Source organism: Centrocercus urophasianus, unplaced genomic scaffold (genome assembly GCF_019232065.1).
Source record: "Centrocercus urophasianus isolate 14NV4802_14NV808 unplaced genomic scaffold, USGS_Curo_1.0 seq_12, whole genome shotgun sequence".
In the NCBI taxonomy this organism is placed as follows: domain Eukaryota; kingdom Metazoa; phylum Chordata; class Aves; order Galliformes; family Phasianidae; genus Centrocercus; species Centrocercus urophasianus.
The window spans coordinates 5,054,624-5,181,279 of NW_024884364.1; the positions used below are offsets into that span (position 1 = coordinate 5,054,624).

The following is a 126,656-nucleotide window of genomic DNA, read 5'->3' on the forward strand; positions in this document are numbered from 1 at the left end:
CCTGTGGGAGGAGGCCGGATTTCTGTGCTGGTGGGAGTTGAGGCAGGAGGGATTTTGAGGGAGTCCATTGCACTGTTTCCTGGCCAAATTTCCTTAAACAAACAAACAAACAAAAACAAACAAACAACAACAACAAAAACTTATTGGACTGATTATAGCTGTTTTTTAGTGAAAAGCTGCAAGGAGCTGTTTTTGTTGGTTCATTTTCCACCAAGATCCACAGAGTGTTCTATGGCATGGGGCAAGAAGGGAGCAGCGAAACTCTTGGAGAGCAAGTTTTGCCTCCCTTTATGGAGCATGCATCCCATTGGCATCCCCAGCCCTGGAAGGAGCTCTGAGTTTCTGGGAGAGAAAATACAGGGAAAGAGTAAGGGACTGCTCTTACAAAATATGTGTAACGAAGTGAGGTGTTGGATGGGTGCAGGAGCTGGTGCACATGGAAGAGGTGCTCCTTGACACTCCTGGGTGATGCAGCTTCCTGGCTCTGAACCTCTTCTTCAGCAAAGGGCAGCTTTCTCTGAGAGCTGACTGTACAGCACAGGAACGGCATCTGTTTCTGCTTGCCGAGAGCCAGGGAGGAGGGAGGATGGTTCCCGCCTCTCCGTCTTTCGTTTCCCAACTTTCTGCTCCCGTCTCATGCTTTGCCAATCCCAGCCCATGCCTCTAGAGAGGAAGGCATACCCTGAAGGGACAGAGCCACGGTGGAGGGATGCCTCGGAATGAAGGAACTGGCCAGAGGTGGCAGGGATCTCTTGGCCGCCCCTCTCAGGCCTTTTTGGTGCTGAGCCTCGGCAGCGCAGGAAGCGCCCGACCGCGGGCCTCAGCAGTGCCGAGGGAGCTGTGATTTCCTCCCTCAGCCCGTTATCTGCCCATGGCCAGGGCAGGCTTTCCCTCTTCCTCCCCCGTCCTCCAGCCCCTCGTTGCCTTTCCTCAGCCTCTCGCTCACAAACGCACTTTACTGCCAAAAAAACGTCCTCTGCATCCCTCCACCTCCCCCTCCCGCTCCGCTCCTCCTCGGCGAACTTCCTTTCAGCATTTTTTTCAGCTGGATAATCCTAGGATTTGTCAAAGGCGGGAAAGGAGGGAGAGCGGGCGAGGGAGTCAGGACAGGAAGCTGGTTTCTCATTCCTCCCGCTGTCCGACGGCAGGAGGAGGGGAAGGGGGGGAGCCAGCGAGGAGCCTCGCACAGGCTCTTCCCCAGTCCCTTTCCATTAGCCCGCAGGAGGACCCGCTCTCCTCCAAAAGCTGGGAGAAGGAAGACCAGAGCGGGACGCTTGCGGCTGGCGGCAGCGACAGCCTGGCTGAGGAAACCCAGAAGGGTGACTGCAGAGCGTCCCAGGGCTGCTCTGAGGGACAGAAGTCCACACTGCCACCACTGCCTGCCCTCATCTTCACCAGCTCGGATGCGGGCACCCGTCCACAAGCCGCTTCCCCTCGATGCGAAGCCTTCCGGGAGTGAGCTATGATCGCTGCTGGGCAGCCTCCTTGCACCCTGACCTTCCCCTGCCACCAGAGCAGCCCAACATCTGGTGGGGATTAATGTTGATTTCTCTGTCCGGACGCCGTGTGGGACCCCCGATGCTACCTCCCAGGAGCGGGACGCGGGCGGTGGTCTGAGAAGAGCCAGTTTTTGTCGCCCCGCACCAGGCCAGGGGCTGGGGGGGAAGGCAGGAGGGGGGTGAACCTCTTTTGGGACTAACCTCATGAAGAACAAGGGAGCCAAGCAGAAACTCAAGAGGAAGGGAGCCGCAAGCGCATTCGGCTGTGACCTGACGGAGCATCTGGAGAGCTCTGGGCAGGATGGTAAATGCCTCTTTATTCTTACTCTGGTTGTAGATGAGTAGAATGCGCATCCACAGTTTTGGGATTTAGTTTTTGTTGGCGGGACTGGAAACTGAACCTTTCTCAAAGGTGAGGGGTAAGCAACCTGGATCTGTTTTATCTGTGGGAAGTGGAGTCACTGCCCAGGCACTCACAATGAATGAACAAGTGGAGGATTGCTGTGGTGATGCGCCTGCATGGGTCTTGTTTGAGAAGCACGGTTTGTAGGGATGAGGGTGTGCCAGTGAGGACACAAATGGCCCATGCACATTGTGATGCCCTCTCCCATCCCCTTGGCCTTGGAGAAGGCAGGCATTAGGGAGCTGGACTTGCAGAGGAATGTTGCCCCACTCAAATCCAATATTCCTGAAGACTGTGGGACAAGAGCGCAGCAGGACCTGTAGAGGGGCTGGGGACTTCCCATCTGCCCGTCCTTCGTTCCATGTCCCATATTGTCCTTTTCCTGGGGGACTGAGGCAGGACAGAAGCTGGAGGTGGTGCAGGGCTGGGTGTGAGGTGTGAGGGGCAGCTGAGCTAACATTTTCACTGCTCTGCCTTCTCTCTTTCCCTCTTCTCCTCCTCCTCCCGACCGCTGTGCTTCCAGATATGAGATCGAAACATGGTAGTCAGATAAGAGGTAACTGTGATAAGATTAGAGGGTCCTCAGCTGGAAGCAGTCAGTCTTGGTTGTGGGAGGATGCACGGTGATTTTTCCATAAGGTTGGAGGATGAGAGAAGCAGCAGAGAGTTTGACTTATGGAATAAGGAAAGATAAATACACGCCTGTTCCCATCCCTGATGTTAGTACTCTGTGCCAGTTGGAGTCAGTTAACTTACCGATGTCAGGCTGCTCTGCGCAGGAGAGCTTCCAACAGCAATGTCGGTGCTGTGCAAGCAGGGCTGTACAATCAGGTCTTTCATTTGCTGATGAGCATGGCTGATGGAGTGAGGGGAGGAATGGCACTGGCAGCGGGATGGACTATATAGTGGATGTCCTTTCCACGGCACTGGGAAGAGGACAGAACATATATCACTGAGATAAACCGTTATAGACATGCATTTATTCGGGTATGGGGGAAAGCCAGTCATTCAATTTCATTGAGAGCTGACAGTAACAATTACCGTATCCTTTAACTTATATAGCTCTTAATGGCCACTGAATCGAAACAGCCAGAATAACAGACTTAATGAACTGATATTGCTTTGGCAGTGCAAGATAGAGCTAGATAAACCCCACTCAGTGCTTATGTGAGCGGCAGTGGTGGAGGGACAATTTACAGCTGTTTACAGAAACACTGAGAAAGAGCATGGGGAAGGCAGGTACAGGCAGTATATTCAGCTGGAGCATCAAGGGGGACTTTTAAGGCTGAGACATAATTACTGCAGCTGAAATTATGCCAGAACAGCAAACTTTATTACCAGAAACTCCGCAGTTCTTTAAAATTGTTTGTTTGGGTGCAAGAAAGAAGGGCATTGTCTCATCTGTGGGATGGTTCACAGTGCCAACCTACTTCTCCCTCAGAGTTGAGGAGAACCAGGGAGGACGTGAAGTTCCTTTCCCTTTGTACAGTGCTGCTATTTGCTGAATAGCACATCCCATGGCCCAGTGCTGTGGGATCCAGAAATGAAAGACTTGGTTGTTAGAAGTTTACTGAGAAGTAAGTTGTGTTGGATCGGTAGGAATGTGACCAAGAGTGCCAAGGTGGCCTTTTGGGAAGAAATGAACATTCAGATGTCACCAGCACGTCGTGAATTTGCAACCTGTACTTTATGAAACAAAATCTGAAGAGCAATAGAGCATGAGACATAGCTGGTTTGGGGATAGTTATATTGTCCTGCCTGTTCTCAGAGACAAGCCAGCACTTCTGTAGGCAGAGGTTTTCTCACAGATGCAAAACACTCTGCTTTATGTGTGTTTAATTGGTGGAAGCAGGCTCTGTTCGTTCCCTGCTTGGAGGCAGTTCTGGTACCTGTCTGCTCATGGAAGCTGGCAGCTGAGGATGGGGAGAGCATGTCAGCTGCTCTCCAGGAAAGGGTTTGCTGTGGATCTTTGTGAAAGCAGGTTCTAGCACAGCCAATTCAATCTGGCTTTTTCCCTCGGGATTAGCTGTTACAGACAGGGGGTGCTGCACTGCGCGCTTGATGCTCTGTGGAGGAAATGCACAACTTGAGCTCCTGCATGCTTGTGGTTGTAGAAGAGCGGCTTGTGCTTTCTGCAAGGACCTTAGTCCCTGTGTCCCTGCCAAATTCCAGTGGAGAGAGTTATGTTCTGCTTAAGGTATCAGCATTTCCTCTCCTGTCATTTAACTCTTTAATAACTAGCCGTGGTCTGCATCAGAGATGGCTGCATTTCAATGGAAGGTGGTGAGATCCCACTGTTTCCTGATCAGATGAGCTGAGCCCAGTGTAGTGAGCCTAGTAATGAGCTTTATGATAATACAGTGAAAGCTGTGTCAGACTTAGAAAGTATTTAAGAGTGGTGTAGAGGTAAATTCTTCAGCAGGTTCAGTGGGGTAGTTCAGGAGATTACAGACTGTTAGCCCTACAATGACTCTTCAGACCTGACCCAGCTCAGTGATGTGGGCAGATGTTGTTGTCTGGCGGCTGGTTTGAAGCTCGGCTGCCTTGAATTTACCACATTTCAAGTCAGTTCCTGTCACTGCTGCGTTTGACCCTACTTGGCCTTTTCCTGCCAGTGGTCTAGACACAGAGAGTTGTTGTGCTCCTTATGGGGGCCGGCTGTTATCAGTGCTCCCAAGCATCTGTAGTCATGAGTCAGGCCACAAAAATCATGAGATGAAAAAAAACCAGTGCTGGACTTCTTAACTGCTTTCTGTTTTCTGAAACTTCAGTGCACATCTGAGTTATGTTTTCAGGTCTTTCTGTTGGCAAGAGGGCTAAATCTCTACTGAAACATTTCATCGTGTCAGACTTTGTTAAAGTGTTGTACTGCTGCAATGGATCTAGAGAGTTATTAGCCCTGAAGGGTTAACATTAGAGCCTTATTTTGGCCTCTTGATAACCATCTAGGTGTCCAGCGGGCAAAAGTACGTAGTGCTTCTGCTGAATTCAGTGGGAGCCACATGTTGGGACCCCAGTTTCCTTAATGACAACTATTTTATAGTGATGGGTGGGCCAGTAGAGAATAGGTGACGCAAGGCTGTGCACAAACCTTAACTGACGCGAGACATTCTGATCTGCTTAAGAAAATAGTCAGAAACAATAGTCTTGCTTTTGGGCATATCACAGAATGTTTCAAGAGAGGGCTGAAAAGCTGTTAAAATAAGAGGAACTAAGAAAAATTGAGATTAATACTACCAGTACTTCTAATGTGGAAGACTCAAACTGGGTTACGAGGTACTCAATCAGGTACAACTTCCATTCTTTTTAAACAGCAACGACTGCAGCATCTATAAAAATAGGATTGTGCTGGTAAAAGACAGTCTGTTCTTTTGCATTGGAATCACTCCTGACTCAGATCTGCCTTTGCATCATTTGTTTAGAGCCACATAGGTCTCAGAAAAAGGCTGAGTCGTTCTCTTCCATCTTAGTATGATGGGCAAGGATAGGCTATCAGGACAGCAAAAGCCAAAAGCCTCAGACTAGACACCTTATTCTCAGCCTGCAGGTCTGATTGGCACATCCTAGTCTCCCCCATCAGCCATTAATAATGGTGTCAGTGTACCCCTCTGTGTTTTGCTGCACATCTGTTTCCTGCCTGATGTTGTCTGGTTGGGAAGCAATGAGCTCAGCTTTTCCCCTTAACCCCCTCCCACACTCCCTGCAGCTCCCACAGTGGCACCCAAGCACTTTCTGTCACTCTGCCCAGCACTGGTAATTGCCTTTGTTGTTTGCTGCAGAAATAGGGCCACTTCACTGGAGGAGCTTTGAAACCACCAGCCCCCTCATACTCTCCTTGCTATGGCCAAGCTCGTGGCCAGCCAGCATCATTCCCTGGAAGGGAGCTGTGCTTTGCAAATGTAGCACAGGGAGACGTTATCAGCTTTTGCAGAGTCTGCTCCTGCCTTGTCACAGCTGCATTTGAATGAAAGTATGAAAAGTTTTCATTTAGATCTAGTGGTCTCATAAAAATGTAGAGGTTCTGGCTGGCACTAGTTCCCCAAATTCTAACAGCTTTAGAGAGCCGCAGCAGGTCAAGACATTACTAGGGGATTGGCACGGATTTCTGAGGGGAAACAGTAACAATAATTCAATGGTAATAAGTTTGTCCAAGGAAAGGTGGCCCTGGGTGCTCTCTGACTGGTTTGGGACAGCGTTGCCTGGTTCTGATGCAGTGTATTTCATGGTGAAACTGCCTTGTCTGAGCTCAGACAGATGAGAGCTGCCACTCGGGAAGAAAGTTTGCTTTGAGGACAGGCTCCCTTTGGAGCCAGCCCTCAAACCTGCAGCCCAGATGTGGAGCAACTTTTCTGGGTCATAGGGCTTTCCTTCCTCATGTGTGCAGCTGCGTGTTTCTGGGATAGGAGCAGGCGGGGCTGAGCATGGGTATGTGCAAAAACCATAGCACACATAGGTGTGTAGCAGCTGGTGTGTGCTTTTACCTAATGCTGTTGAACATCTAAGATTTACCCCATGTCACAGCATGAATTTCTGGGCTCCAAAGTGGAATTAGATGCTGCAGAATTACTTTGCCAGAAAAGATGCATTTGTGTCTGCTTACTTTATTTCTTTTCAAGCTGCTTCTTGTGTTGACATATTGAAGTGAATGCATGCCCTTGCTTTTGATTAGGTGCTTTTGGTTAGTGATGCATGCAGAAAGGCCTGGGAAAACTGCTGAAGGATCATTAATGGCGATGTGGAGGAAAAAGACAAGGCCATTATTTTAAAGTCTCCTTGGTAAAATGAAAACGCCACATGCTCGTTTAATCTACTGCAGAAGAATGAAGAGCTGCCTTCATCCCGCTCTTGAAATTAGAAACTGTGGCACTGGGGAGTTCTGTCTGAAGGACTGATCTGAAAAGAAACCTTTCTCTCTTTTTGCAGACAGGTTGCTCTCAATCCAGATCAGCTCCCTGACGCACATCGTTCTGGGCTATGCAAACGCTGCTTGTCACCTGGTGTGGGAAGAAGTAGCAGGGGCTGGGAGGAGAAGGGGACAAGCAAAGCCTCTTTGGGTTGGCTGGAAAGGCACTGGATGTGCTGCTGCAGTCTGCTCTGCATTTCCCACTGCTGATGGACCAAGCAGCCTCATGACTGGTGCCTGCTCCAGGTTGGGAATGTGACGTCTGCATATTAAGGCTGCATCCCCTCATCTTCGTGATGGGAGCCAGCAGGATAGCCTGGTTCTGAAAGTAGAGGCAAAAGAAAAGGATGAGCACATGAATCGGAGGTGGGCTAGGGCCACCATTCCAGGGTGCAAGGCACGTGTAGAGGACAGAGAGGTGAGATGCTGTGCTGTCAAAACGGAGAGTGCAGGGGGAAAACTGTTAATAACAGAGTTTGCTTTTCTCCACCCACTCTCACAAGCGGAGCATCATGTTATGGGTCCCAGACATCAGCCTCTATGGCAACAAAGTGAGAGCAGCAAGACATTGGGAACAACGGGAGCAGGAGCCATCTGTCTGCTTCTGCTGCTCCACTGTTCCTCCTTGCTTTGGACGATGTTTGTGTTACTTCCTCAATCTGTTTCTGGTTCCTGAGAACTGGAGATTTGTGTCCCTGTGGCATGGTGTTACTGCAGTTAAGCATTCTTATCGAGCTCAGCTCCTTGCTCTGTATTGACTTTTCGTTGTTAGCTCTGTTATTAGCAGAGAACTCTTCCATGCTGCTTCCTGCTTTCCCTTTCCCTCCTCGAGCACTGTGGGAGGCACACGTGTCATCTACATGCACTGAGCCCCGCTTTGACCCGGCCTTCTCCCCCATGCTTGGTGAACAGTGTGAATCATGTCTTCCCTTCAGATCCTAGATGAGAAAATGTATTTTGATTCAGCAGATGCTTTCTCTTTGTTGGTGACAGCTGATTTCATCTGGATGTGGGGCAGCAAGGATCTCAGTGCCTGTGATGTGACAGCTTGCAGTGGCTCAAGCAAATACCCATGGTGGATGAAACGCTGGAACTGCATGAGGTGAATGTGTAACACAGCTGGTGTAGGTGTGAGAACAAGCGATCTGAATGATCTCAGCACTCAGTTCTAAAGTTTTCATTGTGGGCCTGGTTCTGCTTTGGAGAGTCTGTTGCACCCATAGCTCAGATTTTGCATATATGACACCGTTTTACAGCAGCAGCATTTGCTGGCAGTCAGAGCTGTGTCAAAGACATATGATTCAGTGTTTCTCTTTTAATAGTATTAGGGGAAATGAAAACAGCCCCGTCGCCAGCAGCATATCCATCCTGCTGGGTGTGAGGTGAGGTGGCTGTCTCATTGGCCACCCATGTCACTTCTTAGACCACATCTCTGATCTGTGTCAGATGTTGTTTCCCTACATGTGAAGCACAAATTGAGGCTGACTAAAAGGAGAGAACTACCGGTGTCTGCCTCCAGTCTTGAACCACCAGCAGGGGTTGGGTAAACTTGTGACTTTGACACAGCAACCTGTGTGTGGACATGGTGCTCAGGGTCAGGGTTTAGTGGTTGTGTTGGGTTGATGGCTGGACCTGATGATCTTAAGGATCTTATCCACATTATTCTAGATACCTAGCACAAGATCAAAGCTGCTGACTGGCTCCACTGATAGTTATTTTAAGGGCAACTTTCCATCCATTCCCAGGGCCTCAAGCCCCAGTTGTCCTTTGTTAGTATGCCAGAACCTTCAGCTTCTCTGCTGATAACTTCAGTGGATGTGTTTTGCATTGTCAACAAAAAAAAATCTGCAGCATGTTTACAATGGACATGGACAGAACAGAGCAACATAAATTGAATTTACTCTGGAATTAAATAATGTGGGGCAACTGTGCTGACTGTATTATTAACTTTCATATGTAATTCAATAATGTAACCCTCTGTTTTCTATATTTATCTGAAGCCACAAGCAGACTTTCTGGTATTCTGCACCAGTGTGACAGCAGATGTGCAAGTGCCTACCACGGGTTTGAGACTGATCTTGCTGTCACAGTTGTAGCCATTGCATATAATGAAGTTCAGGACACTGATACTAAACTTCAGCCTCACTAAAGAGCAAAACCAATGCTTTGCTGTATGGGAATGAGGAGTAGAGTCTCTAACCCTACAAGCCTTTTGACTTGCACCACTGATACAGATAGTGATGTCCTCTTCTGCCTCCCCTCTTGCATTAAGCATGATGACAGCTGGATTGGATTCCCAGTTCCCATCCCAGTAGAGACTTCTCTTGCTCTTAACAAAAGAGCAACAGAAAAGAAAGAGCAAAACACACACCTTTTGCATTTTGTTGCCGGTCCCCTGTTTGCAAAGAGAAGCTTAGCCTAGGTTCAAAGCAGCCTGCCTCTATCCTGGTGCCAGCAGCTGTGACAGCCTCAGTTCCCAGCAGTGCTGGGTTAGCTGGATGGATTTGGACTTAGGTAAACTTATGTGCATGTGGAAAGCAGCAAATGTGACAACGGCACTGAGTGGGACTTGCTCCATGAAGTCCTTGTCTTTCCTCTATGGGGTGCCTAGAGCTGGACTCAGTGCACCAGACATAGCCTCACCAGTGCTGAGCAGAGGGCAAGGATCACCTCCCTCCACTTATTATTAGGTAATGCTTTTCATGGTTTTTCTAATGTTCCTAGTAATGTGCATGGTTTCTGTCAGAAATTGGCCTTGGCCTCCCAGCACAGGCTGAAAATGCAGCTGGGGCAGTACTGAGCATCCTTTCTGCTCTGGTTAATACTAAAAATGAATTACCTTTTCAGAAAGAAGCCCTGTTCGTTAATGCTTTCTGCAGTCTTGCTGCTGGCCAGCTTGAGCAACTCAATGTATGCTTTTTGTAATAGGCTGATATGCTGTATCTTATGAAAGCTGTGCATGCCTTGGCTTAATAGAATGCCACAAACAGTGCTGCAAGGCAGCACATCATCCTCAGGTGTAGACCCATGGAGGTGGAAAGCTGGGGACTGGTGTCTTACTTGTTCTTCTGCCAGTGGCTGTGTTGTGTGCCCTGCTCCAGCACAAAGACTGGGCAGGGCTGGGAACGTGTGTGTCCCCATGCAGGATGCTCAGCTGTGGCTGCTGTTCTCACAAATATGCCCTGAGCAGCTGAGCTGGGTTCACGGCCATTTATCTCCTCCTCCTCTTTGCTCTCTTCTACACTCAAGGCTCAGCTAACTAAATGTCTTTGGAAATGCTATTATCTTTTGTGCTCTCTGGAGCCAAGAGCAGCTTGAAGATTTATCATCTGGAACAGGAGGCTTTGTTTAGTTCTGTAAAGCATAGAACAGTTAAAGAAAGAACAAAAACTAACCCCCAAACAAAATGGAAAACTCTCTCTGCATCTCATGTCCTTACTCTGCTTTCTTCCACCTAGAATGGTGTGTGCATTTGCTTTTGTAATGTGATTAAATACTGTCAGGTGGCTAAATGGTTAGAGGAGACGTACCTGCATCTCTAAAACAGGGAATGAGCATCCAAAAGGCCAGGGGATATTCCTGCTCTAACTCTGCTGTGTAACTGGTTTCCCACAGATGACAGACAGGAGATTGGCTCAGGATCTCTGGTACAAACTTCATGCAGAGAATATCACTGTGGTTTTCACCCGACACAGCAGCATCAGTGCTGCCTTTTTTACCTGAAAGGTGCTGACATGCTCACAAACTGTCCCTAAATGTGGGGTGCAGGGCACAGAAGGCAAGATCCAGTCTAGAGAGAGCTCTGCAATGCTCACTGCCTCTATCCCTTGATTAATAAAAAATGCAAAAATAGCAAACCCAAAACACTAGAAGGAAAAGGCCAGGTCTGCTATCCTGAATCTGAGTGTTTCAATTGAGATATTCTTGCTGCTGTAAGCGTTCTGCATTTGCCATCTCTGGCAGTGAGTGTGACTGTCTGTCCTACTGCAGACAGGTGGCTTGGAAGCAAGCAGGGCCAACCTGTGTGTAAAAAATCCCTTGCTCCATGTGCACCTCACGCTTGTTTTTCTATTCATCCCTGCACTATCCCTTGTGAAGCTCAGTGGTGCAATGGGAAGATGAGCTCTCCTTCTGGACCCCAAAGCAGCAGATCAGATGAAATAAATAAGCTGTCAGCAGGGCTGAATTGCTTTCTTTCCTTGTGCAGAATGAGAGAGGGGAACAGCTTCACCATTTTGCTCTTTTTATCCTCTCTACTTGCTATAGCATTTGCCTCACCCTTGCTCTGGTCAGGTAATCTCAGATCCACAAGACACTAAATGAGAATGAGCTCTCCCTTGAGATTTATTGCACCTTCTGCTTATAATCAAGCCAGAAAAATAGCACAACAGCCTTCCTTACATAATCCCATTCTCTTTCTTCCCATCCCATTCCAGCTGGAAACCAGAAGTGCAACAAGGTAAAGGAATGAAGCAAAGAAAAAACAAATGGCCCGGATCCTCTGAAGAGATCATGGAGTTGGCTTGAGCTGACAGCTCCAGGTCACAGAGAAGGCAAGGGGGATTCTCCCCTGTTGCTAGAAGTTTTGATTTCCCTTCCTTAACTCTTTAGTTTTCATTTTTTTCTCCTTCCATTCAAATACCTTAATTGCCAGGATGGCAGTATGTACATGTTGCCAAAGTCAATATATCAAGGAACTGTGCCTAAGGCAAGCTTAAGAGCAGTAAACGAGAAGGGATGGTTTTGATCTATTGACTCCATTATTCTTCCTTCCTGGCTCGATTGTGAGTGTCAGTCACACGCTGCTGCCCGGGGTCTGCTATGCAAAGCCACAAAAGAGCTCTAAACCAGGAAATTCAGTTCCAGATCCCAGCAAAGCTTGGATCTGGGGTCCAACCTTGGACTTGGAGGAACCTGGAGGAGGTCCTTCTGTGGCCCTGGATCAGCCAGGCATGGGGACCTGGGCACTGCTATCAAACCTGTTTCAGAGCCGGGGAAGTGTAACAAGTACAAAGCAGGGTTCGGACTTCTAATTAGTCTTTATTTCTAGCCTGCTAAAATACCCATCTGTCACTCCACTTCAATAATGGGATTTGAGAAGATTAACTGGATACTGCTTAGGCTCCTAAACATGACAGCTAAATAAGCATGCTGTTATTCAGCCTCAAGCCTTGCTCGCAGCAATTATAGCCTGAGCAGGTTCACATCTGATTAGTGCTTGCATAGGAATTGCCCAAGAAGGTCTGCTGCAGGCAGGGGGTGATGATTCAGGAGATGGCAAGCACATCCTCTCTCAGCATCTTCTACGGAAAAGCTGCTATTTGGGCACAGAGTAAAACAAGGGCACCAGCCCTTTGCTTTTTAAAAACTTCCAGTTTATCTTTTGTTTTTAGGGAATGGGGACCTTTTCACACACGTACATACTGCACTGCCTCCTTCATTTCCCAAAAGCAATTTCATTTGGAGCCATGGTTTGTTTGGACTCAGTGTCCCATACTGTCATGTAGTGGGGCTCTGCCCAGTTCAACAGCTGCCACCTCCCAGCCCAGAGGTGGATGGAGTAAATCTTGTTTTCGCAGTTTGTGAAATATTTCAGGATATAAGGCACTCATTAAATTATTGATGTTAGCTGTTGGCCACTAAAGAGAGACCTGAACTGCAGCTCTGTAGCCTCTGAAGCTCAGCCCTGCCCTAACAATGGTTCATAGAATCATAGAATCACCAAGGTTGGAGAAGACCTTCAGGATCACCCAGTCCAACCATCCACCTATCACCAGTACCTCCCATTAAACCATGTCCCTCAGTACATCATCTAAATGTTTCTTGAGCACCTCCAGGGACAGTGACACCACCACCTCTCTGGGCAGCCCATTTCAATGCCTGGCCACTATTTCAGAGAAATATTTCCTTATGTCCAACCTGAATCTCCACTGGTGCAACTTAAGGCCATTCTCTCTACTCCTATCACTAGTTACATGGGAGAAGAAGCCAACTCCCACCTTACCACAGCCTCCATTCAGGTAGTTGGAGAGAGCAATAAGATCTACCCCATGCACCTCTTGTGACAGATCGGAACTCACTGCAGGATGGTGCAATGACCTAGCAGGTAGACAATGGGTGACAGCAAGGGTTTTCTTTACAAAACTGTGTACCTGTGAAGGAAATATAAGTGAGAATAGTTAGAAAAAAAAACAAAAACCAACACAGGGAAAAGAGTTGTGCGTTTGCTTCAGAAAAATGGGAAAACTAGGGAAGATGTGTGCCCATATTACTTCAAAGATATTCTAGCTTTTTAGTCTCTGTGGTGACACTTCAGTCCATTATGGAGATGATGGCCATCCCAGCACCCTCCTTCCTGAGGCAGGCTGCATGCTAATGAGCCTGTCCGGCCTGCAGCCTGACAGAGCCATGATTCAGCAGCAAAACAATGTCCAGTTATCCAATTCCAGCAGCATGGGGACAATCTCCAACATGTGGGCTCTGCATAGATGAAAGCTGAGTTCCCAGATCAGAGCTGGAACTGCATTGAACGGGGAAGGAGGTGGAACTCTGTACTGGTGACGTGCCATAGGCTGTGCGCTCCTGACGGCTCAAGGCAGTGAGGATCACCATGGTGGCATCACGTGCCTGGAGATGAGGGCTGCTGGTGCTTCCTTCTGAGCTAGAGACAGGCTTCTGCCCTGATATGTGATGTTTTAGCTTGGAGCAGAGCATGACATTTACTAGCTGACTTCTGCAGTTAGGAGATGGAGAAACAATCCAGCATCTGTCCGAGCTAGCAGAAGGGATTACCTAAACTGGAATTTGGCCAGGATGTTGTCTTTATTTCTGCTAATGTTGCAGAAAAAAGTATTGCTACAAAAACTTTTTGCAAGATTGCAACCTTCATTTTATAGCCACTGATTTAGAAGGGAGTCTATGCTTATAGGGCAGGTTCCTCTGCATGTTGTGGGACATGGCTCGTTACTGGCTTGTGGAAAGGACTGCCCTTACGAGTCACTGGCAGCAATTTCAATTGATTCTGATTTGGAGACCAGGCCCAGCCTTAGGCTGTTGATAGAAGGTGATAATGCATCCAAAGAAACAGCTGGGAGGGGAGGAGTGTGGCAAAGAAACGAAAAATAGACCAGAAGGAATGAATGTGGAAAGGGAATGAGGGCGAAGATGGAATGGAGAAAGCATGTGAGGAAATCTCAATATGCTTGAACTGGAGAAGAGCAAGGTTGGAAAAGCCAGCCTGGCAGCAAAACTGACCATATGGATACTGCCAGTGAATGGGATAAGAGAGAGGACCGTAAGTGGGTGTAAGATACAAAATTCTGGCAGCTTTTCAATGGGGGTAGACCAGATAAACAGCTGGGAATAGTGTTCAGCACCAGCCGCAGTCAGCGAAGGAAGATGCTCACAGAACCAACGGTTCTTGTCCCAAACTCCTCTTCCAGATTCTTATGCAGGACTGATCCAGTAAGAGAAGTGGAGGAATTATGTCTTGCTCCTTTCAACCCCTGAAACAAGCTTGGATTTGAAAAGCAGAGATGCCACTGAGTTACTGCATTGCTAGTGATTCGGTTTTTCATCAGCTCATTGCATTTTTTCATTCTCCCTTTGGTGCCTAATTGATTTTAAAATGAGCTTCATTCTCTGTTCCAGAGTCTATGAGCGTGAGCAACAGCAGCTTTGTCTCGCTTGAATAAGCTTGCAATACTTAATGTTTCAACATGCTCATGCTAGGGGCATGCAGTACATCAGTTCCCTTCGTTTTGGAAGCCTGTGCGATGGTGCTATGAATCAAAACTTCTCCAGTTTTACAGTCTTCAGCAAGTTCCTGCGTTTAGATTGCGCAGCCTTGTACCAGCTTCGGGTCTTGGCCTGACGCCTTGGCTGGGAGCTGCAAAGGCAGAGAACTGGCTGACTTCTACAGCAGCACTGTAGCTATTAAAATGTAAGGAAGTTTGATTAAGCATGACCTCAATGCCTTTTTCCTGCAACACCCCTTCTTGTGTTTGCAATGTGTTTGTTAGTGTCTCAAAGCCCTTAGTACAGCAAGATCCAGCAGACAGAAAGACAAAGAAACACAGCCCAGAAAAGCAACTCCTTGGCATTTGCCTTTGAAGAAACATAGAGCATGAAAGGATTTTTTCTTGCTTCCTCTTGCCTCGCTTCCCCCAATCTTTGTTATTCCCAGCAACGACTGCCTTTATTTATTTGCCTCTTCCCTGATCGCTGGACAGACTGGGGCTTCGGCGGGGAGCAGTCCAGCCCTGCTGCTAGAGAGGGAGAAACAATGGGGCTTTAAGTGGGGTTTCTCCGGGTTCCCAACACAGAACAGTTGCCTCTTTCATGAAGTGCCTGTGGGATGAGCCCGGGATTGCTACACCCAAAGCGTTTCCATGCTGCAGTGGCTCTCCGCAATGAAATGCTGCTGAGAACACTGCCTGCAGCGCCCCGAGCTACTGGGGTGTCCAGTGTGAGAGCCTCTTTCTTCCAGGCCTGGGCTGTGTTTGCTGTCCACATGCAGTCTGGGAGCAGCTCAAGTCTGGAAAGCGTTTAAGAAAGCATCTAACTTATAAAGGAGAAATGAAAGGGGGGGGGGGGGGAAGGGAAAGAAGAAAATGGCAGGGGTAATAAAATAGAACCCAATGACTTGATGCAGTGCGGCCAAACTGTTTGTAATAATTTCCTTTAAATTCCTTTTATATAGAAAGAATTAATTACGAAATCATGAAGCAGGAAGCAGTCATCCTGCCAGCCAGTGACACGTACAGACAGATCAGAGCAATGCGAGAGAGATGCAGAACAGCAGGAGACTTGAGAAAACCTTTTTTAGTTCTCTCTTCTTCTTCCTCTTTTTGTTTAGTGTGTGCATCCATGTCGTGCTAGCATTTCTTGCCCAAAAGGAGCTGTGGGAACCTCCTGCTGTTCCTTGTCTCTCCAATGGCAGCACCAAACCTTCCTGCCATGACGCGCCTCATCTGTCTGGGCTTCCTGATGGATTTTGCAGTCCCCAGATGTTTGGATACTCGATTCATCTCAAAGCAGGCTGTGAAACATGAAGTATTTTTAAATACCCAGCTTTATAATTGCTTTGTTTAACTTTACAGCATTTTGAACTCATATAAGGCAATAATAAAAATCACCGCTGTTTTCCTTCAAAGGGTTTTGCCATTGCCGCTTCTGAACTTCTGTGCTCACAACGGCTTTTGCCTTTGCACTAGCAAGGTTATAACATTCCTGTTGGCCAGAATCATGTTTTTCCAATTCTCAGTTTCAAAGCTTTCAGACAGGAGTGCTCAGGCTATTGAATAAAAAAGGATTGGGGCTACCCAAGTGTTACTAGATCCGAAGTACAGGCTCCTGAGATCAATTTCCCTGAAATCTGGAGTGTTGGGCTGCAAGGTTTTTACCTGAGTGTGTCATTAGCTTGGCTCCAAAGGCAGAGTGAACACTACTGGCTAGGAGCCTACAGAAGCAAAAAATTAGAGGCTTTAAAATGTCACTAGCTGAGCACATAATGGATATTCTTTGGATTTTATGATTAGCTGTTGTGTTTAGTTGGCCAATGCTGCCTTCCTGATGCGATTTATAAAGTAGTCTCAGGTCATAGCCAGGCAAGCCAGATTCAGAAGTTGCCTGGATTCACTTGGGAAATCGCTGTCTTTTGCAACCTTTCCTTTGTGTGTTTGCTTGTTTGTTTGTGAGCAGGACAAGCTAGCTGATACATACCTGTGAGTTCCATATTCCAGCTCCCTTTCCACCCTGAGTCCATCAAGACGTCATCCACCCAAATGTTTGCCTGCATACTGTAAAACCAAGGGGACATTAATAAACCAGACTGTGCTGTTAAATCATGGCAACGCGCCCAGCATTTCATCAAGGGTAGTGTGTTATGTGATTCATACCACCATCTCATGATCTCCCCAGAGCCATCCTAAAGCCTGGGATGGTCTGAATACCATGTGTGTGTCTAACTCTGTATGGGACTGAGGGCCCTCTATGCCTAGAGGACCAATGCATTGGTCTGTACCCCACAACACCTAAATCTGCACTGATGTCTCCATGCAGCCTCCTCCTTTCTCTGCCTGGGTGGGCTGGAGGCACAGCTGGCCTGACTGGTATCCCCTAGGGGGTCAGCTGTCCTCTGATGTAAAGCTACGGAGTAGAAGGAAATGTGCAAAGCTTTGTGTCAAAGCTGGATAGTACAGGGTTGTGCAAGCCAAGGGGCTCAGCTAAGAGTATGCTTGGCTTCATGCTGTCCCATGGACCCTTCCTGACATGTGGCTTTCAATACCCAGTGTGTTCTTCTAACATTTGGAATCTGTACAATAGAACACTAGCAGTAGAAGGGATTCACGTGCTGGCAAAGAAAGTGTCTTTCATCTTGTTCCTGTGGCTCTGAAAAGTTTTTTTTTTTTTTTTTTTTTTTCTTCCACCCAGCACTTTTAACAGTGTGCCTCCATTTCAGTGTGCTGTCTTTTAGCACTGAGCTCCTCTTGAAGCACAGGCTGTGTGGCACTGAGCCAGCTCCTGACCTCAGTGACACCAGTATAAATCTGGGATGCTGCAGCCAACTCGTGTGGAAGTGCTTCAAATCTGCATATATAGCAAGTGTTCCCTGTTGTAAAGGAGCCATGATTTTGTTTGGCAAAACAGCAAAACCAAAGTGATGTCTACGTGACTTGGGTAGATGTGAATCTGTCCTGTGACAGACCGCTTTGGTGGCACCCACGCTTACCTCGCTATCACCAGAATGAGGCACAGGTTAGCTCCAGAAAAGCCCAAGGGTTACACCAGAACAAACCCAGCAGGAGTGAGAAAAAAGAATTAAATTTTAGGTGGGTTTGCCAACAGCAGGTAACACTATTGTTATTCACTGATGTTGGCATTGAAGATGGTGGTACCATCATCTCCCAAAGAAACAGATTGTGTTGGCCTGAATCTCTTGTGGGACAGAGTGGTGAGAAAGCATTGGTGAGACTGAATATGTATCAGAGGAGCACTCAAGTGGAAAGCCTCAATGACAGTGAGTGGATGGGATGTTCTGGGCACCTGGAGATGAGGTATTGTCTGTTTTGAGAGTGCTTGACTACAGAATGACTTTAAATGAAGCCAAACTTCAGACAAATATTCTGAGGCTTGCTGCAAAATTCTACTTTGATCAGGGCCAGGGCCCTTCTCTACTGTAATTGGAGAAAATGAATTGGTTATAAACTGTGGGAAAAACAACATCATGTCAGAAGGTCCACTGAACCTAGGAGAGATGCAGAGTAGAAAGCATGAAGAGCACAAACTCATTCCTAAACAAAACCACATCCATAACATAATAGATACCAACCAGGAAGTGCAGCAAAGCTTTGAATCTTCTGTCTTCAGACGGAAGCCGAACATGTTATGTCAGAAAGACAGAGAGCTCAAAGCTGGTATTCTGCAGCAATTGGCAGGCAAAGAGGGGAGAGCAGCACAAATGTCCAGAAGTTCCCTGAGGATCCTCTGTGTTAGAGATACTTCACGTGGGCAGGGGAATGATGCTGAGGCAGTGGAGGTTAAACATGGATCCTATGATGGGGCAGAGAAATATGGCCTGGGTTTGGTAGCCGACTCACAGCGTATCTTTGCTCTCATCTCTCTCATGAGCTGCCCTGTGCTGCTGTGACATCAGACACATTCTGTGGGTATTCCTCATGGCTGGGCTCTTCATGGGCTGTCCCTTAGCTTTGTACGGAATGACGTGAGCCAGCATGACCAGCAGTGCTGTCTGCCTGCGTCCCACTCTGGAGTGGCCCCAGGGGCCTCCAGGCAAAATAGGGAATATCTGGAGGAGTGAGCATCCATCCCCATACCCGAGGAGAGACACAAGCTCTCAGCATGGTCTCTGGCCTCTCGGCATCGCCAGCTGCAGGCTGAGAACAAAGTCTGTGTGTCCCTTAGTGAGCCAGGGCAGCTGGAGGTGGATTTGTTTTCTGTTGATTTCATGGCAGTGTTGCTGCTTCAGGGCACTGCTGTGGTGTGAGGAACAACAACATCCCAGAGGAGGCACCCAGTGAATTGCTGACTGCTCCACGGCTACCCAGTGTGCATGCCCGGCATGGGAAGCGGTCAGACCACCCTCGTGGCATCAACAGAGCCATCGTGTTTGCTGACATTTCAAGGGAATGCAGAAGGGAACAAAAGCTGGGAACAGATGCCTTTGATCCAGTTTAGAGCTGCAGCTGGAAGATATGGGGCTGAATCAGAAATGACGGACCCAAATCCCTTTTTGCAGGGGAAGTGTTATAAACCTCAGTTCAGACCCCAAAAGTAGGGTTTGAGTTTTTCTCGAGTGAAAAAGTCTACACAGAAAAGTGAAACAAAGATCAGAGGTAAAGAAAGGAAACCAACAGTCAGTTAAGAGAAGAGGATGGGAAAAGCGAGAAGTTTGGGATTACTAATCTGTGAACAGACAGGACATCACATCTTCACCAGTGAATTCAACTTCTCTTACCACCCCCAACCAACCTCCATCCCCTGAAATGATCAGAAGTAACACATTTTCTCCCCACATGGCCCCTGGGTAGCTTCTCACCATTATTGTGGTATTCACTTATGAGAGAATCATTCAAGAGGAAAAAAGAAGAGAATTGGAAAGGAGACCAAGCCGCAAGGCTTGGATCCCATTCCGACATTCCCAGCACAGGGGTTCTGCTGTCTGGTCTTTTGGTACAAGACTAACCCTTATAGCAACCAACCCAAAACACCACTTCAATAACCTGCTGGCACTCTCTGACCCAAATCTCCTGCTGTGGTTTTAGTCTGTGCCTCCAGATTTTGTCTGAAGGTTTGGGTAAGGAGGGTCCTTCTGATTTGTTAGGAGCCTGGGAAGAGTTGAGCCTCTCCCAGAAAAACACATCTGGGTGAGGTTTTCAGCTTGACCTTTGGGGTCAGTGCTTCTGATAAGCCAGCTGCAATCTGTGTGTGCTTTATCAGCTTCCGAACTTTCAGAGGTGAGTTCCTATTTACTCAGAATTTGGATGCAAGAAATCTGGCTGTGGTTTAGCTACAGTGCGGGTGTCAAAACTGCAAGCTCTACCCGTAGCTCTTCCACTAACTCACTGCATGACCTCAGGCTGCTGGCTCATTTCTGTTTCTCATTTTTTGCACCTATGGGATGAGAATGATACTTCTCCTGTGTGAATTTGCAGCTCATTGCCAAGGGGTCGGATTTTTGCTGATGGAAGCGAAGAGTGTTCTGTAAGGCCATGCTGGGGTTTTATCCTCACAATGGGGGGACATGAGATACAAATAAGATTTCAAATGTGGGTTTGTTGTAACCTGAGGGCTGAAAAGCAAATCCTAGGACACTTGCCTTCTTTTTCTTTTCTTTGCTGACAGGAAGCACACACAATAGTCTGGACTTTGGCTTGCAAAGAATGATGCTGCCATCCTCGTAAGTGTGCAGAGAGCAGCAGACGCCAGCCAGCCCCTGTGGATATCACTTGATATCCATTAGAGCTGGCTCCTGTTTTGCACTGCGTTCCACTTCACTATTGAGAGATTACCTTTATCCCTAAAATCAGAATAAAAACGTAGAAACTCCCCATAAATAAAAGTTATTCTAAAGGTGATAGTACATGGGAAATAATGATGTTGAAGTACTTCACCTTCTGGAAACAACATATTTGGATGGGTCTTTGGTTGAAAAATTGAACCAAATCCCTGCATTTCTGTGAAACATTTTGATTCTGTGAAATACACTCTTTCCCACTGGAAAATCATTCTGCTGGAAGATTTTCAAGTAGCTTTTCTTCCTGCGTGCTTCAGTATCCAATTCAAACTCCAGCTGCTGGCTGTGGTCGTCTCTTCTTGTAGCAAGTGCTGGCACTCTACACTTTCCTTTGCAATTACCACAGTGTGCTCTTCCAGAAGATCTTGCCGTGGCTTAGGAAGCATTACCTGATAACAACATGGGAAGGACAGTGGGATTATTCTGTCTTTGCTGCAGAGGCCTGTGCAGGACCATTCCCTTCAGAGCATCTCTTGCCTGATCCTGAGTGTCCAGGCAGTGTAGCTCACGCCCCTTCCCTGGAGGAGGCAATTCTACGGCATGATTCTACGTCTCACTCCTAAGCTATTTTTCCTACTGCTCAACCTACATTTCCCCTCATAATTTCATTCCGTCACTCCCAGTTACAGCCTCTTGATCGTCTGGAATGGGCCCTTTCCCTCCACGGTGTTTATACCCTCTGCAGACTGCTATTGTGCGTTCACTTCTCTCCTAATTCAGGCCAGCTGTGCCTATTTACCACCGTCACTTTGTTCTTCCCTGCGAGTCAGTCCCTGTAGATCATTAGTTTCTGTTCCTTTTCTCTTCCTTCTCCCCATATGCAATGTGGTATCCTGTTTTCCTTGTAACTGTAGCCATGCATAGGGCTAAAAGATTCAAGGATTTTTCCATTAATAATCCCCACACCCTCTTCCTGGTCAGTACATTGCTTAAGAGTGATTGAGGTAACTCATTCACAAACAGCAAGCCGTACTGAGAGAGAACATGAAGGGAAAATATGAACTCGCTGGGATCCTGGGCTGTGCTCCTTCCTCGGAGCGAGACTTTGCTCAGGAGCAGACTTGGAAGCAGAGCCCAATCCTGCGGCGTGCCTGGTGTCCTCAGTGAGGTTTATCTCTACTGGGGTTTAGCTGCATGGGGTTGGGCTCCAAGTGTCCAGCATCTGCTGCCCCGGCCAGCTTCTGCCACAAGAATGTAGGTGGGTTTTTTTGCCTTTGCATCTTGCCCTCTCACCAGCAGATTTTGCAACTGCACCTTGAGTAAGAAGCCCCACTTTGCTCTCTTGCAACTCAGCTGGCTCTGCCAGGCTTGGGGTCTGTTGCATAAAGCTGGAGTCATTTTGTCAGCCTCTGTGGCAATTTACACCCAGTGGCTGGAAGAGTAACCCTTTATTTAGAAGGTGGCCAGGCAACAAATAGGAAAGGAAGGAGAAAAAACAAGTTACAACAGTGAATTTTATTGAAATACACATCGAACATCCCCAGAGGACCATGACTTAAAGGGTCTGGTCCTGTTTTGGTTATTGCTAAGCACTGGGACCCCACAGTAAACCCTCTTCCCACTTTCCCTCTTTTGGCAGTACTTTTAGGTACAGTGTAGAAAATGCTGGGGGACCTATTTCCCTGGTCATTCCCTAGCTAAGGGAAACCTCAGTTTGCAGAGGAATGTGTCCTAATGTAAGCCAGCTCCTCGCCCAGTGCCGGAGGCTGTGGCAGCCGCGCAGCTGAAATACTCCGGAGGGCAGGAAATGCCATTGCGAGGGCTGGCTCTGCTGCGTGCCCGCGTTGCGGTAAAGCCTGCAAACAGGCGTTTCCAGGCTGCTTCTTGCACAGTGCAGAGCCTCCTATCACCCCGGGTGTGTTCATAGCCTGCGTGGGTTGCAGTTGGGCAGTACGTGCTTCACAGCCCCAGTCCTGAGGGTGGTGTAAATACACACATGGGCTCTTCTGCACCCCGCATTCTTCCCTGTGCGTGCCATGGTGCCCAGAAGGTAGGTTCAGTGCGCTCAGGCCACTTTGTCCTCCATAACTCTTGGTGGGATGTGGGGAAAGCCCATCAGCTTCTCTTTGTGGAACAAAGGCAAACTTTAAATGCTGTGGTCCAGGGGAGATATAAAAAGGTGTTGGGTCAAGCTCTCCTTCGTCTCCTGGGGCATGCAATGGCAGTGTGCCAAGCTGAAGGGCTTCAGTCTGGTTTAAGCCATGTTCTGCATTAGCCATCAGCTTCTCTGCTGTTGATGAAACAGCGCTGGCAGCAGCAGAGGTTCCTCCTTTTAAAAGAACAAAATCGAAGGCCATGATGTGGCATAAAGGTCTTGGCATTTCCTGCAGCTTATGACAGCGCTGCTGGAGCATGGAGGCTGTGGCTATAGCTTTTTCTTTTGTGAACCTGCGCTCCTTAGCAGTGGGAAATTGGCAGTTGTAATTAGTCTCTGATGTTCTCTGCTAATAAGTGATTTCTCCGGTACTCACAAATACCGGCATTGCTGAGACACAGCTCTATTGCTTTGACCTCTTCTCCCCTTCCTCCTCATGGAGATGGGCTCCAGATATGTCCTGATGTCAAACATCCCCCCTCTCCTCCTCTTTACATCCCTACTTTTGTTTTTATTCTCAGCCTCAGTAGAGGAAAATGGCTCCTGCTGGTCCTGGTGGAAAAGGATACATGTGCGGGCAGGAAGGCCATTTGCTCTGGGAGGAAGAGGGGCCTGACATCAACAGGAAGCGCGTCCAGGCGAGAGAGGCCTTGAAAACAATGTCAGCCTGGGGTCCAGGGCTCAGTGGCAGGAAATGAAGGCACGCTGGTGTTTTCAGTGCAGAGGAAATGATAAGCACTACCTGGTCCGACTTGGAGCAGAGATAGCGTGGTGAAAAAAAAAAAAAAAAAAAAAAAAAAAAGAGAAAAAGAAAAAAGAAGAAAAAGATTGTTTTTCTTCACACTGGTTCAGAGCCTATCCTTTGCCAAATGGAAAACAAAATAAAGAGCAAAATATGGAATGTATCAGGAATCCGTTGGGGGGCTTGGGAACTGAGGAGAGCAGTTGTGAAGTGACGAGATTTACTGCTTTGGTAACAGCTGGATATTGCCTTTTTTTTTTTTTTTTTCCCCATTGTTAGCACAGAAAATGACCCTCAGCTCAATAACTGTTGCCATGCCTATTTATTGAGAGATGGAGGGAGGGGGAGGCTATATCCCAAGTTGTTTTTTGTGCAGGAGGAAAGTCATGGGGACAGTTCTTCCCACAGAAGAGCCCATAGCACCCTATAGACAGATACTTCTCCTGACTTGTCCCTTCCAGATGAGGGAATAGAAAGCCTTTTTTGGGGAACAAGAAGGCAGCTTTATGCTGGAAGAGTTAATTCAGCTTGATTTCTTTTCCCTTCTTGTCAGGAGCTGTAAAAGCCATACCATGCTTCCTTTCATCAGTTTTCCTCTGACAGCACCAGTTTCTGGTTCTGAAACACTCACCCCTCTGCCCTGCAGCTCAGCTTTGGAGAAACCAGGCCTTGTGGTTGGGCTGTGTCTCATCAGTGCTGAGTCCTGGAGTGGAGGCAGCCACAAGGAGCATGGTAGAAATACTTTTCTTCTAAACCATCCTGCCTAGCATCAGCCTCTGGAAGGCTTGGAGGCTGTGTGACACCATCTGCAAATGATGCTCTGCCTCCTGTGCTGCCCTTGATGAATCCTGTAAAGGTCAAAGAGCCTTCTTGCAACACAAGATCTGCCTCAAGACTGGCAGATGGTGCAGTGCTGTTTTCCCTGTTGCCTCTGCAAGAAGCCTGAAGGTGCAAGCACCAGATCCAGAAGTTGGGGCCAGGCTGCTTAGCAGTCTCCTTTAGGGCTCTTTACGCTTCATGACGGATGGAGTGGAAAATATGATCCCTGAGATTAAGGCTGGAAGACATACCTTGGAGGGCTGCAGCTTCCAGAGGTGGAAAGGTACAGCCAAAACGCCTTCTTTCTCATGGGCTACTCTTCTTAACTAAGCTGCTGAGTGAAACCAACCCACTGAGACATCCCAATGCAGAAATACATGCATGCATGAGGAATTAATCCCCAAACAAACTGCTTTCCTTGTCTAAGAGCAAGTACTTAATTCAGAAAATTCTTCAGTGTACAGTAACAATATGCAAGGCAAGGAACTAGCTAAATGAACTTTGTCTGGAATGAGAGAGCACAGAAAATGTCTGTGGCAGTGGCTTACTCCCTGGCTAGCTGAGCAAACTGCAACAAATGAGGGAACCAGCCCATAGTGAGGCATGTCCCAGACCTATGACATCAGCCTAGCAAGGCTTTTGTGGCTTTTTACTTGGTAAACACCATCTGTAGGCCTTTGGATTTCAATCGAGAACTTATTTAAGTTCTTTAAGAGAATTTCCTGGCAATATATAGGAAATCTCTCACGTACATGTACGTGCATGCATACAAGCATCTATTTGTATGTATACACAAAATATATATATATATATGTATGTATGTACACACCCATACATTTACACCTACATGTTGATATACACGTAGATAGACAAGTATTTATATATATGGGTACGTGTGTCTGACCAATAACTGCTTCTGGCAGAATTTTATACGTTCCTCTTGAACACAGCTACCAAGTCTACTGACTGCAGCAATCATACGCCTTGGGCAGCATTACTTAGGATGGATAGAACAGCAGGTCATTTAATCAGACAAACATCAGTGATCCAAATCACTCACAGCTTGATCCTCTTGGAATGAGGACTAACTTGTCTTCATTCTCATCTGAGCAGGACTGGGAGGAACATTTAGAGATGACCTCCCAATGCCAGCAGCAATCTCTACTCTCCATTCTGTGTTGAACGTCACACCGTCATACCATCATTTTATGTTTGTGAAAAGCTGCTAAAAATGCTCCTAACAGTCCTACGCTTAATCTTCTAGGATCTGAATGCCATGGTAAAAAGTAAGAGTTGGATGTAGAGTTTTTCTCCTCTTGTGGAAAATGCAGCTGAATTCAATGGGATTTTTTTCTATGAGTGAGGTTCCTTGGGTCAGGCCCAGCCAGCCTTGCAGTGAAAACACTCAGTCTAAATATATGCTTCTGCAACTGTGCAAAGATGGAATGAATTTCATAATGCTTGGCTTTAAACTGTAATGTCTGATTATTGCTAGTGTCTTCACACGTTTGTTTTCAATCACATTGACATCATAAAGCTTTATTTACTTTTTTGGAAAGTCTGTTTTAATTTGCCTTTCACTTCTCATTGGCAGCCTTTAAGGGTTTGTTATTTAGGCTCCTCATCTGTCTGTCTGTAATATATAATGATTCTCAACAATTTCTCCTGCTCTTTGCCCTAAGTTGTTGACTCTCTGTAAAACAGCCCATTTGGAGTAACCACTAGAAATTGCTGTATCCAGTCTTCACCAGGAGAGACCTAGAGGCAAGATCAGTGAGTAGCCTGAGTGAAAGAGAATTGCTGCATGATCTAGTGTCAGTCTGCATCAGCCCGTCAGTGTAACAGAGGGCAAAATGAGAAGGAAAGAAAAACATAGCATTATATATAAATACATGTGGTGAGATTCAGCCAAGCAGGTTTTCATCCAGATGAAAGCTTCACCCAGGACCTGCTTCTCAGTGACTTTGCATTTTGCAAAAAACAGTGACCTGGGCTCTCAGAGGGGTGACTGATCCCAGGTCTTCTTTTAAAATACCTGAGCTCACTGTCAGTGCCATTTTGCATTAGCTGACATCCCTGGATGTGTACTTTAAGGCTGGTGAATGGCTGTCATGTACACATGTGACCAACTCACTGTGCAGAAAGCTTGGAAAGGGAACCACAAGTACTGATGGACCTCCAGCCTACCCCTGAGTGCTCAAAGTGACAGCAGTGATTTGCTGGGAATGAACAGCAGGGAGAACTGCAGATTGTCTGGCACAATGAAATCTAACTCAGAAAGGATTAAGGAGTAAGCTAACACTGAGAGCCAGGCATGGAATATATGAACTGATCACCTTGGATTCTCCAGGTTTTGGGTCCTAAGTATCTTTTGTAAGAATTCCCAAGCATCAGTTGCATTGTTTCTATGCTCTTTACAGCCAAGAAATAGTTACAATAGTGTAGAATTGCTCCTAGCATCGTTTTCGTGCTGTAAGATGAGCAAGCCAGCATCAGCTTGCAGACTCAAGTAGAATATGGATACTGTGGACTATTTGTTACCTGACTTGCTGCTGAAGCCCTTCTAAATGGAAGCATTCAGGTAAAATGAAAGCAGGAAAAGCTGCTGAGAGCAGGAAAAAACTTAGGAAATCCATTTTTTTTTCTTTGTTTTGTTACCAGCGGCAAAGTAGATTAGCATGGCTTACATAGATGTCTGTGCTTGAGAGTGGAGAAAGGAAGAAAAATAGGATACAGTGTGACAGCTGCAGTCCATAAACTTGTTGATTGATTTGAATGAAAGGTAGTCAGTGAGCACTCAAGAGACTAGTGCCTTGAGTACTGTCCATCCATTCTTTTTGGCATTCTTTTCTTGCAAGCTGCTACTCCTGGATCCCCTGAGCTGCAGCATCGATGCTGTCCCACTCGCTCCTGCCACAAAGTTATAAAAGTTAGGAGTGGAGATATCCTGTTTGGTTATCTGGTCTGTTTTTTTGTTGCTGTTTTTTTTTTTCTTCAGGAAACCCACAGCAGGATGTTTCCCTAACAAAACTATTCTTGTATTTAGTACAATCTCTTCTCAAAAGTGCCTGCACGACAGAATTTGCTGGCCATGTCAAGATATGAGCTGCATTTCAGAGGGCTAGGGTGACTGCTGGAGTTGAGAGTCAGGATTGAATTTTTGCTTATGCAGTGCTTTCTCTGAGGTTTTCCTTGGTGTACTGGTCAGGTCTGCTGTGGGCTTTTTCATTTCTTCCTGGAGCATCCTGGTTGTCAGGTCTGCTTTGGAAAATCAGGTGTTCCCACTTATCTAATCCTTATAAATGTGACATGTAAGCTGAGTATAAGACCAGTGGGAAAAAACCTTGCCAGTGCTGCCACTGACTTCATTCAAAATCACACAGCGTAAAGGCTATGCTGAAGTGCTTTTGTTTGAAATCCACCTGCCCCAGTCCAAGCAGCACTTAGTGTTCCCATGTCCCACACCAGCCATGGAGGTGGCTGGCTCACAGCATCTGTGTTTGAGCCCATTCAGGGTAGTGCTGTCACTGCAAGGAGTTGTGCTGACCTTCCTGACGTTGCAGAGATGTTTCCCACAGAAACAGAGGGCAAAAAAATACAAAGAGTGTGACTTACACAGTGATTCAGTAGTGCTGTCCATGCAGACAGGGTCACCTCGGCACCAGCTATTCATCCCTTTTTAAACTGTGTTTATGGCAGTGAGTGGGGAAGAGAGAAGGAAAGCTCCATCAAGATGATTTGGTTTTTAAGCTTGTTTCAGGTTGTTCAGCGACCTCACACTGTTCAAACATAGGTGTGCATGTGTGTGTTCAGGGTGGTTCTGGTAGCTTGGTGCTTGCAGCCAAAGTAAACACTAGCAGTTAATGATGAGACCATTTTATTATCTCTTCATATGTAAAATGAATTTATTGCTGGGAAAAAGTATGCACAGACAACCCAGAGAATTAAGTCTCTTGTTTGTCCTGGTAGGCAGAGCACAGTTTCCCCATCCCCAGTTCTGCACCTTACCTCTGGGCAGAGGAGGTCCTCTGCAGGGGTTCCAGGCACTGCAGCCCCTTCCGTCCCTGACTGCTGCTGACCAGGGCACTGTGGAACGCAGAGGAGGTGATGCCTGCAGGCAAGGCAGGATTCATTCCTAGCTTTCATGGGTTGGGACTGTGAACTGGGAAGCAATCTGGAATCCTGGCTGCTTTGGTGAACCAGGGCTTGAGTGAGCCGTGGAGAGAAGAGCACTGTTTGATCTTTGGAATCTGCTTCTCAGCCAACCTTGTGCCTAGTAGAAGTCAGAGGAAATCAGCCAAGCAGAAATAATATTAAAAAAAAATAATCCAATGAGTCAGCATTTAGGCTTGTGATTTAAAAAAGGAATCATCAGGAAATGGAGAAAAATGTCACACTTCATATACTAACTCTCAAGCTCATTGCCACTTATACAGTGCAGTTCCTTTCCTATGATTAAGTGGCCAAGTTAATGTATTGGTGTGTTCTAAAACGTGTACTGTTTTGTTATGTTTGTGTGCACAAAGAAACATCTCTTGCTTCATATAGACTGAAACACTTCCTTTCTAGAGGGAAACACCTCTTAGTTCAGTAATGTAAGAAGTTGAAACAAAAGACTGTTTAGATCTTTATTGTTTCACAAACTGACATGATGTGATAGGAAACGTGCATTATTGTTAAGAGCAATGGAAGAAAACCTTAACAAAAAATGAAAAATACCTAAATACTTTAAAAAGTAAGAAACTGAAATGATGAAATACAAATGCCAACAACTTTTTTATGGCACAGGATTCATTCTTTGGGAAATTTTTGAAAAAGAAAACTACAGTTTCTTGCAACTCAAACACCAAAAGTTGATCTTTCAAGTGAAATGAAATGCCTGTATTTATTCCTCTAGTTCCTTGAACTAAAATTAAAATAAAATTAAACTCCTTCCATGTAGCATAAACAAAGCACTAAGGAGAATCTGAATAGCTGTCATTAGTTTTTATCCATGGCAGGAGATTTCGGAGAGAATAACAGAAGGAGAAAATCAAAAAGGAAGCCTGCTGCTATTAAGAGTTCAGTTTTGTACAGTGTGCTCTGGACAAGATGACCCAGTCCAGGTTAGCTAAGTATAAGCACAATCTCATTGGTGGCATCCACACTGACAAGTTTGTGTGGCTAACTTAGCAACCTCCTCCCTAGGGTCCTTCTATGCTGCATGGACACCAAGAGTTTATTCCAGAAGGCATCACTGAAGAACACAGGCAGTTATTTGCATCTCCTCCTGGATTAGTATCTTTCTTGCTTTTTGCTGTCTTTGTAAGATGGGGTAACTCCCTCTCTCCTTGTGATCCTCTTAGGGCTGATAGGTGATTTAACTGAGTACCAGCTGAAAGGTCGTTTTGGTTTTGATCCTTAAAGATCGGCCCAAAGACAGATGAAGTCCTTGCAGATAGAAAGAGATCTCCTTGCTCACTGGTGGGAACCTTTGCTACACCATGGCTTGGAAAGGTCAGGAGAAGGAAGAGAGCTCTTGTTCCACACTAAGATGTGAGAGGCTTAGTGCACATCACTTGTGCTGGAAGCTTATGGGAACAGAAGAGAGAGAAGTAACACCAGGCTTGGTGGGAGTGGCAGACAAGTCATGAAGCTGGCATGAGCTGTGGTCATGGAAAAGACCCTGCTGAAGATAAGCGTCTGTCTGCTAAGCTTGGAGGTGATATCTAGTGAGAGTTGAATGAGTTACTGTGACTGCTTTTCTGGTTTATTTTTGTCTAGGGGAAGAGAAGTATTGTCTTTTGTGTGCAGTATGTTTATAACTCAATTTCCCTTCTGACTGATGCTTTGCTCCACACTCTCCTCTCCTCTTCCATCTGGTTTCTATTGTAGTTTTAAATGAGGACAGTTTGGCTGTCTGGCAGAACAAGCGGGGTCTGTGTGACACCAGCTGCCTCTTCCAACTTCTAAGCTTCCAGCACAGTTTTAATTATAGAAGCGTCAAGATTGGAGACCATCCCCCCTCCCGTTCAGTGCCTGCACACACACACAGCTTCTGCTACAAATCCCCATCCCCATCTGATCTTCCTGCAGGAGACACCCACAGCTCTGGGACTGTTTCGTTCTGCACCTATGGTTGGTAGCCAGATCCAACATGATCCAAATATTTCAAAGATGGCTGGAAGTGGGAGGGACGGCCACTCAGACCCCATATCCCTCAAGTGCACTGAAGACCAAGCTTTATAGGAGATCAGAGCTGCTTAGGAATTTCAGAGCTGCAGGTTGTGCTCAAAGAAAACACTTACTGTGCTCCAGTTTCATACAAGTGCTGCATTTAGGGACTTGCTTTGCAGGAATCTGATGCAGTCCTTTCACCTCCAAGGATCTGAGGTCAAAGTCTGTAATTTCTGGTTGCAAGTGAAATACGTCCTATGTGGGATTTTATTGACATCACAAAACTGCCACACATTTTGGCATAACTAGCTGTTTCTCTTCACAAGAGTCAAAGACCTGGTAAGGCAGAAAGTCATGTATATAATGAGAGAAGGGCACTGCCAGAAATACAGGAGAAGCCCGGGACTGGAAAAGAAGGGCGGGTTGCAGGGCTAGAGATATTGACAGAGGTTGGTGCACACTTGGAGTCTCTAAGGCTGTCTCTATTGTGTCTTCACTCACTTTCAAAAATGAGTTGAGTTTTATATGTTTGCTGCAGATTATTCTCCTTAGATCTGTTTTTATCTTACCTCAACAGATGGAGCTGGCCTTCTCTGGTCTATGTATAAGAGGTTTGCTTATGTGCCTGAGGCCTTCTGACCTAATTTATCCCAAAGAAACTTAAACCTCAGCAAAAAAAAAATGATTATTTAATAGGTCCCACTTGTGAGAGGTCAAATTAGATGCAACAAACATCAGTGTATGCATTTTTATTTGGCTCACTTGTTCTTAACACTAGGGTTTTAAAAAGTATCTAACAAAAGGGTAAAGTCCATACCTCTTGGTATGGACTGTAGTCATGTGGCTACATGAAAGTCTGTTTAATTTTCTAACAGACTTTGTCACATAGCTTTCCAGCTCAAATAGGATTTCTGTTCAACTAGTTTTCTTTTTCCAGATAGCATGGAGTGGTTCACCTGTTGTTCCACCCCAGTGGATCTGAAGGGAATAGGATCAGCCTAGCTTTCATTTGACTGCTTACTTCACATTAGTCCCCCCAAAGAGACCTCAGCCACGAAGGCAGTCTTAATGCGCCATGTACACGTAACTTCTGCCACAAAGATAGTGCAGACTAACCAGACAAAAATGAAGAAGAGGCCTGATGTCATTTGCCTTTCCTTCTCTTTATTTCTAGCATGCTCATCATCATATGATATAAGTTCTCTGTTACGGTTACAGATAACCAAGACTTATTTTGGGATAGGAAGGTCCTCTTTTTTGATGTGTCACTTGGGCTTTTCTCAGCAAGACATTTTGGAAATTGTATACTTTTGGTTTGCTCTGTATCCTTCCACATCACCCAGTTCTCTTAGGAATTGGGTGCTGGAGGCACTGCAAAGAATGTTTTCCATGTTCCTCATGGAAGCCCCTGGTGTAAAAAAGTCCACGACTGCTTGGTGAAAAGCTTTTGCCCTGTAACTTCACCAGTTTCCCATGACTGTTGTTGCAGCAGGGTAAGGTCCCTGCCTGAGGCTCAGCTGCTAGTTAGTCTGAACCCAGCAGTGTGAAGCTCTTAAAAATCAGCACGAGGACTTTAGGTGTGATCCAACGTGGCTATTGTGCCTGCATAATGAAACCATGCTGAAAAAACCAAACCAAAACAAAAACAAAACCCACCCAGTCAGTATTCTCTGTTCCTCTGAACAGACTTCTTTGGCCTCCATTTGGGTTGGCCATGCTAAGGGACACACAAGAAGGACCCCTTTATCTCCCTCAGTAAGAGCTGAGAGGCAGAAGAGTAGCGCTTCCCTGACTCTGGGCTCAGCGATAGCGTGTCACCGAGACAGGCCCCAGCCTGGGAGCCCTCCTCAGCCAGGCCTGCAGCCTGGTCTGTGTGGTAGTGCAAGCCCACGCTTCTGAGAAACCACGAGCTGCCTCTGGCCTCAGTGGCACCTTGGAGAAAAACAACGATATGCCAGCCTTTTGTTTTTCAGGCTGTCCTTGTGGTGCTGCCTTTGGATCCTGTGTGATGAAGCATGTGCTAATATGTCATTATAGCCCTGAACTTGAGCAAGAAAGATCAGGGAAGGTCCAGCCAGAGGCATTATCTCTGTGGTGTCAGAAAGATGCAGTAATTGCTATGCCTGGTTTTCCAGTAAAACGTGTGGCTTAGCCTGTTTTCTTCTGTGCAGCTTTCCGAATGCGCAGTGCAGCAGAGTCAGCATTACAGCAAGGAACTTCAACTTTTGCATTTACTGGCTTCTGTGCTTATGGCTGTGTGAAGCACTGCGTTAAATACACAGTAGTTTCTAGCACCTAATAAGGAAGGACTCTCTTACTGTTATTGTTATAGCTGGGGTTGTTATAGAACTGGGGACAGGGAGGCTTGGTCTGACCAAGAGAATGGGGGGGGGTTCCTGTGCCTATATAATGGGAAAAAATAAACACAAGCTTTGGATCCAGGTCTGGATGTAAATGTTGTGCCTCAGATTCCTCTCAGCTTGAAAGCTGTTAAGTCCTTGGCTGGTTATGTTGATGGAGTACTTTTGAAGCCAATGTCAGATTTTGCCAGTGTGCAGATCTAGTCAATATTTGAACTTTATACCCCCTCTGTGGGAGTTTATGAGCAGTAAACCATGGGTATGTAGGCTTATATGGAAGTGTGAATGCTTCTCTGAGTTTTATCCAAGTCCATCAGTCCTGTTGGCTTGATTCAGCAAGGCTGGAGCTCTATCCTGGGGAGAGGGGATGTTCCTGGGCCCTCACGCTTTACCTCATGCTTTCAATTAGAGTGAAATTGCCTCTTTTTCTGGAAAGGAAAAAAAAAGAAGATAGAGAAAAAGAGAAGCCCTACCTTTCTTCCCACAGTGTTTCTATGGCTTCAGGCTCAATAATTGTCTCATGTCAGCATGATATGGCAGAAGCACCGCATATCCTCAATCCACAAATTAGCCATGGATATTTTGTGGGGTTTATTTTTCATTTGCCCTCTATTTCTTCTGCTATTGGACCCTTCTCTGAGTCTGCTGAGAGCCTCTGCTAAGTGTTTGATGGAATTGTCTCCTCTCCGGTGACTTATGGAAGCTCTCAGTACGTATTCACTAGGGATCACAAAATAATAGGGGCTGAAAGGGACCTCTGAAGATCATCTGGTCCAACCCCCTGCTAAAGCAGGTTGCCTACAACAGAAAAGCATCCAGGCAGCTTTTTAATATCTCCAAAGAAGGAGATTCCACAATCTTTCTGGGTTCCAGTGCTCCGTTACCCTCAAATTAAATAAGTTATTTTCCAAGTTCAGATGGAACTTCCTGTGTTCCAGTTTGTGGCTGTTTTGCCCCTCATCTGGTTGCTGGGCACCACTGAGAAGCGCCTGGCTTCATCCTCTTTTTTTAGATATTTGTAAGTATTGATAAGATCTGCTCTCAGTCTCTTGCTTGCTTTTTCTCTCCTAGTCCCCTATGTGCTGAAGAGCTGTGCGGAGTTCATTGAGACTCATGGCATCGTGGATGGGATCTATCGCCTCTCAGGAGTGACATCCAACATTCAAAAGCTGAGGTAAGGTTTGAATGCTGGAGGGATTCAGTGACGTTGCTCTGCATCTTTGTGTTGTTAGCCCCTCAGGCACATACTGGGGTCAACAGCGCTCTGCACTGATGCAGAAGGGAAACGGTGTCCAAAGCTGGTAACAGGGAAATGCAGCATTTCAGGGATATAATACATGACTAAGAAAAAAGCCTCCCTTTTATATCTGTTAATGGGAAAGGCCCGGAGGGTCTCAGCACAAGTGCTGAGTTGTTCTCTCTCACTTTAAAACAAAGCAATCTCTTTATATCAGTTTAGAGGCCCCTTGTGGAACTCTGCTAGGGAAACCAGAGACTAGTCAAAGTCTTGAGGCCTGGTCCCAGAAGCCAATCTGGCCCAGGCAGTGGATAATAGAGACATCTTCGCTTTTCAGTTTGTTTCATCCTCTAGCTGTGAAGAAATTATGCAGAGTGGAGTTTTGACATGATACAGCTCTTACTCATCTACACTGCTGCCTCCATGTTGTTTCAGACAAGAGTTTGTTTCTGACCAATGCCCAGACCTGACACGGGAAGTTTACCTCCAGGACATCCACTGTGTGGGGTCACTCTGCAAGCTGTACTTCAGGGAGCTGCCCAACCCTCTGCTCACTTATGAGCTCTACAAGAAATTCACGGTGAGACCCCTTTCTGCCCTCATTCCTAACCAGCAGTGTGGACATGCCACAGGTTCCCCTGTGACAGCTGTTTGGGTTTCAACTCCAATGTCCTGGTTTCTGGTGCGTGCATCTGTATAAACACTTCTCAGTGCTCTTCCCTTCTCATGTTGTGCTGTCTCTCTTTCTCTGTCCTTGCTTCTTCCCCGCACTGCATGTTTATTCTTCTCATTTTCTCTGTAGTTCCCTTCCTTTTGTTCATTTTTTCCCCACTGCATTTCTTCCCTGTTGTTACTCTTTCTTCCCACTGTGCATCTCCTCCCAGAACTCCTAATTCTTTTTCTTTTCCTCATTACTGTCCATCACTGGAAGCCTCTTGGGTCACCTGGGGCTTGTGATCATAATTACTAGGAAGTGATTTCCTCTTCCCTGTCCCTCCCACAGTCCTTGACACCTGAACAAACGGATTGCTCAACCCACTTGTAATATACCAACTTTTCTGCACTGTAGCATTTCCTCAGAGTTTGTCAGAGAGCAAATGACAGCACAGATTATGCCAGCTATGACATATCAAATCCATCATGCTCATGTTGTAAATACAAACAGCAGAGGGAAGTGGCAGCTGGCCAAACAGAAATCTCCAACCTTGTTTAAAGGAATTGTAATTCAAAGAGTAGTAAGTCAAACAGCCGTAGATTATACATGGATACAGCAGGAGACTGCAGGGAGCTGAGAAATTAGACCACGAAACCTGAATTTTTAAGAGAGTTGGCTAATTTTGGTGACAGACAATATTTTATTAAAAGGTGGCACAGCAGGCTACACTTGTCATTAAGGTTGCCTGGTTCTTACCCTTCTAAATCCATTTTCAGTTGTTTGTGACACCAACGAATATAAATCCGGTCATTCAGGCTGAAATCGTCCGCACTAAAGGTGTGAATTTTCAGCTACAAACGTTCACCATCTTCTTCAAACAACTGCTACGGGGGGATGGGAAGGATTGTTTTTTCAGAGTTAGAAACATCCGTCCTTTGTTAAGAATTTCTATCATCCTACTCTTCCTATTTTCTGGGCGGTGGAAGGGACAAACACTGCCAAAAATGTTGGATGTTACAGAGAAGACATTTTGTTGACAAAATCATGTTTAAGCAACTTTAGCTTCAAGTGCTGCTATCTGCATTTTCTCTACCTCTGTCAAGCGCTTGCAAACAGCACTTCACAGCAGGCACCGGGAGAGACCCACAGGGTCCACACAAGAAGACATTCTTTAAACACTCCTTGTGCAAAAGGTCAGGGAAGTCAGGTAGATGCCAGGGACTATAACTGAGCTGAGGAACACCAATTTACTAGTCTAGCTATGCTGCTTGAGACAATAGTGCTAGGTGTCCTGCTGTTTTGACGCCAATTTTTAAGTAAGAGTTGGCTGTGTTTTGAGGTGGTGGATAGTAAAACCTAAGTCAAAGCAGATCTGAAAAACTGTTGTATACTCTCAGGATATGGAGATCCTTAGTATGTAAGACAGGCTCTCCAAAATGGAGACAGTAAGAATGAATAGGACCTTGAAAATACAGAGTATTACTCATTCATAGTAACTGATGAGCCTCATTCTTGCTGGAGATATTTGGCTAGTGTCTTTCTGGCTATCACTGCTGATTTATGAAAGAAAAGCGCTATAAAGGAAACGTGAAGATTCAGATGGAAACCTTTTTTAGGAAAGAATGTTTGCTGAAAAACACAGTTTTGAGCTGATGACTTGCAGATTTTGGTTAGATACATTTGGTAAATAGTTTTACTCAAAAACAAAAGGGAAAACACTTCTGTAACTATCCAAATGTTTTTTTTACGAATACTTTCTAAAGGAAATGTTTCAACATTAAATCAACACACCCAACTCTCAAATAAAGCATATTTCAAAAAAAGGGGTTAAACAGCCTCAAATTTGAATGAAGTTTTCTTTCACTTTTAGTTGAGTATGGTGCTTGGTCAGCATTGAACAACTGTCTGTTAAAATCTCGTGCCAGCTCCCCAAAACGTTATCACTTTGAATTGACCTAAAAGTGATGTTTTTAAACTCTGGCTTCTTAAGTTTGTCCTCTCCACCACGAGATCCATTATTCACATAATTCTACTCAGTACTGATTTATAATGGGTAACCCAGCTGACAGGAAACACAGTCAGATACAGGGAGGAAAGAAATCAAAAAGGCCAAATCCCCAAGGAGCAGAAAAACCGCTAGTGGAGCGTGCATGTGCGTGGGATGTCTGAACAGGGAATGGTGGCAGCTGTGCCTAAGCAGAAGAACGCTAGTAGGAGTAAAGGATGCATGCTAATCCCAGCCTGTCTGACTCACTTGGAGCTGCCTCTGAGATGGGATAAGCTCCACTTTGAGTCACCGGAGTGATTCAGACATTTACAGCTAAGGAAAGTCAAATTCTTAATGACTAGAGAGGGTTTGGCCTTTTGGTCATCAGTCATAGATGTAGCATCACAGTCACGACCTCAGTGGCTACCAACCTTTGCAAAACAGTGCCCTCCCACACTCATTAGTTTGCCATCTGGTATTCTGGTGATATGTACTTGTATTATGGGATAGATAAGTTGACTTTGCTTGGCTTGTTCCAACCTGAGCATAGAGGCTGATGATCCCTCATGACAAATCAACGAGGTAGGAAGCCAAACCTACCTTTTCTCACTGATTGCTATTCCACTTACTAATCAGGACTTGTGAATTGTGTATTCAAAAAAAACCATTGGAGTAACAAAAAATCCAAGATTTTTAGTTGCTTTATATACCTTCTGCCATCCTCAGAGTGCTTTTATACTGCTTCAAAGATGAAAATATAGACGACATTAATTAATGGCACGATTCATGGGAATATAATAAATGGAGTTATTGGTTCTTCCTTGAATTCTGTTCCACTGTTCTAATCCTGAGCTTGGAGAGGGCCTTGGATTTCAAAGGCACAACAACAAATATGGGTCAGAAATGTGGCTTGGAATCTGAATGGGTTACAAACTCAGGAAGTCTGATATTCATATGCTAAGCATTAGGTCTTTGAGACCTGGAAGTTAAATGTAGAGATGAAAATCAGCATAGGGGGAAAAAATACTATGTACGGTCCAGTTGAAATACAATGTTTAAGATGCACCAGTTAAAGTTTATATTCCTTGAAGCCTTGTGCAAAGATCACGAAGAGTGCTTACAGTTAGGTTTTCCAGGGTTATAGTAATAAGTTTTCTTTTTCTTCTTTCTTTTCTTACTTTTTGAAGTGGAAGGTCTGCCCCTAAACATCCTGATGAGTCTTAGGCCTCGGAGAGGATCTTTGACTTGGTGCTTCCTCCATTCCAAGGCACCGTATCATCAAAATAATCAGAAAAACAGGAGGAAAATTAGCACCACTTTCTCAAATTTCAGAATAGTCTTGTTTCCTGCTCGTAGTTGGAAATGAAGCTTATAGCCAGATCTTTTCAGTTCAGAAGGGCTTGTCCTTTGCAGTTCAGATATTTTGCAATTGCAGGTGACCTGGCACACTGCTACTATGGATCACTCTCCTAGGCAGAGATCCAATTCATGCCACGTACGTGTGCAGCTGCCTGTGGGGACATGGCAGGTCATGGAAGAGTTGTAGTAGTGATGGCAGCATGGTGACACAGCCCATCTGTGACACTGAAAGGCTTGATTCCCAGCCTCCTAGAGATGTTGACATTTGGACATTTGTGTGAGTGTGGGCTTGTGACTAGGATAAGTATTTGGCACTCTGCTGTAGAAAGAGGTATATTCTACCACAAAGAGTTAAACTATCTTTAATTTAGGTAAAAGAAGGGCATCCACATCTCATGTATACCAAGCTTGTGAGTACACGCATTTTTCTTTGCCGTGATACCAGTGAGAAAACTAAAGCTATAGGGCATAGATCTGAATTCCAAGTCTTAGAGAGTAAAACAAATTCCTGTTCATCTCTGACCTTGAATCTAGCAAGATTTGACTTGGTTGCACATAAAGAGGTGGTCTGCAGGGAAACAGACGGTGACCTGAATAGGAATAGCAGCATGGTTACCATGGATGTTGTTGTGGCAAGGACGAGAAGATATTTCTGCAGTTGTGCCTAATAATTTCAGGTTCACGATGTTAAGGCAAAACTTCTGCTAGCAGCATAGTTCCCTACATCTTTCTCTGAATTCAATCCAAACCCCAGTGGCAGCAGTGTAGGCAAGGGGTTCCCAGTCACGCACTGTTTGAAGTTGCTGCTGATTTGTCCTCCCCCAACAGAAAAATTGAAAAATAGTAGCTGAACAGACGAATACCAGTGCAGTACACTCCTAGAAATGCAGACAAAAATTATCATGTCTCTTCTGGCTCTTGCTCTGTAGACACTTGATCAAGACCAACTTGAATAACCTTCATTCTAACTAATCTAGTCTAACCTTGAGTATAAGAATACATTAACCTACCTGGACTGTGATTTTACTTCTCTCATCATAAAAGATGCAAACTCACACATACTCCTTCTAGCTATCTTTAAATGTCAGATAAAAAATTGCTTATTTTTATGAATATAAAACATGCACATCCAAGCTGTTTTCATAACACAGGACCTGAAAGACCTATTATTTTTCAACACGGTTTTGGGTAAGAGGGATTTACTATTTTTCATTTTTCATTATTTTCACTTCTCTTTTTCCCTTCATTTCTATTTCACCCATTAACACACAAATTTTAAAAAAGGAAAAAAAAAAAAGAGAAAAAGAGACAACAAACATAATTCCTAATTGAAGCTCTCAGTTTTCAAACCCCAGCTCTCCTCTAAACATTGACCATCCTGTCCCAGGGTTTGGGGAAGGCGTACCAAAATTTCTGCAGCAGATTTGGGAACACAAAGCAGTGTCTTCTACCAATAGCTTTGCAAGGTAACAAGAGAGCATTCCCTGGGAGACAGGCTGTCTCATGTAACTCTCCTTATCCCTCTTCCTTTTCCCCTGAGCACACTGACAGGGTGGACTATTTCCTTTTGTCTCCACAGGAAGCAGTATCACGCTTCCCCGAGGATGAGCAGTTGGCACGGATACAAAATGTCATCCAGGAGCTACCACCATCACATTACAGGTAGGAACATATCCACCAAAGCTCTGTGGAACAAGATGGTGGCCTTCAGCATTAGGAAATATTGATTGGAACAGCAACAGAGTTATTTTCCAAAAGTTAATTCCCAAAAGCTGACTCACTGTTTCCAAATCTGACAACAATTAATCTGGCATTTAAATGCCATCCAGGAAATTGTTGTTAAATAGACTCTCCCTGTCTCAGTCTATCCTCCTCTTTGTTGGGTACAAACACCATGGCATTCTTGGACAGTGTCCTGGGTGTGGTGAGAAGCAGATAATCTGCTGTAGGTACTTGAGTTAAGCCATCAGCCTTTTCAGGACCTTCCCTTTCTCCCATCCAGATGCCATTTTCCTTGCCCTCATTATGCTGAGGATTGTTTAGTTCGTGTTTAATTCTTGGCCACCTCAGAGCAAGGTTGATCAGGCATTCACACCACCCCATGCAAACCCTGGTTCTGTAAATCCTCTCCTATAAGATCTGTTGGGTCATTGCAAACACTGTCCTCCTTGAGGAAGGGACAATCCTGAGGTCACAGCTGATTCTGAGGCCTGCTGTCCCAGTAGACAAGGATTGGTCATCTGAGTTGAAGGGAGAAGACATAATAGGCTGTACTAACAGCTTAAAGGTGACATTACCATGTGCACGCTGAGTGATCTGGCACTTTTTTCTCTATTTGTGTGAAACCACTGTAGAACACTGGAATACCTGATCAAGCACCTGACTCACCTGGCCTCCTTCAGCAGCATGACCAACATGCACACCAGAAACCTGGCCTTGGTGTGGGCTCCCAATCTCCTCAGGTATGGTAGAATCCTCTTAGCCAGAGCACTATGTTAAGCAGCAGTGTGAGTGCCTGGAAACCCCATCCACTGAGAGAAATGAAAAAGCAGGAAAGAAACAGAACAACTAAAGGGAACATCAGAGCAAAACAAGTAGCTTTTAAAAAGAGAAAGAGTTCTTTCAGGTTGAATAATCTGAGGTTTTACTGCCAGCATCCAAGGAAAGTTGTGGTTTTGCTTTTTGCAAAAATAAAGCTGTTATTTGTAAGTTGAGTACACTGATTTAAAAATGAGGAGTTAGCTCATCACTGTGGAACGGAAATGACATTTCCGATGGTGCCAGTACTTCTGCAGTGCTGTGGTGTGAGACATCAGTGCTTGGAAGACAGGGAGACAGAGCAACAATATCACAGTCCTGTGTCCAGCACTGCTTGAGTATAAGTGAAATAAGGTTGGTAGGCATAACTGGCAGCTAGCAGTGCATTGCAAGACCACCAGATAGATTTTGTTTGCCTTGCCTGGCACTCTGGAAAGAGGCCCAGATGAGACGCAGGCAGATGTTTGGCTGATATGCTGTAGAGCTGAGAGAAACAAGAAAATGTATTACCTGAAAAATTGATATTGAAATACTTTGTATCTTGGTGAAGTTGCCCTCTCCATTCATCCCCAACCCATGTGTTCAGAGGACAGAGCTATGCAGGATGAGTCCAGGACTGCTGCAGGGCAAGTAGAAGGGACGCTGCAAGAGTTACAGGCAAATCACAAAAAAGACAGAGCAGCTTCTGAAAAGGAATCAGATGTTGACTCTACTGAACATCAAAAAGTGAGAACATCACAACTGAGATGTTTTCATTCCAGCATCTGTCCTTGTCAAAAATCTGGTCTGTTTCCTTCTGCAATCTATTTTAAGTGCAAATCTTAAGGAGGATAAGAAAGGGGAAAGCAATGCAACTGCAGTTTCCTTACATGGTTATCCTATTGGCAATGCCCCAAGCTATTATCTAACACACCACTCATTAACTTTACAAAGGATCCATTGCCCAGTGATTATTTCTTCAGCAGCACTTTGGCATGTCAAGATAAGGAATGGTTCTTTGCTGAGAGCAAGAATGAGAGTGTGAGAGTGCAGGGGGCAGTGAAGAGCCTATTGGGACACGTAGCAGAGTATTGTCAAAACTTACATGGGGTTGACATGAGCAAGCTTCTGAGAGATTTCACTCAAGTCTTCCTTGGAAAGATGATTGAAGCATTGCATAAGGGGTCAGGAAGTAGTGCTTGAAGGTTCCTGTGTTATTTTTCAGACTCATCTTTGAACGTGGTAAAAGAGAACCAAAGTTGGGAGAAAGAGAGCAGTTTGAAAATCAGTTTTGTCTTCTATTGAAAGACAAAAAGGAAAAATAGCATGGGGCGGAAAGAAAATAACAGAAATGGGAGGGAAAATGGAAAAGGATTTTGAACAGAGTGAAAAGGTAGAGAGAAGAGCCTGGTGAGGAAAGGAAGGATGCAGCAAGAGCAAGAAAAACATCCTTGTTCCAAGTCTTGCAGGCAGAAAGCCAGTCTCTCCTTCTCAGAGGTCACATGTGGTAATGCTGGCTACTAGTATACCTCTTTCTCTATGCAGGTCAAAGGAGATAGAGGCTGTTGGCTGCAATGGGGATGCAGCTTTCCTGGAAGTGCGAGTCCAGCAGTTGGTGATAGAGTTCATTCTGAACCACGTGGATCAGATCTTCAGCAACAACAGAAAAGCCAGCTCTGCTGAGAGCATTGGTAACCACCTTCTTGCACCATCCCACATATCACTTGCCCTGTTTTCCAGCTCTAACTGTATCTACTGTACACTAGTATTTCAAAATCATCAAGGTTACCATGCTCATACACTCTCCTGAACAAACCTTCATCCCAGATCCTCACTATTCTAGTCCTCCTCACCCCATTTCCAGCTTTTCATTTTTAGAACTAGCTTCTTTCAGTGTGCTCCTTGATTGCCCCACAGCTCATATTTTGCATGATCCCACCTGGTTTAACCCTTTCTGCAAAAGGAAGACTGACTAGCTTCTTAATCTGGGCCCAGATTTTCTCTCTAAGACCATCAGCCATACTTTCAATAACACAGAAGGCAAGGAATGAGGGACTGTGTCCTTACTGCGGCCAGCAGTACAGCAAAACACCATTTAGCGAATTCTAAGGCTTCTGGTTGTACTGCAGCTTCTCTCCATAGCCATGAAATGCATTATATCAGGGGGAAGTTCTTTACAGAGAGAGTGGTGAGGTGCTGGAACAGGCTGCCCAGAGAGGTTGTGGATGCCCCGTCCCTGGAGGTGTTCAAGGCCAGGCTGGATGGGGCCCTGGGCAGCCTGGTCTAGTATTAAATGGGGAGGTTGGTGGCCCTGCCTGTGGCAGAGGGGTTGGAGATTCACAATCCTTGAGGTCCCTTCCAATCCTGGCCATTCTATGATTCTGCAATTCTGCATAAGAAAGGTATAGTAGTGCTGGGTTTTAGAACAGCCCCCTTTCCTAGAGCAAGACAAGGAGGAAGATGTGGAAGTGAGGAAGAATTAGTCACCAGGCATGGACTGGAGACTCAACTGCTCCAAAATCTTGGGGAGAAGGAGAGAGGGGAACATGTATAACCTGGTGCTTCTCAGGGACTCTTCTTTCTCACCAAAATATCTGCAGCATATGTGTAACACAGCCTTTGACTGACAAGTGTGGCCCTACTGGTAATGCACTTGATGAATAAGGTTGCTAGGGAGATAGAAGGCTTATCTGACAAAAGCCTCTCTCTCTGCACGTGCCTCTCCTTTCCCCTCTCCAGAGGAGCTGTCCCAGTGAAATAAAGACATGGAGCTCTTGCTCTCATCTCTTCTCACCCCACAGCTGGAATGTACTTTTTTTCTTTACAGAGAATGCACCAGTTGTGAAAAATCTGACTCACCCATCCACCTCCCTGCCAATGAAGCTGGTGAGCCTGGAAGAAGCACAGGCTCGGAGTTTGTCAGCCTCCCACCCTGCCCGGAAGGAGAGGAGAGAGAACAGCTTGCCTGAGATTGTCCCTGTAACAGGGTCCTTCTTCCACACAGTTGTTGACCTCCCTGACAGCAAGTAAGTGCTAAGAGGGATGTAAAGTGTGAACAAAAAGAGCAGGTTCCCAAGCATGATTAGGAATGAAACTTCTCTTAGAGTGACAGCCCCACACCTGCACACATTAATGGAGAGGAAATTGCATACCCTTCTCAAGTGGCAGAGTTGACAAGCATTTCAACTGCTGGGTTCGTAGCTTCACTAGTCCACCTCCCTCCATGAAGGCAGAGCCTCCTGGAGGAGGAATTAATTTCTATTCATCCTCACGTGAGCACAAGGTTTGGCTAAAAGTGGGCTGGGCATGAAGCAGGCCAGGACACTGCTCTGCCACGAGTTCCACCTGCTGGTGGCTGGTTCATAGCACTCTAGGTGGCGCTGACCTGTGTAGCTTCATTCTTCTCTGCATTCCTCTGCACTCATGGCCAAGAAACAAGAAAAAATTTCTCTTCTAGCCCTATGAGATATTTACACAGTGGCATAAATACTGAGAAGAGTCCCATTTCAGCTGATGTTGCTGCAGTTGTTGGTACTGCTGCCCAACCTAATTATTTATCTATTGGTCTATCTATCAGTTGATATATGGCTACTCAGCTGCCTCATTCTGAGAGATTATAGCCCCTGCAGCGGGAGACTCATTAATCTACTGACCCATAAAGCACTGTAGCAAAAATATTTCTTCACACTTGATATATTACAGGAAAAATGAGCTATCTAAGAGAATACAGGCTAAGAGGATAACCAATTTAAGACAAAAGGGTGTATTGGCCCTTTACAGCGTGTTTTCTTTTCTCACTTAAAGAGAACAGTCCTATCACTAAGATATTAATTGTCTTTGTAGGACTGATTTGTGCTCTTCTGAGTATTGTAGTGAAAGAATAGCAGAACTGTGGAGGTAGAAAACCCGTTTTGGGGAGCAAGTCAGACAGGTAAAATGATTCTTGCTCTTGAAGATTGAAAGGATAGGAATCAGGATAGGAAAAGAGGAATCAGGATAGGAAAAGAGGAATCAGGATAGGTTTGTGAAGGAACTAACAGCTGAACTAAACAATATTCACAGCAGAAAACTGGCTTCGGGAACAGCAGCTTCTTTCGTTTTAAAACTGGGATTTCCAAGGAGACACAGGGAACTGGCATTCCACTTCATCTGACATTTACAAGAAATTGATTTAATTCCCTTAAGCTTTCTCATTTCAGTTATTACATTATACCAGCATATGATCAACACTTATGATTAAATTCAGATTGACTTGACAAGCATTAATAGCCACTTGTATTATGGGATCCTTTTATTTTTGCAAATCCATAAAAGCTATAACTCACAAGGACTTTAAAGGATAGCTCTGTGCACCACAGAATAGTACATGTTCTATCAGTTCTAGCTGGAATTTATCTTGCATTCTGTCATTAAAACCTGTCTAAAAGACAATTTTTCTTTACTGTGTTTCAAGACACTTTTAGCCTTGGAAACCTCTCCTTTCTGGAGACAGGCATGGTTCATCACTCAGTCAATCACAGTTGCTGTACAATGATGCCAGAGCCACCTCTGTGAAGACTTGGCTTAGGTATCTTTCTGTCCATGACACAGTTAAATCAGCAATACAGAGAAATCACATGCAGAAAAGGGAGAATTATTTATGTAGCTATCTATGCTTTGCATGCACTAGAATTAAAAGAGGTGAGAGGAAAAGAGGGGCAGCATTGAGTAGAGCGAGCTCAGAGGCTTTTATGGGATACTAAAAAGATAAAAGTCTCTGAGGTTAGGTAATTTCCTGAGCAGGTTTTTTTTTTATTTTTTCTTTTTCCAGGAGAAAATTATCTACCAAGTCCAAGAAATGGAAGTCGATATTTAACTTGGGCCGTTCTGGCTCAGAATCAAAGTCTAAGCTGAGTCGAAATGGGAGTGTCTTTGTAAGGGCACAGAAGTTATCTGGTAAGAACACAATATTCAGTTCACTCTTTCTCTCCACAGCTTCTCTCTTGGCACTGATAGCAAGGGGAAACCTGTACCCATATGACACTAATGCCATTAGGCTTCAGTCTAATGGAGTCATGTTTTTTTCCTTGTTTCATGGACGTCTTATTTTTGCGTGATGGCAAGAAGCACCCTAAAGGATGATATGCCTGGCAGTTACAGCAAATATTCCATCTTGGTATGTGATAAACAGGCTCCCATTGCCCAGCTGTCAAGCCGAGGGGCTAAGAAGTGTTATGTGGTATTTTGGGTTGGAATTAGCCCTCTCCAACCCAGCCAAACCCTTACATTCCTTACACAGCACTGATGAATAGTTGTCCTTCCAGACTGTCCATCCACCAAAAGGCACTAAATAACCAACTGTCTTCAGTGCCTTCATGAAAAATAAAGGACTTTCTATGCGTCCTGTATCTCTGTACTTTGAGTGAATGGATTACTTTTGTAGCATTGACAAGGGAGAAGATGTCTTTCCTCCTGGCTGCAATCCCAAGTTCTAACCCCTCCTGAGCTTCAGTATCTTAAGTGCTGTGCTTCCTAGAAAATTACCTGGGAGTGTAAATTCTAAGCATTCAGAAATGATGACTCAAGTTCTAAAAACCGTGAAGATAACTTTAAAATAATTATTATTTTTGAAAGAAATCATAGCTTATTTCTACCTAATTTTATAAAGTGTTTTGGGCACATATCTCCTAGTTTTTGTGTTGGTTCTTTTTTTTAACTATCCTCAAAATTGGGAATTTACTTATTATAAGGAAGATGAAGGTGTGAATTTTTGCATAATCTCATGAATCCAGGAGCTGGTGTTTAGAGGAATGCTACCAAACACTGCAAGACTTACAATAGTTAATGTTGACAACATTACCTACCATCATATATAAGTGAGGCAGTCCTCAGATCAAATACAAGTGTGAAGCCAAATTCTGGATCCAGTCTTTTTTTGGATCCCTGCCTTCTCTCTGTTTTGCATGTACAGATGGCCTCACATAGGGTGCCCACTGCAGACCTTGAAATAGCTCTCCATCCTATTTTGATCATGGGATCACTTTCTCACTTTGATAAGGAATACTCTGTCCCAAAATAGCGCTAGCTCAAGGATGCCCAGGAATGTTTGGAGCCCAGTGATTTTGGGGGCTGAGCCTTTTTTCAAGCATAATACTGAATGACAGGAGGCTGTATATTTTCACCAGCAGTTGCACAGAAATGCTGAAGCATGTAGAGATTTAGGCACAGCAGTAGTGCAATAAAGCAACACTTTAGTGCTGCCATGTTGTATTTTTATGCACTCTCTGCTTACAGCATAATGTGGGGGAAACACATGAACTTGCTGTTGAAACTCAGCACATGCTTTCCCACACTTTGTGTCTATACACAAGTCACATAAAATGTGAGCTCTGCTGTTTGAATTCTGTTCCTCTGGGAATGCAGCGCCAATGCTCAAGACATCGTGCCATATGAATGAGAAAGGTAGCCAGGATTCCATACAAATGGGAAAGGTAGCTGGAGTTTCTCCTCTGCTCATGTGAAAGTCAGTCCCAGAAGCCTTAATTAAATAAACAAATGAAGTCCAATAAGCCCTCTCACTTTCTCCCTTACCTACTTTGTGCACTATTGTAAATAGCAAAGTTTGCTCTCAGATGTTTTCCAGAGCTCCATACATCCTTTTTGGGTTGCCAGAAACTTGCTGTTCTTGCCAGCTACTTTCCCCTCCATCTCCCCTTTCAGAGCAGTGGCAATCACACATCTCTGAAACCTGTCAGGAACAGATGTGTAGAGCGTTTGGTGACAAATGGCAGATCATTTCTGGATAAGTAAGTCCAGTGAGAATGACCAAGGAATAAGTTTCTAAAGGCTGTCATGAATTTCCTTCAGTGCTTACCGAAGGCTGGGTATGCTCATGCCAACAAGAGTCGGAGTGGAACACAAAAATAACTGAACATGTACTATGAGGAATGAGAGGTGGGAAGGCATTTATGCCAGTTGAGTTAAAAAGTCCCCACAGGCAATAGTGTGGTGTGACTGGGGAGGGCAGTGGTGCATGATGGCTTTGGGGATGTCAAACTGCTACACGGTGGAGATGATGTTGACTGGCTGGGTTAAGCACAGCTCTCCATATGCCTGGCAGGTGCAAGGCTGTTGTTAGCACTAGCAGATCCCCAGCTGTGTGGACAAGTGTTGCGGGTAGTAAACCGCATGGTGTACATACAGAGGGGGAATGCTTGGAAATGGAAAATAACTTTGATGTCTGTCTGGCATGCCCGTCTATATGCAGCCTTTGTTCTTTATGGGCTGAAGCCTGCAAAGCCGTGGGATCTGAAGCCTGTTTCTAAAACTCATTTTCCACAGAAAAAGCAACTATTCGTCCTGCGAAGAGCATGGACTCACTTTGTTCCCTGCCTGTGGAAGGTGAGACATCCACAGTCTGTGCTGTAAGGGTGAAGGGTGGCACCTCTGCACTCAGCTCTCTCTCCACGCCTGCATGTGGTCTGTCTTTCCTTATTTCACTGTGCTGTGTATCTTTATGTGCTCATGCTGCTGACATGTCCTCACCCTTCTGTGCATGCATTTTTAACCTTCAACTGTGCACCTGACAGTTATCACTGTACCTTAACTATGTCGCTACTAGAACTGAGATTGCCTTGATTTTGTTCTTGGTTGTTTTGGTGGACACAAAGTTCCCATTTATGAGGAAAAATAAGTATACAGGAATTTAAAATGCTTGTAACAAACCAATGGAGCTCTGAGCTGTGATCTCTGTGGGCAATGCATGCTAGCTGTAGAGTTGGATGCATTTTATTGAAAGGTGCCTCTAATAAAAATCCTAGAAGATTTCCAGAGGCGGGCATCCTATTCAGTCCTTCCTGCTCAGTGTGAAGGAGGCCACATGTCTGGAGCCTGGAAGTTGTTTGGTGTCTTTGATCCCTCATCCCTCTCATCTCTCTAGGGATATGTGGATGCTCATGATTCATAGAATCATAGAATCATAGAATCGTAGAATCGTAGAATCATAGAATCATAGAATCATAGAATCATAGAACAGCTCAGGTTGGAAAAGACCTGAAAGATCATCAAGTCCAACTGCAACCCAACCATTCTACCCTACCTCTAGCAACCCTCCACTAAATCATGTCCCTGAGCAACACGTGAAGGGCAGAACCCATTCCTGGAGGGTTGAAGGGGGGCTCCTCTCAGAGAAAGACTGATGCTAGTTGTTTGTTTCCCACTGACTGCCTCATATCCTCCTCTAGGGGAGGATGACAAGAGCAGATTCAAACGGACAGTGACTACTGGAGGGTTTTTTGTCCCGGTGATGAAAATTCGGACGGGAGGCACAGGCAGCTCATATGACCTCAGCAAGGAGAACGAGTGGGAGCGGGAAGGATCTGCCATGGGAGCCAAGGGAAACTCAGAGCTGAGTGGAGTAAAAGCTCCCTGCCGGACATCGCAGGCCAAGTGCCCCCCCGAGCAGCTGAAAGTCTTCCGGGCAGCAGAAGATGCTGAAAACGAGCAGACTTCCCCCAAAGGTGGCCGCATGTTCTACACTTCTGAAACAGCTGCCAAATCAGGGTTTCCCAGCAGTCTCTTTCCCTTGGAGGCCTCCCCTCGGCACCAGAGGAAAGCGCTGAACATCTCAGAGCCCTTCGCTGTCTCTGTCCCACTTCGGGTGTCTGCAGTTATCAGCACCAACAGCACCCCATGCCGCCTACCCACCCGGGACAAGCCTTCCCTCTCCAGCCTCGAAGAGCTGACTTCCCTGGTGCCCGAGAGCCCCAGCCCCTCTACACTGGAAGGTGGAGTCCACATGAAGATGGAGCAGGCCGCAGAGAGGAAGGAAAAGTCACCTGGGCCTCTTCTGCCAATGGCAGCATCCAGAGGTAAAAGTCTGTGGGGTAGTGGAGCTAAAACTTGGCTGTGGTGACACTCACCCTGCTCTCATGGCAGGGAAGAAACTAAGCTGTGCCAGGGCAGGCATAAGTAGTCACAGATTGACTTGGCCCCTGGTGAAGTAATGGGGCTGGGTAGGTCGTTGTCCTCACAGCACCACCCTGTTCTGCCTGGAGGGATCTCTTCAGTTCTGTTTGTTCTTCTTGGGTCACAAGAGCACCGCTTTGTTTCAGGGAGAGCTGCCAGATGCACGCTTTTTGCCACAAGTAGTAACAAAGTTCATTTGTGTTTCTGATCCAGGTTCTCTCTCTGAGGAACCGGTAGTCGCCAGAAAACCTGAGACCTTAGAAACTGTACAGCCAGCAGCAGAAAATCAGGAGATGTTACATGGGCAGAGCAGCAGCACAAACAGCCTCCAGCAATCCTCAGAGCATTGTCCTACTGTGGAGCAAGCACCAGCCTCAGACGCCCATACGGGACCGCTCCCTGCAGTTAAGACAGAGCAAGAGAGGCTCCAGATGAAGACCATCTCCCCAGAAGGCAGCTACAGCCAGCAGGAAATCCAGAAGGCTAAGCAAGAGGAAGGGTCATGCGTAAAGGATGTGGTAAGGAAGAAGTCGTAAGAAAAAAGTTGGGGAAAAATGTCATGGTGGTGACTGGGAGGCTGTTCATAGTTTCACTGTGTGCCCGTAGTCGTGAAAACTTGGTCTGTGATCTAGGCTAAGCAGAGTCAAGAATTGACCTTGCATTGATTTCACTTCTGTCCATTTAAGCACTTGGTGATTTATCTTTGCAGCTACCTACTGTCTGCTCTTTATTTTCCCTTCCTGTAACTATGACTGCAGTCAGTACAATCTGTCAGCTGTGAGACTCTCCAGATGTGAGACTGTCCAGGTGTCTGATACTTTTGACCCAAGGTCTCTGAACTCTTCTTCTATTTTTGCTGTTCTATTTTACTGTCCCGTACAGCTTGAAAATTTCTTTTTTTATTTCATTTTCTGGACACACTTTTTTCCCCCCCACTTCCTCTGTATTTCTACCAGACCTTTTTCATCAGATTTCTTACAGTGGTACTCATCGCAGGACATCTATTTAAAGATCTGTTGGTATATATTCTTAAACAGATTATACATTCCAGTGTGATTTGGGAATGTAGAACCCCTGGCAAGGCTAAGTGAGCACTGAATGGGAAGAGCTGAGAAATAGGCTGAGATATTCCAGTTCCTCATTCACCTCACTTTTTCAGTTCATCTTCTCAGGCCTCATTCTGGCCTCATCTCAGATCTTCTCCATAAACCTACTTGTTTATAAATGTATTTCCTTCACTGGGTTGATTACTGTATGTGTAACCATGAACATGCTTATCCAGGAGCCTGTCTTTTCTAAGTGACTGTATGAGGAAAATTGAGGAGTATTTGCAGTAAGTTGTGAACTGCCAGGTCATGGCATTTCTTCTGTTTTTCAGACTGAGGAGGATCCTGCAAATGCCCTTCTAGAACCACTGTGGCCAGAGATACAACATGAATTGAAAATAATCGAACCTGAAGAAGAACTCTTGCTTTTTCCAGCAGCTGACCCCAAGACAGTTCCAGTTTCTGAACCCTCTTCTTCAGTACAACCAAATAATTTTTCCTCTGGTCCAGAGCAATGTTCTACCCTGTCTGAGCAGAACTCTGCAGGCAGAACCCCACAGACCACAACTCAGGTGCCTTTATTTGGTGCCACCAACACAGAACAACCAGACAGCCACCAAAACTGCCAGTCTGAGGTGGCTGCACAGCAGAGCTGTGCTTCAGCCCTACCCAAACTGGGAACTCCCCTGACTGGCATTGCTGCTCCGAAGAACCACCACCCAGTAGTGGAAGACAGTATGAGTGAATGTGTCACTCCTCCCTTGAAATGGAATTTTCGTAGTCAACCAGAAGCTAATGAGCTTACTCCAGGAGATGAATTTTCTCTTTCCAAAGGAGCAAATTCAGAATCAGAGAAAGGAAAAGACAGCACTTGCCAGCTGCAGAAGGAAAGTGATGATCATACCAGAGTGCAGACTCAGAGTGAGATGCCTGAGATAGTGACTGCTGATGGAAGGGACACATTTTCCTCCAAGGCACTGAATGGAGCTGGAATCCAGGAGCTGAAGGAGGGCAATGCTGTCAGCAGAACTCATGATGCTGGTGACCAGGATGACGAGGATAACTGGGCAGATAATGTGCAGAGCTTAGAGCTCGTGGAGCCGTGGGAGGATCACCAATGGGTCACAAGCCCACTCCATTCTCCAACCTTTAAGGACATTCAGAAGACAATACCAGAGTTTCAGCCACAAGATCAGAGATCAGAGGCAGGCCTTTCTCTTAGACCACGATTCAGTCGCAGCCTCTCTCTGGATAGTAAAGATACAGTGATGAGTTTGTGGACTATCCCATTCTCTTTCATAGATGCCCCTGAACAGCAGCAACCTTGCAGTGACATTTTGCCACTGGCTCACGAACTGCCCAAAAAGTCCAGCTCTCCAATTAGCATGGGCAAAGCTAAGCAAGATGAGAGTAGTATGTGTTTTCCAGAAGAACCTCTGAAAACTGATGAACTGAGGTATCCCATCAGCAGGGAGGAAACACCAGCTAAGCAAGAAGAACCCTCCAGACTCCCTCTTCCAGAGCCAGAGAGAAAAAAAATGGATGTAAGCAAGGAAAACCCTTGGAGGTCAAAGTTTGAGCCGTCTTTACCATACCAAAATGCCCCCGACAGTTCTTTACAGGCAAAGATCACAAAGGAGGAATCGTCCATGTCTCGGGACATTGCCCTGGCAGAAGACAGTGTTACCAAAGTGTGTTCTGCCACTGAGTCACTTCAGAGTAATAAAGATGAAGAAACACCTCGTAAAGTGAAAACTAGGCCGTCATCCCTCAACTTGGATTCACTCGTTCCAGCTCCAGACTTCTTAACATTTGAGAGCCTGGCCATGCCTTCTGCCACTGGGAGCTTCCTGTATGGGCAGAAGGAAGTGAAAAGCAGTGATTCAGTCCCATCTCTGTCAACCACCTGCCCTGCTGGCAGTAAAGGCATTTCCTGGCGCTCCCCGTTCAGTGCCCATGTAGATCTAGATTTAGATTACCTGGCAGTGGCCCACGCCACCACTGGCCGTCGTAACTCTGCCCCCGTCAGTGTGTCAGCAGTCAGGACCTCCTTCATGATTAAGATGTGCCAGGCAAGAGCTGTGCCTGTGATACCACCCAAGATTCAGTACACCCAGATCCCCCAGCCCCTGCAGGCTCAAAATTCTGCTCCACAAGTGGAGAAGAAAGAAACAGAAGCCAAGCAGGCTGGCAGGCAGACTCAACGAGTGGCATGGGGCCACCTGGAGCCCCCCAAGAGCCCACTGACAGAGAAGAAAGCCAAAGCGGAAAAAGAAAACAGTGACCCAGCTCAAAAAGACTCAGTGTGCCCTTGGCACAGCAGCCTTGGCTCTTCACTGGAGTCGTCTCAGCCCAGCCATAACCCTAGCCTGGATGCCCCTGTTCTGCGCCGAAAGCGTACTTCTGAGGGGGAGACAGGTGGAGATAACCCCCAGTCTTCAAAGATGGAGAGGCCATCAGGGTTCTCCAAGCCTTCCTATAGATCTAGGCCTGGGAGGCCCCAGAGTTTGATTCTCTTCAGTCCCCCTTTCCCCATTATGGACCACCCCTCCTCTTCAGCAGACTCCAGGGTGTTGTTATCACCCATAAGAAGCCCTACTCAGACCTCCTCTTCGAGTTCCATTTGTGGTGATCTGTCTGAAACTTCGCGGACCACACCTGAGGGAGTGATGCTGAGGAACAAAATGACCATCCCCAAGAATGGCCAGAGACTGGAGACTTCTACCAGCTGCTTTTACCAGCCACAGAGGCGCTCTGTGATTCTGGATGGACGAAGTGGGAGGCAGATTGAATAGTAACTGCTTCCCTAGCTCCTTTTCCATGGTGGATGGGATGGGAGTGTCCACACCAAGACCAACTCTGTTTCCATTTTGCTGTTGTTATTACTGTGTTGTGCAAAAAGAACCCAATCTTTACCATTTCCTGCAAAGTATCTTGTTATGGAGGGTCAGTCTTTCTTTTTGTCTTGCTTTTTCTTCCCTTACTTATCCTTTTCTGGTCCCTCACCGTCTACTTTTTTTTGTAAGCAATTCCGAAGATATATTCTTGTTGTCTAACAAGCCCTGTGGAAGCCTTATCCTCTCTACAGAAAACAAAGGAAAAATAAATCTTGGAATAACTACAGAATGGGGCTAGGGAGGGACACTGTTCTAAAGCATTGCATCTCTGGATGTAGATAAGGTGAGGAGGTAAGTTCAAATGTTTGGAACCTCCTTCTGTCTTTTCCTCACAGCCAGTGAATGGCCATGTCTATCTATCTCTGCTGTATTCTTTGGACAGTGTAAGTCAATACTGTAGGAAGCAGAATAGCTGAAGCAGAAAGTGAAGCTGGCATCAGCAAGACACGAAAGGTGTAAGACACCCAGGGATGTTCCAGTAGCAAACATGCAACCCAAAGGTGCTGCCTCCAATGCTTCTGTTGCATTAAAAATGTGCTCTTTCTAGCACGTGCAAGGTGTGAAATGAAAGCTGAACAGGAAACGCCTAGTTGTTCTTTGAATTTTCCAAGTCATGGTTGTGAGATTTGTTGTACTCACCCACACCTTCCTTTGATAGGCTGAGGAGTGAGTGTCCAGCGAATGAGACTTCTCAGACTGGTATCAATGGAAGTGAAAATATGGTCATAATGTAGGCCAGTATCAATTATTTTTGTCATTGCTTAGAGCCAGATGACTGCTCGGCAAATATATCCAGCTATGCTCCACACAGCAGAGGAAAGCAAGAGGATCTTCTGAACTGCGTGTCCTTGGGCTATTGCCCTCTTGTGTCCTGACTGACATAATGCTTGACCCTTGGTCTTTCATTGCCACTGTGTGGCATGTCCCCAGGTGCTTCTTCCTCATTCAGACTCCTTGTCCTTACCATTTTACACTGTTTCTACGAGAGCAAGGCTGGTTTTCACCTCCCTGCTCCTCAGTGCTTTCAAATTGATTGAGGGTATGATAAAGAGGATGATTTGTGGGGCTGCAGAACAGATCACGAGCAATATTCTGAGGGATGCATTTGAAGTGAATTAAGCTCTCTCCTAAAGGCCAGTTATCATTACAGGCAAATACATGTTCATATAAGCAATAGCTGCCATGGGAATAGAATTAAAGCTTCCTTTATAAAGCCTCTAACTCTAAGTTTACTGAAGGCTCATCTGTTGCCTGGTACGTGATAATGGGCAATTGCAAAGCTGGGTACAGTCTGTACTGTCTCTGCAATTTAAATGCCACTGGTGGCTATGGAGGAGATGGGAACACAGGTATTGCTGCCAGCACTGATATTGTCCTTGTAATGGTACTTACAGGGACCATCATTCATGGAGATATCTGAGTTTGTACATCCTCCATTGTGTATTATGGGCTATTGTCTGAAAGGTATCTGAGCAGCTGGTAGGAAATACTATTAGCCACCACAATGAGTTTCAGTCAGAATTTCCCAGTGGATGTATATTTAGGGCTTTTTCCCTAAAATACTGGCATTTAAAAATTGTTAGCAAACTCAGCCCATGAGATCTTGGTCTGTCCTGAATGTGTCACTTAATTAGCGTCATTGTGGCTAAAGGGCCCAAAGTCTGTATCGTGCTTTGTCTGCACACTTTGATTGCTAAAGGAGAGAGATGCCAGGGTGCTTTTGAGAAGCTTTGGCATACAGATGCAGAGAATACATCTTCAGCAGGATTTTATCTTGCCAGATACAGAGGGAGCGTGAAAAAACAAGAGGGCTTTTCCCTGTCACAAGTTGCTGTATTTGATCCTCCCCATTGCACTCCTCACTTATGTGTTATGCAATACAAAAAGAAACAGAGGAGAGAGCTAAGCCTGTGCTGTCAGTTTTATTGAGGAAGAATATTAATTCAGAAAAGAACCTAGAGTTCTTTGGGTCCATGTTGTCTCACAGATGCCAGCCTATGCTTTACCTGGGCAAGCCGTGGATGGCAGATCCAGCACATGCAGCTTCATAATGATCATATTATCTTCCTCCCAGGCCATAAAATGCCTGTGCTGCCTGCCATTAAAACCAGGGACTGCCAATCCTCCATGTTGCTCATAGTACTGCTCTGTGCTGCATTTACATGCACCCAAGTGCCTTTCTTGTTGCCTTATGGGAAAACTTTTAAGCACCACGTGAATGTTAAATGTGAATGACTTGGGAAGGTGTGATACGATGTATTGTGGTAAGGTTTTCCAGAAAGTAAAAGTAACGGAAATGGTGCCCAGATTTTTTGGCGTCAACAAAATAGTTTACTTTAGGCAGGGATTTATATTCTCCCAGTTCCTAGAAGTTTTGACTGCCAAGGCATCTGGAATGGAGCCAGCCAAACCCATAAAATAATGTGTCAAAAGAAAAAGGAAATGTGATGAAACCTTGGCACCTTAAAACCATTCTTTCTTTTCCTTCTTGATCTCATATAAGCTGATCTATGAACAAGAAGTGAGGTCTGGCAATTTGTATATAGTACGCTCTTAACAGCATTCCAGTAAGTAATAGTATTTTTGGCATAACTGGGGAAGTTTCTGCAAGAGAAAATTACTGGAAAATTATATGTAATATTAAAGATCAGCCGCAAATGAGATCTGTATCCAGACTGTACTTTTAAAAGGTGTTTCAGAATTTGAGCTCAGATTCAGGCCCTGGGTTTTCATTAAGCATGGATTCTGTAAGAGATTTTCATTATGTAGCTATGTACAGTTTACTCTGTTAACAACTTCAACTCCAGTCTTCAGCTGATATATCAGACTTTCAAGATCCTAGCCAAGGGGGGTGTAATGCAGGCACGTCACAATAACTTTATGGCCACAAGTAGGCTTGTATCAAGGGCTGAAATAAAGCCCTTGCAGACCCTATGGAGTTGGGAGAACTTGTTTTGTTGCACAGGTGTCACCATCCACAGCTGTAGACTCAACTTCTGCAGATTTTCCAACACTTGGAAGTGGATCTGTATTGACACCACATCTGAAGTCAGCTTCAAGAACCAGGGCTTGGTAGTTGGACAGAGCCAAAAACCTGAAGCTATCGACCAATGAGTAATACTGACTGTGGTTGGATCTTCACAAGAGCCCGCTTTAGTGAGCCACTCCTGAGATCATCCCCAGGGTCAGACCTGATGTCATCTTCACATTAGGGCCACTAGGTTGTCCTCTGCAACCCTGCAGTATCAGATTGAACCTGAGACTGGAAGCTCTTCTGAAGTTCAGGGCTTTGCAGTTGTACATTGCGGGTACCAAATTCCTGTCCTCCATCACGACTCTTTAAACACAAGGTTTTAAGGAAAGATTTTATTATTACTTTTTAATCGATCCTTGGTTTTGTTTGCTTGATTTCCTGTGAAGCACTGAGAGGGATAGAGCTGTGTAATGGGATACGGGCCTCGCCCCATAGTTGAAGTTTTGTGTCAGAGCTAAGTTGATTGTTCTTGGCACTGTGGAAACAACCTTCCTAGGAAGATGGTCACATCATCTGCAGATTTGCAAGGATTATTTCAGAGGCCCAGGAACATTTAATTTCCTGTGAAGAGTTTGAAGACTCACTAAGTCTGCAGATGGACTGATTTGAATCATGGTGTGATATCACAAGCTTTTGTGGACTTCTACTAGTGGGAGATGAGAAGTGGCTAAATTTCCCTTATTCTTCCCGTGTTTTGTGCAGCTTCTGTTAAGTTCAGGCGTGAAATGGTTGGGTGAGCAAAGCTTGGAATTGCCTAATGGAAGAGAGGGTCATGGATGGTGTTAGTCCATGTGGGAGCTGCCTTATTCAGGCGAGGGTAAACAGAAATGAGGTTTATCTTATAAACCATATTGCTCTGGGGCTGCCCATCCTATGCTATCACTTCTGAAAGACCGAGGCACTTCTTTTTTCACCCTTAGAGCTTCAGAGGAACTTAGATCTGCAGTAGAGGGCATTTACAAAGCCCTGCAACATTTTCCCTCACCCAGAGTCCAAAAGGTGCAATCAAAGTCTTTTTTCTTTATGAATTCTGAAATGCCTGTAATGGTGAATATTGTGTTAAATTTATATATATATATAAGAATATTATATATAAATATATTAAAAAGGAAATGTAATTAAAATGAAGGAATTGCCTAAAAAGAATCCTACACATCTGTGAAACTTGGGCTGATGCATGAAACTATTTTGTTTCGCAACTTTTCTAGCACTGAAAGCGTGAGACCAACTGGCTTTCTGCCCTTAGAGAAGCTAATTAATTCTGTCTAGTCTGTGGTGGGTAGAAGGTCTGAATCTGCCTTCCTCAGTGGGATCATATCCTGGGAGAGGAGGGTTGAAATCATGGGAGACGAGAGTGCAAAGACTGCCTCAGCTTTCAATGACAAGCTTCTCCCCAGTCCTTGGCAGCACACCCAATCTACCAGAGCACATATTCCCTTTTGGGCACGCCCAGGTTTTGCAGTTGTACTTTTTGCTTCTCTCCATCCCTAAAAAATCAAATAAAATCTCCAGGGGTGGGGGAGAAGCTGCAGCTGATCCCAATTCTGTTTAGCTTATACTTGCTCCTAAAGACTTGGTGGTAACCAGTTGTGCTTCAAGAAAGGAATGGAAAGCTTGTCACTAAGTTCAACTGGAGATGGAGTGGGACTTCCACATGCTTGGAAGGAAAGCAAATGGTAGGAAGCAAAGGCTTCCTATGGGCTCCATGCAGTGGCCCAGACCTTGGATATTGCTCTTGCAGGCACTGGTCTCCTTTGAAACACTATTTGCTTCCAGGTCAAGGGAAGAATTGAAAATCAGACACTGTGAAAAAGACTGTCCCCATCCCGCTGGCTCTGGTTTTTGATTATTTCTCCTGCTAGCCCTGTTGGGTTGTAATTTTGTTAAGCTTTGTTCTCTGTGTGGACTTGTCTGCCTTTGTGTATTGCTTAAAAAAAAAAAAGAGAGAAAAAAGGAAACATCCACAAAAAAAGATGTTTTGCCAGGTCTCAGCCATGAGATTAAACTGGAGTTTTTATAAAAACAGAGCTGTGCCCTAGTGATGTTTCAAAATATTTTGTATCTCCTGGGTTTGGTTTATGAATGCAGTGCCAATGTGTATGCTTTCCTCTGAGACAGGATTTGAACCTTTCTCTTGTTGTACGAGTGGCCAGGGCACTGAGCTGTGTTTTCCTTGGTTTGACTGGGGGGGTGAATGTTAAGACCCTGATTATGCCTTTTTCTGATCAGGGGTTCTGAGAGCTGCAGCTGTTCTGTAGATCTGAAAATGAAGTGAGGTCTTGGAGACTTCTGCAGATTTGCCATTACTTGAAAAGCTTTAAAATTTCCAAGAGTATAATTCATGTTTTTATTTAGTATTTCAGGCTGGTGTTTCAGTGATGCATAATCACGCATGCCCTCCTGTCTGCAGTAATATAGAGCCACAGAGAATAGGGGACAAAAATACTCTGGGAGCCAAAACTTACAGAGTCGACAAGGGAAGATGAACAAGAAAAGTTACCATGAAGCTTTTGATGCATCATGTATGCATTTCTGTCAATTTGTAAAGGATAAGCAAGATCTTCACAAAATTATGAAGTTTCCTGATTCTCTGGATTCTTGCAGCATCCTCATTGATTCAGTCTCAGCTCTAGTGTGGAGGTGAATATTATTAGCGTGTGTTCATAATTCGACGCTAGGGGAAAAATAAGACAGCAACAAAAAAGACAGGAGTTCCAGTGGCTGTAGTGTCAGTGAGCATATCTGCAGTTCATCCTGCTCTGTGTTCCCCCCAAAACAACAGAAGAATCGTTAGGTTTAATGAAATGCATTTTTTTTCCTATCAGCAGCTGAACTCAGGACTTGATTCCCTTTCCTACCAACTTCATGACTTCAGTTTCCCTTTAGGAAAAGTGCCTGGGTTGTGCTTCCTGCTTTCCATGGCAACTAGCACACAAAATGGAACAGAGAACCTCTGAACTCCACAACTGTTGTTAGCTCCAGCCAATTATTAGTGCTGTATGAGAAACAGTGTTTGTGTATTCATTGTGCCACAGAGCCTAGCAGTGACTTGGCAATAAGGAGGAGAATCTCAAACTGCCCCCAGCACTGCTATTGTCAAAATGAAGCAAAAGAGGCACTGTAGAACTGGTTGTGCCCAAGTCAGCTCTGTGCCCCACGTGAGTGTGCCTGACCACATGGAAGTGCTTGAACACAGTTTCAGCCAATTCCTTTTGCCTGCTTTCCCATCACGATGTGTCTGAAAGTCTGAGTCAGGACAAGCATCTGCATTGGCTGCGTTAGAAACACCAGTTGGAACATCTTAGATAATTTCAGAGAAGTCAAAACCAAGATGAAGCTAGTTCCCATATTGATTGTTAACCAGGAGACAAGATAACCCAGCACCAGGGAGAGCCGTGTGCTTGTGTCTCATGCACTGCACTGTGGAAAGCTGGACATGCCTCTACGGTATCCCACTGGTTGGAATCTGAGGTCAGCTGGCGGCAAAAGTAAGGCAAGCAGTGAGGGAAGGAAATTTATCCCAGTGGGGGAAACTTAAGTTGATCTGGCACAAGGCAGCAACAAGAACACGATGGTAATGCCCAGGATGGAGAAAGGCAGTGAGATCTTGGAGTACATTTTCTTTCTGAGCAGGATCAGTTCTTCCAAAAACTCATCTTACGTGTTTAGGCTTAGAAATGAACAGGAGCTGTGAAGCTTGCACCTGGCTGGGTCCTGATTCCCCCAGAGGTTAGGTAGAACATGAGTGTTAAAACAAGAGCATTTGGGTCTTTCCGTAAGGAAAAAGGGTGGCTGCTTTCACATGTAGTATTTGCAAACTGCAGAGTGAGATAAGTCATATTTTGCATACCTAGTAAATTCACAGGAATCATGTCCTGTACTTTGGGTCCAGATACTTCTTAAAACCGGACCTGTTTTCTCACATCTGCTGCAGGGGGCACATATCTCTCTAGCATTCAAATCCCTTATCTGAAAAGACCAGGAAATATTTTAATTCAGTGAGAGGAAATGACTTCAAAGAAAGCTCAGTATCTGCTAAAAAATAAACCACGAGGAACAGGAACATGAGAACAACCAGAGCTGGAAGAAAGGAGAGTAACACACATGATAATTATTAAAGAAGGAAAGTTTGCAGAAAAGTAAAACCTGAAAAGGAAGAAAAAAACCACCCATAAGCCATAAGAGTTGAACCAATCTGGAAAATGTCAGAAAGTGTTCATTCTTGGTCTTTTACAGGCACAGAGGGATTTGTGTTAATGGGCATGGTGGGGATGGGCTGACGGTTGCCCTTGGTCATCTTAGAGGTCTTTTCCAACCGTAATGAGTTTATGATTCTACTATTCTAGGTGACTTGTTTCCCTCCTCCTTTGTAAGAATCAGTTTAGATTAGAAGAAACAAGTGCTCACAAACTGTAGTTGTTTACCTTCTCCCAGCTTGGTGCCTCCTGAAAAGGAGTACAGTCAGTGGTGTGCATTGCCTGAAAAGTAGAGAGAGATGGAAGGTTTTCATCCTGCACTCACATTCAATATGAGCCCCAAGCAGACAGAGCAGCTCGCTGCCCATCACTTGGTTCTCTCAAGAGTTTATCTCCACCAGTGCACATGCAGGAACTGCTAATGACCTTGCCTGTGCTGGAATTTCACCTCGCGTGCAAGCTCACATAGTCAGAAACACCCTCACCTTTTTTTCTGCTGTGGATAAAACCCTCAGCAGTCATCCTAAGCTCGCCAGGCAGCGGGCTCTCCTAAAGATGGATGACACAGATCTTAGGGAGAATTCCTGCAGGAGGTTCCCAGCATACCACACGTTGTTCAGGTTTTCCCCAGTTGCTAGAGAGAGCAGGGCTGCCACGGGGTAGAAGAAGGAGGCTTCGTTTATGAGTTTGTTTTAGGTCACGCTTGGTCCCAATAAGCATTTTTTGGCACAAGTCCCTCTTGTAAGGAATGCAAAAAATGAAGATGGCAGGACAGTGAGCAGGATGGGAAATAAATCATCTGAGTCAGAGGATGCTGAACGCCACCAACAGCCTGGTGCAGGTTTATGCACTGAGCTGGCAGCTGGATGCAAGCACACAAGGCACCATGTGCTGTGAGTGAACCAGAAAAGTGAAGAGAGATGGGGCTTGAGAAAGGGCCTGCAAAGGTGGTTCGTGCAAGTGAAGGACAAGTGAGGGGAAAGGAGGAGAGGAGTTGGAGAGCCTGCTGGAGAAATGAGGACAAAGGCAGGCCTGTGGAGCTCCGTGGCCTGAAGGAATGAAGACCTGCAGCAATGCTGGATACAAACATTCAGTAATTTGAGGGAGTGTTGGGTTTTTTGGTGCTCGTGTATTGAAGGGGTGTGGCCAGGATTTGAGACACTTGGGATCTTAGAGATCTCAAGCTGCTCAGTCAAGTGTGAATAAAGGATATTTCTGAGTGAGATTCCTTTTTCAGAATTGGAATATTGCAGTAAATTAATAATCTAAAAATACAGTTGGGAACTGTGGGAGAATTTAAACATGGATTTTTGCCAGGAGAGAACTGTGAATATTCACACCTACAGAGAAAAAATACGCAGAGCAAATATGCAAACAAACCATGGAACTTCCACCTGGTGGATTTTTTTCTTCATCTTGTTTTAGTCCAGAAGTTTTTTGTGTATCTCTGCACATTGCCTGCTTTGATGACCAGATTTGTCCACAACTTCCAGCAGTAATCCAAACAGCTGAGAATGAATAGGATTTATTTACAAGCCCCAGCCAACACACAAACCTGTTCACCATCATTCCTGTCATGGGCTCCATCCCTTCCTCACCCTCCCCTGGCATCTCAGGTAGGGAACTCGTAGAGATTGGGATCAGCCTCAGAAGCTGAAAAAACAGAAAAGCATCTTTCTTTCTTCTCCCACCTTAGTTCAGGCAGCTAAAGCTGGCTTTTTCTGGTTGAAGTGTGGTGTGCTTGGCACTTCTGCATAGATCCACCATTTCAGAGTCTGCTGGTTCATCACAAGTTTTATTTTTTTCTCTGTAAACTCTAAATCATAATGTGCCATGTGAGCTAAAGGCCCAAAAAGCGAAAGGTAAACTTGACTAACCTTAACTGGAGTACTGCGTCCAGGCCTGGGGCCCCCAGTACAAGGATGTGGAGCTCTTGGAGTGGTTCCAGAGGAGGGCCACTAAGATGATCAGGGGGCTGGAGCACCTCTCTTATGAGGAAAGGTTGAGGGAACCGGGATTGCTTAGCTTGGAGAAGAGATGGCTCCAGGAAGACCTCACTGTGGCCTTCAAGTACTTGAAGGGAGCTTATAAACAGCCGTTTACAAGGGTGGATACAAACAAGGGTTTACAGGGGTGGATAGTGATAGGACAGGGGGAATGGTTTTAAACAGAGGCAGGGGAGGTTTAGGTTAGATATTAGGAGGAAGTTTTTCACACAGAGGTGGTCACACACTGAACAGGTTGCCCAAGGAGGCTGTGGATGCCCCATCCCTGGAGGCATTCAAGGCCAGGCTGGATGTGGCTCTGGGCAGCCTGGTCTGCTGGTTGGTGACCCTGCACACAGCAGGGGGTTGAAACCAGATGAGCATTGTGGTCCTTTTCAACCCAGACCATACTATGATTCTACGAATCTAGCTGGCTTAAACTGCCATTTGTGTCATAGGTCAGTAATATCATTTTCAACTGGTAGGAGCAGTGAATATTGCAGGGATCTATTCAAGATAGTCTCAGTTTCTCTTCTCCTATAAAATCCTGCTGTATTTTCTCTATTTTGAGAGCTGTGCTATAATCTCCGCATATTTAGATGTTGCAAGAAGAAAGAGACTTCTGGGTCTGAAGCAGCAGACCAGAAGAGGAAATAATATTTAAATTTACATGCTACCGTGATCTTAAAGTTTACTGCAGTCTGTATCTCCAACCACATCCATATGCAGAAGTCTCTAGCGTGTTCCATACCTGGACATGTGGCTTATTTCCAGAGCTACCTGGCCTGCAGAAATAACCCAAGCAGGAGATCTGTAGGCAGGTGAGCAGCTCTCTGCAAAGCTGCTATGGCTGAGAAGTTTTTGGAGGGATTTGCCCAAGCGAAGATAGAGGCAGTGTGCTGTCCCTCCTCCCCCATTCCTCTTTTCTCTGCTGTTGCAGTAGGTAGGGATTTGCAGTTCTCAAGAAGGAGCATTCAGGCAAGTCTTTGCTGTTGCTGCCTAACTAAATCTTTGGATTTATTTAGCTATTTGTTACATACACACAAACAAACAAACAGGAAAGACATGTATAAAACAAACCCAAATCACTGACACATGTGGTGCCTGTGCTCTATCCACGTCCTCAAGTCTCACAAAAAGGGCTGAAGACAGAAGGCTTAAGGAAATGGCGAAGAGTCCAGACCCTCAAGGACAGTCACCTCCTAGCTGAAACAGTGACCTTTCCACATGGTCTTCCCTTCTGAAAGGGCTGATCCATGGGGATTCTTCTTTTTGAACACACAGACATAAAGAAAACCCCTCTGTGCTTCAGGCACCTGATTCTCCTTCAAGCCTTTCGCCCTCTCTGTCTCCCCCAGTACTCCAGTGAGGGAGCACTGACCTGCGCACCGTCTTTGCATCAGGGCTCTGAGCACTCAGACCTTCCTCATAGTCCCGGGGGTCCCAGATAGAAACCTTCATTTCCCCTTCCCAAACACAGAATCACGAGCGAGAGTAAAATTTTTTTTTACTTCCACTTGTTTTTAATTGTCATTTTTGGCAAATATACAAAAACAAGGAATGAAAGTAGCTGGCAAACTGTCACAATCTGAGACAGCACACCTTAAAATGCTCTACCCCAGAGGATGTTTGCACAAACATGTAACTGAAGCATTCACTCGTAAAGACACCAGATCAGCCTGTGCCGAAGTGAACCGCAGTTGAACTGACTGGATTTGGTTTGGAGAGCACCTTGTTGGCATTTTTCACAAGACTTTTGCCTTTTTTTATTGCTGCCTGGCCTGCCTGATCTGGGGATGTGGGGTGGGGAGTGCAAGGAGGACATGAGCACATCAGTGTAGACAGCAGGGTGATTGAGGGGCGTGGGACAGCCCCTGCCACAAAGCCAGCTGGAGCACAGGACCCCTTGTATTCTGCACATATTCTAGTGAAATCCTGTGTGAAGCACGTGCAGATTTTGATGGAGTTGCTCGTGGAATTTTTCATGGTCTGGCACTTCTGAAGGTAGAGAAGAAGCAGTAGTTTCACAGGGAGGTAGGTTTGAACACGGGCAGCACATTGCAGAGGAGTGAGCTAGTCTTTCATTGAGCTTGGCTAGCAGCAGACTTTTCATCTGTGATATGTCTTTGCTGCTGACACATTTAAACTCTTAGAAAATCTTCCTTACTTTAAGGCAAGGAGTGATGGATACCAGGAACAGAAGTTGAAAGATAAAATATATTAGAGAGTTCTGCAGTCTTCTCCCTTGCTGCACCCGCCTTTATTGGTCACAGGAGGTTACAGCTTTATTCAGGCGGTTCTTGCCAGAACCTATAGCATTGTGATTTACTTTCAGCCTAGTTTTAGAGAGGGCCTTTTCTGGAGCAACTATAGATGGACATTTTCCTCTGCGATTCTATCACAGAACAAATCAGATTGTGTCTTATCTTAGCTCCAAGGATTTCTCACACAGCAAAATAAAGGTTTTACCTCAGCCAGGAGACATTTAGACAGCAGAAGAAGGGACAAGAAGTGTGTGACATTAGTGTGTCATGTTTTCTGAGGGGCTAAAGCAATATGGAAGAGATAGAGGGAAAGCTTCAGGTCCCCAGTGGCACAAGGTGAATGGAGCAGGAGATGAGTGAATGCAGTTTCAAAGAATGCTTCATGGTAAGGCTGAGGATGTTGAGCCTTCAGTATGCAATTCTGCTCCAGTAGAACATGGTTCCGAGGAGGACGCAGAACTGAAAAGACAAGACTACTGAGTTTCTCTTGTCCTCATTCCTGCCCCACACCTCTCCCCCCAGTCCCATGTAATCCTACTGATAGGAGAGAACAACAGAAATACTTGATAAGCAAAGTTCATTCAGGAACAGGGAGCCTAAAGCTCTTTTATCTGCACAGAAACTTCGCAGTGCAGGAAGATGTGTGCAGACATAACTATTTGACCGGATCACTCAGCTCACTGGGGATTATCTGTCACGAAACTGCTGAACCCCAAGTATTTGAAACACTTCTGCAAAGTCTTCAAACTAGAAATGGAATTATCTCTCACCATCACAGTTTAGATGTTCCAATACCCTCTGAAAACAAGAATCTGCAAGCTGTTTGTTATGCTGTGTTACTAAGATTGCAGCAGGACACTGCAGGCCTGAAGGCCATCTAGCTCCTTCAGCGTGGTAGCCAGGGATGACGGGAAACATTAGCATGTAATCCTGCTAGTGGAGCAGGCTACAAGCATGTTGGTGAGAAATAAATATCATCTTTAGATATTTTTCAGCCCTGTCATCCTCCTCCACCCAGGTGGGTGTGGAATAGTAAGGAAAGAGAAGAGGAAATAAAAACAAAAAGTAAGTACTCACAGTCCAGCAGAGGATGGCAAAACCAAACCAGGCAACACCCCAGGCTTGCCTGTTCAGTGGCCCAGAAATAGCATCGTAACAACCCTGTAAGGCAACCATGCATGAATCAACACAAGCTTTGAGCTTCTGTTCCTCAGTTACAAGCTCATCCATCTCCAAGAGAGAGTAAAGTGGCATGATCCTCTCCTATTGTTATTTGAGTAATTCAAAAAGACAGGCCAGAACCACACTGATTATTGACAACTTGCAGATAACCTGCATGTTTCTAACTCCAGATACAAAGCAGACCCATCTTAAATACTTCAAGGACAATTTTCCACTTGCTGAACACAAAGACAGTCAACATAGAGCTGGACTCCTGAATCCAAAAGGTATAGGCAAGTTTGGAAACCTGAACATCTTCTGGAAGTGCTTGTTAGTGGAGAACTTCATGCTCATGACCCAGCAATCAGTCTGAACAGGAAAAGCTGGTTAACTGTAAAGTTCAGCAAGTGATGTGCTCAGTAAATGGATCTCACTGTAGGAAGCACTTCTCTGAGATGCCCTACTATTCATTTCCTGGGGCACAATGCCAGAGGATAACCCTTCTTCTTCTCTTGCCATCTGTTCTCCATTACTTTTGACAGCTGCCTAGAGGAGGAAAACTGCTGTCTTGCTCACTCATGTATGCACTCATCTTTGGGCAGTGTTTGATTTAGCTGATGACCACCTGCGTGTATGAGGTACTGCTTCATATCGGTAGCAGTGGAATAGTTTTCTTCCAATTCACACATTGTTAAGTGTGGCCTCCTCACCTTGAGAAAGGCATTAAGGCACTGAAGTGTGTCCAGAGTACGCCAACAGAGCTGTGGAGGGCCTGGAGCACAAGTGTTATGGGGAGTGGCTGAGGGAACTGGGTTTGTTCAGTCTGGAGAAGAGGAGGCTCGGAGGAGACCTCATCATTCTCAACAATTCCCTGATAGGAGGTGGTGGTGAGGTTTGGATTGGCCCCTTCTCCTGGCTAACAGTGATAGGACAAGAGAGAATGGTTGCAAGTTGAACCTGGGGAGATTCAGGTTGAATATTAGGAAACATTTCTTCTCAGGAAGAGTGGTGAGGCATTGGCACAGGCTAGCCCAGGGAAGTGGTGGAGTCACTGTCCCTGGAGGTGTTGAAGGACTATGTAGATGTGGCACTGAGGGACATGGCTTAGTGGCCATGGTGGAGATAGATTGGCAGTTGGACTTGATAATTTTAGAGGTCTTTTCCATTTGATTATGTGACTATTCCTAATAGTCAGAAAAGCCTTTACCACAATCTGTGCTGTATTCTACATAGTCAGGAACCTACAAGCACTGCTGCTTCTTCAGAAAACTTTTGGACACCTGTAGCTTACAGTAAAGCAGGAAGGCTATTCCCTATTTCCTTTCCATCCAGCAAGGCACTTTAGACTAACACGTGAACTGGCAAAAACAGAGAAAATCTTACGTTGCTGTTGTAGAAGCCGGGGACCCCAAGCTTGCAGCCATCAAGATTGATGGGTTCACCTCGGTTGTCCATGACACAGCAGTTGTGTGGCCAAGGAAAGTCGGCGTCGTTGTGTGTCACGCGAAAAGCAGATGTGTAGTCCTGCCAGTCCGAGGGCCCATTCACCCCGCAGCACTGGTTCTGTGGGGTGAGAGAAGGAAACTTCATGGGCCAAGGTCACAGCCCTGCACAAGGCTGGCCCCTACGTATGGTTAGGCATTAACCACAGATTTATGGGAGAGATTTTTGAAGTGCTTGGCTTTGCCAGCCTGCCATCTGATAAACAAGCAAAATGGAGAGTGTGTCAGGAGTTTGTCTAAGGTTCAAGGCAGATGCTATCCTTTTTATTACTGAGTGGGTCTGAGGAGGATTTGAAATTCCAGAGCTGCAGAGCATTTAGTAATTAGTGATAGTATTCAGTGTTATTATTACCTGAAGCATGAGATTATCCCATGTCTGTGTGACCCCTTCGGTCATCCATTTGTCATTGTTATTGTCTGCATCTGATTTCAGATACCTTTCCAGCATTTGTTTCAGGAAGAGGTTTGGAGTAAGCTGCAGGAGAAAACAAATAAACAAACAACAGCAACAACAAAAAAAAAAAAACATCAGAAAAGAATGAAGGAACGATGTAAATAAGTGGCCATGCAAAGCAAATATGTGGGTGAATTTGCACGCTTCAGTATCCAGCTAGAGAACTGGAATGCTGTTCCCCCCACCACTCCCAGTTTTACACAGAGGAGGCTAAAGAGCAAGATGTAAGGGGCAGGAGCAAGAAAGACACAGAGAACAACTCTTAAGCTTGTCCTTCCAGATGTCGGATCAAAGGAGAATGCAGAAGCCATGGGTTACATTTGATGTTGCTTGGAGCTGAAGAGCCTCCAGGTCATTTTCCCCACAGATATCTGCAATAACCCATGTCATCTTTTCCTCACTAGGAACACTGCCTGTTGTGATGCTGAAGGTTTGTATGAGAGATTAATCAGCCTCTAGCTGAAAGACTAAACGCTGCATTGATGATTCAGCAAACCCGTACTTTTATTTCCTTAGCTGCAAGGTTATAAGCATTTTGGAGCATCAAAAATAGCAAAACTCTGTTCAGAACAACAAAGATAACTCCTTCATTAGAATGAATGTTGGATACTTTCCTTGTGGGGTCTTACTCAAACTCAGCAGCAGTCCTTTGAACTTACATCGTACCACCCACCACACAGGCCATTTACTCCACTAAACAGGAAACAGCATGCCGTAAAACTGCAACATATTCCAATGCAGTTGCATGAAGATATGAGAAAGGCAATACTCACAAAGTCTCGGTGAGTTGCTGCCGTGATGCAAGAAGCCATTTCAAATGCATAAGTGATCAGCATCAGAATAATATACTGTTGGAGAGAGAGAGTAGAGTCAGCTATGGGAGAAAAAATTAAGCAGTTTATTCCCATTCTGTATTTTTCAAGTTTAAGCCCCACACCCGGTTCAAGCCAAAAGAACCTGAGCTGCATCAGTGTCCCCAGTCTTCTCTGTTCATCAGAACATTCATGTAGTCCTTATCTGTGCTCATTTCAGTTTGCAATCTTATTTCCTGAAGGTGTACGACCAGAATTGTAATCCATCTCACAGACATAATATCATCAGAAACTTGTTGAATGGCATTAATCCTATTCCATCTTCATGGATGATACTTTGCTCAATATGCCCAAGATGAACATCAGCCATTTTCTTTGCTGCATCTTATTGGCAAGTTATTACTCTGTTTGCAAGCTGGAAGCTTCTCAGCAAGAAGCCAGTCAATCCTAGTGGGAGAGACTGTACTTCAGGGAAAGAGAAGGTGCAATTTAATGTGTTGTTCAGATCCTCCTGACTCATGCTTTGTAAGGAAAGGACCTTCATGAAAACTGATTCTCAAGAGCACCACTCACAGTTTGTTTCACTGCTTCTCTTCCCTTCTCAACGCAATCCCTTTCAGTCTTTTCTGTATTCCCTGTGCAATTCTCATGCCTTCATTTTTCCTCTTACACTTCAAAATGTTTTTCCCAGATTCAAGGCATTTGTTTTCTTCTTTCACTAGCTTCTGCCCTGTACTACAGCCTTGGGTTTCAATCAAGACATCAACATTTAGAGTTAAGGAAATTCTCTTCCATCACTTGTTACTGGTGAATTTTCTGGCACGAGAGCTCAGATCTCTGTCTCCTCTTTAAAACAGACACCCTGCCACCCTACATTAAGCCAAGATAGAGCTGACTGCAGAGTTTTCAACTCTACCCTCCCTTAATGTGCACACCAATTAATTTTAACTACTGTCAATCTAAGTTGAGGACTGAGTAAGAAATTGTAGAGGTTTGTTTGCACCTTAACATTGTTTTTGGTGTATTCAAAGCTATCTATCCTCATCCCTGTAATTTCTGTTTGCTTGCTGATGCATAATGTCAGCTGCACCCATTTTTGGTACACTAACACATACTAATGCCTTGTAAAGAAGTCATTACTTATCAGCTCCTAAACTAAATGGTACATGACAGCTGAAAGGCAGTGTGAAGAAACTAGAATCTAAACCACATCCCAGGTGCATCTGATTGCACAAGTGCTTTTGCAGGGCTTCAGAGCCAGGTCAGGGTCAGGACACACAGTTTAAACCTTCATTGTGGTTACTGTCATTGTGGTTATTGCTATTAATTCCCCCACCCTAGTTTCAGAGCTTCTCACGCATGTGTCCTCACAGATATCACCTCGTGGGAGAACACAGCCAGAGACAAGAAGAACGTTTGGCTTCTCTTCACCAATAAAAGCTGTCTTTACTCGGTCGGTAAATACCAAGACAAACAGGGCAAATAAGCCAATATTTTTTAAGTTTGGCAGGAATGAACGGGCAAACACTGCTACACTTACCACCAGTAGCAAGGTCTTGTTGGACTTTATGACTCCAATGATGCCGAGGATAGACAGAGCGAGGAGTGCAAAGCCAACAAAGATACCAATCCAGGCCGCAGCATAGATGTCATCATTTTCTGTGGCTTCCAGCAGAGGGTAGAGGCCATGGGGATCTGACACAAAGAAGATGCATTCTGCTGTCAGGGCAATGCCGCACATCTGAGGAGCACAAATTAGGGAAAACTGTTAAACTGAGGGAAAGAACAGAGTCGTGAAAAGAAGACTGCATTCATTCTATTCAGCCTCCTGCCAGCAGGAGCTCCTCAACTCCTCCTGTGCCCAACTCTGCAACCCCTTTTACTATCCTTAACACAAGAACTGCGAGCAAAACTCACCCAGCCTGGACCTCAGAAGTCAGGCCTGGAACTTGAGAATGTTAAGAATAAAATTAACACAAACTTTCCTGTCACTTTATGGAAGGAGTTGGCTGGAAAGATGTTGGTCTACAGCAAGGGCTGTTCCTCTAGAGACAAGCTGGTCTGGTGGATCAACCCCTGCCATTCCTTCCAAACTGACCTACCAGAACAGCTCTCCTTTATCCCTTGCCTAATGCTACATTGCTCTTTTTACTGGTGGTCTTCACATGTGAAAAGGGATTTCTTGGCTAGGAAGCATTAAGAAGTGTCACACTGTAAGGAAGCTGCCACCCATCCACATCCCACTTCACTTACCCCAATGACCACATTCCCCAGGATTAATAGACCCTGACAGATGCGTATGCCATTGTCAGTTTTTGCCATCTTTAGATCTTCATGCAACCTGAGAAAAATCAAAGACAGTCGTCAGTTAGACCAGTACAATAGGCTTCATTTAGAAACAGAAATTACCCATGAAGAGAAGATAGACAGAATCCATCTGTCTGTACTCCTCCCACTCCTTGCTTCATGGTAGTTTTAAAGGAAAAACCTCCTGAGGCATGAAGCTAATAACTGAAATGCTCTCTGATAGTTGAGCTACGCAAGAGTGGGATGACTGTGCACAGACAGTTGCTTCAACTCACTTTTGGCTTGTTTTTTCGGTGACACACCAGTACCCATGCAGACCCCTAGCACAAGCACAGCTTATGGTGACACATTTCCATCTGGCTGGAATCAACGGCTACTGGGATGAACACCAAATGAGTTCAATTTCCTCACCTCACTTCTCCTTCAAAGAAGCCGGATTTATTCCATGGCACATCACACATCTTATTGGCCATTCCCTTTTGGCCAGCACTAGCATGGAACCAAATATAACCATAGAGATAGAGCTATATCCCACATGCATACTTATGGCTCAGGGCTTGCCATCACTTACTAAGGATATTTCCCTCTTCCCCCCCCTGCCGAGAACTGAAGCTGGGGCCCCCATTCCTTCCCAATCAGGTATGAGGGACAGAGCTGCTTAGGCTGCAGCTGGCTTGTGGGAGATGGGCCAAGTAGCATTCCCATCAAATTCCTGAGAACATTATATCCTGCAGGCTGGGCCCAGGCACTCCACCTTAAAATCAGCTCCCTCCAGGGAGAGCGGCATAAAGGATTATTCTGAGGTGTGAGACCTCTTGGAGAAATGAGCCCAAATTCCAGAGCTGATGAAGCCCTTCTTTCAAAGGGACAGAGCATGTGTGTGCATGGCAAGGAAGAAGAACTCCAACCCTGAGATAGCTGCATGTGTTGTGTCGTTAAGAAAATACAGGCAATGAAAGAAAGGCTGAAGCGGGCCCAGCTTGAGCAGGCAAAAGGCAAAAAAGCTTGACTTTCCCGCTGGAGTACCTGCACTTGAGACCCCTCTTCCTGGGGCTACCAGCTCTGAGATGCTTCAAATAAACTTTTGAAAAAAGTAGAGCAGACATTAGCAGCTGCTAATGAACCATGAGAAGTTGAAAAAAGTCAGAATTTCCTATCACCATTTCTGCAGCAGTTTGAGGTTTTGGCATGGAAAGACCTCCATTGCTTTTACCACTACACAAGCAGCAGCAGAGCACATAGGTATTTTTCCAGGATAGCACAAGTGACAATTATTTCCCAGATAAGAAGCCATTTTTACTCCCAGCCAGGTGGTTGGAGGCTGGCCCAATACATTAAAGCTGCATGATGCTGTATTTGAATGTGGATGGCAGGCTGCCAAACTTGCCCTATTTATTACTAGCCAATATGTCCAGGAGTCACACACAACGCCTTGCTGGTCAGAATCATAGAATCATCAAGTTTGGAAGGACCACTAAGATCATCATGTCCAATTATCAACCCATCACCATCGTGCACACTAACCATGTCTCTCAGGGCCGCATCTATGTGATTTTTGAACACCTCCAGGGGCAGCGACCACCATCTCCCTGGGCAGCCTGTGCCACTGCATCACCAATACTCAGGTCTGGGCTGGGCAATGCTTGGCCACATGTTCTCCAGATCCTGACAAACCTGTGACAAGCACTTGTCCTCTACATATCTGAAAGCTGTAGAGGCTACAGCCTAAATCCTTGCTCACAGTCCAGAAATTTTAGAGAAGCCTTTAGTTATTACTGACTAAAGGTCATCACAAGTCAGGGGGCAGTCCAAAAAGCAACGATATCTCCCTGATCTGAACACAGGTGCACAAATTCTATCGCATGAAAAACTGGGTCTGCTCCAGCTGCCATGCAGAGAGCTGGGTTCTGTGTCATGTTGCATCATTCCACCTGTGATTAACAAAGCCACAATCCTTTCCTTAGCATTACAGAAATTTCTTTCTCTTACCTTTCCCTCTTACGGGAACCCCTGCATTGTAACAACAGCACTGAGACCAAAAGGATGCCAGATCTGGCTTGCTCTTGGCTTTGCTCTTGGCACAACTCAGCCTTTTTTTTAATAATTAATATGAAGACTCTTGCACATGGACTCCCCACCCAACCCACATGCTTCCCAGAATTTCCCTTTCTTGTAACCAGGACTTGACTTGCTCTTGCCTCTCCTGGAGCAGGTATTACTGTAGGCAAAACAGTCTGAGAAAGAGGGCTTGATCTGAAAGCCTCAGTGGGGCTGGTTACATAAAACAATGCACAGAGAACAGGAAATGGAAAAAGGGCAGAAGAGCCTTTATCATGGATCTAAAAACGAGCAGTGCAATGGAAATCCCTCTTCCACTCCCTTCAGATGGACCCGTATAATCGGGATGCAGGGCTGGGGAGGGGCTCCAAGGTCATCACAACAGCTGGATCTGATGACAGCTGAGAGCCAACCCTCCAACACACCCTAGAAAAGAAGCTGCAGGAGATGTAGGCCTTCCCACCCCCTTATGCCTCAGAGGTAAGCCGCATTAAGCCAAAGCACTTAGGGCAGGTGCACGAATACTGAGGCAAAAACCAACCTCTGGGTTTGCCTCACACAGAGGCATGACTCACAGCCACCCACCCAGAGCGACACAGGGAGGCAGTCCCTCCCCAGGTACCAGCAGCTTGTGCCTGAGGACAGAAATAATTTTGGAAGTAGGGAAGCCTTCTGTGTGGGCTGGTTAAGGTTAGTTTACAGCCCAAACAGTTTCCTGGGGCTGCAGGCAGATGTTACTTCCATGGCCTGAGAGCTTTCTCGATTTCTCCTCCCTTCTTCCACTCACAGTGGCTTGCAGCAGGTTGTGGGGGCCAAAAAGCAAGCTCCTTTCTGCAAAGGCTGGCTCCTGCCCCTGAGTTAAAGATGACCAACACTATACAGGGTCACTACTTGCACCAGTGCCTTGATTCAGGGGCAATTCAGTCTTTGGTATATCCCTAACGCCCATTGGCCTGATTGAACTTTTGAAGCCTCTGCATCCTACTTTTACAGGTTGAAACAGGATTTCAATAGCCTTACAGATGAACGTCCCTTGCTTTCGTTTGCTCTCACTCCATTTATAGCCAAAAACGCCTATGAATAGAAATTGGCTTGGCACTTGGCACTGCCTCATGCAGAAGCAGGCTGTTTTCTGATTGCCTTGTGTTTTGTGCCAGCTGTGGTGGAATCACAGAAGTCCAGCCAACGGACGTCCAAAAACACACCTGTAAGCATCATGGGTTTCTCCAAAGTGACAGCACTCACCCCAGCATTTGTGAAGCACGAGGTACTGCCCTCCCTTCCACCAGAAGTATACAGTCTCCCTCCTTGAAGATACCCAAAACCTATCTGGACATGGTCCTGTACAGCCTAGTTTGGGTGGAGGAGACTTTCAGAGATCCCTTCCAGTCTCAACCATGCTGTGATCAACTCTGCACTACATATCCCTCTCCCTAAGATCTGGGGAGGCCTTCACCACCACTGCTTTGCTATCAGTGGGAGGCCAGAGGGAGGACACCTTACTCCCACCACAGGCCGCAGTTGGGGTACTCGAGCTGTTGCCCACCATCACAAGCATGGCGGTACAGGGGCTGGGACAGATTGGTACATCTGGAGAGCAGCACGAGGAGAGATGGCTGGGCTCAGCTGAGCTGTGCCTCACCCCCTGCTCCCACCCCACGTTTCAGCATGCCTGTGCATAGCATGGCATTCTTCTCCTCTGGTGTAAGGAAGCGCAGACAAGGGGCCCATTTGTGCAATTCCCCATGGGCTCTGCAGCCTTCAGATGCCTCAGTGGAAAGGCTCAGAGCCATGTAAGCGCAACCAAACAAACACGGCCTTTCAGCAACTGAAGCCTCAGCCTTGCCCATGGGCCCTGCCCTGCCCTTCACCCCATCCAGCCACCTCTCCTCCTATCCCTCGGGCTTGCCTGGGCCCAAGGAACAGACTGTCCCTACAAGCACGATAAGTGACAGGATGCCAGGGGAGGGAATTTGGCAAGGTGAAGCTGCTGGCTGTACTGGTGCCATGGGACAAGACTCCCCCGGTCAAGTCACAAACCCCAAGCACAGACCCCAGACACAGGCCCCTTTCACAACTCCACACCACAATGAGCTTCCATGCAGCAGGACTTGAGTAAACAAAATTCATTGTTATTGTCGTTAATGCAATTAAATAACTTATCAATGAATTCTTGGACCCTGCTGCATAGAGGCAGGGTTGAGGGTGTCGGTTGGCCATCTATTTATCCTGAGGCGAACACCTCCAGCACACATACTCTCCTCTGTCATTGCCCACCTGCCAGAAGCACACAGTCAGCCCAGGCAAAGAGCAGTGTGGTCACCAGTCTCCAACCATGTTGAAAAAGGGAAGAGCCAGCCGGTCATTTTACACTACCGGGGGAGAAATGTAAAGCAAAAACATACCTCAGCATCAAGCAGGGGTCAGAGACTAATTAAGTTTCCTTTGGAGAGAGATTGCTATGAAACAAAGCCTCTGTGTACAGAGAGGCGGCTGGTAAATCATCAGGCATAATTACCTCAGATATAGAGCTGGGAGGCAGTTTTTTCCTCTCTCCCTCATTAGTTCAGCAGAACCAAAACAAGAGATACTTTTTCTTGCCTTTCCTATTTTCATAAGTGAGGGGGATTTGTCTTTCTCAACAGTGACTTTTTATGATACTCAAATATGTTGGCAACAGATCTAATTTTCCCATTCCCTCCTCCCAAGTCTTTAGGAGAAAAAAAAAAAAAAAAAAAAAAAAAATTAAAACAGCCATACAGAAAGTAGTGTTTGCAGTAGAAGAAAAAAAGCAACTCTTAACAATCTTAGGCAGTTAACCTCATACAGGTAGCAGCCTCCCTCATACTAAACACAGCCCAGAGGCTCAAATAGAAATCATTTAACATAAAAACCTCTTTTTCTTGTAACTGATGCTTTTTGCTTCTTTGTCTGCAGAGGAAGACAGTGACCGAAGCCAGGTACTCACCCTTCTCTGCTGGCGATGCAGAAAACCAGACCCACCTGTCTGGCTGGCGAATTCCCCAAGAAGCCCCTTTCCCCCTCCTCGGCTGGTCTTTAAGGAGCCTGGGTTGCTGGAGGAGAGTGCTGTGTGATTGGTAGGGTGCCCATCACATGAGGAACAGTTTTTTTTTTCTAGACAAACCTGTTCCCCAGTTCTTGTGGGACCAGAGGGTGTCTCTGTGATTCTTAGATTGTATCGGAATGCTGTTGTGCCAAAAACAGAAAGCTTAAAGAATTTCACTCATTGTACTCTCAAAAAGGTGGACAAGTGACTCACCGCTATGAGATACTTGAGCTTTAAAGAGGATAGGCAAATTTGAAGGGTGTAAATCTAAATATTAGCATTGCTGAACTGCTGTTCGAACAGAGTGTCAAAAGAATGCATGGATGAGAAAAGAGAGAAATTAATATTAGTGTTCATTTAATTGCGTTGCATGGGAAAAACTTGAAAAATACAGTAGTTTGGGTTGGAACCACTGTGGTGTTCTTTATCTTTTTGGAATTTTTTAGAAACCAGGTGTAGGTATTGGCTGCTGTGTAAGACAGAGTGGATAGCTAGAAAAGTGGAACAACTGTTGCATTGCCTTGAGTCCAATGGTTTTTTAACTCATTCAATCTTATGTTAAGCACTGGAATAGGCTCCCCAGGGAGTTGGTTGAGTCCCCATTCCTGCATGTGTTTAAAAACCGTTTGGATGTGGTGCTCAGGGACATGATTTAGTGGAGGGTTTGGTAGTTTGGTTAGGGTGTGGTTGGAATCAATGGTCTTTAAAGTCTTTTCCAACCGGGGTGATTCTACTATTCTATGATCATGAAGATTGAGCAAAATCAAGGACATACATATGTACTAATCTGCCTGTGATGAACCAGGACTGAGGCTGAGAAACAGCAGAAAAGGCACTTCTCTCAATTTTCTCACACATTCCAGTCCAAATGTGCAAAAAATAAGCATTCCCATTACTGGAGCCTTGAGCTACAGCTACTTGTGGTTGTTTCTTCATTTGTGATGCAAAACCCAACTGAGTAGTGAGCTTGGGATGGGTGATGGAAACATCACGTTCTTGGAGTCCATCATGAATCAAAAAAAACCAGCAAAAGACATATACACTTTGTAGCCATTCTTGGAAATGTCTTCTGGGAAATTAGTGATAACTGCAATAGCTCCAATGTCTTACAGGTCCCCACAGTACCGAGGAACAGCCAAAGAGGTCCTGCCAAAGGGAGATCCAGGATGGATACATCTCATGAGATTTCACCCTGAGGAGCAGGCCATGTTTTTGGCCTTTCCTGCACAAGTAAGGCATCCCAATGGTTGGCAAAAGAAGATCCAGCTGTTGCAGCCAGTCTGGTCTGGTAGATGGGGACAAGAAATGTGCTGGTTTGGATAATTAAGAATAGGGATGTATATTTGCCTAGACCTGAATAACTCAGAGCCAGCTGCTCATTATTTGTGCTTCCAGCAACATGCATGAAAGTCCAGCTTGGTTTGGCACTCTTGGGGGGACTGTACATTTCACACTAACGGTGGGTTTCTGTTTGTGGGTTTTTGTAGTAGGCTTTTTTCTTTAACTGTGTTTTGTCAGAGGCAAGCTACGAAATTGCATGCATATGTGTGCACAGCAGAGGGTCAGAGAGAGACATGGCCTGAGAAAGATGTGTGTTGGGGCTGACAAACCGTGCAGTGGGAACCCAGAGTACTCTGTGGGGTGCCTGCAACTGCTTCAGCCTCCCCTGTAGATGTACATCTGTGCTGGTAACTTTAGATGAGAGTGTGCCGACACATTCGTGTAGCTAGATCCATACATTTGTGAAAATTGTTGTATTTGCAAACTCTAGAGGCTCAGAAATGTTCCTCCCCACACAAAGCATCAGCATGTAGAAAACCACAAGTGCATGTAGTTTCCACACACAAAATCTACACAGAGATCCACATATATGCACACCTCTGCTGCCTGTAGATTAGAAGCAGAGTACTGGGCTGAGTGTGAAGACACTGCAATTCGGGGTTTCACTTGCCAAGACAACTGGAGGTGGAAAATGACATTCCTTGGGAGAATTATCACTATGACCATGTGCTTATTGAGACAGGGCAATGTGAGAATGTGCCTGTCACCAAGTGTGCCTCAGTTTTTCAGATTTGGCATGGGAGGGATGCTGGAGAATGTCTGAAGAAAGAACAAAGCTTATGATAAATGCTGATGAGATGCTGTGGGCCATTCCAATGGGCTGACCTTGCTCCTAACTCCTGATACCATCTCATCTTCCTGTACCTTTTAAATGTCTTCTCTTCATAACATACAAATAATGATTTGGGACTGAGAGAGTGTGAGAAGGGAGGGACTTTAAGAACAAGGAAGTGGTGGCCAAACCAAACCAGGAGTCACTCCTGTGCCCACCTCATGCCATCATCATGAAGAAAGCACTTTGTGCACTGATGCATTGCAGAGGTGATGCCCGTGGGCTGCGAGCTGCTGCCTTTCCCCTCAGAGCCACATGTCCTTGCTGCAGTGACCTCCTACCCAGCGTGCCTCCATCAGCGGCCCTATCCTTGCTCTGTGTCACCCGGCTTTGCTCTCACATTCCCAGGAGGTCTGTGAACAGCTGCTTCCCATTCTGCACTCCAACCTTCTTTCCTCCACCAGACTGGGAGCTGAGGCTTGCTGTGGCCACTCGAATCCTTCCCATGTTGTGGCTGTGTGCCAGGTTCTCCCTGGAGGAGCAGGGAATTCCTCCCTCTGCCTCTGTGTGGGGGGTGACTCTGCAGGGGACAGATGTCCTCTAGCTCCTCGGGTCTGCAGTTTGCCTCCTGCCTCTGCATCCCTGTTGGGCTGTGGCTCTTGCTGCAGCTGTTTCTCCCTTTCTGCAAGGTTTTGCCCTTTTTCTGACACTTTTTTTACCTTTCAGCCTCAAGAGAGAGGGATAATTCAGGGGTGCTGGGGATAAATAAGTGAGCACCACCTACGGAGATCAGGGGAGAACAACTCTATCCCAGAAAATGTTTACCAAACAGTGCTGAGTGTGGGGAGACAAATGGCATACCACCAGCAACAACCCAGGGCTAATTATAGTGGGACAGGATAAACCACCGGGCTTCTGGGCTGGCCGCTCCATCCAAGCCTGAAAACGTACAGAGTGAAAAGCAGAACTGTATGTATATATTTAGTGTAATGTGGAATGCAGTAAGTAATTTCTTTCTAAAACCTCAGATACCTTAGTTAAGAGTGCTACAGAAAAGCCAGATACTGACACCTTTGTGATGCTGGTAATCCTGGTGTTTTGCATTTGGCAGTGCATAATCCACCCATGAATATGGCATTGCACTCCTTATTCCTAAGAAGAATGCTCTTGATGTCTGGGGTTTCTTAATATTTTTGTGAAGGTGGGAGTGACACCTTATTTTTCTAATTTTATATGGTAGAGTTTTATTCATGGTACATGGTTCATTTCATACACATACTTATGATACATGGTTTATTTCAGTGTCATGAGGACTTGCAATTTTTGTTGGGTGCATGGACTCCATGCTACTGGAATCATGTGATGATTGCATGAAAATCTGTACTTTCAGCTTTTCAAAAGATCTCTTCTTCTTCTGACAAGTGAGCAAGCAGAAAGGCCAAACAGGTTGGACAAGGCTGCTCAGTCTGGGAAAGAACTGGGTTCAAGCTAGGAGCTGCCCCCCCAGGGAATTTTGGATCACAGCTGATTTCAGCTCCTCAGTGGTCTTGGCTCAAATACTTAGAGAAATGGTGGGTATTTCTAAAGGCTGATCTCTGCTGATTGCTGCTACTATTGGAAAAGAAAGTCCTGAGGGTGCCTTCCTGCACACATTGCTAGAGATTTGGGCTCTGAATCTCTTCTAAGGAAGTCTCTTTTACTCTGTTCACTATGAAGGAGACTGATAGGAGAGCCTTATCACAGGCTTGAGGCTAATTTCTGCAAAGGAAAACCCAGACAGAAATATCTACATCTTAGATCTGCTCCTGTCACCTGGGTCTTTCAAGCACTTAGAGGTCCTTTTTTTGGTACATGCTGAGATAAAACAAGCATGGAGGAGACTGGGGAAGCTCTGGGATCAAGCCCTGCCCTGGGCCTGTCCCACCAGCCAGTTTCTGCTGTTGTGGCAGGAGACCAAGCCCTGACAGAGCAGTGTTCTCCAGCCAACACCCTTGATGGTGTAAAAGGGCAAGTAAATGGGACATGAATCTCCAGAATCTCATCTTTAGCCTCCTGTGGAGGGTTTGCCTATCTGAGCATTTATCCAAGCAGCAAGAAAACAGCAGTGGATATGGCTCTGCTCTCCTCCTGGCATGAGGGATGACCTAGGTGGGCTATGGTCCTTGGAAGTGTGGTGGCTGTGAAGCATAAATAAATCATCAGAGGAAGTTCTGGACCCTGCTGATGGCTTTAAAAATCATAAAAGAGGAAAAAAATGAGTACTGTAGATCTGGGAAAGCCTTGGAAAGTATACAGCACACTACTGCTATCTGGGGGCTCACAAACAGTGGCAGGAAGTACTTCTCATCCTACAGCCACACCATTTCTAACCTCTCAGCTCATATGCTGAAGAGCAGCACAAAATTTGCAAGGGAGCCAACTCTCTTCAGTCTGCTAGAGTGAAAGCATTCTATAGGGAGTAGATTTTTATAAAGTGCAATCTCCCTTTTCCTTGCTGATGTCCTTGCATTCCCACAGATAAAGTCTACCTCTTTCTTGTACAGGACCACTGATTTACCATTTCCTTCAGCATTAATACTCTCTCCCTTCCCCAGATACCATTTACCTTTCCTCTCAGGTGGCTGAGTTGATGGACATGAAATTCAAGCAAATGTTTTTTATTTCACTTCACCTCGAAGATTGCTGTTTTTGCTGCAGACCTGGAGAATGATTTGTGTGCACTTAGTTGCTTTTTGTAACTTCGCTAGTTGATCTGATAAAAGCTATTACTCCTGTCCTCAAGCGCTGTCCTATCTGAGTCTCAGGAAGAGTTTAAGGGTGTTTTAATGGGTAGTTTTCCCCATGGTTAGAATACGCTCACAGACTAAAATGGCCAAGAGAGGAGAAAATCTAGGGCAGGCTAGCCCACTACTGTTTGAGGAGCCTGGCAAGGGAAGGGTCACAGAAGGACAGAAATCTCAGCAAACTTGGACAGAAGATTACCTGGGATCTTGCAGAATGTAGAGTGGGAGAAAAGACTTTTGAGAAGACAGAAGTTTCCTGATTATGCTTTAGATAGCTCCATTAAAAGGCTGGCAATGTCCAGGGAAAATTAGCTAGAAAGTGCTTCTATCTTGCTCTTGGTTGTGAATTTGTAGGTGAATCTAGTGTTGATATATGTACTAACATGTGGTCCCAGATCCTGAATGACCTTGGCAGTGTGATGAACTTTTGATTCTAATGTTTCAGTTGTATTTCATCTAACAGACCGGGAACAAGCTGTTCTGTCTGGACCTGATGACTTCACTGCTGTTGCTGATGATTAAAAATATATCCTTCAAAATACCTTGTCTGTCAGCTGTAGAAAGAGGAACTCTTATTTGGAGATCTTTACTGCTTGTTTGCATGGGGCCAATGAAATTTCTTCACATTAACTGTTCCAGTTCATTACTGAAAAGTGTGTGGGATACTTCATTTCTCCCAAATCCATCCTCTTTGCCTCCTCAGCATTGGCTGCTTCTGATTTGGCCATAATGGCTGGCAGTGGAGCACTGCCATCTACGTATGGTTGTCTGTCACTGTCCTGTTCCCAATATACTTGCTGTAAGCCACGTGCTGTAAGCCTCTGTCTATCTGATTTTTCTCAGCATCTCTACCATCCACCTTGCTGTAGGGCTGGAGCACCCAAGAGGAAGAGGGAAGACTGTCAAGTCAATTTGCTTTGCAGTGCAACTGTAGGGACACAGGAGATTAGCAAAGGGGTGTTGGGTGGTGCAGTGCTTGGGAGCTCTGGGCTGGAAATAAATAGTACATGTGACTCGGATGAGTTTATAGTGCTCCAAAGCACTTGCCTGGACAAGGGTGTGGTTGGCATCCGATTGCTTTGACAGAACTGTAGGTACTATCCTAAACACTTCCTGTGAAACTATTTTGAGGTTTCAGTAAGTAGCTGGAAACTTTCCTGAGAAGACTGCAAGACTCAGATCCTGCCACAGAATCACAGAATCATAGAATCCTTAGAGTTGGAAGGGACCATTAAAGGTCATCTAGTCCAACTCCCCTGATAGAAACAGGAACATCCGTGGCTAAATCACGCTGCTCAGAGCCCAGTCCACCTTGACCTTGAACGTCTCCAGAGATGGGGCATCCACCATCTCTCTGGGCAACCTGTTACAGTGCCCCATTAACCTCAATGAAAAAGACTTTTTCCTTATATCCAACCTGAATGTACCCTCTTTTAGTTTGAAACCATTTCCTCTTGTCCTGTCACCGCAGACCCTGCTAAAGACTTTCTCATAGCTCCCCTTTAGTTACTTGAAAGGCTGCTACCATATCCCCTCAGAGCCTTCTCTTCTGTCTGAACAGCCCCAGTTCTTTCAGCTTGTCCTTGTAGGATAGATGTTCCATCCCTTGGATCAGTTTTGTGGCCCTCCTCTGGATGCACTCCAACATGTCCATGTCTCTCCTGTCCTAAGGACTCCACATCTGGACACAATATTTCAGGTGAAGTCTCACCAGCACAGAGTAGGACAGGATCACCTCCCTCAAACTGCTGGCCACGCTTCTTTTGATGCAGCCCAGGATATGGTTGGCCTTCTGGGCTACAAGGGCACATTACTGGCTCGTGTCCAGCTCCCCATCCACAGTACTTCCAAGTCCTTTTTGGCAGGGCTATGCTCAATCCTTTCATCCCCTAGCTTGTGTTGGTAGTGGGAGTTTCCTCAACCCGGATGTGAGACGTTGCACTTGACTTTGTTGAACCTCATGAGGTTCTTCTGGGCCCACTGCTCAAGCCTGTCTAGGTCTCTCTGAATGGCATCCTGTCCCTCAGGCACGTCCAGTATGCCACGTAGGTTGGTGTCATCTGCAAAGTTGCTAAGGGTACACTCAACCCCACTGTAAATGTCATTGATGAAGATATTAAAAATAATCAGTTCCAGCACCAACACCTGGGAAACATCACTCATCACAGATCTCCATTCAGCCACTGAGCCATTGACCACCACTCTCTGTACTTGATTCTGCAGCCAGTTCTTCATCCATCAAACAATCCACCCATCAAATTCATATCTTTCCAATTTGGAGAGAAGGATGTTGTGGGGTACCGTGTCGAAGGCCTTACTGCAGTTCAGATAGATGACATCAGTGTCTCTTCTTTTGTCCACTGATGCAGTGACACCATCATAGAAGGCCAGTAGGTTGGTCAAGCAGGACTTGCTCTTGGTGAAGCCATGTTTTTTCTCCTGTACCACCTCCCTGTCTTCCACGTATCTTAGCATAGCTTCTAGGAGGATGTGTTACATGATCTTTCCTGGCACAGAGGTGAGACTGACTGGTAGTTTCCTGGGTCATCCTTTTTACCCTTTTGAAAAATGGACATGATGTCGTCTTTTTACCAATCACCAGGGATTTCACCTGACTGCCACGACTCTCTACATATCATCTAGAGTGTTCTAGCAACTACATCAACCAATTCCCTCAGGACTCTGGGATACATCCCGTCAGGACTCACAGACTTGGGGATGTTAATGTTCCTCAGGTGGTCACAAACCTGATCTTCTCTCACAGCAGGAGGGGCGTTGCTTTCTCAATCCCTTCTTTCCAAATAAATTGTTCGAGGGCTGTGTGATGAGTAGTTATCAGAGAAGACTGAGGCAAAAAAATTAAGTGCCTCAGCCTTCTCCTTGTCTGTTGTTACCAGCTTGCCTGTGTTACTCATTAGTGGGGGTATTCCCTCTTGAATGTTTCTTTTCTAGTTGAGGTACCTGTAGAAACCTTTCTTGTTCTTGGCACCCCTGGCCAAGTTTATTTCAAACTGAGCCGTGGCTTTCCTGACTCCATCCCTACACGGCCTAGCAGCTTCCTTATACTCTTGCCATGGTATCTGTCCCTGCTTCCACTGCCTGTGAATTTTCTTCTTACTTGATTGGCAGGTCCTGCTTCAGCCATGCTGGTCTCTTGCCTTTTTTTCCTGACTTGCTGCACCTAGGGATGGAGAGCTCTCATGCTCTGAGGAAAGCGTCCTTAAATATATATGCCAGCTCTGCTCTGCGCTTCTGTCCATGAGGACAGTTTCCCATGGGGTTTGGTTGACTCCCTCCGTGAAGAGTTGGAAATTATCTTTCCTATAATTTAGCACCCTAATTTTACTCTTTGACTGTCTTATATACCTCAGGAGCGTGAACTCCACCATAGCATGATTGCTACAACCCAGGCAGCCATAGGCTTTCGACTTGTTCATTACTACTCTTTAGGGACAGCTCTTCACATTCTATTCCTTTCCTGATACAGATGGCAATGCACCCGCCCCTTGTTCCTTGCCTGTCCCTTCTGAACACCTTGTAGCCATCGACAGCCACACGCACACGGAATTTGACCCAATCAACCCATTACCTAGCTAACCACAACTTGGGTTTTAGTTTCAGGTGGGAGATAGATGGAGGTGTACTTTGGGCCATCAAGCTCTTTTGCATGGACTTTTTCTGCCTTGCTTGTAGCTCCTGCCGGCCGTACCTTGAATTAGTCTCGGAAGGGCTCTAGCGAAGGCTCAGCCGGTCTGTGCTGCCCTCTCATGGGCACACTTAGGAAAGGTTAAATTTCATCCGGTTTTAGCACCATTTGTCACTCATGATTTCTTCAAAGCCTGAAAGGTTTGTGAACAACTTCTAAGAGGGTCGTGAAATGTAACTATGAAAACTAATTCTATTTACAGTTGTGTTGGACTCCTCCCAGCTCTGACCTTTCTAAGGAGCTCTGCTTTTCATTTGGAAACATTCAGATATCTAATAGGGAAAAAAAAGGAGCTGTGGCTCTAGAGAACAGCTGGAATTTCTCCCATTTACACTTTCATCCGTCCTGTCAAACATCTATTGGCATCATGGCATCATGACATGGTCAAGGAGTGTCTCAGGAGGGCTCAGTTGTGCTACTACAGATTCAAACCATAGGCAGAGTTGCTACATGTTGATACAGGGCCAAAATCTGGCTTCCCTGATGGACAGAATTCTCATTGCTTTCAATACTAGGGAGTTTCAGCAAACTGTTGACACTTCCTTTCCTTGGATCTCCTTGCAAAGAGGCAGGATATTATGCTAGACCCAAGGGGATACTTGAACAATAGCTGGATAGACTAGGTATCTTTTTGCTCTTCACAGGGACTCCTGTTGTTTATGGTTTGTGTATATAGGTACATATATTGTTTATATAACTTTGAGTCTGTTTTAAAAACCAGTGACTCTCTGATCACTCACTCACCTGCACTTTAATATAGCCTTCTCCCTAATGTCTACTCACCTGCTCAAACACCAATGCCTCCTCAAGGTGGGAACAATTTTTCTTCAGTGGCTGGTGTGTTTTCCCCATTAACAAACAATTGTGCTATCCCATATGCATCTTTATTCATCTCTACTTCCTGTTTTATAGTTGAAGAGAAGCTGAGAGAAGGGAAGCAGGAAGGACAGAGTTCACCTCTTGTTCTTACAAACTATCTAGCCCTCATCTGGATCTCAGCTCTTAACTCTTCAGAAGATTTTCTAGGTATTGAACCAGGTGATTCCAAATAAGACATTTCCAATAAAGGCTTGTCAGTTTATAGTGAAGTTTTCACAAGCAAGTGTAAGCTGGTCGTTGCACTCCCTTAGCTACATTATCTACATTTTCACTCCTGCAAACTGTACTAGTACCTGTCCACCATTGAAAGACTGGCTCTATGCAGAACTGTGTTTCTCCATCTCTCACCACTCTAATCACTGGCAATGAAGAAGAGTTTAATTTTGGTCTCAGAGTAGGTAACAACACACATGAAAAAAAGGAAGTGAGCCCCTCTTATAGTGTTTGTTCCTTCCATGGTATTACACAACTGCAGTTAATGAAGTTATACCAGCATTTTCTCCCATCTTCTGCACTGGGAATCATTGAATGGAATGGGTTGGAAGGGACCTCAAAGATAATCTAGTTCCAAACCCTGTGCCCTAGGCAGGAAATACAGGAAAGCTCACTCTAGACTTCATACGCCATGGAGTTGCCCTTCTTAATGCCTCTAGGCATCTAGTTCTGTGGTAAAGAAGGCTGACATCTTCCCACCCAAGAAAGGAGTTGCATGGGGAATTGGGGTGATGGCCTCAAGGAAAGAAGGAAGAGCCACTCTGTTTGTTTGCACCTGGCATTTCTAGAACAGACTAAATACTGCAGTGTCTGTGTTCTCTGATCTTGAATTATGTGTATAGAAAGCTCCTGGGGTTGTTTTGCCTTTTACTGTTCTGGAGTGACATTCCAGCTCACCACTTTTCCCCAAGAGAGAATGATAAGTGTCTCTTCCTCCAACCCACGTCACCTCAACAAGTCAAATTCTCCCTTTTCATTTGTTGAAACATAGTCCAAAACTTCTGATGAAGTTGCTACATTAATGCTGCCAATGAAGATAGTTCCAAAAAATCAATGCAGTCATAAATACTAAAGTCTGACTTTAACAGAACGTTTCTTCTTTTTCTTCTGCATTTCTTCTGGCTGTAAGAACAGTCAGGAGAAACTTTCCCTTGAATACAACCTGAAGGCATTTCAGACAGGGTTAGGTCAGTTCCCTGGTGTATCCCCATTCTAAGCTCTTACAAATTCCCTCGTCTTCATCTTGAGTTCTCCCCTAATCCAAGCTCTTTATTAGACTTCATGCAGAGGTTAATTTCTTCCATTTTAGACATGCAGGCTCGGAATAGTTGCTGCTGAGTATTTTAAGTTTCACATGATTGTGAAACTTCAAAATCAGTGGCATTAAACTAACTTAAAATTGGTGTTACGTAGATGTGATTCATATCCAGTGAGTCACAATGGAATGTCTCAGCTATCTGTAAGTGGCAGACCATTGAAGAGCTACCCTTCCTGTGCACTTCAGCTAAGAAGCAGAATAGAGACTGTGTGAACATTTCAAAGGATTTTTAATCAGCAGTTACAACATTTTTAATATCTTCTTTTTTTTTTTACTTGGCAAGAGACAGTACACTGGCAACATACTACTGCTTGTGTACATCAGTTGATTAGTTCTGTACAGAGAAGGCAAAAAATGAGTCTGGCGTTTTGATCTGTGACACATATTTCAAGGCGTGTACAATTTCTTTCTATAAGATTCACACCAGAAATGGTCTGAGCATGACAAAACAGTGCTATTTGTCATCTGAAATGGACATCGTGCTTCTGCGTCAGCTCATGGATAAACAACAAATCTCATCTGTGAAAATACCACACTTCCTAGGTGCCCAGATCAAACTGCAGAAACGACACCCCTGGGAACAACAAACTATTTCCAGCCTCTCCACCTCCCAGTTCATAGCGTGTTCCTATCCATTAACAAAACAAAGCAATGCACAGGTGTGGATGAAAAAAATTCAAAACACTCTTTTAGAAAGAATGCACGTCAGTGCGCACACATCTCCCTTATGGAGGGGGAAAAACAAACAGCAAATGTTAGTCATGTTGCTTAACGCGCTATTGGAGGGCATTCAAATCTACAGTGACTGGTGTGATACAGGGACTTATATGGAATAGTTTCAGTTACACACAATGAACTGTTGATTCCTTCAGAGCACCCAAAGCGAGCAATTAAATGAGGGCTTTATGTCATGTTGATAAATGTCCACTTATGAAGAAGACACATGGATCCAATGGCTTGGGAAAGAAATCTTGGAAAAAAGACAGTCACTCTGGAATTAAGACCACAATAAATGTTTCCATTTTAAATCTAGCTTTTCTCCTTTTCTTCACGGCAGAAAAGCCTTCACACACACAAACATCAGTGGTGCATTAGTGCCTTAATGTGAGGTAGAATTTTCTTAGAGCTAAAGTCTGTTTTTCAGTAAAGCTTTGAAGCAAATCAAAAAGGACTGTGGTGTTGTATCAGCCTAAACACAATAATCTGCACATCTTCTGAAGAATACTTTTATTTTCAAAACTGAAGTTCCTAGCCTGAATTTCTAAAAAAAAAAAAAAAAAAAAAAAAAAAGTACATATATATGTATATAGAGTTCAAAATACAATCCAGTTATCTACAAGGCTTGAGGAGAAGGAAGCAACATGTCCCCTCATATGTCTTATGAAGTTTCCCAGGATTTTCTATTAAAGACCCTACTGGGATTGGTATGGGTATTGCCCCCAAGCCTACTGCTTTCTCTTGCCATCCATGCAAGACAGTTGCAGGCCCACACAGCCGCCCTGAGTGCAGCCACATACACTGCTACACAACTGCTGCTTCTCAAAGGAGAGGGAGCTTAATCCTTAGAATGGAGAGACAGACGCTTATTAGCACTGGAGAGAACTTCTTGCTACCACGTAGTGACTTTGCACAAGATAAGGAAAATTTAGGCCCTGAGATTGCTGAGGAACACTGTGTAGGGTGTTTCTTGCAAAACTTCCATTATCTTTAGGAAAACTACTCTCCAGCTCTCAATTTATCTGAAGGAGAAATTAAGGATCTTTCCTTTCAATACTCACTTAAAACTGATGTGAAGCTGAAGGCATACACCTATTGTAAGATAATATATCACAGTTCACAAGGTTTTCATATGTAAAACAGAACAAGAAAATACAATATGAAAATGGCAGAAACGTAGGAATTTCACATCTAAGTGTCCCCAGAAGTACCTCAATCCTGTTTTACAGCAAAATTCAAAGACATGGCAACACCTTCATCTCTTGGAAAATGTGCTGATAAGTGATGACAGAGATCAAAAGACCTCAGCCAGTATGTTCATGTAAAGTTGGCTATCTTTCACTCATTTCCTGTTTCATGGAGATACATTGTTAGCACTTCTCCTACATTCACAGTGAGTGAATGTAGGGGACCACTTATAAACCCTTGAACAGAAATATATGAGGCTGAAAAACATTCACTCTGCTTCATTAAGGGTCCTATTCTTCTGGTTGCTGATGATAAGCAGGGCTTTCAAGAGCATTTCAGTTCTTCAGTGGGGCCTAGACACCTAAGTCTACATCACATCTCTAATAAAACCAATGAAGATCTATCTGGATCTTTAGTTACCTTTAGGCTTGAAAAACCTGCCTGCTTTGTAACTGACAGAGGTGCTTACCTGCCTTTAACTTGGAACACAGGAGTTAACACATCTGTTTTAAGATTTTTTAACCTGGAAAAAAAGTTACCTCATCTTTTTTGAGAGCCTTTGATTGAAAGGCTCAAACACAGCATCTGCATGCTGAATACTTGTTTCAGTTATTTCCCAATGTCTTGGGCCCAAGCTCTGCTATGGCGTGTTGCACAATCTGATCATCAGACTTTTAGCTACAAAGAAACAGATGGAAGATAAGTTTCTGTGGTGCTCCTTCCATAGCCAAAGACAGATTTTTGGGAACACGCTACCATCCATCATGGAATCAGAACACTTGCCTAAAAAAGAGAAGTATGTAGTGACAAAAAGAAACCTATTTCTGGAACCTATTGCACATACACATGAAATGATGACAAAATAATTGTATGCACTATTGCATATTTTCAATGATCTGCAGACAAGAGTCAAGAAAGACAAATGTCCCTTAGAGGGTGAAAACCATCACTTGGAAAATATGAAAATGAGCATTGCAAGTGTTTTGAGAATTAAAAGCAGTTCAAGTGATGTATTTGCAAAGTGTCATTCTTAACTCTGATTTTGCTGCGCTACCAGTGCTCCGTTTTGGTTGGTTTAGTTTCATTCACCTTTCACTTTCCTTATTGGCAATACCTTTTGAAGCCACGGAGCCATGTATGCAACTACTGCTTTGCAGTTATGTTTATCAAAATGCATTCTGTACTTGCAATGATACAAGCAAGACAACATCAAGAAGCAGAGTGATCTGAAACCAACAAGAATGGTTAAGGGTGAAACAGCTGCTGCCTCTTGTGTGGAAAAAATAGTTATATCCATGTAACAGAGGAGCTTTGGGGGCAGCAGAAAAACCACAGACCCAGCCTCTCGGATTTCAATCTGTTAGATGGACATTAGTGTTACTGTATAGTTTGAGACAGTACGCCACCACTGCTTCATGAAAAAGAAAGGCTGTCCAGGATTACTTTTTAATTTTACATTGTATTGTTCCTCTGCACAGAAAAGTAGAGACTAGAAGTGGCCTAAATGTGGAATTTGTGCATTTGTATGTATAGACCAGACAAGAGTTCAGCAGCCCAGCTTTTTCAGGATGTGCTACATGTGCATGTAGGTCCATGCATTCTTTCAGGTTTAAGTTTGCTCATCCAAATTGATACTTGGTTGCAGGACTTTAAATGAAAGAGGAAATGCAAGCATACAGAACAGAGAAATCAGGAAACAGAGATACCAGCAGACTTTTTCAAAGGTACTTCCACTGGTTGTAAAAACACAATGCTGGAAAAAGGCCCTGTGAAATACCACAACAGCAAGGTCAGTAGAAGCCCGAAGGGGTGCCCAGGTCTTCTCCCAGAAATTCCTCTGTATCTCTGTGATCGTTCGATACTCCTTCCATTTCTGCCTGCCTGGCATTTATCATGGACTGCACCTGGGGAAAAAGAAAAGAAGAAAAGGAAGAGAGTCATTTGGGGACATACTTCTCTGCCACCATTTCCAAGAACCAACCTTTCCACTCCTCTGCAGGTTCTGCCTACATTCTGTAAAGGATGAACCCAGCAGCAAATCAAAAAAATGATGCTTCTCCTTACTGACAAGATGGCAGTGAAGAAAACAACCCTCTCTCTTTCTATATGCTCTCTTTTTTCTAATCTCCTTCTTTCCACAAGGAGCTCCCCATACTTGTAACTCTAACTTCGAATTCACTCCCAAACTATCACTCTCTTGACAGACTGAATTTCCTGTTTTAAACTCCTCCAGGATCAGCAGAGATCACTCTCCTGAATTGGGATACTTTGCAGGTAAAGTGTTTCCTCCCTGTATGGGACAGAGGAAGTCAGAGAAGGTTCACAACAGACAGAGATGAGTCCTACCTCTGTCCTCAGGTTTCCTTCACATCTCAGATAATGATCTTTCAGGGCTCATCACCCCATTTTCCCCTCAACACCATGCTCTTCCACACACCCATCCTCTTGCACATTTCAACACTCTCCCTTCAGGGCACAAGTTTCCGCTAGGTATGGGAAATCTGTCTTCAGAACCTAGTGAGTTCTCAACCTTGGGCATTCTGTTCTTGCCCTGTCCTTCTCTTCCTCCCAGTTGAGCAGGCACACAGGGAGAGAAAGGGTCATGAATTCCCCATGTTTCCAGAACGGTCAGCAAAGCTGGCTTTCTGCTGTGCCTGTAACAGGCAGACCCTGCTGAGCAACACAAAAACACCATACCTGCAACAACATGAACTGCAAAGGGTCATCAGGTTTCTCATACAACAGTTTTGCTGTGATCTCCTGAAACAGAGACAGACAGAAGGAAAGAAATATTGATCCTTAAGATGATGAGAGGCTGCACTTTCTATACTTTCGATACTAGCTGAATTTCAAAAAGCAATTATCCCTTTCAGTCCCTGAAGATGACCAAGTGTCCCTTTCTACTGCTTTTCCTAAGTTCAGATTGAAGAAAGCTTGGGATAAAGAAGGATCCAGAGGAAGGGACTCTTTGGTACAATCTAGCTTTAAGCACAGTTTCTCAAGCAAATCTTTGCAGGAAAAAGAGAAAATTTCACCTGAAATATCTGCAGAATATTATGTTTCTCCACATAGTTAACGGAGGCTTCAAAAGGGTCTTCATACACCACTGGCTGCTCTGATATTTCACATGCTTTCTTTGTTGGGTTAACTACAGCTGCTGATGATTCATTCAGAGACATTTTACTGCAAGACTGTGAGGATTCAGACTTGGATATTTTGACTTTGAAACCAAGCTGTTCACCCACAGGTGATCTAATCTCAGGTGAGTTTCCGCTAGGTATGGGAAATTGGTCCTCAGAACCTCGCGAGTTCTCAACAACCAGATGGTCTGCAGGCTTTGGCAGTTCCATGACAGATGGCTGGTCTACAGATGCTGGTCTTTCCCTCACAGATAAGTCCTTCAGTGATAGTGGAGATTCAGCGATAGGTGGTGGTATAGCAGCTGGAAATATGCTAGATTTCTTCACTTCAGTTTCTGAACGGTCACTGAGATCTTGTTAGAATATTTAACAACAAAAGACAGAATGTTTTAAATGTAGAACCACAGAATGATAGAATCATCAAGATTGGAAAAGAACACCAAGATCATCTAGTCCAACTGTCAACCCACGTCTGTGACTGTTCTACACCTCAGTGCCACATCTTCATGTTTCTGGAATGTCTCCAGGGACAGTGACTCCACCACTTCCCTGAGCAGCCTGTGCCAACACTGCCTCACCACTCTTATTTTTCTTAATATCCAGCCTGAACCTTCCCTGGTTCAGCTGGAGGCCATTCCCTCTCATCTTACCACTGTTAGAAGAGGCTGACCCCCACCTCACCACAACCTCCTTTCAGAAAGTTGGAGAGAGGGATGATGTCTCCCCTGAGCCTTCTCTTTTCCAGACTGAACAATCCCAGTTCCCACCCCTCACAGCTTTGATGCTCTTCTTTGGACACACTGCAGGGCTACACTGAGGCCTTGCAGACCAGTTACATCAAATTACTGCATCTTTCTGGAAATATGCCCCTGTTAGAGCAAGTGTTAGGACTCTGCGAGCACCAAAAGGCTTTAATTTCTGTGACTGGTCATGCTTTCTGCCCACGAGCCCAGAAAAGCCATTTAAACTCAGCCCCAAGCCTTCACCATGTTGTATGACTGCCTGTGCCCGGTGCATGCATACTGACTGCTTCTCCTGGGGGTTCATCCAGCAGCTGGCCAGGTAGGGCTCCCTGTCCGTGCCCCACATCCCCACTCACGGTCTGTGACTGAGCTCAGGCGGCATGAAATCACACCGACACTACGACAGGGGCAGACTGGGGCCGGGAGGACGAAAGGGGTCATGGGATTCCACGGCCCCAGCGTGTGCGGCGCAGCGCCGTGCCTCTGGAGAGGCGGGAGGGACGGTTTCCGCGTCCCGGTCTGTGCCGGGGATCCAGGTCTCTGGCCCCGGGGACTTCCCCGCCGACGCCCGCGCTCACCATCCCCCGGTTCTCCGTGGCTTCTTGCACTGCTCACCGTAGGCGGGAGAGATGGAAGACGCCGAGAGGTTGCCGAGGAAACCGCTGCCGTCACGCCTCGCCTCTTTCTCTCGGTAGGTGGTGCCGCGCGGCCATCTCAGGTTGGGGCGGGAGTGCTGGGAAGGGGTGAACTGAGAGGGGGGTAACTGTAGGTGTGGTTCTAGTTCTTGTCTTGGTCCTGTGCCGGTCTGCCTGAGGGTAGGAAGGTGTTACAGGGATCAGGAGAGGGTGGGTTGCTGGGCTGAAGCCAGTGGGTTGGTCTACAAGACCAAGTCCTGCACTTAGCCACAACAACCCCAAGCAATGCTATGGACTTGGGGCAAAGCGGCTGGAAAGCTGTGCGGCGGAAGAGGATCTGGAGTGTTAGCTGCCAGCTGGCTGAACACGAGCCAGCAGTATGCCCAGGTGGACAAGAAAGCCAAAGGCTTCTTGGCTTCTATCAGAAATAGTGTAGCCAGCTGGAGCAAGGAGGTGATGGCCTTCCTGTACTCAGCACTGGAGATGCCGCACCTCAAATACTGTGTTTAACTTTGGGCCCCTCACTACAAGAAAGACATTGAGGACACAGAGCATATCCAGAGAAGGGCAACAAAGCTGGTGAGTGGTCTGGAGCTCATGTCTTATGGCTGAGAGAGCTATGATTGTTCAGTCTGGAGAAGAGGAGGCTCAGGGGAGGCCTTATCACTCTCTTCCAACCACCTTAAAGGAGGCTGTGGTGAGGTGGGGATTGGCCTCTTCTAACAGTGGTAAGGTGAGAGGGAATGGCCTCAAATTTCAGGTTGGATATTAGGAAAAATGTCCTCTCAGAAGGAGTGGTGAGGCAGTGGCACTGCTGCCCAGGAAGATGGTGGAGTCACCATCCTTGGAGGCGTTCAGGAAATGTGTAGATGTGGCACTGAGGGATGTGGCTTACTGGACATAGTGGGGATGGTTTAAAGACTGAACTAGATGATCTTAGAGATCTTTTCCAGGCTTAGTGGTTCTTGTGAATAGAATCTTGGTGCTGATCTCAGTTGTGGTACTGGTCCTAGTCTCAGTGTTGACTTAAATGCAGCCAGGGATTGTAGACTTCAGTTGCTCACAGGGCCCACATGGCCACTGCTGGTATGAGTCCTCAGATGTCTTGCCACCTAAGGCTGCCAGCCTGTGAAATCAGGCATCTCTAACCTGAGAGTGGAGACATGGTGGGAATTGTATGTAGCTGTAGCCTGCTGCAGACCAAGCAACCATTTTGTTTTGCAGGGAGCTTTGTGACATCACTGCAAGTTCAGTGCCATTAGCTTTCTCCTTTTGATGAAACAGGCCCTGACTTTAGGCCTTTGTGGTTTACTAAGCTCTATTAAAGAAAGCGACAAAATACGTGACATGTAATTTGTCTTGTTAGCCCAACTAGTAAGTGTCCCAGTACTGAAGAGGCTTGGAGGAGAAAGGCAGTCCATAGCAGAGACTAAGACCTGCCAGAGGACATGGTGGATAGCTTGTAAGGAGAGCAGGGAAGCGAGAGGGTAGTGGAACACTGAGAGAAAGGTTAACGTGCACTCAAGTAAGAGATAATTTTTCTTCTTGGTTTTATAATCTTGGCAATATACTGTGTGATGAACTCAGAAAAAGCAAATAAACAGATTGCCAGTTTCCCCCAAAGAGGAGATGAAAGGGAAAAAAGATTAAAGCAGAACTGGGTTACCACAGTAACTAGCTTCTGAAATACTCTGCTCCAGTGTGACAAGAGTTGGATTTGAAGCATGAGTGGTTGAAAGTGCCATAGGTCTTGATTGGGGGAGAGTGAGACAGAGATACAGGACTTCAAAACCTGTTCTAAACTAACAGATGCCACTTATATTCACTTTGAGTGTGTTTTTCAGTTTAAGCTCTCGCCCCTTCATAAGAAGTAACTTCCCCACTGTTTCCATACTAGGTTCATAACACTGTCCAGTATGCTGTCCACTAGGATCCTCCTGTACTGAAGTGCTGCTGTCAAGACATTACTCAGCTCCTATGAGCTTCTCTTGCCTCTTTTGCTTGCCCTTGTGACTGGTATAGTCCCAGACATCATGTGGTTGCTGTGTTTTTGGGTGTGAATTCTTCCGTGTGTGTATTCATTTGGAAAGATCTTGAAAGATGCTAGATGAAATTGTGGAGGGGTCTTAGGAAGTTATTTGCATGGACTGTCAGTGAGATTTCAGGATCTGACTCCTTCAACCTCCACTGATTGTCACATGGGGAGAGAGAGTACGATTTACTGCCTGGTGTTAGGGTATGTCAGTTTTGATTTGTGGACCCTGACAGGTGTCTTCCAGGAGATGAGGACCAATGGCTCAAGTGCTTAGGGACACTGGTTTGTCTCGTATGCACCTTAGGAATACTGTTGTTGCTGTTCTGCAGCAATCTGTACATGTTTAAACTCACATTTGTAACCCTAGTAGTTGTAAAGAGGTTTTGCTCAATGGAATTTTGCTGCTGGTCAGTCCAAGAAAACAAAGTCCAGAAACAAGAGTTAGCTCTTCCCTACAGCTAGGTATTTGTGCGTGACTGTAGTGTTCACAGAGCTGCTGTATCCAGGGTCTGAAAGGAGAGCTGTAAACTGTTATATCTGTGTCATGCTTAAAGAGGGCAGTGTTTGCTGCAGTAACTGCAGTTGCGGGTTTAGCTGAAGTAGGCATCTGCTTTCAGCTGTGTGCTGAGCATCCCAGTGCTGTTTTCTCCTCAGCATGATTCCCTGCAGAACTTCTCCCATGGGTTTCTCCTCTCCACCCTTTACTGGACGGGACTGAGCAGTTTTCAGCATGCTACTGGCTTTAGATAGAGTCCTGCTGTGGGCAAATCTTGAGCCCCATGTTTTCCTTTCATCCGTGTCTCATTGGTAAACAGCAGAACTCTCCATTTCCAGCCCCACTATCTGCTGCAGGAATCTGTCTGCTAAGGCTGGAAAGCTTGGATTTTGTACAAGGAAGTAAGATGAATGACTCCATTAAATAAACATTGCTGTTTTGTTTATTCTTTCGAATGAAGAGATTACAAAAAGAAAAAAAAAAACAAAACAAAAACAACCCCAAACAACAGGAAAACCAGAAGATGCATTTTAAAGACATGAAAAATTCTGAGCAAAACAAAGCCTTAAATATAATGCTCATGTAACATAAATCACAGGACTTTTTTTTCTACCCAGGCACATGGAAAGCAAAGCCGTATTATTATATCATTATTTATATTGCACCATATGCTAAGTCTGGAACTTAAAGACTTTCAAATAAATAAGAAAACACCAGCTGCAGATCAGCAATACGCTCCTTTATTGGGAGTCACTGTGTAACTGTGGCTATCATTCCTGCTGTTAAGTTAAAACTTAAATAAATTGTCACAGAAATAAGATAGCCATTAGAGATTCAGTGTCTGTCTCCTGGGGACACTTTTTCTAACAGCTGTAACAAAGATGTGCTGCTGGTTTTGTCCTATCTCTGTAGTAACTCATTGCATTTGTCCCTGCAGTATCACAGAGTTGTTCAGTAGAGATGGTTGAGCTGTTCACTATAAATAATGTTGGTTAACAATGCGGTCCCTTTTGGGTTAATAAATTACAGTCTAACTTCTCCTGAGAGTCTTTGTTTCGTTTCCTGGAGGTCTGCAGTGAAGAGTTGGAACAAATCACTTTCCACAGCCTCTTCACTTTTAATATTTCTGCTTATTTTATTGAGCTGTAAATATATGTATATGAGCCAAACCCTGAAAGTGTCCATCCTAAACTCCTGTCTCTTTACCTGCTACTTGAAAATCATAATGGGATGCGCAAGACGAAGCACATCAGAAAATGACGTGTCTTTCCTTAGGCACAGAGGGCCCCGCTCAGTGCCAGGCTGTGGGATCTGTCCTCTCTGGGGTGCAAGAGCAGTTTTCTGATAGAGGCCGTGGCCTCGTGGTTTCCCATATCCTGTGGCTCCGGGGCTTTCTGACTTGTGGTTTTGCAGCATTACAGCCAGATATAGTTAAAGCTTTCCTGAGGTCTGCAGAGTGAAGGGCGGCATTGTGGCACAGAGAAGCGACCAAGGAAAGCAGGCTGCAGGAAGGGACGAGGTGGTGGCTGGGGTCTCTACCCATCCACACACTGATCTGTGACTGTGGGTGCATTCTGGTCTTATCCCACGCATCAGTAATGACGCAGCCCACAGTGTTGAAAAATCAAGTTCATTACAAACTGTGGGGAGAGTGGTTTTAAGTGCCACAGAGCCATATGGAGAGAGCCAATTTCCCAGATGAGGTGGAACGGGCTGGGATGTAAAAGGAAGAGGGGCAAGCAGGGGCTGCTGACTTAGACCAGCAGCCCTTGATGGAGACCAGTTTCTACAGTGATGCTTTGAGGGAGAACGCACAAGTGTCCATTTTTCGTACAGAGGACCTGATGGTGTATGTGCAGCAACCAAGGCAGAGCGCTCTGCAAATCCTCTATCTGGGGCTCTGCCTGCATTTCCCAGCAGAGAGCAGCAGAGCCTCGCAGATGCTTGAGAAGGACTCCGAGAGCATCCTCCAAGACTTCTTGTACTGCTTGCTTCCTCGAAACACAACAGGCAATCTTCATTGAGCTTGCAGGCATGTCAGACCTATCAAGAGCATCGGTGTGAACAAACAGAGAACATGTGCTAGCAATCCCATAAATTTGGTGCTTCCATGAAAATCTGGGTTTTCACAGAGAGTAGAGGAGCCTTTCTTGAGAGGATCCTCTCCAGGTTGTATTTGTATCTAGAACCAAAAGAGGATACCTCAAGTATGGCTTCAGAAAATAGACACTCGTGGGAGGTTAAGCGGACCTCTTTCACAGCTGAGTGGCGTAGACAGGTACCCCTTGAGGTCTCCTTCAACCCCATCTTTGGCAGCACAGGAAAGAAATGTGCTTGTAGGTTCAGTGTTTTGAAATATTTTTTTGGAAACCTGTTTAGTATACTCTATCCTTCTCCATTAAAAATGAAGTTTCAGCTGTCTCCCTCTTGTTCCCTCCTCACTTTATGAAGTTATCATAAATGTTATTGGCAGCAAAAATGGATGAAAAATGTGAGAAGCTGCTTCTTTGCCAAGGTGTCAAAACTAATTAATCTGTGTCTAATTTAGAGAACATTCTCTAGAAAAAAAACACAGACTTTGTCCCCCTGTTTGGAAACTCATCTCCTGTTCTGTAAGGAGTTTAAAGTAGGTGATTTGAAGATTGTAGTGGAAGTTCATCAGTGATATTAAGTGGAGCAGATTCTGTCATCCACCGATTGCCCTGTTTCCAACTTCTGAAGCGTAGAACTATCACAGTTTTATAGTTTCCCATGGAGAATGATCCTGAACTTTCTTGGATGCCAGGCACTTGTAAGGGAGAAGGCTTTAAATTTTCCTTGCCCTTGCCTGGCACCAGAGGGAATGGATGCTTTATTCTGATTTGTGTCTACAGTGAGCCCTTATCCCGCCCTCTTCACATCAGCTGTGAAATCCCTGCAGGAAGGAAGAATCCAGGCTTCATGTTCACCTGAGGGAGTGGTGCCTGTGGAGGGCTTTCAGGATAGGGATAGCAGTAAGATAAAGGGAAGGCATAGATTTGCCTGCAAATGCTACCATATTCCTGTGCTGTGACTCCATCTTTTGCCTTGGGACAGAGAGCCACCATGAAGGCAAATGTATCACGCAGTGACAGCAAGGCCCTGGGTAATGCTGTCTTGAAAAGTCTGTGAGTAGCTTCCTGAGCCCCTCAGTGCCTTGTGTTCAGTGTCCCCTCCTTCCTCTGCTCAGCCTGCTCCCCTACCCCCTCTCATTCGGCCTGTCTGTGAAACTAATTTAAAATGTGAGACAAACCAACTCAGCCCCGGGGCCACTGAGCTGGTCTCCACTGCCTTCCACCACTCACCCCAGGTGGGATCTGTCCTTCTTTATGGATGCAAATGATGCTTCATTTCTGAATCATAGCTATACATGGGAAAGGTGCAATTAGCTGCTGCAAGGAGATGGGCCCGTCTGCCTTGCCTTGTTTAACAGAGGCTTTAATTAAAGACCCCCTGATGCTAGAAAGCCACATTAATTATTCATCTGAAAACATTTACATAGAGTCCCCCGTTTCCCTTCTTCAATAAATTATCAACTTCACGTCTCCATAATTCATCGAAATGACTAAAATTACATTGTCTCAGCCTCCATCACCTCCCTCCTCACTCCGGCTTTGCCTGTTCCAACTGTGATGGCTTCAGTATCGTAATGTGAGGTTCTCCTACAGCTCTTAAGTAAAAACAGGGGATGGAGGAGAAGGGGGAGAGGAAGGGGGAAAGATTTGTCTCTCCTCACAGGAGTCATGGAGATGGCAGTAATTTTTCTCATTTTCTTTCCCACACAACTGGCATGATAGTGAGGTTTGAAGAAGCCCGTTGACTATTTCTAATGAGAAAAAAATCCATTGAGGAAGGAGAAAAGATGTTTCTAGGGGCAATTTCTGAGCTCAGCTGCAGATAATCCTGTGTGGCCCGGAGCTCAGCAGTTAATCTCTATGTATCTCTCCATACCTGACCTGTAGTCCAGACCAACCATCCTCTATCAACCCTAGAGAGGGATCATGCTTTACTAATTTTGAGCCATTCAGTTATAGCTGTTGTAAAGCAGGAAAAAAGCAGGCAAACTTAATCAGAGGGAGAAGTTCTGCAGTAATTCACAATAAAGATGTAACTGTAGAACAACTGAGGGAAAAATCACTGCAAGTAGTTTTCTTCAACACTTTTCACTTTGTGATAAAGTGAACTGTCACACAAGAGAGGAAAAAAAACTGTCCTCCGAGGGCTTGTTTACATGGAGAGTTAAGACAAATTAGCGTGAGGTGTGAGTTAATGTACTGAAGTCGAAGTGCATTAAACCCCTGTGTGAGTGCTCTAATACAGAAAGAAAACAGCTTCAATTCACTGTGGTGACAATTAAACAAAGTAAAGCAAGGTCACTTTATCCCCCAGTGTCCACACAGGACTTAATGTGCTTTAATTCATACGCATTCATGAAACATCTTTGGTTAATTTACCTTAACTTTCATGAATGCAAGGCTTGGACAAGTGTATGCTCCTCCTGACTCTGAAAAGCTCCTGTTCTCTGCAGAAACAGGAGTGGTTTGGTGCCTACAGAAATGAGACCTAACGTGCTTTCTTGTAGCTGGGGGAGCTGGTGGCTAGATAGAGCTGATCTAAGATAGTGGCTGTATAGGACAGAGCATGTGTATGATCCAGGACGAAGTCTGAAAATAGTGCTGAACTGCTGACACGTGTTGCAAGTGTTAGTTTCCTGGTTTCTGTTTTGTTTCCTTTTCCCATCTCTTGTTGCTGGACTATCTTGACCCAACAGCGACTAATGGTAACAAAACCCTTGTGGGTCATGAGAATGTGCCCAAATCTTGACTCGTTTTATGTGAAGGACTGCTAATGTTGACCTATCTCATCTGTTAATGATGTGCATTAACACAATTTTATTTTTGGTCAGGCTGGTAAATAGGTGAACTAGTTGATGTAAGAGGTGCCAACTGAGATGAGCAGTGCTCCATTCTCCTTTGACTGCATCTATATAAATACAATAGAGATGGAAGTATGACAAATTCCCTGGTTATCATTGGTTGGACAGCAGGATCTCTGAGCTATAAAGTAGACTATACACTGTGTTGGTAACCTAACACTGCCTATCCTTAGCACTGGAGTTTGGAGAGAGGTCTCCGCAAACCTGCCCAAGGAGCAAAAGAGCAAAGTTCTGCACTGTCATCTCAGTCCAACACTCGGGTATGTATATGTATGTTTGTGCTGTGTCTCACTGACCTGATCAGGAATAATAAACTGGCAACTGCTGGCCACATTGTACGTCCTCAGCTGCTCCAAGGATTAAGGACCGAAGGCAGGAAGGGTGAAACAGAACTTTCTGCTGGTGGTCAAGCCCTTCGTAACGTGCTGAGGGATTTCTTAAGCCTTTAAGATTCTGGATTGGTAAGAGAGAAATGTTATTCAAAGAAAAATATTAATATGTTCTGCATTATTTGGTGACCTTATATACTGATTTATTGAAGCTGAGAGACTAAAAACATTCTGTACATGTTTCCTGGAAGATGATCCACTGAGGTCTTTAAATGTGAAAATGCTAGCTCTGATTGAAACTGCTCCTCATAAATTGCTGGTAGCTGGGAGGGCACAGGAGTGAAGTACAGCAATGTTCCACACTTCACAAAAGATGCATTCCAGAAAGATGATAATAACAATTTAAGACAAACAAAACAGTTCTTCGTGTAGAGTTAAAGTAATGGGAATGAATACATGCAAGAAAACGTGAAATACACAAATTTTAATACAAAGGAACAGTATTGATGGCAAAGAGAACAGAAGGAGAAGTAGTGCTGAGAGTGGGAAGAAATACTGGCTTTTCATAGGCTGTTTATTCAAAAGCAGGTCACTTTTTGGAAGATCTTACTGCCTTCCTCCATGAATGGCATGGAATAATAGTTTGTTAGCCCCAGCCTGGTCCTTGAGTTAGGCACAGGTTTTAGTTTGGTATGCTGTTAGCTCTGGGGGTGATGTCTTCCCAGTGATCAGTGCCTTGGAGGATGGAGGTACCATTTCATTGTATCTGCTGGAAAAGGAATACCAGTAGAGGTCATTCTGATACTGGATGTACCTCTAGAGAATGGTAGGTAGCACTAAACTCAAAGCTTACTAGCATTCAAAAGGAGTCAGATACTAAGTGTTAAATTTACTAAGATAGGAATGTCATCTATTGCTTACCAATTAAATTATATTTCAGACTATATTATTAAGGGATCTGAATTAACATATTTCTGGATATATGTCAAACACATCTTTGCAGGCGTTAGGAAAAAGCTCCTGTCCTTCTCTTCCATCTAAGTAAATTGGATTAAAATTGTCTGCAGTGAAGTTCTTTAGCACTTTATAGAGTCTATGGAGAGCCCTTAAAAATTGCACAGGCTATGGCTTCCATGCAGATGTATTTAAGTATCAGTTGTCAGATACTCCACTCACAGTCCGGTCTTTACTGTTTAATTTGTGTTGAACTTAATATGCTTCAAAGTAATCATTTTTGTCATGTCTCTTGTGAGATAGGAGAATAATTGGCTTAAACAGCAGAAAGATTCAGTTAGACATCGAGAAGCCTTTACTAATGGTACAGTAATACTACATAGGACTAAATGGCTTGAGGCCTTCTGCCTCTAGAGGATTTTGGATGAACATGTCAAAATGATGTTGTCTTCTCCTGGAAGGAGAGCATAGATTGTTCTTTGAGGTTTCTTACAGCTTTATTTTCCATAATTCTGCATATGCCCACAAAGTTTTCTTGCCAAAAGTGACAATAGCAGCTTTTTCATTGCTGCTGCACTGTCACTGAAAATGCTACCTCATCATCAGTGCTCCGAAGGAGGAACAGGCTGAAATAAGAGGATGCCAATGAGAGCATCCTTTCATTCCAAGCTGGCAGAAGCAAACTATTTTGGAAGGTGGTCCCATAACACATAATCCAGCATCCTTGGTTGAGCCAAATAGTCTTCCCAGCTTGTCAAACTGGAGAAGTGTTACGACTGTAATTAGAGACGTTAAAGCAATCAAAATGAGCATACAAGCATAATTAAGGCGCTATTGGTTTATGTCCCCTGCAGGCATTCTTTTAGAATAAATGACTTTTTGGTTTAATTTAAGCCTCTTCCAAAACATCAGTAAAACAAAGGAGGAAAGGAATTTTTATCCATCATTCAATAGTAAAACTACATAGTTTTCACTCTTATAGCCTAGCATACAAGGGTAAAATTTTGCCCATAGACAAAAGCAGAGTTTTGCTCCATAAAAAAGATGCAGCTTAAAAAGAATAAGTTGGATCTTGACTATGAGAACCAAACTGGAGCAAGAGAGACTTCCCTGGCTCTGGATCAAGCTCTACATAAAAAAGGAATCAGCTCTGTTGTGCCATCGTAGGACATGATGTTCTGAAAGTCCCTTCTCTCCCTCTGAAGGTAGGGTACATAGAATAAATAACAAGGTTGAAAGAATATTTTACAGTCCGGATGGGAAGAGAAAAGAGGAGAGGGAAATGAAGAATATCAAGTGAGTGTTGGGGAGATGCATCTCTTCTGCTCCTTTGAGACTGGAATAGGATTGCATTATGGAAGAAGTCCAGTCCTTTTCATAGAGCTTGCTAGGTTAAACCTCGGAGAAGCAGGCATTTCACCTCCAGATAAATTGGTGAGCTCACAGGTACTCTCAGTATACTGCCTTCATAGAATGATTTGAGTTGGAAAGGACCCTTAAAGGCCATCTGGTCCAACTCCCTGCAGTGAATAAGGACACCTGCATCTAGATCAAGTTGTTCAGAGCCCCGTCCAGCCCAATATTGGATTTCTCCAGATATGCCTTGGGAAAGATGGGCTCAGCACTCTGTGTGATACCCATGTGTGCTGGGGGTTTGGGTGGTGACAAAGAAACGCATTTGCCAACCATTAGAAAAGTGGGACTTCTTGGTTGTTCTCTCTGCCAGATGAATACTTACAATTGTGAGCCTCGTGACCAAAGTAGAGTTGCCACATGTTGTGTTGGCAGAAAGTGGGATCATCCAAAGTACATATCTTTTGACCTGGCTGCCTTCAGCTTGTAGAAAGACTGAATGAGAAACAGTTTCGTTTGAGATTGATGTTAACCACCCCACTGGTGAGAGGTTAGAGCCTCTGCTGAGTATTCCTAGTGGTCTGGGAAGAAGAGTGAAATTTGACCATCTCCATAGGGATTTTGTTACATGTTTTCAGAAATGTTTTCCCCATTTTTTGCTGTACTGACGGTCTTCAACTTGTCCTGGGATGAAGTACCATGCAAGACCTCGTATAGCCCAGAAACATAAAATCAGCTAATGGAGCAAGTGAGACGATATGACCACTTCCTTTGAGGACCTGCCTTTCTAGCAAGTCTAATAAGCTGTCCTGTAAGCTCTATAGACTCACTGATCAACTCCAGACTCAGCTGTTTGCCCACCAGCCAGCTGAATGTCAGCTCTACAGCTGTCATCTCCCACCACTGGGACCCTGACTTACCCAGCTGCTATGAACTACAAACCAAACTCATCAGACATGTTTCTTCATGCAGACAACAATGCAGGCCACAGGTTCCACTGCATACAGCTGCACCTTTCTGGTCCTGGCACAGTCTTGACAGTTGGAAAGTGCTGCCAAGCATTCTGAATGTCTACAAGGTGGACAGCTGAGAAAATACGAGCAGTCTAAGCCATGGAGATAAATACCAGACACTGAATTGTAGTTCTTCATGCTAAAACTGAACCAATGTAATAGTGATAGGATTAGCTTTCCTTCCCCAAACTGTCTTTCTTACGCAAAAGTTTGTCCTGTTCTTGAAAATGTTGCTTCCTCAGTTGCTTGGCTTAAATTTGATGTACTTCCTGGCTGAGGAAGGAAGCACAGGAGGACTCTCAAGGTGGGGTATTTCCTGAAGCACCTCTTCGTAGAGTTGCAAATACCAGGCCTCCACCTTGCTGCTTCTGTTTTTCTTCCCTGTCCCTATTGAGTGTTATCACAGCTGATGTGCCATCTGTACAGAACAGACTGCTGGCTCTTTCCCTCACCCCACACCCTCTGCAGAGGCAAGGGGCTGGCAACCGGCTGCGACAGACGTGCAAAAGGACAAGGTGAACGTCACAGGCAGCACCAAGAAAATCCAGCCAAAACCCTGTTCCATATGGGGAAAGTGTGCTGTCAGCTGCTTGTCCTTCAGGGAAAGCCATCTCTGAAACTGCTGCTACTCTGGCTCTGATGCTAGGAAAACTCAGTCCCATCAGAGGTGGTGAATATGAGGAAAGCAGCAGGTAACAGCATCACACTGGTACAAGGAATCTCGTGATGCTTTTACTCCCCATGATTATGCTCTTAACAGCCAAGCAGGGTGGAGTGTAATGAGCAAAGGTAGATGAGAAAGGGAAAACAGCTGAGACAAATGATGTTTAAATGTGATGGCTCATTAAACAAAAGCTCTCTGCTATGTTTCCTTCCTCCGTATAAACAGAAGGGACAATGGCCATAAGTAAGAGGCAACCCGCTGACAATGAGAAGGATTTATAGAAAGTAATGCATTTAATTTAGCAGATGCAGCACCAATGAGCAGAGAGATATTTTGCATCAAGTAACTCAAATAAGGAGTTTTGCAATGCTTTTGCATAAGGCTGAGGGCTTTTTATTTTTTTTCCATCTAAATCCTAGGGGGCTTCCCACTGTTTGAATAGCAAGGAGCAGTCCTGTTTTTCCCACACATTTGTACCCCTGCTGTCTCCAGGAGATGTTAGGGAATGCAGAAATAAGGGTAGCACAGGCTGTGGATCTCACAGGAATGCATTTGTGATCCTTTCTGTCCTGGCTTGCTTATGCTTGCTCATGGGGCTCTGAATCTGACCAGATCCTGGTGTGTCTTGCCAGTTGTAAGCCTTAAGAGACTTTGAGAAGTTATCCTAAGCAGTCTCCTTCAAAAAGGCATGGGGTGCTTTACCAGCATCCATCCTGAATAACCCGGTCTCAAAGTGACAAAGGCTCTGCACCTCTGTGAAGCTGTTCCAGTGTTTTGTTGACATTGCCCAGCTTGTCAGCGTATTGTCCTATACAGCCAGGGTAGGGTAGACAAAATGTTTCCTCCCTCTTTGTCAGAGCTTTTGTATTGATTTTGTAACAGACTGCCTTTCAGCATTCCAATGACATGAATTGAAAAGGTCTCTGTAGTGTTCATCTGTCTTAGAAGGCAGTTTATCATATTGAAGTTTCTACTGTGTTATTTATGAGAATACTGGGCAGCAAATGGTCATCAGGCATAAAATTCCTGATTCCTCAAGAATTTCCATCAGTAAGTTCTTGAGCTGTGAAGCTGGCCCAGCAGTCCAGGAGGAAAGAGAGGAAGGGCCCTACAGCTCTTTGCCAACTCAGAATTTGTCAGAAATGAGGAAGAGCACATGATTACTTCTGATATTAGGACTTCTTAGATGGCAAGAGAAGAATATCTTGACTGCTGTCTTCTTTTTGACCATACTCTTCTGCCTGAGAACCCTAGTGTACTCAGAAATTACATTGCTGTGGACTAATTTACCCACCTGCCTGCTGTAGAAAGTATGCTGCCAGCTTTCTCCATAAGAAAAAATCCTAGGAGCAAACTCAGAAATACCAGATTTAAACAATCTATCTTTTTTCTTTTAGGAAACTAAAGAGATTCTAGAATTCCCACTGAAATGGGAGTGCACAGCAGCAGTGGTATAGGCCCTTTTGTCTCTTGCATAGTGCACATGACTGTGCTGACATCGTAAACCACAGTAAAACAACCAACTCTGTTCTAATTGCTGCAACAGAAGGTCCTCTGTCTCCCAAACATCATTTGATCTAAGAGGGATTGAACTGACTTGAAAGCAGCTTTCATCTGTACCCTCTCTGTTCCAAGTGAGGAGCTTGCACCACTGGAATTGCCTATTCACAAAAAGTCATGGGAAGACAGCAAGCAAAATACAGCATCCGTATGGAGAGCATTTATTGGTTAAGAGGTGGCAACTCTGTGGAGAGGAGAAATACTGCTGAGACAGTTAATTTGCAGTGGGACTGTATCTGATATTTAGTGGATGCCAAAATGTTGCAGTTGAGCAACATCTCGTTTTGTGCATACAAATCAATGATACGATTGGTTGCCCATAGACAGATTTTTGTTTAGAATTGCTGAAGCCCCATTGCCTGGATGACATGAGCCAGAGAAACTAAAGTCTGGCTGATTATGATGTTACAAAGCAAACTGAGACTGCAAAACAGTAACCCACATATATGCTATCCCTGGCTGTATCTGCACACTCACTCCTGAGCTGCAGACCTTACCTTGGCATGCACTCTGTCCATCAAGAACAGCAAGCTCCTATAGAAAGAAGTTACCAAAGCATAATCTCTGTTTCTCTGGGAACATCGGCTAGGGATTTAAGAACAGTCCTTCCACTTCGTTTCACACCAGCAGAATGGATAAATGATCTGGAAAACAAGTCATGAGCTGGAATCTCTTCTGAATGATGTGTTCACAAAATATTCAGTCCCAGACTGTTAGTATGGGCTAAGTATATGCAAATACGGACTTCTCTTAAATCTTGCACCCACCTTGCTTATCTTGTAAATGACATCTCACTGTCTCGCTGTGATGCATTTCCTAGATCTTCCTTAGTTCTTTCCAGATGGTCTATCTCCAGTTTCACGTCTGCTGATGACCGTATTTTCTTCATGCAGCTGTTGAAAGCAACAACCACTGTGACTGATCCCAAATGTCTCCCCACGGACAGCTCCAGGGGGCCCCTGATGACAAACAGCTTTTTGGTGCTCATTCATGTTCTGCTGACGTTTAAACCCACCAAGAATGACCAGAACAAATGGGACCTGACTGTCTTCATAAATTTCCTCGAGTGCCTTGTGGGAAGCAGAACATGTTCTTGCCAACGACCTCTGAGACTGCAGTATAAAAATAACCTAGCGCATTTAAAAAGCAACAAGAGGGGAAGGATGCATTTTATGTCAATTCAGTCAAAAAGTCCTCAGAATTAGTTGCCTGAAGTGTTTGGGAAAGCTGACAGAGTATAATAGCACAGAGACTATTTTCTTGCTTCTCAGCAAACACAGCATTAATCGTCTGGGCTTAATATAGCCTTCCACATGCCAAGTGGGTGCAAAATTATGGCTAGTATTAGAAAACCACTTACCATGTGGACAGGCTTAAAGCGCAATAAGCTGTGGGGTGTAGATGCAGATGGAGTGTGCCTAAGGATGTACTGTGACCTTGAGAATTGTACGCCGTGTCTTTGAAGATATAGTGCCTCTTTATTATGGACCCTGACAGAGATGGAGTCCTTCATAAGTGGAGGTGCATGGAAAGACTTGGATTTGGAGTCAGACTTGAACTTTGGGATCTGAGCATATCTACAGATTTACTGGAATTTGTTTGATATACCGTCGTATCTGTATGAGTATGTGTAAATCAATATACACCAGGATTGTTCCAAGGAAGGGAATCCACAGTTCTGGGCTTTTACAACAATATCACATATAGAAATAGCACAAATCTGTAAGCATCCTTTATGCTCTTCTGTACCCAACCTGGTTCGGTTGATGTGCCTTCTGCCAAACAGCTACGTTAATTTTGATAGAAGTGGAGCAGAAATATGGCTGAGTATCTCATCTGAGACTTTGCCTTAGCTTTTGAAGGATGCAGAGTATTACAAATAAGGTCAAACCCTTTAACACCCTGTATTGTAACATCTGTACAACACAGCTTCGAGGCTTTTGTTCCAGTGTTACTACCTAGTAACGTAGGCTCCATCATTCATTGCTTATGGAACACTTTTTTTCCTGTACATAAATTGCATCTCAATCTTATTGTCTCTCCATAGATTTTTTTGAACGTTATTAATGAACAGCTTTGTCTAATGAGTTACAGGTTTTGCAGTAACTTCCTTGTCATTCTTACTGTAGTTGGTCTCCTTCATTATGCAGAAATCTCTCTCTGTGATCTTTGATGAGAGGATTCATTTTAAGAGCACAGTGATAAATCCACTGTTGGTGAAGTCTTTTGGACAAATGTGAATCCTTGCTAAAATTAGAATACATACAGCCTATCATTTCCATAGTTATCCAGATACTGACATACAATGACAAGCAGAAGACTGATTCACAAATCAGGATTTTCAATAATCACCCATCACTAGTATTTAGATAATTATGTCTGTACTGGATGTTATGACATGTCTATCCTTCCTACATATATTGTCAGTTACTGAGACAGCTCTTTTTTACTACTAAAATATACCTTTTCTGCCTTAAAACATTACAACAAGAGTGCAGATTTATGTGCAGATTTCTCTTATTACTGAGCCACGTGGTGCTTTGGTGAAAGTGGCAGGGCTCAACTTGTATGGATTAATGCTGAACCATAAGCACAGAAGATGCTGCCTGTGGTTCCTTGTCTGACTTCTGGAAGGATGAAAGGCTTTGCAGCAGGGCTGGAATTGAGAGAAGAAATAAAAAGGAAGGGGAAGTGAGAACATCCCAGTCATTTCTAACTGTCGTCTTCTCTCATTACTGACCAAATTCTGGGAGGTCTCAAAATGCCCTTTCTCCTTCTTTGATCCGTGCTTCTGCAGATGTCACTGAGGCCTGCGAAGCTGAGGGGAATGATAGAAGTCTCAGTTCCCAGCTAGGAATTGGAACTGGACGCATTTTCCTTGAGAATGGAGATGGTGCTTAGCAGGTCTTGGTGCTTGGTATCAGATTCAAGAGACAAAGCCTTGGTGATGTTCCTCTGTACCCTACCAGCTAAAGGTTGCCCACTATGCTCCTTTCTCTGGAGGATGCCATTCCCACTGCTTTCACCTCTTTTCCTCCCCATGCCAGTTAAGCTTTTAGGTGAGGCTTTTAGGTGAGGGCGAATCACTGCAGATATATGTTCTCTTCTGAGACTCGCCCTCTGTTTGGCTTAATTAATCCTGACATGTTGCTGTTGTTATTAAAGAAGAAATGTCAAGAGAAATTAGACCAGCTGGTAGCATGAGAATGGTGGAAGCCAGGAGTGCACAGCACCTCACTTTCCTGCAAAACTTTAGTTGCCCTTCCAGCAAAGGCAGCATGGGTCTGAAATGCTGTGACCTGTGTTGGCTGGTCTTGGCATAGTCCCCTTGCATAGAGACCCACTGAGTGGACAGTGAGGAGCCAAGCAGGGCTGGAAATATGGCCAGCAGCAATGGGCATGGCTGGGCTTTTGCAAGAGTAAGGACAGTCCTGGGTTACTGCATGTCTTAGGGTCGCTGTGCTCTGAAATACAAGGCTGCAGGAAACTGTGACTTAGCTCAGCTCCTCAGGGAGGAGAGGAGCACTGCTGAGTAACTCCTTTATTTTCTCTTATTCTATCAGCACCTTCAGCTGCTGCTTCTCACTGTTTCCTTCACCTTCTATTGACTGGAATGATTTTATACACCAATCAATTTTGCTGGATTTATCAATAGCTTTCATGCTTTTTTTTTTTTTTTTTTTTTTTTTTTTAAACAACCTTCATATTTTGATGTTCCATTAGACCATTGAATTTGAGCTCTTTCCTTTCTGCAGTGATCTGACTTTAAAAAATGAGAAGCTGCAGTAATAATACGCAGTGCAGCTGCACAATATGGGTGCACTGTAAATACTCATTTCTCCCTATATGAACATCTCCCCCTCAGTGCTTTCCTGTAGGACTTGTAGCTTGTAAGTCTCCAGATGCCACAAGCCTGGAATAGAATTTCCTATGTGGAGAACTGACTCTGACACTTAAACATTGCTCAGAGTTCAGCATTGTTTTTTCTGCAGTGTGTCTTGGGCATGCAAGCAAGTACAATTTTTCTTCTGCTTGATGCATTGGCAAAGAAGTCTCTTTGTTCTACCACAGACAGGCACTTACTTGCCAAAAGGATGTTACTCATGTTTCAATATTAAGAGCAAGACCTTCCCGTGGCATGGCATATCCGTCTTGCAAAGTTCAGAAATATTTGGCTTATAGTAAGTGAAAGGAATGTATTTCCTCTGTTTTGAACCCACGGACAGCACATCCAATTGCACGTGTCTGAGATTTCTGTCCTGTTGTGTCTGTGCTGGGCTTTCTGCTGGAGTGCTTTTCTGGGGCTCCTTGAGGGAACTAGCCATGGGCTGCGTTGTGTCCAAGAAGCAGAGGAGAGACTAAGAAAGCCTAACACAAACAGTTAGTAATTTACTGAGGATCTGTATTGGCAAGGTGTCTTGACGTCAAGTACAGTATCTCTGCACATGTGTAACCTCAAGGGGTGTCCCTATTCAAGAGGAGATCTTGTCATGTAGCCAGGTGCCATTTAGGAGAGCTGAAAGGGGGCTCTTGGGCTCCTCAGTATTTATGGGCTCAGATGTTTGACTCATAGTTGCTTTTTTTTCGGCTCATATTCAATTGGCCTTCAGCTGTTTTTTTAGCCCTCAAGTTTGAGGCAGATTTGTGGTCATTAACATGTCTTAGCAAAAGTGTTGTCAGTGCTGTTGCTCGTTGTCCTCTCTGTAAGTCCTTGTCTGCAAAGGCAGGTGAAAGGAGGAAGTTGAGGGAAGGAAAGTGGTAAGGGGGAGCAGGGGGAGCTCACAGTCACATCTTGCAGTCCAGCGAACTCATGAATCAGATATATTTCAATGACCCAAGCTGCCCATGACTTAGAAACAGGCTGTACTAGACTACAGCTGCTAGTTCAAGGCATTTCAATGCAAGCACACACAGGGCCCCGTGGTGCTTTTGAGCTAGACTTCATCTTGTATATCAGATTAGTTTCTACCTGAGCAGGTGAGATGCAGAAATCCTTGGAGCTCGGAAGCCCTTCTACATAGAGTGGAAGCCCTTATCCTTCACTGCCATTGGGTTGGGCACAGCAGTCCGCTGCTGCAAGTGTGGAGTGTGCTGCATTGGCAATCAAACAGTTTTTGGTCTGGGGTTGATGCCAGTTGACTTCACCTCAAGCATCTACAGGTGAGCAGAGGTTGCTGTACTAATAGGAAAGACAGCTGCTCCAACATGCTGCCAGTTGTTGGGATTTACCAGCCCTGTCAATCTGCCAGAGAAACTGTGAATGTTTTGTTCCTCAGCCTGAGCTGTATAAAATCATTCATGTCATCAACCAGTTGGTTGCCTTAAACTAATCTGTTTGGTTTTGTGCTGTTTTTTTTCCCCATTACTTGAGTCTGGGGAGCTCCTGTGAACTGCTCTCCTAGAAGTCCATTGGATCCCAGTGTTCTTGCAGGGGTAGCAAGAGCAAGCTGACGTACATCTGTGTTTCCACTGTCAGGGCTGTCTGAAAGAAGACACGTTTCCATTGCCTGAAACCATTCTCACTCACAGCCCTGCCCTGGATTAGTGGAAATGAAGCAATCTCCTTCCACCTCGAGCACTGCCATGCCTGTTAAAAGTGGCTTAGATCTGCTTTTTAATATCTAATTTTCTTAGAAACTTAGCTTGGGTCATCACAAGCAATTTCCAGATCTTGAGTGATAGCAAAGGAGAGGAGCTTAATGTAACCCCAGGAAAGTTTTATGGTGGACAAGCTCCAAGCAAAATGATTGAAAACATGAATATTCATAGCCATTAAAGTCAAAATACAGTAGGGATGGCCTCATAGCTTAAAACAGTGAATGCAGTAGTAAGAAGTGCTGTAAATGAACATCCATGAGCAAAGAAAGACAAAGTTTATTTAAAAATGTACACTGACTCTAGATTATTCACTCAGATGCAGTTTCTCCTTAGGTCAACTGGGATAGCAGTGGCTGGAGTGGGAGAAGGCAAAGCAAAAGGTACGAAAGAAAAGCGATAGAAAACATTCTTTCATGTTTCACCGCTCGTGCTAAACTATCAAACGCCTTCTTGGAGGGTAGGAAGATGTGATCCTTATAAGATAAAGCACCCTCTGGCAGCGACAGTGACAAGTAGAGTCGTCCCCGAGACTTTCCATGTTTGTTCTGAGGGGTGCCCCGAGGCTGGTTTCTCACTGTTGTATTGCAGGATCTCCTTGAAGGAACGAGGAGGACCCCACCATTCACTGAGAGACTTCAAGGCTGTAAGAGTGGGAGGACCTGGCTGGGTCAGGAGGAAAGACTGGCGGTTCACCCGCCCTAATACCTGTGCATTAAAATAAACCTCTAGGAGTCAGTTATCATCAGTGTCTCAACAAATCACGCTAAGATTTGGGGACCAGTTCCTCTGGGCAGTTCAGTAAACTTGGACTTTATTAGACACCTTCCAGAAACTCCGCAGAGTCTTTGCACATTTACTTCAATGTTATTAATTTACAAGTGTTGCCTTCAATTAGGAGAGTCTGTTAACTTGTAAAACTTTACTTATTTACACTGTTTCTTGGAGATGGACTTTCTCAAAGTGTGATGATGATGTGCTTAGGCATTGCAAATCCTCTTGCTGCTTTTGTCAACAGACAGGCTGAGTGCATTAATCAGAGACATGCACATTTCCTGACTTTGGGCTCTCACTGCAGGGCAGAGACCTGCAAGGCACCAGTTTTCCCTCAAGTCTGAAGGAACTGCATATGGACATCAGCCTTTCATGGGGCTTGGAAACCCCACTGGAAAGGCAGCAGCAAATCAGGGAGTTTCTCAGAAACTCTATATGTAAGGTGCAAGATTATGCTGTGTTAGCTTCAAAAGCAAAATGCTCTCCCTAAACCATTTGTTTCAGCTCAAGGCAATTTTCTTGCACCATACACATCTCTACCTCATGAAGCTTCAGCAGGGCAAGGAGCAGGTTTGGGACTCAGTGTTCTCCAAATCACTTTCCAGCTGAATGAAAAATCATAGTTCAGAAAGGAAACACAAAGTGAGGTGGACTGGGAGTTTTATGACCTCAGGGTTGACTGGATGATCTTGAGAAATGTCCAAAATACTCCTTGCTTGCCTAGGAACCTCCAACTGTTTTCAGCCTGAGCCAGTTATGCAGCTCTGTGTTACGTGCATAGCAAATGTGGTAGGTAAATGCAGCTGATCTGGGAGGTGCTGGTATACCTCAGTGGTATGAGGAATTTGGCATGATTTCTGCCCTGCCCCAGCCAGATGTGGTATTCATCCATGTGTCTGCTGCAAGCGAGATTTAAGAAAGAGGAACTTCTCTTTTCCACAAGCTACAGAGATTTTGCTCTGGGCACTTGGTGAAACCTCATCTCCCAGACCAGCAGACACTTTATGATGTATAAAATGAGCGGCTTGAGTCCACCCAGCAGACTGGGAAATCCTGCTTTTGTGTTGGATTCAGTGAACCAATACTGGGCAAGGTGAACCCACATGCTAGCTGGGCAAGAAAGCCACTGCCTCAGGTGGTGAGAAATGAGGATTAAATCTGGCTGCCCAAGCAGACAGAGAGACACACAGGGTTTAGCATTGGTTGCATAGGAATGATTTTTTACTCCTTTTGACCCCATGTTTAGTGTCTGACTGTCTGTCCACTCAGACTTCTTTATGTGTTATTCACAACATTATTTTGTGTATTGACAGCTACCTTCTTTGAAAGCTGCAGGGAAGGGATAACTCACTGCCTTCCTATGTGGCAAATGCCAATAATGAAATCGGATTCAACAGGTTTCCCTTTCGTAAGAGCTCCATGGTTTCACAAATATATTACTAGCATGTTAGCTTTTGCCACTTTGAAGGGCTTTGCCCTTTGGTGTCTACATAAAAGCAAAGTTTTCCAGCCCTTCCCATAGATGATTGTTCTATAGGTGTCTGTGCAAATTCCAATCCATGTGTTAATGTGCATGCAAGGATGTTGCTAGGGAACTTGTGAGGGCTAAATGAGGAAATGCTGTTAATAGAGGCAGGCACAGAGCCTTGAAATTCTTCCTTTGCAACTTTGCTGCTGGTTGCTGTTATATAAACAAGGCTGATTGTGAAACTGGGTTGAGTCGTCTCTGGTGTCAATGGGCCTTCTTAAATAGAAGCCAAAAAAGCCTTAGTTTGGTTCCTGTGGTAAGGTCCTGCTGTAGCTCCAGCCCAGGCAAGCCACTGAGCATCATCTGCTTTGGGAAGAGAGATTGGTAAATGCTTTGAGTGGGGACTCTGCTCTGCTTCTTTTCACTGTGCATATTTGGCACTCACTGGTGGGCAATTGCGGACCTTTCTTGAGCCCCAGATTGGGGAAGCATTTTCCCATACTGAAAATACTGAGCAGTGTCTAGAGCAAAAAGTGGAGTGACTTTCTGCCAGCACTTTTGCACATCTTAGTGTTCAATTCAGCTCTAATGTAATCTTGAGTGAGAGGTTTTTCTCTCTTCTTCTGTACTGTAGGAATTTTATAGACCCAAAAGATGCAAAGTTAGCAGGGAGTGCTTAAGTCATATATTTAGAAGAGGCCAAAAACTTTTGGCTCAGATTGCATATAGATACGTTTAATACATGATCTTCCCAAGTGAAGTCTTCTTCTTTTTCCTTCCGAAAGGCACGTGATTTCTGTAACAAGGGTTGATCATGTTGGGTTATGGAGTGCAGAGCTTGCCATCTTTCAGAGGAACATGAAACTGTGTACACTAAGTATTTCCCAACCACTCTGAAAATTAAGGCTGACAATCCTGGAATCCTGACTTACTGCCAATTGAATTTGTGATATTCTCCTACTTTAGTTTCTCTTTGACCTTCCTAAATGCATACTATTTCTCCTCATGCCATCTCTTGTTGCATTTCTTTTGTTAGAAACAAGAACAACAAAAACTCGACTGAACTCCAGCTGAAGACGTTTTCTTTGGGAAAAACCATTCATTCTCTCAGCCAAGAGCAACCTGCTGGTGCTTGGTTTTGGTTGAAGAAAGAAAGTGTTTTGTGTGTTGTGCTGTATGAATTAGAGCAAGCTGTGCACCAGATAAGCTTTTTTGGGAGTGAGTACGAGTGGAGTTGTTCTCCATGAGTCCCCAAGTAAGCTCACCTATATGGCTCATCCTAAAGGAGCTTTGAGAACTCTGTAGCCCATCACATGCAAACTGCTGTTGCAAACAAGCAAACAAAAAACTGGAATATTTTAGTGAAGTTAAAATGTTTGCTGAAACAATTCTCCACTTCCCTGCTCCCTAGTGTTCAGCTCCAAAGATTTTGTTTTGAATCTTAACTAAGGCTTTGCGTGCCCAAACGATGCTCTGGTTTTTCCATTTCTTAGCTGATCTAATAAAAAATAATTCCTTCCCCTGTAAACTTTGCCTCATTTACAGCCTAAAGCCTTCACAACTGCAACAATAGAACCACTGTGAACACAGTTGCCTCCGTTTCAATGGATCCAACTGTGGAGAACTCAAAGGGAATTAGCTGTGCAACCATTTAAAAATGACTCAAATGCATTTCTATCACAAAAATGTCATAGCATTAAAATCATGAGTCTTTTCAGGGCATGTGTCCCTTTAATGCAGCTGGGAATTGCCCTTCTGTAATAGCATGAACCTCTCATTTCTAACCCTTCATGACCATCAGGCATTAAAGATGAGAGAGTTTTTGTTGTACAGGGTTTTTGTGCCTAGAAAAGCACCACTTGCCCAAGGCTCAATCTGAATCTTGTCTGTCCTGAGAGGGGATGATTTTGGGGAGAAATGCTTTGAAACCAATGAGTTATTTGTAACATTAGAATACATCTCAGTGAAGAGGGATTAATGGATAGAGCAGAGCTGAGCTGGTGAAATATACATGATTAATTCAGTTTTGGCAGGATTATATAATTTATAGCCTGGAAAACACCTCCAATTAGGCGTGTCACATTCTTTATTTGTATGACTGTAAAATTGAGAAATACTACACCTGAATGTCAGCTCCAGCATGCTTGTTGCTGTACAGTCAGAAACAAAGATAGAGTGTGAGAGACAACACCTGAACCATATTGAGACTGTTTTGGAAAGCAGTGCTGCTCAGTAGTGAAATATTGGACTTGTGAAACTTTTACACGTAATGAATTCCTGATCATTTCCCTAAATTCCCCAGTTTTTGTCTTTGTGGTTGTTCCCTCCCATCATGGAGGCCAGGCTTGGTCCCAGGAACAAGAAGAGGAAGGCTTTTTAGGAGGGCAGGTGAAGAAGTGTGAAGATGGATGTCTGGTGATGCTGTAGATGATGGGATTTTCAGATGCTGAGATCACCAGATGCTGAAGTTCTGCTTGTGAGGCCCATGTGTGTTCCTGCCTTCTGGTGGGCTGAAACTGCAACACAGGAGTGCAAGTCTGTCTGTAAAGTAAGCCACCTGTCTCAATCAGAAACAAGCTGCTGTGCCTCATTGCAGTCATAGCCAAGGGGATAAGGAAAACCAGCTGGCTGGAGCTCCTGGCTCCTGTGAGGGCATTAGCTACTCTTGTTGTGTGTCCATGTCTAGCGGCCCGGTGAAGGCACTGAGGAAAAGCAAGCCTAAGCTAAACTGCCCATTCACACTCAACAAAATTGTTAAATGGATTTCAGCCCAAACTCTTCATTGCTGTCACGGCACTGAAGACCTCGCTTGCTGTACTGGCAGGATCTGCAAGGCTGCTGTGGGAGCTCCACTGTGCACCTCATGTCATGCCTGGGGGTCCTGTTCACTGCACAGTTTGTACTCTCCGTGTTAGTGATTTAGGAAGTATCGCTGCATAAATCATCATGCAGGGAAATAGCTTCGCATCTCTGCCAAGTGTCTGTTTTCCTGTAGTCTTCCCTGGTATTTCAGACTGGAATGGTAATGAGCAGAGAAGACTGCAGTGCTATATTTGTGTGGAAGTGAGAAGTGAGCCAGCTCCTTAAGGATTCATTTATTGGGCTGCAGGCCAAGGCATCTCCTGGCCCTTGGTTGCATGTTTCTTGCTGCATTTACTTAATCTATTGCCGAAGGTTTGAAATTTTGTCTCTAACATCATGAATGCATAATTGCATAGCTCTCTGGTTTTAGTAGCAATACATAACACAGGGTGGGGCAAACAACACTATCAAATAGTTGCTAGTATTATTTGTCTGGGGAGCATAAAGGTCTGCCCTGGGCTCTGGAATCCTTCTGGTAGTGGTAAGATAAGGACTATGTACCTATCTCATCGCACCATCAAAGTCAAATTTATGATGTACTTCTGAAAAATCTGGTTTGCATCTGCTTGCTTTTGCCTTCCTAGAGAAAGCCAGCTGCCTTGTTCTCTTTCAGGAGAAGGATTCATCCTTGGAGATGACACCGCCTTGAAACTTGTATAGAACATAGTATCCCTGGTAACTGGAGTCGATGAAGAAGAAATCTGTGGCATGTTAAACCAGGAGTTGAGGGAGTGGGGGTGGATACTTCAGAAAAAGCATATGCCACACTAAGAAAACTTTAGTTGGTTAGCAAGCCCTGTGCCATTATGAACTTGCTGTGATTCTCTATGCATTTGATCAGACTGAGATCAAGTACTATTGCAGTGCTGTGTGGGTTTTGATTCTCTACCACATGCAAACAAGGAGAAGATAGGGGACTTGGGCTTCTTCAGCCTGAAGGAGACAAGGGTCAGGGGACCAAACAGCCATCTGCCCTTGCATACGTGGAGGTCATCAAGAAGGCAGAGACAGGCTCTTTACTGAAGATAATGAATGGCTGGAGCAGGTTGCCCGGAGAAGTTGTGAAGTCTCTGTCCTTGAGGTTTTGAAGAAAGGACTGGCCTAAGCCCTGAGCAGCCTAGTCTGAATTGAAGGTTGACCCTGCTGAGATTGTTAATTTGCCAATTATTCCTTTTCTTCCCCTCAACTTAGTTGCCTTATAGGCAACGCTCTTAATTCAAAGCTTTAAGAAAAAAAAAACTTTTAAATCCCTTCTCTATTGGAGAAGCACTAGGACTAGAATATCTCCACAAAAAGATGCAACATGAATAGAAACACTTTCTCTAAACATTCAAGTTAAAAAACTTGAATCTGGTCTATGTAAAAGCTCAATTTTGAGATGTATTTATACACAGTGAATGGTACTGGGAGCAGTAACCAGGACTTTTCAGAATTTTTTCATATTCATATTCCAATTGCACCCCAAGAGGCCACTGGTAATAAGCCCCCCCCCATAGATTGGTCCAGTGCATGCCTTTGAAGAGCATACAGATGAAGAAAAAAGTGAATTTATTATTAAGGACTGAATTTAGCTAAATAGAGTTGAATGTGTGCTACCAATCCAAAAACTCCAATTGCTTTCCAGAAAGCCTGATCCTCTTTAGTTCTTCAGCTGTGTGTAAAGGATTTTGTGTTCCCCCAGAAGAACACACAGTCTCTAGCTGACCAGCGCCCACTTGCTTCTACCTCCTGTCTTTTGAGAGCTCCCGTTTTTCGAAAGGATAGCCTTGGTGGAAGTCACACATTCCCTGCTCCTGATGCAGCAGAGGGAAGTGCAGGCATGGTGTGATAACTGAGACCTTGAAAGAAGGGACAGAGGATGCGTTGCAGAGGAAAGCAGGAATGGTGTGACAAGATAGAGGGTGCAGGATAATTGCTTGCTAGAAATGAGATGAAGAAATGTGGGCCTCAGAGCTGGGCAAAAGCAGGCCTAGGGTTATCAAAAATAAAATAGAACAAATTCCAACATGTGTAAAACTCTCTCTAAGCAGTAAATTTGGATGCAGTGTGGACTTATAGACTGAGGAAGAAGGAGTAAAGTGTAAAACATTGCTAGAAAATGTATAAAAACATCTCCATATAGACCTTAGATGGAGGAGAAAGAACACATCAGCACCATCCTACTCCCTACAAAGAGAAAGAAAGGGTGTTTGACAGCAAAAGTGTAAAATAATTCCAGATGAATTAGCACTCACTTTTTTTTTTTTTTTTTTTTTTTTAGGTAATAATATTCCTTCTTCTCTTTTTTCCTGCAATAATGAGATCTGGGCAAATAATAATTATTTTATTAGATTGTTAAGATTTCAATTATGCTGACAGCAAATTCTTACACATAAGGTCGATTTCCATATTGTCTGTAATGAGATTTTGAATGCAATGACAGCAGTCAAACAGCTGAAAGATAGCTATGAAAAAAGAAACAAAGCACCAAAAACCAACCAAACAGAAAAGAAACGGTGACTGGAAGGGGTGATAACTTCCTTGGGCTCTGGTTGTGCCCTCCAGCGTGAAACAGGTTCTCCTGTCCTCTGGAAATACAGTATCCCACTAGGCCAAGCTCCTTTTGGGATGATGCTTTTTTTGTAAACCAGCAAGCGAGAGGAACCAGAGACAGCCACCAGCTGCAAGTCAGATGGCACTTAGGGAAGTATGTGAGATGCAGCTTTCCTCTGAAGATGGAGGCAAGCAAACATTTAAATTACTGATTCTGTTACTGAACTCAGGGCTCTGTGTGCTATGTTTGTCCTTTTCCATCTTTATTTCCTTTCTCCTAATGTGAGAGGGACCCGGTTAAGATCCCCAAGACCAGCCTGCTGCGTTCTGTGCTCAGTCTATGGATACGCTCAATCTTCACTGTGTTGCAGCCATGGCCCCAAAACTGAGAAATTCTTTTGCCGCTGTGATCCGTTCCGTCCCAGACCATTTTGCTGAGATAAGCAAACAGGCAAGCCGTGTGGTAGCTTTTGTACTGCTGAGCGAGGCACCTCGCTGAGACCACTGCTCTCATTTCTCATACTGTACCCGTATTGTTGTCGAAAGCATTCATTTCCATTCACCTTTAGGAGTTTCATTTGCATAATCATTTTTCTTGCAAGGCTTCAGAATTGGCTGATCTGGACTCTCCAAAATATCTTAACTGCGCTTTTCAATATTCACACAATGCGGTGAGATAGAACAAAACAATCTTGTTGTGTTACCATAGAGACATGCAGGGTCCGAGAAGGGTTCCTGCTCAAAATCGGACTGTTAAAGGGACAAGAGGCTGTTAAAATTTGATGGAGGGTTTAATCCTTGACCGGGCATTGGTATAAATCAGCTCAGTCTGGATGAAATGAACTGGCAGTCCCCGTGGCTTGCCTTACAGACAGCACTCCTCGGTCCAGCTGGCCCAATGGGGCTGTCGTCTCGGTAGTTTCAGCAAAAAAGGAGACGGAGGGAGGGGGGAAAGGTCCAGGAAATTCACTTGAAAATGTTAAATCACTTTACGCTTTTCCTTCATTTCCCCCCTCCTTTTGATTTGAGTGCTAATTAAGAGATTTCCCTTTGCACTTAGCCAACTAAACTTTGCTTTTTAAGCATACATTTTTTAAGCACCGCTAAATGAGGTGCTGGGCTGACAGCTCTGCTCTGGAGACCCAAGTCCTGCTTTCCCAGTTGCAGGCATAATAGTGGGACTATGGCTGCATTACTGCACTGACCTGCAGAAACCCTGCTTCAGGCTGAGAGGACGCTGCAGTCTACGAGCCTGACAAGTTGCAGTGTTGGTGCTGTAGATGCCAGCTATAAAGATGGTTCTGTGGCGTGGAGGGAGAAGAAAATGCCTCATTATGTACATAAAGGGGAAAAAAATTGATTGAGAGTAGATTCAGCAAGAAAAACCTCTCGCAATTAACATTCTCTTTGCTTGGGACTCAATGTCTGGGCTCTCTATCTGAGCATGAGAAGGGTGCTCACAAGCCTTACTAACCAAGCCCTAGTACAATAGGGGAAAGCGGTGCTCTGTCCTATGGTTGCTTACTGTAATGGGCTCTGGAATCACAGTCCCCGAACTGGCCTTTATTTCATAATTCACTTTCTGCCTTTGTGAGGCTGTGATGGGAGATTGGGAAAGGCAGACCTGCCTCATGTTAGAACTGGAGCCAAAAGCTTTCCAAAAGCAGCCCTCAGTTCAGGCTCTTCGGAGACTCTGGCTCCAGGGTTTGCCCCAAACTCTGGCATTAATGAAGCCACCTATGGCCTCGTTATGCTGTGAACATGATAAGGTCTCTAAGAGAGGATGATTCTGCTCTGCCTCTCTTTCCCTGAAACAAACCCTTTCTGATGTAGGCTAATGGGAATTATGCACACCCTGAACTGCGCGGGGAGCCATGGAACACTGTGCCAAAGCAGGATGCTGAGCAGAGCTAAATTTGCCCGCACCCAAGACTCTTTAACTCCTCAGGACAAATACCACACAGCCTGTGGTTACCGCTAAGCAACGGCAGGCGATGTTGTCAATAATAGCCTGGAAATTTGCATTCCTGTCAGCAGTGATTTACAGGGTGGTTCAGACTTCTTCCAGAACAGGTGAAAGGAAAGTCAGCTGGCATGGGCTCAGGACAGCTTCCTCCCACCACAGCAAATGCCACTGAGAGGAGAGGTTTCATGAATCCGAAGCTGAGCATGGGCAGCCAGAGGTGTTAACCGGCAACCGGTGTAGAAATGAAAGCTTATAGTTTCATCTCACATTGCTTTATTTTTATGTTGCTTCTAAAAGAGAAGGTTTGGTTTGTTCCCACGTTGTTCCCTGGATTTTGGAGGGGTTGCCCTTGGGATGTGATTGGCTCCCTTTGCTGGGGGATCAAGGCAGACCCATAAGATCTTTAGCATTTGTCACATGGAAGCAGTAAGGTGCATTCTCCCCAGAATTAACTGATTTTGATATGACAGGGATAAGTGGCATCATATTTTGTATGTGGAAAACCCCTTCCACCAGGGGAACTCAGCCTAAATCAACCTTTCAACCAATAGTGCATAACCCCTCATTGCCACACGGGCCACCTATTTACGTATGAATACATTGCACCGTGGGTACTAAATGGCTGAGTTGTGTCATGCCTTGGTACAACAACAGCTATGGTGTAGCTCAGCTGCAGAGTGGTACAGACAAGATCATACTCCGGAGCCAAGCAACCATCCTGAACCAGGAGCAGCAGTGAGGATGCCACAGGGATACCTGCAGCACTCTGTGGGCTTGGCAGACAGTGCTGTATGCCTTTGGGTTTTCCACATTTCCTCAGGTACATCTGGCTTCTCTAGATAACTTGTAAAAGTAATTTCTAATCCGATATGTTACCGATAAAGCCACCATGAGCAAACCCAGGATGAAGAACAGCGGGCCGTAAATTCACTGGCACAGACAGTTCAGCCTCTTTTTTTTTCCCAGGGCGCTCTATTCATTTTTAGTCCCCATACAAGGAAAAGCAAGTAAGGGACTGAAAAGATGTTTTGTACAGCTACTATTTGCCAATGAACATCAAGCAGTTAAGAACTGTAGGAAGCCGCAGTATATTTTATTAGACCAGTGGATGCAATAAGGAAAAAAAAGAAAAAAGCACAGTAAAGATGAGTTTTCAAGCATAGAAGCCCTTCTTCAGGTCAGTGTGCCCAGAAGCATACTGCTGTTTTCCAGCTACATCAGCTCTTCTAGTAAAAGTTATTGCTTCTCTATAGAAGTTATTGAGCCTCACATATCTTCAGACCATCACAGCTGCGGCAACGCTGCTACTCAACAAGGCTCTCTGTCTAAGATCCACTTTGTATCACAACTGCAAGAATATGTCCACATGAGTCCTAAACTTCAATGTATTTCTTCTCAGTTTTGCCATCTATTTATTTTCTGTCACAGCTGTGTGTAATAAATTCTTTCAGCAGTTCTGGAAAAAAAAATGGAAGAGTGATTGATTTTCATTTTCTGAGCTTTATGGGGCATGCTGCTTAGAAGACTTGTCATTACCACCATTTGCTGGTGTTTAGTGGAAGATTTAATTCACCTACTGTAATGATTTGGGGAAGTCTGTCGGTGTACAATTTAGAAAGTTATTATGTAAATGGCAGCATTATGAAATGCTTTTATGAGGATGCAGAATCCGCCATTTGCTAACAGGGGTTGCAGCATGTCTGACAAGAGGCAATGGGCAGTCATTAACCACAGCAAGAGCTGCACGTCCAAGGAAAAGATCTAGCTGAAGTCTTAGGGAGAAATTTATTCCAAACACGTCTTTGTGGACTTGGTTTGAGGGAACGGGGTGAGAGGGAGATGAAGAACCTTAAAATGTTACGTTGAATGACATGCTTTGGTTCTGTAGACATACAGGGTCTCTGGGAGGGAAGCAAGAAGGGAGGAGAGCATGTTGTAGATTTTGTGGAGCTAAGTTTTTGTTTTAACTGCTTTCTGTTTTTTATTGAAAAAATATGAAGGCGGTTAATTGGGTGTGTCTGTGAAGGTCTGTCATATTTCTTTTCAGGTAGGATTAAAACAGGTCAATCTGCAAACTCCATTTCCTCTGTCAAAAGGAGATAACCAATTCCACAGTCTCTGAAGTTATTAATGATCAACGGAGTAAATTTTATCCATCTCTTTATGTCTTGGAAGGACACTTCACTGAAGCTGATTTTGATCAATTTATAAGCAATGTCACCTTCAATAAATTCCTATCTGACAATAGATAATCCAATAACAAGCTGGGAGACAGCAAAAGTGATGTAAGAGTTGGCACCTAACAGTGCTCTTGAACCCAACTGCATCCCCATTGGATTCTTTTAGAGCCATGTTAGGAGGAAAAAAAAGATAAAATAGAAGGACCTTCTTGGAAAAAAGCCTTATTTTCAAATTTGTTTCAGAACGTTTTTCCCCAAGACATGAGAATTGCATTACTTATCATAATTCTTTCAAAAGAAAAGGAAGTGGTTTCATTTGTCTCTCCATGTCCTTGCCCAGCCTAGCATGTGAAGCCCTGGCAAGCATTTGGCCATCCACTGTAAGGATCCTATGCGCTTGGGAGTGATGCAGCACAGCTGAACCTTCCAGTGGTCACTGATCACAGAGTCACAGATTCACAGAATCACCAAGGTTGGAAAAGACCTTCAAGATCATCCGGTCCAGCATCTGGTGCTTGGGATATTGTGACCATACCTCTTCTATCCACCTCCTCTATTCCATCAGTGCCAAGGAGGAGGTCTGCACTCACTGATGGGAAAACAGACCAATGGAACAGCAAAAACATCTGCTCATAGCTCTAGCATCCAATCAGCTGAGTATGCTGCACTAGCTAAATAAATGTTTGGCATAAGTCTAATACTTTAGAGAAGGCTCAAGGGCAGCTCAAGTAGAAATTCAGAGTTCCAGGAACAATTTTGCATCACCCATGTCCTTTCTGTACTATCTGCAAGCTATTTTTGGAAGTGGCTGCAAGGTGGAGAGGGGGCCAGGGTGAGAGGACTGGCTGGTGCATCTGAAGACTGCTATTCCCTGGGGCTGCTCCATCCTTCTGCAGCAGATTGTTCTTTCAGTTGCTGCAAGAAGCAGCTAAAGTCACTTGCTGTGTCACTGTGTTATGCAGGTATGACTTAGTATCTGTTGCGGTGACCAGATCCTGAAGGTGATTAAAATACTTCTTATTTCTACCACCTTCAGTCAGAAGGGAGTCATTTGGGTCCACTCCGGGTAGAAATGCTTTCTGTGACCACCAGGCTCTTAATTCACTGAGCTCTTTAGGAAGCACATTAATTCAGCCACTGTACAGTGTACAGGGCAAACTGCTCTTCACTGTTTACCTGCCAGCTGATGCACAGCGGGGTACAGGAACAGTCCAAGGCGAGCTGGGATGTCATTTGGCAAATACTAAAAAAAACCCGCTTATTTCCTTAGATCAAGAGAGCTCCCAAGTCTTGGCAGATCAGGAAAGCAGTGTGGCTCTGTGAGGGAGAATATGCTGCTTTTCTTCTTTTTGCTTGGTTCATCCTTGCATCGCTTCATTCCTTGATGTTATCTGATGGAGTAAGGAGAGTGGCTCAATGCACCGTGTGCACTTTTCTTGTGCACACAGTGCAGACTTTGGGGAAGGAGATTATGTTTGGACAAGAAACCTTCACAGAATCTCACTGTAGCTAGAAGTACAGCCACGGCCCTGCTTTCCTACAGGCACTCCGCGTGTCACCCACAAGGATAGGGGGTCTCCTGTTGCCAATAAGAACAATAAGAATGGCCAATAAGAACAGTGTGTTCCTCTACTCTTTTTTTTTCTGCCTTAAAGGCAGAACTCAATCTATTCCAGTTAGATGGCAGCTAGTTTCCCAGTCCTTTCTTCTGCGACCGCCAACTTCTCTTTTCCCTGTTACTTGAAGTCATTTCTGATCTGCTGCTCCCAGGTGCTTTTGCTTGTCTTCTTCATTCCCATGTGTAGCTCCCCCCTTCTTGGTCACAAAGTGGCCATACAAAAGGTCAGTGTGGCTTTTGGAGCAACTGGGAAGACAGAAACCTGAGTAGGAGGGTCAGCTAGTCACAAGGTTGTTGTCAGCAACTTTAGCTGGGAAGGAGATGTGGAGAAGCTGCAGGAGGAAACCTTGGGTAGTGGAACGAAGCAGTTGTGTCCTGTGCTGAATTGTTTGTGGGTTTTCTTGCTTTTTTTCTTGGCTTGAAATGAACCTGGTGAGACTTGGGCAGGGAGCTGGGCATGTGCAAGGCAAACTCTCTGCCTTCATCCTTTCCCCCAGATGGTGCCATGCATACCGGGTTTTGATAGTCTGGTTTTCCATGTGGCCTCAAAGACTGCAATTACTTAAGCTCGTGACCATGCATGACACAACTTCTTGGTGGCTCTTGTGTTCTGCAGTGTTACTGGGCCCCAACTACAACTGCCTCATTCCTTTTGGAAATACCATGGTTCATTTTTAGGGGTTTTTGAACGCTCGTGTCCTCTAGACTCTTGGAGGCTGGTGTCGAGGTGTCCCATACCTTTAAACAATAAACCAGCAGCACTTACACCAGCCGCCGCAGCAGCGCCCGGTCCCGCACAGCCCATCCCGAAGCGTTCGCGATGCTCTGCCTCTCCCCATCCCCGCAGCAGCTCCTGGACAGAAGCCCCGCGCTGCATCGCTGACCCGGAGAAGCCTCCGGGCCGCCACCGAGCACGGGCCAGATGGCCGCGGGGCCACGCAGCAGCCTCCGGCCGGGCGGGGCAAGCCGGAGGCAGAGCCGGGTGGGCGGTGGGATGCCTGACGGCGCGCCGCGGCTCGGCGCGGTGCGGGGCTTGAGAGCCGCAGCCCCGGCTGCGGGGGCGGCTCGGGGCCGCCAGGCTGCGCTCTC

General features: G+C 45.0%; 2 protein-coding genes across 2 annotated transcripts; one reads left to right on the forward strand and one right to left on the reverse strand.

Moving 5' to 3' along the window:
- Nucleotides 1-1,074: 1,074 nt before the first annotated feature.
- ARHGAP31 (Rho GTPase activating protein 31) lies at nt 1,075-58,217 on the forward strand. The gene is made up of 12 exons (XM_042810307.1): nt 1,075-1,803; nt 33,586-33,688; nt 34,187-34,331; nt 39,332-39,414; nt 40,107-40,214; nt 41,815-41,960; nt 43,097-43,295; nt 45,080-45,204; nt 47,590-47,649; nt 48,492-49,118; nt 49,429-49,733; nt 50,594-58,217. The coding sequence occupies exons 1-12, from the start codon at nt 1,704-1,706 to the stop codon at nt 53,054-53,056; spliced, it is 4,464 nt and encodes a 1,487-aa protein (XP_042666241.1). The 5' UTR covers nt 1,075-1,703; the 3' UTR covers nt 53,057-58,217.
- A 6,828-nt stretch (nt 58,218-65,045) lies between these two features.
- UPK1B (uroplakin 1B) lies at nt 65,046-70,888 on the reverse strand. The gene is made up of 7 exons (XM_042810598.1): nt 70,820-70,888; nt 70,107-70,307; nt 68,528-68,602; nt 67,653-67,775; nt 67,182-67,361; nt 65,715-65,798; nt 65,046-65,096 (listed from the first exon to the last, which is right to left on the reverse strand). The coding sequence occupies exons 1-7, from the start codon at nt 70,886-70,888 to the stop codon at nt 65,046-65,048; spliced, it is 783 nt and encodes a 260-aa protein (XP_042666532.1).
- Between the last annotated feature and the right edge of the window lie 55,768 nt (nt 70,889-126,656).

What these genes read in the sequence shown, in the direction of transcription:
- ARHGAP31 (XM_042810307.1), top strand. Translation starts at nt 1,704, where the DNA reads ATGAAGAACAAGGGAGCCAAGCAGAAACTCAAGAGGAAGGGAGCCGCA. An exon ending in GTTGACCTCCCTGACAGCAA is followed by an intron (nt 43,296 to 45,079) that starts GTAAGTGCTAAG and finishes TTCTTTTTCCAG; the next exon opens with GAGAAAATTATCTACCAAGT. An exon ending in AAGGGCACAGAAGTTATCTG is followed by an intron (nt 45,205 to 47,589) that starts GTAAGAACACAA and finishes CATTTTCCACAG; the next exon opens with AAAAAGCAACTATTCGTCCT.
- UPK1B (XM_042810598.1), bottom strand. Translation starts at nt 70,888, where the DNA reads ATGGCAAAAACTGACAATGGCATACGCATCTGTCAGGGTCTATTAATC. An exon ending in TGGGGAATGTGGTCATTGGG is followed by an intron (nt 70,308 to 70,819) that starts GTAAGTGAAGTG and finishes TGTGCTCCTCAG; the next exon opens with ATGTGCGGCATTGCCCTGAC. An exon ending in ACAAGACCTTGCTACTGGTG is followed by an intron (nt 68,603 to 70,106) that starts GTAAGTGTAGCA and finishes TCTCTCCAACAG; the next exon opens with TATATTATTCTGATGCTGAT.